This window comes from Glycine soja, chromosome 12, assembly GCF_004193775.1.
Source record: "Glycine soja cultivar W05 chromosome 12, ASM419377v2, whole genome shotgun sequence".
NCBI classification, from domain to species: domain Eukaryota; kingdom Viridiplantae; phylum Streptophyta; class Magnoliopsida; order Fabales; family Fabaceae; genus Glycine; species Glycine soja.
In genome coordinates this window covers 2,872,046-3,014,484 of record NC_041013.1, presented here as the reverse complement: position 1 = coordinate 3,014,484, position 142,439 = coordinate 2,872,046, and the positions used below count along the sequence as shown (strand labels likewise).

At 31.4% G+C, this 142,439-nt stretch overlaps 17 protein-coding genes and 1 non-coding gene across 29 annotated transcripts in view; 9 read left to right on the top strand and 9 right to left on the bottom strand.

Moving 5' to 3' along the window:
- LOC114379843 (phosphatidylinositol/phosphatidylcholine transfer protein SFH8-like) overlaps nt 1-2,624 on the bottom strand; it is a 5,524-nt gene extending 2,900 nt beyond the window's left edge. The window contains exons 1-10 of the mRNA XM_028338625.1: nt 2,183-2,624; nt 1,798-2,101; nt 1,610-1,709; nt 1,224-1,490; nt 1,059-1,136; nt 799-900; nt 652-701; nt 416-515; nt 217-315; nt 1-111 (exon numbers count right to left, since the gene is read on the bottom strand). The exon at nt 1-111 is cut by the window's left edge and continues 3 nt beyond it. Of these exons, the coding sequence (XP_028194426.1) occupies nt 1-111; nt 217-315; nt 416-515; nt 652-701; nt 799-900; nt 1,059-1,136; nt 1,224-1,490; nt 1,610-1,709; nt 1,798-2,101; nt 2,183-2,216 (1,245 nt within the window). The 5' untranslated portion in view covers nt 2,217-2,624. The remainder of the gene's footprint in view (nt 112-216; nt 316-415; nt 516-651; nt 702-798; nt 901-1,058; nt 1,137-1,223; nt 1,491-1,609; nt 1,710-1,797; nt 2,102-2,182) is intronic.
- A 27,622-nt stretch (nt 2,625-30,246) lies between these two features.
- LOC114380077 (bZIP transcription factor 11-like) lies at nt 30,247-31,716 on the top strand. The gene has a single exon (XM_028339000.1). The coding sequence runs from the start codon at nt 30,988-30,990 to the stop codon at nt 31,468-31,470; it is 483 nt and encodes a 160-aa protein (XP_028194801.1). The 5' UTR covers nt 30,247-30,987; the 3' UTR covers nt 31,471-31,716.
- A 12,400-nt stretch (nt 31,717-44,116) lies between these two features.
- On the bottom strand, nt 44,117-51,389 carry LOC114380145 (coatomer subunit delta-like). Its single transcript, XM_028339085.1, has 12 exons — nt 51,234-51,389; nt 49,774-49,827; nt 49,084-49,123; nt 48,267-48,490; nt 47,644-47,886; nt 47,377-47,551; nt 46,899-47,203; nt 45,540-45,738; nt 45,305-45,458; nt 44,913-44,975; nt 44,708-44,804; nt 44,117-44,437 (listed from the first exon to the last, which is right to left on the bottom strand). Exons 2-12 carry the CDS (start codon nt 49,774-49,776, stop codon nt 44,348-44,350), a joined length of 1,593 nt encoding a protein of 530 aa, XP_028194886.1. The 5' UTR covers nt 49,777-49,827; nt 51,234-51,389; the 3' UTR covers nt 44,117-44,347.
- A 5,163-nt stretch (nt 51,390-56,552) lies between these two features.
- Nucleotides 56,553-60,021, top strand: LOC114380042 (U-box domain-containing protein 44-like). Of its 8 annotated transcripts, none has more exons than XM_028338950.1 (4): nt 56,553-56,809; nt 57,006-57,769; nt 57,848-58,158; nt 58,411-60,021. In XM_028338950.1, exons 2-4 carry the CDS (start codon nt 57,021-57,023, stop codon nt 59,865-59,867), a joined length of 2,517 nt encoding a protein of 838 aa, XP_028194751.1. In that variant the 5' UTR covers nt 56,553-56,809; nt 57,006-57,020; the 3' UTR covers nt 59,868-60,021. The 8 variants fall into 8 exon arrangements, with proteins under 8 accessions (XP_028194751.1, XP_028194750.1, XP_028194747.1 ...); XM_028338949.1 differs by having other exon boundaries at nt 57,000-57,769; XM_028338946.1 differs by having other exon boundaries at nt 56,553-56,854.
- A 995-nt stretch (nt 60,022-61,016) lies between these two features.
- Nucleotides 61,017-63,363, top strand: LOC114377946 (V-type proton ATPase subunit E2-like). Its single transcript, XM_028336424.1, has 7 exons — nt 61,017-61,121; nt 61,228-61,359; nt 61,504-61,604; nt 61,738-61,894; nt 62,218-62,420; nt 62,849-62,948; nt 63,067-63,363. Exons 2-7 carry the CDS (start codon nt 61,258-61,260, stop codon nt 63,088-63,090), a joined length of 687 nt encoding a protein of 228 aa, XP_028192225.1. The 5' UTR covers nt 61,017-61,121; nt 61,228-61,257; the 3' UTR covers nt 63,091-63,363.
- Nucleotides 63,364-65,684: 2,321 nt separating this feature from the next.
- Nucleotides 65,685-70,600, top strand: LOC114379873 (probable nucleolar protein 5-2). The gene is made up of 9 exons (XM_028338665.1): nt 65,685-65,769; nt 66,074-66,171; nt 66,744-66,785; nt 66,961-67,140; nt 67,240-67,404; nt 68,782-68,982; nt 69,221-69,718; nt 69,787-69,921; nt 69,998-70,600. The coding sequence occupies exons 2-9, from the start codon at nt 66,094-66,096 to the stop codon at nt 70,358-70,360; spliced, it is 1,662 nt and encodes a 553-aa protein (XP_028194466.1). The 5' UTR covers nt 65,685-65,769; nt 66,074-66,093; the 3' UTR covers nt 70,361-70,600.
- A 3,393-nt stretch (nt 70,601-73,993) lies between these two features.
- On the top strand, nt 73,994-75,022 carry LOC114379486 (receptor protein kinase CLAVATA1-like). Its single transcript, XM_028338159.1, has one exon. The coding sequence runs from the start codon at nt 74,335-74,337 to the stop codon at nt 74,659-74,661; it is 327 nt and encodes a 108-aa protein (XP_028193960.1). The 5' UTR covers nt 73,994-74,334; the 3' UTR covers nt 74,662-75,022.
- Nucleotides 75,023-78,157: 3,135 nt separating this feature from the next.
- LOC114379949 (receptor protein kinase CLAVATA1-like) lies at nt 78,158-81,970 on the top strand. Its single transcript, XM_028338795.1, has 2 exons — nt 78,158-80,857; nt 81,325-81,970. Exons 1-2 carry the CDS (start codon nt 78,256-78,258, stop codon nt 81,684-81,686), a joined length of 2,964 nt encoding a protein of 987 aa, XP_028194596.1. The 5' UTR covers nt 78,158-78,255; the 3' UTR covers nt 81,687-81,970.
- Nucleotides 81,971-83,463: 1,493 nt separating this feature from the next.
- On the bottom strand, nt 83,464-86,100 carry LOC114380420 (basic transcription factor 3-like). The gene is made up of 6 exons (XM_028339464.1): nt 85,993-86,100; nt 84,989-85,056; nt 84,538-84,686; nt 84,376-84,432; nt 83,963-84,001; nt 83,464-83,880 (listed from the first exon to the last, which is right to left on the bottom strand). Exons 2-6 carry the CDS (start codon nt 85,054-85,056, stop codon nt 83,708-83,710), a joined length of 486 nt encoding a protein of 161 aa, XP_028195265.1. The 5' UTR covers nt 85,993-86,100; the 3' UTR covers nt 83,464-83,707.
- Nucleotides 85,370-85,455, bottom strand: LOC114380605. Its single transcript, XR_003659781.1, has one exon. It is a non-coding gene; the product is annotated as a small nucleolar RNA Z159/U59 (small nucleolar RNA).
- A 1,840-nt stretch (nt 86,101-87,940) lies between the features above and the next one.
- On the top strand, nt 87,941-92,277 carry LOC114378242. Of its 2 annotated transcripts, none has more exons than XR_003659277.1 (6): nt 87,941-88,439; nt 88,963-89,303; nt 89,400-89,552; nt 90,756-90,906; nt 91,662-91,755; nt 92,026-92,042. XR_003659277.1 is itself a non-coding variant. In XM_028336801.1 (6 exons), exons 1-6 carry the CDS (start codon nt 88,046-88,048, stop codon nt 92,239-92,241), a joined length of 1,257 nt encoding a protein of 418 aa, XP_028192602.1. In that variant the 5' UTR covers nt 87,941-88,045; the 3' UTR covers nt 92,242-92,277. The 2 variants fall into 2 exon arrangements, 1 of the variants encoding a protein (XP_028192602.1); XM_028336801.1 differs by having other exon boundaries at nt 90,756-90,814; nt 92,026-92,277.
- Nucleotides 92,278-96,591: 4,314 nt separating this feature from the next.
- On the top strand, nt 96,592-99,978 carry LOC114378008. Its single transcript, XM_028336508.1, has one exon. It carries the CDS (start codon nt 96,965-96,967, stop codon nt 99,377-99,379), a length of 2,415 nt encoding a protein of 804 aa, XP_028192309.1. The 5' UTR covers nt 96,592-96,964; the 3' UTR covers nt 99,380-99,978.
- Nucleotides 99,979-100,760: 782 nt separating this feature from the next.
- On the bottom strand, nt 100,761-102,221 carry LOC114378009. Of its 4 annotated transcripts, none has more exons than XM_028336509.1 (5): nt 102,130-102,221; nt 101,923-102,053; nt 101,548-101,654; nt 101,324-101,445; nt 100,761-101,212 (listed from the first exon to the last, which is right to left on the bottom strand). In XM_028336509.1, exons 2-5 carry the CDS (start codon nt 102,035-102,037, stop codon nt 100,903-100,905), a joined length of 654 nt encoding a protein of 217 aa, XP_028192310.1. In that variant the 5' UTR covers nt 102,038-102,053; nt 102,130-102,221; the 3' UTR covers nt 100,761-100,902. The 4 variants fall into 4 exon arrangements, with proteins under 4 accessions (XP_028192310.1, XP_028192312.1, XP_028192311.1 ...); XM_028336511.1 differs by having other exon boundaries at nt 101,935-102,053; XM_028336510.1 differs by having other exon boundaries at nt 101,923-102,037.
- A 185-nt stretch (nt 102,222-102,406) lies between these two features.
- Nucleotides 102,407-105,221, top strand: LOC114377973 (cysteine protease RD19A-like). The gene is made up of 4 exons (XM_028336464.1): nt 102,407-102,904; nt 103,359-103,478; nt 104,420-104,666; nt 104,783-105,221. The coding sequence occupies exons 1-4, from the start codon at nt 102,452-102,454 to the stop codon at nt 105,058-105,060; spliced, it is 1,098 nt and encodes a 365-aa protein (XP_028192265.1). The 5' UTR covers nt 102,407-102,451; the 3' UTR covers nt 105,061-105,221.
- A 2,069-nt stretch (nt 105,222-107,290) lies between these two features.
- LOC114379264 (V-type proton ATPase subunit a3-like) lies at nt 107,291-118,170 on the bottom strand. The gene is made up of 18 exons (XM_028337894.1): nt 117,834-118,170; nt 117,264-117,308; nt 116,628-116,747; nt 116,437-116,544; nt 115,100-115,210; nt 114,832-115,005; nt 113,991-114,128; nt 113,049-113,156; nt 112,725-112,832; nt 112,480-112,628; nt 109,979-110,132; nt 109,659-109,819; nt 109,337-109,543; nt 108,948-109,131; nt 108,773-108,856; nt 108,490-108,683; nt 108,248-108,307; nt 107,291-107,808 (listed from the first exon to the last, which is right to left on the bottom strand). Exons 1-18 carry the CDS (start codon nt 117,981-117,983, stop codon nt 107,607-107,609), a joined length of 2,457 nt encoding a protein of 818 aa, XP_028193695.1. The 5' UTR covers nt 117,984-118,170; the 3' UTR covers nt 107,291-107,606.
- Nucleotides 118,171-122,283: 4,113 nt separating this feature from the next.
- LOC114378362 (DNA replication licensing factor MCM4-like) lies at nt 122,284-127,978 on the bottom strand. Its single transcript, XM_028336945.1, has 18 exons — nt 127,861-127,978; nt 127,096-127,773; nt 126,880-127,008; nt 126,722-126,803; nt 125,634-125,766; nt 125,479-125,550; nt 125,280-125,396; nt 125,087-125,200; nt 124,796-125,008; nt 124,608-124,706; nt 124,286-124,446; nt 123,944-124,040; nt 123,696-123,857; nt 123,323-123,403; nt 123,166-123,244; nt 122,950-123,086; nt 122,810-122,863; nt 122,284-122,706 (listed from the first exon to the last, which is right to left on the bottom strand). Exons 1-18 carry the CDS (start codon nt 127,895-127,897, stop codon nt 122,632-122,634), a joined length of 2,520 nt encoding a protein of 839 aa, XP_028192746.1. The 5' UTR covers nt 127,898-127,978; the 3' UTR covers nt 122,284-122,631.
- A 7,022-nt stretch (nt 127,979-135,000) lies between these two features.
- Nucleotides 135,001-136,223, bottom strand: LOC114377884 (protein SHI RELATED SEQUENCE 3-like). Its single transcript, XM_028336348.1, has 2 exons — nt 135,897-136,223; nt 135,001-135,479 (listed from the first exon to the last, which is right to left on the bottom strand). The coding sequence occupies exons 1-2, from the start codon at nt 136,141-136,143 to the stop codon at nt 135,094-135,096; spliced, it is 633 nt and encodes a 210-aa protein (XP_028192149.1). The 5' UTR covers nt 136,144-136,223; the 3' UTR covers nt 135,001-135,093.
- Nucleotides 136,224-140,030: 3,807 nt separating this feature from the next.
- Nucleotides 140,031-140,961, bottom strand: LOC114377885. Its single transcript, XM_028336349.1, has one exon. The coding sequence runs from the start codon at nt 140,855-140,857 to the stop codon at nt 140,303-140,305; it is 555 nt and encodes a 184-aa protein (XP_028192150.1). The 5' UTR covers nt 140,858-140,961; the 3' UTR covers nt 140,031-140,302.
- Between the last annotated feature and the right edge of the window lie 1,478 nt (nt 140,962-142,439).

The window sequence follows — 142,439 nt, the reverse complement described above, 5'->3', positions numbered from 1 at the left end:
CTCCCGAACAGGTGTCAACCTCAGGTGTGAGTAGCTCTTCGTCACTTTTGGAGAAGCTATATCTTCAGCTTCTGACCCTGATTCAGCTGTGGATGTGTCACTGCCTTTTACCTGCAAGAAAGAAGTGACATAGTCAATAAAGTTACACAATGAAAAAGGTGCAAATCAGCCCTCCACCACCCAGTTCAAGCAATAACCAGCCATACAACATCTTACCATTGGATATTGTGGTCTGGCATAGGCAATAACCTTCCCTTCACTGTTTAGAACTTTTACTACTGGCCTTGCTCGCCGTGCTTCACCACTGAGAATCATCTGCAAAATGTCCACATGCAATTAACAGTTAGCATGTAGTAAGATTGATATAGTAGAACACATGTTAAGGCTACTAAGCAGAAAGGTCAGTGTAAATAACCTTCAAAATTTCAGGGTTTTTCCAGGGTCCTTTATCAGATCTGAGGCAACCACCCTGATCTGCACAGGTACAGGTACCTCCCAGAAATTCTGGCAACTCACTTCATTAAGTGCACAAAAATATTAGGCATTTTAAAGGATGGTGCAAATTGGTAGTGATGCTTGAAAAGTAAAATACATCGATTGATTTACAAAATTTCTAATACGCAGATACAGAGAAATCGATCCAATATGTACCTGGCATCAATTATTTCAAACAATTTGCTTTGGTACTTGTTTCCGAGAACCTAAGTAATATTTCCATAGAGGCACCAAGCAATGTCAGCAGCCATAAACCATCATGAAAAGAGCCTTAGGCAGCTACAATATAGCATTTCTACATACATGAATCTTTGAAGTTGTCTTGGGATCAAGGAAAGACTTGACAGTGTTCCATAGCAACCTAAATCCAGGGCCAGCATTTATGATAAACATTTGGCAGAGAGTCTGTATCATTAAAAAAAGAAATAAAAAATAAAAAATCAGCAATAGTTGAGACCTTAGTACATATTCTTCTTTAAAAACTTTTAATTTCATATAACCGATGAAATCAAAACAAGGGGCGTAATGTAACAAAATACACAGAAACCGACAGTGTTACACACCTCAGGGTAATTGTCACCATCAATCTTTTGTAACCGCATAATGAGATCCCGAGCAGACTTTGTAAAGTTCTTGAGGCCCTAAAAGTTGAAACTACAACATAAATTTCCCATATGTCACAGGAATCCACAGGCACATACAATGAGGAACAATTAACAGCAACATACCACGCCTTGAACATCTAGTATCGTGGTGCTTGAATCAATGTGTCTTTTGGCGGCAATTGTGCAAGCAGGAAACTTTATCTTAAAAGCTTTCTCAAACTCCTGCACATGGTATTTTACATATCTATCCATGGTCGTAACCTGCATAAGTTTGTTCGGATCCACTTTCCCAAGTCTCTCAATGTAAACAGGCCTTCCCTCCTTATCAACACCATGATGGCCATGTGGATAATACTTCACAACTTCATCTACTTCTTTGAACTCAAAATCCTAACGCAAACACAAAACATTAAGCCCAGAGGATGCAATAACAAACAAATCCAACCACCGCAGAGGCTAATCTTGTAACCTATTATAGTAAATATTATCCAAATTCTATCTACATTTACCTCCATAATAGTGTCAGTACCAAACTCCTTCCTCCATTGTAGCATATCAGCCCACATATGCTTTGCTCTTTCAATATCAAACTTCCTTGCTTTCAGGAACCTGTAAAAGTAAAAAAAATAAGAAGAAGAAAATTAAGCAAAACATTCCATTTCGGGAAATGAAGAAAATTACTTTGGGCAAGGCACACCTTAACATGACGTGGTAATCATCGTGTTTTTCAGGAAGCAATTCTTCCATGATCAAGGCTTGGCGAAATGCATCAACGGCCTGCTGCTCCTCGAAGTTCCGAACATCTTCGATCGAAACAGAGCTAACACGGCCATCGCTTTTTCTTCTGCTGCTCTTTTTCTTGAGCGAATGCTTGAACTTGGAGGACGCGTTAAGCGCTTTCTTCTTCAGAGATCCAATTCTCGTTCTTCTTTCATCTTCGGAGTTCTCAAAATCAGATCTCCTTTCTTTCTTCTCATCACTCCCGGAGAAACCTTCAAAACCTGCCAAAATAACCAAAACGAAACGCATAAGCGAAGATAGAAAAAAGCTAAAACCCTAAGAGAGAGAGAAGAGGAAGTTACAGGGTCTTGCGAAACGGTCGAGAGGGCCGGACATTGTGGTGTGTCAAGGGTCAATGTGCGGCGAGGGAAGCCACATTCAGCATTAAGAAAACCCTAATGGAGGGAGAAGAAGAAGAAGAAGAGCGCGAGTAATGAGAATATAGAAACGAGCGCGTGGAGCTGGGAATAAGAAGAGAATGTTTGGGAATCACGAGGTGGAGGAAAAGAATGGATGTTTCACTCAGACAGTGCTCTGTCTTAGCCTCACCCTCTCTGTCGCTCTCTGCTATTGCTACTGTTAGACTAGTATTACTTTTCCGGTTTCAACCGCCGAATAGCCGGTCAAATTTGGGAAAGCTGACACGTGGCGGTGGAAAGGCAATAAATTGGGAACGGCCCAATGATTTGGTCAGATTGCAGGCCTAATCGCTGGTTGCTACGGCTGACCAGAAAATTAAGAAAATTCTTGTCTTCGTTAATAAGGGGGTTGCTTGCTTTGTTCTCCTTTCTCTGAATCATTATTACCAATCATCTTCCAATTTAATTAAACCTTTCTCATCACTCAATTATTTGGTTCCCATGATAAAAAAATAAAATAAAAGCAAAATAATACTTTCATTAAAATATTCTAAGAGTGTTTCAAAATTAGGGTAAACATTAATAAATATCTTTAAAACATTAGTTAAAGAACTTAAAAATAAAAATTATTAAAATAAATAAAATTATGATATTTATGATTTTATTTTTATTTTCACAATAAATATTTTTTTTGAAATCTTGATCAATATTCTAAGGTTACATGTTAACATGATCTAATAATTATTATTAGTATTTTGTTAAGTGTTTTAATTTACTTTTATAACTGTAATGATAAATCTATACCAATAGATAAAAAAATATCTCTTTTAATAATTAACTTTTAGTCTCTACTTTTTCTTAATCTTTTTATCCCTCAATTATACCTCAATCCCCTTCCATCAAAATATTAATATTAGTTAAAGAATATAACGGGAAAACAAATATGTAGAGAGAAAGTAAAAGGAATATAACTCCCAACTCTCTTCAAAGTACGTGCACCAAAAGGAACAACTGATACACTCTATAACTATTCTCTTCAATCAACCGAAACTCAAAGCCTTATTCCTATTCTTCGGCCAAACCACAAAACTTTCTTCCGCAGAATGCAGTTAATGTTTACATTCATATTGGTGACAACACTCTCAACGCTAAATAAATCCTCTCCGACAAAGGGTGTTTTCAGTGCTTTGTTCTAAAATTCAAACTTTGTTAAAATCTCACTACACTGCAGATTTTCTTTCTTCTTTTTGAGTAAAAAATTCAACAGATGAATGAAGGCTATTATTTGCAGAGTCCCAAAGGACCCCACTCAGGCAGGATCACATCATTCCTTAACAATATCAACGCCTTTCAATATTTCAATTTTGAGTCGGATTAAGGTTTCCTTTCAATTCATCTATTTATTAATTCTTATAGATTTGATTTGTGAAGGTGGACTGCAGGGTTGGGTCAAAAGTTAATTAGTATTTATATACCGCCTGATCTTATTTTTAATGATCTGTAAAAAAGTGTTACATTTTATTTGGCAAAGCAGTCAAAGCACTTAATGTTACAAATCGTATTACTATTTTTTTTTTATCAGTCGGATCATATTACTATAAGTTGAAGGAGAAGACAATATTTATTTATTTATTTTAACTTTAATTAAATATTTAAGTAAAATACAAATAAATAAGTACATTGTTAAAAAAAATAATTGAGGCCATGAGGTGTACAGCCTAATATATTAGTATAACGATAGAATAGCCTTGCTACCTCAGAAAAAATAAGTTTAATTATGTAGTATATACACATATTTCATTAGACGGTCTCCTCATTATTCAAGAAAAATAGTTGTTTGATTTAAAGGGACGTTAAATATATTAGTCCCAAAGAGACATTAGTATGTTATTTTATTGTGTTTTATTTTTTCATTGTACTCCAATAAAATACTTTTTTACTATTTATTTGTAGTGTATATAAGTATCTATTAATTTTGGAGATTTCGTAGTTTGGTTTGAATGGTTTTTAGTCAAAAAGACTATTAGATTTGGTCATAAAAATATGTTGTAGTTCAGTTTTTGAATCTGTTTGGGTCACAAAAATCTCCCAAGATTGCCTGAGGATTGTCTGCCAGAGTATTCAAAGTATGTTCTACTGCTTTTTAAATCTGGGGGGTTTTACAACAAAATCTAAGGGGAATTTAAACTCGAGATAGTTGACAATTCTTCAAATTAGGAGATAGTCAAATCTTTAGATAACTGCACTACTCTCTCATGGATTAAAGTCACAAGAGACATTAGAAAAATGGGCATAATAATGGTGGTAAATTGGTTTATGACCGCGGATCTAAGACAAACTGTATATGACTTGTCTTCAATTTGATTTCATCAAGAGCAATTTGGATAAAACTAGTGATTCAATATTTTTCTTCAAAAAAAAAAAAGTGATTCAATATTTTTCTTTAAAAAAATTACAAACTTGACAATAAAATCACAAAATGATTTCTAATTGTATAAATATGTGTAAGAAGTTAATTTCATGAACAAAACTATATATACACAGACACATAAGTTTAACTTGGATTGGATTAAAATGGTTTTTAAATTGGATCTGAAATATAATTCAATTCAATAACAAAGATTTAAGTTTTTTGTGATCTTCAGTTTGTTTATTTTTAATTTAATTTTTGTGGTTTTAATTATATTACATTTGTTTATAAAAATTCCTATAAATCATCATGAATCTTTTAATTATTGGTTAAATTTAATTTATAATTTATGGAATAATCATTGTTTTATCTTTATATTTATAGCCCCTCTTTTTTAAAAAAAAATTAGAGTGAAAAATATTTTAAAATAAGCCAAGATATAATTTAATATATAAGCAATAGATTCCTTTGTGCATCTTGGAACAATATCATTAATTGCATCCTTTCATTTTAATGGAGTACTAGTAGTATTCACAAGCAATGAAATTCGCAAACTATAACTACATCACCTCTCTTCCTCGTGACAAATTAATACTTTTACTTTATGCTAACTTCCAAACAAGTTGCAACTTTTTTATTCGTTCTTTTGATTGAGTTGTTGAGCGGCAATCAATCTCAACTGCCTCAAAAGAGATAATGCCCTAAAACATCAAGTTATTGTATCATTGCTAATTATTATAGCGGCTTTACCATTGTTTAAGGGTCTATAATGGATTTTAATAATAAAAAAGTAAATGATTTTTATAGTTTTATTATATTAATAATTTTATTTTTATTATAAATAAATACTCTTAACTTTTTACTATGCACTCCTAAACGCACAATAATCAGAATTATGATTGTAATGTTATACAGTTTTGTGTTATTTTACACGAGCCAAATAATAATAATAAATAAATAAAAGAGAATAATAATTTTATAAAATTATTTTTATGCATAAATTCATTTATATATTTTTTTGTTCTCATTAATATCATAATATAAGTATAAAAAAATTATTATTATATTCAAATATTAAAATAATTATTATTTTAATATAATTTTTTTCTTATCCTATAATTATAACAAGAGAGAGTAACTACAATGTATTGATGGTATCTTTATTATAATTCGTCGTGCCACTGCTACAATTAAATGGTGTAAGAACATGTGTTTCGAAAGTAAAACGACCCTTAAGCGTGTTTGGTGGATTGATTTCTTTTTTATTCTTTTTTTAAAAGGATGGTGTGGATTCATTTCTACCGCCCCAAAATCTCTCTTATTATCTTATTTTCCTTACTTAAATTAATTAAAAATAAAGATGACATAGCGGGCCCAACTCATTGATTTTGATCATATAATTTTGGTAAACTGGGTTGTATTCCCCAAATGTGTTTATCTCATCTCACATAATTCGTGAGGTAAACAAATAATTTTTCAATAACATCGTGTTTAAATTTTATACTTAGTTATTTGCATTTTTAACACTATACTATCATTTTTACTTATAAGGCCTGAATTAAAAGTGATACTTTTTTTTTCTTTCTATAAAACCTAATTTATAATGTTGCTGATATTTTTCGTAAAAAAATGTTGCTTATATTAATTATATTTAGATTTAAATACTCTGATTAAATAAGAGAGAAGTTTTGTCGAGTGTTTTGGAACATTTAGAAGAGAAAGAGAAGTACGATGATAATGATATTTTTGAACAAATATATAAATTTATGATGTTCTTATTGACATAAACTAAATTAATTACTTTCATTTATTTTAGTTAATTATTATGTAATTTGTTATTATAAATAGAAGCGGAGGTGTTACTTGTTATGTAAATTTTATACTTGTTATAATAATAAGTAAGGATAAAAATCAAGAGATAAAATTTATATTTATTATAATCCTTTCTTTTTAAATCTTTCATAAAAAGATGCAGTTAGAATCGAAGTTAATGTAGTTTTAAAATAACCAAGAACATATTAAACGTTTGAAAGAATGCTTAGGAACACCTTTTTTTTAACATTTTCTCTATTAGTTGTAGAATCATGAATACAATTACATGGAGGGACTAAAAGTAATTTAATGAAAATTGGAGAGACTAATAAAAATAGATTTTTTAAAGATTAAAAAAATAATTATCTAAATTTAAAGGACTAAAAATAAATTTAAATCTTACTTCAAACTATGGGAAACCAAGAAAAAGTATAAGATTAGAATGTGTTGTCATTATCAATAAAAATACTTATAAAACAAGGTTAGCTCAATTGGTTGAATATAAGTTATTATAACTCATTGATATCTAGATTCCTATAAATAAATAAAAAAAATCATATATATATATATATATAAGACTTTAATTTTTAATATAAGATGCCTTAAAAGATAACTTAATTAAGGCTCAAATATGTTTGTAATTTTAACAAATATGTCTTCTTTTGTTCTTCGATCCTGTATTTTTTTATTTATTTTTTGTTTGTGTTTATGGAAAATTTTAAATATTTAATTTTTTGTCATTTTGATATAAAAATGCTTATGTGGCTTCATTTGGTGTTGTCACGTAAGCATTTTTTAACATGTTGCCTAATTAATCCATGTAGGTGATTTTCTAAATGGAAAGGATAAAAATGAAACATTTGAATATTATAGGGATTAAAAAATGCAAGCTAGGGACTTAAAAAAAAAGGAGACATATTTATAAATATTATAAATTATGAACAAATTAAGCCTTTAATTAAATATAATCTTATATTTCTTAAATAAAATGTTCCGCATATTTGTATTCTCATAGAAAAGTTAAAGAATAATTATTTTGGAGAGAACATAATTAGAATGCTATGTATGCGGGTCCACCCTCCCTAATTTAAGAATTTAACTTTGTCGAATCTTTTATTATTATTATTTATGGGAAATAATGACATTGTGTCCTATCTGATTTGTATAAAACAAGTAACCACGTTACCTTATTTATGATAATCTCAAGGTAGTATATATAACTCTGGTTAATATGGATTATAGTCCACCAACTTTGAAGACAGGACCAGTGATAAAAGTATGCAAAAACTTGTTTTGAAGACAGTAAATAAAACTAATTGGTCAGAGGTCAAACATTGTCACTAACTGAAAAAGTCTGAGAAATGGCAGAAAGCAACATGGCATGATCTTTGGGCAACTAACTTGGGGTTATGGTTTCATGAAGATCTCCAGGGTTTATCCATGATAAGTTCATGTCAACTGATTTGTGCCAATATGCTACATTCCAATATATATATGTTTTGTCACAATCAACTACACCGTTCAAATTTCAGGACAAGGCCACTTTACTAGATCAATTTTCCAAATCAATTTATATATGGAAATATTTAACCATTTGTTTAATGAGTTAATCAATATTATTATGACGCAAATAAGTTATGGAAGTACTATAGTTAAAATTAACGTAACCACTACTTTTGTTTTTGGTAACAAACATTGACAGCAATTTTTACGATAAATCGACTTTGATTGAAGAATAAGTGAATATTTGTGTAATGACGGTGATACCAAGTGGACGTTTGCAAAAACATCCTCATTCTTCATTTTATGTTCAGTTTGTATTGAATCATTGAATTTGACTTCAGAATTTGTACACAATAAGTTTAACTCTAAACCAAACATACATGCTCTAATTCAATGGTTAGTGGTGTATATCAATTAGATTGTCTTTACTTGATTTGAAAATTTTATAAGATTTTTTTTTTTTTGTGGTGGAAACAAATTTTTTTATGAGACGACTTGTTGATAGTAAATTTGACTCTTTTTTATTACATAATATATAAACTTTAAGCTTAATCATATTTTTAGTTTCTCTACTATGACATATACGATTTTGAATCCTTAATTTTTCTTTTTGAGCTAATTAATTTCCTTCATTTTAAAAAAAGGTTTCTTTGACAATTTTCGTCTTCTTAAAATCCTCAAATTACTATTCTTTATATAATTGGAAGTTTAAGGAAGAAGTGGGATATTAAGTAAATTTAAAATTTGAAAAGTATAAATTTTGTGAAAACTGATTTTTTTTTGTGTGTCTCGGATAATTATTTAAAATTTATTATACTTAAATTTTTGTTTTAAAAAAACTAAAAATGGGCAAATGGTGACTAATAATTTTTACTTTTAGTACTTTGTGATATAAATAATGTTACTATATGAATTATTTATTTTTTAAAATTTTATATTTGTAATCATGATTTGATTCTTGTTTTTTAAAATTGTTAAAATGAGACAACATTTTTATAAGTGTTCAAGTAACAATGTATTCTAACACTTCAAATTTATATAAACACTTAAAACAATGCATATTCAAATATAAATAATTTATTGATTTTTAAGCACTTATTACATAAGCTTTCATATAATAAGAATTCTGTTAAAAAATATTTTAATCTAGTTGTTTTTTCAAATGATTTCTATGAGATTTTGTATTTATCTTGTTTGCAATAAGTAAACAAATGTGGTGAATCCTTTAGAGCCCTTTAACTTTAGAGGGTTTTGGTGTCTCTTTTTACTTAGTTAATGAAATAATAATTAGTGTGCTTTATGGACACATCAAATCCAATCCCTTAAGTGGTCTTAACATTCTTTTAAAAACTGTACTTCAATTCCAAGTTTGAATTTTTATAGTTTTAATTTTGTATGGTATTGGTCTATCTTTGTATTCTACTAAACATAGATTTTGTGATGTCATGTTCTTAAAAGATTTTGGTATGAAAAAAATACATCGTTGTTATGTTTGAAACTTTGAATAATAAAGACACACGTAAATTCTAATTTCATTGGCTAAGTAAAAAATAAAATAAATCAAAATCTTCTCTCCAAGTAAGAAACATCATAACAATCACCAACAATTGTTTGTGAAGTGAAACTCTACTCCTTTTAAACATTTTTCTCTATGAGGGACTTTGGATCATCCTTGTATTAAGGAGTTGTTATTGATGTCATTTCATTTGTTATTGGTTCTTACCAAGGGACTGGTCTCTTTTTTTATTTTCAAATTGTCCTTCCTATGAAATCACAATCTCATTGAATAAAATGCACAACGAAATCGTGATTTTATTGTATAATTATTTTTGCACCACCCAACACAATGGAATCATGATTCTGTTGTATATTTTTTAACCACCCTAGACATAACAATGGAAACACGATTTTCGTTTTAGCATTGCTACAATGAAATCACGATTTCGTTGAACATAAATTTGCGAAAAAAATACAATTGTAGTGGGGTAAGGGGGGGAAATGAGGAGAAGGGAAGGGTCTTATGTGTTTTGAGGAAGGGAAGAGTTTTTGAATGGAAGAAGAAGGAGAAGGGAGGAGGGTCTCATATGTTTTGGGGCAAAAAGGAGACGGAGGTGAAAAGGGTGAGGGGGCCAATAATTTTAAAGTTGGAGACTGAAAGATAATTTTGGGTGATGGTAAGACCAGTAACATTCTTTGTAGAGGCCAATAATAACACCTGAAGTATTATTGGTCTTAAAGAATCTAACACATTTTTTGTTTATTTTTTAGTGTTTCATCTTGGGCTGAAATGTGAAACACTAAAAGCAGAATTGGGCTTCATTGGATACAAAAGAACTGTTTCGGCTTGTGCAACTTGCCCCCTATTTATTGCAATCCGATAATGCCAGAGAAGCCAATCAAGAAAGTTGTAATGTTAACCACCAAAAAATAAAAGGAAAGTTGTAATGTTGGATAGATAATTCACCCCCCTAAACTATAATACTTTTTTATATCTATTTCCTTTAATTTTTTAAAATTTAATAAAAAAAATGATATTAATATTTTATATAATTTAAAATTTTATTAAAATTAATTTACAATTTTCATCATGCACTCAGTACTACTTAAATATAATTGATAAATCCTTTATCTATTAGAATTTTGCTTTTGTACCGAGTCACTATCTCTTTTCTTATAATAATAATATTATGCACATAATTGTATATGTCATTAAATATTGCATGAAAATAATTATAACGAGTAGATTTTATTTTCATTACAATTAAGATTATACATTTGTCTCTATTGTTGATACAAGTCTGTCAAAGAGAGCATGGTCCATTACCTCTTAGAAACTTCGTGGTTAAATACAGCCCAAGACATTGACTAACTGGGGCCCAAATTCAAACATTAAAACAAACAGACAAGGCTTTTAGAGTCCGTTTCTTTTTGTGGGCAAGCAAAAGACACAATGCAAAGTTATATCCACTGGCGTGCGATTTGCGCACGTTTCGTTTTTATATACACTTAGTATTTTATCATTTTTACAGATATTTTAAATTGTATATAAAATTTACGGAACATAAATTTAAAAATTATTTAAGAAAATTTCAATTTAATAAAAATATAAATTAAAATGAAAATATATAAAATTTTAATTTTGAAAAAGTTCAATATAATAATTAATAAAACATTGACTCGCTTTTCTTCCCGTTTGCTTTGCTGCCGTCTCTCCCTGTCAAATAATCGAATTCAATAGTTTGGAGCTTCTTTTTTCTACATCTTGCAAGCAGGAAAAAAAAACACTGACTAAATATACTTTTTTCTACTTACGGAATTTTTAGGACTAAAAATAAATGTTTTCTTTTGGCGACTGCATTTTTTGTTTTTTGTTTTTGAGAAAGTTTCGATGAGCGAATGATTCGATTAATATGAACCAACGAGAATGTTGTGCATGTTGAAACAAAGAAGCTCTTCACACACACCCACACTATGCACTCACTCACTCTATGTTAGAGAATAAGAGAAGATGAAAGAATTGATTTAGAAAATAGACGGAACTTAGAATTCTGAACAAAACTTCTGCACTCTCATTTTCATTCATACTCATCATTTTCATTCATGATCACTACTATATTTATACACTGCACATATAGCTACAACAACTTTCATAGCTGTTAAACTAACTTCTTCCTAACTACTAACTAACTAATTGAATTACATCATACATCAACAGTGCATGTTAACCGGGGTGATAATCTTTATCCAAATTATTATCCAAATTAAGAGGGTGTATGAGACTCGTGGAACGAAAATAACCAAAGAGAAAGGAAATTATAGTTTCAGGTAACTCTGTATAACCTTCGTTCATCTTTTTAATGGAAGGCAAAGAGGAAGACGTGAAAGACATTTGAAGATTAAAAAAAAAAGCACGAGGAAGAGAGACAAAATTAAAACATATGCAAATATTTTACATAAACATGTGGTTAAGGATTCGATTCCCAATCCAAATATGTGAAAGAATATTTGTTGAAAGAAACCAACTATTAAATGAAATTATGTACTTTGAGATAGTAGTCCATCTTTCTTGGTGGAAGTAACCTAAATACTCAAAGAAAATATTTGTAATTATAACTTTTTTTTTAGGTTTCTTGTTCATAACCTTTTGCTTTTTTAAACATTCATGACAAACTCCTCATAATATTTTTCAAACAACTAAACTAAAGTATAGTAGGGGATGTTAATATAATATTGTTGAAACAATTAAACGTGACTAAGGCAGAGACTGAAAAAAAAAAGATGTTGGAAGAAGTTTGACAAAACCTCAAAAAGCTAGCTCTTTTAAGTAATGTACTTATTATTTAGTCTCTGAGGATAGACATGGTAAGTGTACCTATTTCCATGGGAATCAATCTGAACTCATCCCGATTTTAACATGGAAAAATCAAGTTGATTAGAGTCGAAGTCGAATTTTTTCCTAATTGAGAAAGTCGAGTTTGGGGATGAGGTCGGGTATATTAGTCCCCATCCCTGCCTCACCCCCGCCCCCGCCCCACTATTGTTATGATATAATAAATATTTTTAATTACTATTTTAATGAATTAATGCTTGTTTTATGCATGAAATTATTATTTTCCTTATAATTGTGTATAATTTTTACTTAATTTCATGTTGAGCTAAAAAAAAATGAGAGCAAACAATTTTTACATAATTTGTTGCTAAGTACTTGGAATTTCAACTTTAGTAAACAAGGTGTCATGATCTATATTTCTTTAAGCTATCCAAAAATAAATGAGATCAAATAATTTTCACTTGAAATTTCAATTTAACATGTTGTAATGGATCCAATCCAATCACAAAAAAAATTGTCCTATTTTCTCCATTTTTTATAAATAAAAAAACAAAATAGGATTGAGGGCAAGGCAGGGTGGGAAAACCAGATCCTTAACCAAGGACAAGGATGGGTCTAATTTTTGGACCTTGACAGGATTAGGGTCGAGGGCGGGGAGGACTTGGGGAGTCGGGGGCGGGGAGCGAGGAGACTAAACTTGTCCCTGTCCCGCCCCGTTACTATGTCTACCCGAGGAGTTATGTTATCATTAATGACATTTGTGATGCTCATTTATTTTAGAATAACTTGAAACTCAATTATATTTAAGGACAAAACTTAAGTTTTGTTGTATAAATGTTTGTGTTATTATTTTCAAGAAGAGAAAGATCAAATTATATTTTGTAATTTTGATAATTAGTACACTATTTTTATAACTTGATATGTGATATGATTTTTATTTATCTAAACGTTGAGTTTTATCTATATATTATTAAGATTGTCTATTTCAAATTTTGTTAAAATTGAACAATAATAATAAGAAGGTAATCAAATTATTCATATTTTAATATATTTTGAAATATTTATATTACGTTGATAATAATTTATATAAACAAGTTAACAAATGATTTTGGATTAATATGAAATTTTACATATGTGAAAAACTTTCCATCCAACAGTGAGTTTTAAGGAAACATTATCCAATTAAAAGTTATATAATGATGTAATAATTATCAAAATTACATCGGTATAAGTTAATCTTTCATTTATTTTCAATCAAAATTTGAGTTTTGTATGGTATATAAACTCTTGAAAAAACTTTTAAAATAGTTTAATTAGTAAAATATCATTTTAATGATTTTTTAATATCATTATCCTTAGTATTAATTGAAGAATTTTGAGTATTGATTCAATATTTTTAAACTTTTTAAACTTGATTAAATAGTCAAATGAAGAAGAAATGTCAAACATGAACAGTGTATGTAATGATAGGGTAAAAACTTTTTACATTGATATTTTATTACAATTTGTTACATATAGTAATTTTTTTATTTTTATAATAATCATCTTAACAATCATATCTATCAAGTATCAATAAATAGTTGTATAATTTTTGTTTTTGATTATTGATTTTTTATATTATTTTTTTAAATTAAAGGTAAAAGAAAAAAAAGATAAAACTATCTAATTTGATTCTTTAGGAAACCTTCAAGTAAAAACATTAAAACTTACTACTATCTTTTTCTCATATCCTTTGTTGTTGTCTATCGTAATTTTTATTGGCTAAATCAGTTGGCCACTAGGCATAATGTGAGTAGAATCACTTAATCATGTCTCATAATTGGATCTAGAATCTACATAATGACGCTTATGATTTTAATAGTCATACTAATGATTTAGAAAATATTTCTCAAAAAAAATTTAGCGTCATGTATTTTTTCCAACTATCAGTTATGGTTAAGAGGTCCTAATCACATTATACTTAGTCCTAATATATTCACTCACCTTACAGTATTGTAATTTGCCTTCTTTTCAATTTCCATTTAATATATTTCTCTTTTAAAAATCATATTACCTTGGCAAAGATCACAAAATTTTCACGTGACCAAATTCCCTCCACTAGATTGCAGAATGAAACTAAGCAATATCTTCGTTATCTTGTATAGACAGCTCAAGTATCAATATTGAATTTCTGTAAAAAAAAAAAAAATAGTATCAATATTGAATCTTCAACCATTTTTGTCCTTTCGACTCATGGTCATAACCACTCGAGAGAAATAACAGCTGTATTATTGTTTGTTTCAATTTTAATTTTGTTTCGAGAATATAAATTCTGGGTAATCACAATTTGGTGATATTTTTCTTATTTTACGACTAAAATTTGTTATTCCGAAAATTTTAATTACAATTTATATTATTTTCCAAAATGAAATTTATAGTGCTTATAATTAAACATGAATTTAATTTATATACACTATTAATATAACATATTTATGCACACACATCTGATATGAATTTATTTTAAACTTTAATTTCTATGTAATCATAGTGTATTGTCAACCAATAAAAAATTATATTAAATATAATCTATAAATTATAAAATTATTATTATAAAAATCAATAAACTTCCTATATATAATAATTTATAATTAGTTCACAATATAAAAAATATTATATTGTTGGTACATATATTATTTAATCTTTATTTTATGAATAAAAAAAGTATTCTTTATTTTATCGTCACATCTCTTATTAACAAACAAACGTCATAAATTAAACCGTATTTATAGGGTATTAAGAATGTATATACATAAAATAAAAAATCACATCTACAAATATTTTTTATTTATTTATAAGAATTAAATTCATGTATAAAAAAATTACAACACTATATAATATATCATGACACATTCAATTATTAATATACACGTAATCAACCATGTACGAGAGTTCTACTCATTAAGGTTTTCATGGATGTTGCCATCAACATTTAAGCCAACTAATGAATGGTAACATTTGGTAGAAAAGTCAAATTAACTTATAAGCTAGTAAAAGTAGCTTATAAGATGTTGAAATAGCTTACAAACATACTATATTAATGAGTTTATTATGCATGGTAATATAATCACTAACATGTTATTTTGTTCTTAATTAGAAAAATAAAATAAAAATAAAAAACTATGGGTGCATGAGTGCATCTCTGTTTCTATATATCATGGGGGCTTGTGTTTAGCCACAAACCTTGCTAGTAGGGTAACGTTGTAATTACAATACAGATGTAGTTATTAGGCTTAATTAATTTATTAAATGATTAAACATAATTTGGGTTAGTAAAGGTGTGAACTTAAAACTCACTTCATTTAATTCAAAAGCATTTATTTAAATACTATTGTATTACATTTCTTTTGTTTAGATAACATTTATCTAAAATAAAAAAAATAATATATATTGACAACATAAAAAATTTATTGACTTTTATAATAATTATTTTTAAAAATTACACTTATAGTATGAAATTAAACACTATCTATTAAAAAAAAACTCTATCTAAAATTATATGTATCTCATGAATACAAATTTTGTGAGTAGCTTTAGATTGTGCCGTATATATACGAACATATACATGGTAAAAGATCACCAGCTCTTCGCATCAATTTAGTTTATATATGTTTGTACTATATAGCCGAAACTAATAAATATTAATATAGTTGATAAGAATTAAACTTATGAGACTATATTTAGATTCAAATTCTATTATCATGTGAAGATCTTATTAGTAAATCATCATGTATTTGATTATACAAGACTCATTTACTAATTACTAACATGATTTTAATTTTATATTTTTCCTTTAATATTATAATTTAAAATTTTATATGACATTTTTTTAGAAAAAAATTATGTTGTATTTTCTAATCAATAATAGTCATATAATTATTGCCATAAATATAATCTTTAACAATATTTTTTTATCTAACACTTAATAAAATATTACTAAAAAATTTTGACCACATTCAAAAAATGTCACAAAATTATAAATAAATATTTCTAATATGTTTTTGTAATATTTATCAAATATTACGTATAATTCATGTTGTTAGAATCTTTTTATGATATTTTTTAATTTTAGCAACATGAATTACATACGACATTTGATAAAATATTAAAAAATATATTAGTTATATTTATTCATTTGACAATCTTTTTTAATGAGACCGAAGGTTTTTAATAATATTTTTATTAAATGTTAAATAAAAAAATATTGCTAAAAATTAGTAGTAAATATACGTAAGTTTATCAATGTTTTTATAGAAAAATAAAAAAAACAACCTTAAACATTTTTTTCATTTCCCACAAGTATCTTATGAGGTTAATATTGTTGGAGGCACATTTGAATACTATATTATGACCCCTCTCTTGAATCTTGATTGGAGGGACTAATTAGAATCGTGATTATCAACACCACTCTTTCAGAATGGTCCCTCATCTAATTCCCACCAAAGCGATAACTCAAAACATATATTTTTGCTATTACTTGGTGTTACAAATAACAAATTTAGGGTCCTGGTTTCAATCGAACTTAACGTGGTTCTACAATATTCTCAAACTTTCTAGCTCGAAAAGCAAACATTTAGCTTTAATTAATTAAATAATCAGCTAATTCTCACAAACCTTACATGAAATGATAGCCATGTTGTATTGGCTCAATCTGCTTCTACGAATGGTTGGGTCTCCCTTTCGTTTCTTTACCACAACAACATTCTGAACACAAATTCTGCTGTTGTGTTCCAATTTTCTTCAATTGCTTGTTCCTGTGTCTCTTTTTTCTTTCCACTGAAATCTTGGGTCGCTTACATTTGTTACACGTCACCATTATTTTTTCTTCCTATGCTGATCGAGTGGGATCTAAACTTTCTAAAATAAATGATGTAATAATTAACAGTTCCAATGATTTCTTCATGTTCTTTTGTTTCACCTCCTCGTGTCATGCATCTCGATAATTTACCTTTTTAATTATGATTAAGGGTCAAACACTCCAGTGTCATAGATTTTAATCTATTCAGACCTCGTGAATGTTAAGGACCTTGCATTTGGTAATTAAAACGTACAATGGAGAAAGTGGACCATGGTAGAGACCTATTGCCAGTCAAGAGAAAAAGAGAGACAGAAGAAAGAAAGGGGGCAATTTTGGCTTTCACTTTCTCATCTACTGCAACCACCAATATATTATATTTATGCACGCTTTTCTTATCAGTGAAGGCAATGCTGATTTGCTGACACAAAAATATTATTGCATTTAATACAGTGTACCAAACCAAAAATAGCATCTCTGGGACAATTTGTCAAGAAAATGACAATTCTATGTTGTCGACAATGATGTTTATGGTCACTCCCTATAATGCTCTGTATTAATGATGCACAATCTTCGGTCTTTCAATTTAAACAAAACCTTGTCCAGGCCAGTTTTCAAACGGATTTTGAATATGGTAATGTTTTTTTAGAGGTTTAATATTTTTTATTCATAAAAATAAAAAACAAACATAAAAAAAAAATTACAACACTCGTATATCTTATTAACTGACCGAATTATTGAAAAGTATATGTTCAAAAGTCACTTATATCCATCAAAGTTAACTTAGTAGAAGGGCTCGAAACTTTGAATATTTTGTATGAGATATTAATTCTAGCCTCACTTTCTAGCACTTCTAAAAAATAATGCAAAGAGGAGGGTATAGATATCATTGAATATTGCTAAACCATATATTTTCATATGTTCAAATATACTTTCTTTATCTCAAAATAATGGTAATCCCATGAACAAAAGGATGAAAACCTTCCATGCGGCATGCGGGATTTGCGGATTGTATCCTTCCCCTTAGTCCATAAAGATCGGACACCCATATTCTAGGACCATACAATCTTGTTACATGAAATGCGCCAAAATCAAAACAAGCCACTCCTGCAAGACATAAATGAATTTAAAAAATTTTGGACAAATTCAAAGAAGGTTTTCCAGTTCATCACAAAAGATTTCTAGATCCCAATAAACCCAATATCAAATAGTCGCTAAAAAGTTATTTTACACATATCAATAAAAAATAAAAAATAAATAAAAAAATAATTTTATAAAATTAATCTTATATTATAGATTTATTATCCACCATTAATATTATAATAATTATAAATTAAAAAAATAATTAAAAGTACATTAAAAAATTAAAATAATAATTATTTTATGATAATTTTTTTCTTTTATATGATAATTATAATTATAATGAAACAAAGGGAGTATAATTTTATTAATTATAGTAATTAAGTTTGATATATGTTTTAATGTGAATTAAATAAAATAATTATGATCGACATATGTTTTAATTAAGATAATAGAAATAATTTTAAGATTTAATTAGTTTTTTCTTTAAAAATATTTTATTTTAGTCCTGTAAATATTAAAAAGTTTATTTTTAATTTTTTTATTTAAAATTGTTGATTTTTAGTCTCCTATCTTATAAGATGTGTTACAATTGAAGTCAACTACCGATTCCATTAACTAGTGTTAAAGGCCGTGTAATTTTTAGCCGTAAAAAATTACTAAAGATAAAAGCTATATATTACAAAATGTGATGATTTTTTTACTACCACAAAAATTATGTCACAAATTACTTTAGTTGACGGCAGCGAGATTGCCAGAGTATAATTCATTGTGATTTTTATAGTGGTTAAAAAGATGAGGTTCATATCCGACCTGTTGAAAAATGCTTATAAAAGTTGAGGTTTGGATCTAACCTATGGTCATTATTAACTAATCTCAGCATATACTATTAAATAGACTAGCAAATAACAAAATAGATTAACATACATAAAACTTTGACAATGTCTAATGTTAAAGAATTTCATTAATGATTTAGTTCATAAGGGATTATCCTTTTACAAAGATACTTAGATGTGTCTGGTTAAAACTTTTTTAGTAAAAACCTTCTCTCTTTTTTTACAGGCGGGAAAAAAATATCGAAGTTGGAAAAAGAATACACTATCTGGTTTTAATTGTAGTAAAGCCTTAAGTGAGTTGCATTTCAGGTCCTATGGATGACCTTTCAAAACATATTTGGTTGCGGAAAGCAGACAATTCCTCCATCTGGATATATCTTGTGGCTCTTGCTCTAAGTTCGTCCAAATCTTTGGGTTGCTTCCGATAGAGGCTGTCGGTGAATTACCCAAGTTTTAGTGTTGTGACCATGGAATACAGTGTGACACCAAGGTCAAGATCTCTAATTTTGACATAGACGACCGCGCATCTCTCCATAAAATGATCACAATGATTTGTCATTAGTTTGACGCAAATTGACCAAAGCTACAAATGTTGTGTGATGAGGACAACTAGTTGCATATTGTGCTTCGAAACGTTGTGCTAAGGTTGTGAATGAATCAATAGATCGCGGGGGTAAGCATTTGTACCGCATTAGCGCGTTGGTCCCTCAAGGAAGGTGGGAAAGACCTTGCACAACATTGCGTCGTTGTTTGAATATAAGTTTACCTGAGTGGTAAATGCGTCTATATGTTCGTCCAAATCTAATGTACTGTATATCTTTCAATATTCAATGGCTTCTAGGTTATGGGTAGAGGTATGTCTATGATGTCATCGACAAATGAGTGCAAGTGAATGACATCATTATGGATATTAAGGGACCTAAGTTTGGAGTGGATTGGGGTTTCCTCCCGATTACTATAGGAGGAGAGCAGAGTATGGTTTTCCTGATTTCTCGTTTCAGCATGGATGGGTGCTTGAAAGGATGGAGAGTGTGGTGGGGTTAGTAGTGATGGGGGTGGTGGAGGTGGATGATGGATGGCATGTCTTGCCCTGAGGTTCACGTTCTCCTCCCTTAACCGCCGCATGTCTGCTTCATGCTTTTGCCTCGAGACCTTTAAGTTAGCCTCAATTTTATTGCGTAATTGTTTCATTTGTGCTCTGATTTCTTGTATTGTTGATGTCTCCACCTGGGTGGAGCGTGCAGATAACCTGATATCGTCTCTCCTTGTTGCTACCATCTCATGGTCAAAGGAAACAATTTCCTTGGTGCCATAGTGGGCGCATGTTCCATCTGAGTTGTGTTGAGCTATGACCAAGTTCTGAAATGTTTCGGCCAACTTGTGATATCGGGGAAAGTAATTGTAAAAAAACTTCAACAATTTATTGAGTCTAAGATATTTATGTATTTGTGTATATAATAATTAAAATGTATTTTGTTGTGTTTTATTTGGATCTATATATGTTTAACTTTGAGGAAATTACATTGACTAATTGATTCTTTAATTATTATGGGTGATCGTGGAAAACTAATAATTATTACCAACCGAGTAACTAATCAAGTTGATGAATTAAATGGTATATAACCACTACTGACCAAGTAACTGTCGAATTTATCAATTGTCCTGTACAATATTTAAAATAAAAAACTAAAAACGAACTTTTCAACCGTAACAAAGATTAAAAATACGTTTAATCCAAAAAAATAAGCTACTGACTGCAGTAAAACAAGGTTATTATTGGAAATGCAGGGTTTGGAGGATGAAATAGAAAGCTAAGAGGCAAGATGGTGGGGCCCAAATCTAAAAAGCGAGATTTAATTGGTAGGCCACACCAACCGAGGCTACATCCCATCCGTACATACATTTTATAATATTTAAATAATTTCTCAACTTCAAAAAGTGTCTCGTGTCAGAACATTACTAAGTCTATTGTTAGCATCCCAAAAGGTGCGCGTTCTAAACACTCGCGCCATTTAGAGCGTGTGTGTTGTCTAAGCGCTGCCTCTTGCGTGTGGATAATGGCACTTCCTCGCCACCATTGCCGGAACCGTCACGCGCACCACATACATCCCTGATTTCGCGTGCAGGAGTAGCGCGTGAGGATCCGAGGCTTTTCCTTTTCCCGCTTGCAGTTACAGTTGGACAGACATATGTGTGCGGTGCGGCACTGCAAACTGCACTCTTTACTTTTTTATTTTTTATTTTTAAAGAAAATATTGACAATTATTTTTATATGCAGCAATTCGTCATCCCTCAAATATATTTTTGGAGAAAAATAAGAAATTTAAGCGTCACCCAGAAAATGTGATTAAGTCTTAAATTAATTTTATAATTAGACTAAAGATCAAAATTTGTATGAATATCTCATAATTTTATAAAAAACAAAAAAAATCATAAATATAGTGGTTTAAAAAAATACAATGAGGGTGTTATACTATCTTCTACAATTATTAAATGACACTATAATTTTATTGATTTTATAATAATAGTAATAATATAATTATATTAAAAAGATAAATATCAAGCGGTGTTCTAAAAACTGATTAAAAAATTAAAAGAATTTTTTTCTATTAGAATACGTAAAATTATGTAGCCAATACTTTTTTTTATCAATAAGAAAAACAATTACATTTAAAGTCACTTTAATCTAATTGTTAATATAATTTTTTTATATCAATAACACATTATAATTAGTTTCTCACGTTAACTCTATTTAATGAGGTAAATATATCTTCCATGAGACCATGATTATGTGATAGTCATTTGTCCTTAAATTTATATTTTATTTTTATTTAGTCTTTGAAATTAAAGAAAACTTAAATATATTTATGAAATTAATCATTTTTTTCTTATTTTGTTCATTAAAATCCGATAAATAAAAATCACTTAAGTCTCTAGATGAGGGACTAAATTGAAGAAAAAAAAATTATTTTTGAGGACTTAAAAGAAATTTTATATATTTATTTGAGTTTTTCTTAGTTTTAAGAACTAAACTCATAGGGATATATAAATTAAGAGATTAAATTGAATATTTACTCAATTAACTACTAACTATTTAAGAACCACTTATGGATGATAAAAAATTGTAAATTGCATGATATTAAGTGAGTAGTGATCAGCATGCCATGATAGAAATGTTTTTGGCAGCCACACAAGGAAAGGCCCTACAATACATTTCTGGTCTCAGACTCTGGACATGGTTAGTTTGGTTTAAGAAAAAAATTTCCGTTTTTTCTTTAATTTTATAAAGAGTTATAGAAATGTTGTTTTTGTTTTTTATTTTAATTTTAGAAAGAAAACAATAAAAAATAAATTTGTTATTTTTACAGTTTTTAAGTGTTTAAACAATGAAATAAAGTAAAAATATTTTGTTATTTATAAAATAAAACATTTTCTCAAACATTTTTTTTCTTTTTTTATGGATGTTAACATGCAAAACCTCCTTGTACGCTTGCAGTTTCATCAAAGTGACAAAAATCGAATCAAAATGTGGTGAAGAATTAAAGATTATGATGATGTTGTATGAGCAAAAAATCATTCATGTAGGCTGTGGATGATATACATCATAACATAAAAGGACATTTTATTAATGAGAAAGCAACTCCCTTGAAAGGTGTGTGATGTCCATCTTTAGAGCTCTTGATAGCAAAGATGGATCTAGCATAGGAATTAGACTGCAAAAATGTTCGGTTTGAAGTTGATGCATGAGTGCATGCTGATATTTTGTAATGCGATGTTGATTGGTTTTACAATTGACCCATTCATAGAAATACCCTGAAATATTGGGTAATAAAATAGAAACTAGTGTATGTTGAAAAAATATTGGAGACAAAAGATGTATTTGAAGAAAAAAACTAAATATTTGCTCAAATTTCTCGTAGCTAATATAACAATTTTTCGTACTATTTTATAGTTGTACATTGAAAAACTGATGTTTTTGTCCATTTCGTCAAAACAAATTTATTTTTTGGTGAATTTTCGTCAAAACAAATGATGATGGTAATTGGATGTGGATAAATTCTTTCAAACTTAGATTACGTTTCGATTAAATGTCGGTATAGTTAAAAAAAAAACTATTTCGAAAGCAATATTTTTTTCTTTTGTTTTTTCAGTGTATTAAAATTCATAATCATATATTTGTAAAACTACCTTTAAACTTTAATCCAAACATATACCCTTAGTATTTCTCTATGTCAAAGGCTGATTTTGTTAATTAAGTGTTTTTATAATATATGGAGAAAGATAAATAAATAGATAAATAGAAACACGCGTTATATTTTTAATTTTCTTAGTTTAATCACTTCCATGTGCCATTTGTATTTAAGACCTATTTTTTGTGTTGTTTTTATAAGAAAAAGCATTGATTGAAACACATGTTTTTAAAAAATCATAAAAATGGATTGACCTAGTGATAAGAGAGTAATTAGATGTCAAATAAAAATCCTCGTATACCTCTTGGTTAACAAAAAGGAAAATTGAATCACACCAATAATATCTTCTTGACACCAACAAATTAAAAAAAGTGAGATGGAGAAAATATAATAAAAGATAGTAAAAGAGAAAATGGGTATTATATTTATAATATTTCTTTATATTTTTAATTATTTAAAATAATTGAAAAAAACGGCGCAATCGGATATAGTGCACGATAAAAGAATTGTAAGATAATTTTATCCGAATGACGAAAAATTTTGCAACTAAAAAACTCTACCACCAGTAGTTACTTTGGTTTAATATTGACTTTAGCCTATAGAGATCCATTTAAAAAGAAAATGCTCACAAGTGTCTTTGACATGTAGTATTAATTAACAAAATAAAGTATGATATACTTTTTACCAATTACCACTATCAATTTAATCTTTGTTGGTACCGTTATTCTGGGGGGTCATTAATTTGGTTTTTATAAGATATCATATTTGCCTCTTGTTTATGAAAAAAAAAATATAAAGAGATTTCATTAAATATTATCAATCAGTTCTTCGACATAAATTAATTGTTAGCAAATCTAATAGATATTATGCATCAATGTCATAATTAAAAAAAAAATCAGTTAGGAGTGTGGTTCTATATTAAGCAAAAAAAAACATATTAATTAACAAAATAAATTAATATATTGTTTAGTGATCATATTATTAATACAAAGTATTTACAAATTTTATCAGTAATTAATATCGGATAATTTAGTTAATCACTTCTAATAAAGTTTTTATACTTAAATATTTTTTTTTTCATTTACAAGATTTTGGATATGAGACTTTGTTTAAAAAATTGAGTCCATTTAAAAATAAAAGATATATAATGAATGAATATTCGTTACAATATACATATAAAATTATTTACTATTCATTTTTTAAACAATTAAGGTTTTTATTCAAATATCACTTAAAATATGCATATTAAAATAATAAATAATATTTTTATTTCATAAAATTTATTTTTTTGTGTCTGTTAATTATTAATTATAACTGTTTTTGATGTTTTTAAATATTAAAAAAATAAATGATCATACATGTTTGAGAATAAATAAACGAATGATTCCTACTAATTTTCTTTTGAAAAAATTGAACATAACATGTAAGTCCTAGAAAAGAAAGAAATGGGTGAGAAATAGGATGAACGAAAAGTAGAAAAAAGTGTTTCTAAAAAAAAGTGAATGAAAATAAATAAGAAATAAAATTAAAAAAATTGTTTGGTTTAAGATAAATAAAGAAGAAATAGAAAATAAATAAATGAATGAGTCAAAATACTTGAGAAATAGAGTTAAAATAATTAATAGCTCTTGCGCCTTTTTACTTCTCTCATCTTTTATTTTTCTTCTATCCAATACATTATTTTGTTATAACTATCATAATTAAAATTAAGTTCTTTGGCCCTCTAGTGGTGAGACCCTAAGATATTTTACAAATTTTGATTTATTTAAATTAGTTATAATGTATTATGTGAAAATTAAACTTAAATTATCTCTTACAGTTTCAACATATATTTTGTCAATTGAATTATAATTATTAAGTTATCAGATACATTATTAGTAACACGTAAGAATACCATAAATTATTTTTTCTATTTTTTTTTTTTTGGTGTAATCGTGTAAGTGGTACACATGAGATACTCCTTGCCAACACTAAAAATTAGTTACTTGTGCGAAGAAGGGAGATTGGAGAAATTATTATAATCTCAATTAATTTTTATGTCATATATAATTAAGTATCATTAATTTTTATATAAATTAAAAAACTTAAATATATTTCACATCTATTATATTTACTATAAAAAAAAATCAATTCTATGATATGATGTCATGTGTCAATTCTATATTCATTTCTCTTAAATAATTTAATTAATTAATGAAGATTTTATATTTATTCTATTAAATTGATTTAATCATTTTATTAAATCTTAAATTAAATTAATTGATATGATATATATATATATATATATATATATATATATATATTGACGGATTCAAATTAATTAATAATTAATTTTTTTGATCATTCTCTTAATAATTACATTAAATTTTAAATTATTTGATATGATAAATCCTGAGGGTGTTGTTACCTTGAGGTAAGGCTTGAGGAGGTCAAGGACTACGGTAACAGACAAGTCGATCCGGAAGAAGTCAGATTGAGTATGAATCAACGAGTCAAAGGTTTATGTTCGCCAAGCAGGCTTGATTGATTCAATATATATTCAATATTATTAATGCATTATTAGAAATATCAATTCAAAAAGACAATAAATAAATTAAAAAATATTCAGAATTGGTAATTAAAGCAATTCTAATTTGCAAAATAATTTTAAATTGATACGTCAAAAAGTGACATTAAATAACACATGAAACAAGTATTATTGGTACCAAATATGCATGTTAAATCATCATAAGTAAAATAATATAAAATTGATAACATAAGTATACTCTAATTCAAATTATATGAGCATCGTTTTTCAAAATTGAAAAATTTAAGAATTATATTACTTGAGATTTCTTCTCATTAACATTTAATATTTTTTTATACTGAAATTAGCAATGTTAATCATTAAAATATAACACATCTTAATCATAAAAAATGATATTTTAAAGTTTTTGGTTGAATGGATTTTATTTTAAGATAATTAATATTCAAAATAAAATAATATAAAAATGTAGATTAAACTCGGACACTAATAAAGTAATAAATTTAAAATAATAAATAAATCATACTAAAAAATATAATAAAAATTAATTCTATAAATTATAAAATATGAATTTAATATTCGTATAAAACATAAAGCTTGGCATATATATATATATATATATATATATATATATATATATATATATTATAAAAAAGAGATTTTAATCTATGAAATTATGTTACGTGACAATCTCATATTTTTTACTTTTCAATTAAATGCAATCAATTCAAATATTTATTTTAATTATTTTATTTTTCTTCATTAAATGCAACCGGTTTGAATATTTGTTTTAATTGTTTTATTCTTCTATGTTAAAATAAAAAAATACATAATAATTATTAAATTGTCTAAAACAATGTTTGAATTAAAAAGTTATGTTTTGTATGATTTTTATGATTTGAATATTGGACCTAATAATACAAGCATATATTTTAATTCAAACTAATTTATAAAATTTATAGTAATAAATTTTACTGGTCAATTCTTTATGATTAAAGCATTCAAAACTAAAACTAAAAGTATAATTCTGATTCCTATTATTAATGAATAATAATAATATATATTTTAATACATAATCAACAAAATTATGATATCTAAGATTTCTATGATTTGAACGTTTCAAACTAATAATAATAGAGTTTTTGTTCATAATTTATGTTTATTATCATTACTTTATATTTTATTATTTAATAATTTATAGTATTTATGTATTGTAATGATATTCATGATAATAAATTATTATATTATGTTAAATATTATTATTAATTATTAATGTAAAAAACAATAATGGATAAATATAAATTATCAAATAATATAATTACCTTAATTTTTACACATAATCTCTGATACGGATTATTAAATAATATTATTACCTTAAATATAAATTAGTTTACAATATTTATGTTGACAACAAAATAATTATGTTTCTTATATATATTAATACAATTACCAAAAATACTTAAAAATAATATTTATTATTATTGATTTAGGTTTATAATACTTTTTTTAAAAAATATAATCAATCAATTATTACAAATATTAATCATAAAAAATTATTAATTTTTTATTTTAAAAAATTGTATATATGACAACTATTGCATATATTAGTCGTAAATTTATTTAAAATATTAAATTTTTTAATTTAAGTAGTATAATTAATATAATATTATTTAAAAAATTAAACAAAGATTTATTTGAACCAATTTATAAATTATTAGATATATTATTAATACTTTAAACAAATTAAACCGCATCATATCTATAATATATCTAAATGATTCTATTAATCTTTATCCTTATTTCTAATAATTTGACCTTATGCTTAAAATATTTTCATATATATCATAATTTTAACATATTTAATTAATTTAATTTAAAATTATATTAGAAAAAAAGGTTTTATCACATGGATAAATATTAATTTTTTTTATAAAAATTAATCATTAATAAAGTCATTAGATACTTCATACTAATGACATAATAAAAATAATAATAAGAAAATGAATTCAATCAATTTTTTTTTAAAAAAAATATCAAAAGAAAACACAAACAAGATATCACCAAAGTGTAGTAGATCCTAGGACAATACCTTATTAATAATAATAATAATTATATGAAGTGGGTATATAAAAATATATTTAAATATTTGTTTACATATCTATTAACATATATTTATTAAAATTTAAATTAAATAATTAATAATATATAAAAGTTAAAATAATATAAAAATTTATTCTTATAAATTATAAAATATGAATTTAATACTGTATAAGTCAGTGGAAACTAAGCCATTAAAAACTAACCGGAGGTTCAAAGCTATAAATGTAAATAAAAAAATGTAATGTTTGTAATATTTTTTTATTAATAAATATTAACTATTAATATTTTAGGTTAGTAAATAATCTCTTTATCACTATTAATAAACTTTTTTATTAATAAATATTAACTATTAATATTAATAGTTAATATTAACTATTTAAAAAATAATCACACATATTTTAAATATAAATAAATCTCAACTAGTTTTGTTTTATATTATTTAATGTTATTATTTTTAAAATAATATTTATTTAATTAAATTTTTCTTTTCAGTGATTCTTTCTTTTTTTATATTAATCCATTGAAAGATAATTTAAAAAATAACTTTTAATTTAGATTGATGAAATTAAATATTATTAATTAACCTTTTAAATTAACAATATTTTTTTATTTAAAAATAAAGGAAGTATTTAATAATTTCACGGAGCCATTTAATTCTTCCGACAGTTCATTGTCTTATCAGAGAGTCCTTTCACGCTGGCTGTGGGGGTCGACAAGTGAAAAAGATGGAACAAGTTACTTAGCCCAACTTTACCTGCTAGAATAATTTCTGTTGCAGTATTTCTATCCTCATATTTTCTTACACCATTATTATATCATCAAATTCAAGTAAGTTATTGTAAAAAAAAAATATACGATATATAAATACAAGATACTTTTTTTTCTATAATAAAATAAAACATTTGTTCTTAAGAATAAAGTCGTTTGTCATTATTCTTTCTCAAGATACCTTATTTTATTATTATTGCTTAGTAATTATCTTTTTGTATTTTTAAAAATATTAATTCTTTGAATTCCAACTTTTTAAAATAATATTTAATGTTTTATGTTAAAATTTATTTTCAATCTAATTCAACTAGCAAATTATTGTTTTAATTTGTTTTAACTTTATATTAATCATTCATATTCATTCATTAAAGTTACTAATTTGAGTTCAATTCCTTAAATAAAATTTCGGATTTAATATGAAAAAAATATGAATGAAAGTTAAGATTTTATTAAAAGTGATTAGTTAAATCTTTTCAATAAAAATTAGTCACTAATAAGACTGATGCATAATTCATACAAATGTGATTGTAAAGAAAGAAATTCATTCATTTACTTAAATTATAAAACACTTACAAAGCATGGAAAACTTTGTTGCTTAACTATTTTATCCTATTAGAAATTATATAAAGTGAGTTAAATTAAATTAAAATATCTTTTATTTTCACATTTGTTTTCTATGGAATAAATTACTCATAAAATTATTATTTATGAAAAATATTAGAGAGAAAAAATTATGCCCAAACAATTATCTAATCACAATTCATTATATATAATAAATTTATTAACTTTTAAAATAATTATTTTAAATAATATAAAAGAGAATTTGTGATTAGATAACATTTTAACTCTCAGTGCATATATATTAAACTAAAAGTATAAATGTACAATAAATTATGAAATTATAAAAAAAAAGTTACACTAACATTATGTTGGAGTTCAAATATAAAGATAAAATTGAACACAGTGTATGAATAAAAAAGTTCATTAACATAGTAAAAAAAAAGCTCACGATTAATGCCTTAAAATTTTGAATTAAAATGTGATTTTAAGCTTATTTGTGTGATTAGTTAGAAACTTATTGGTGAAGATTTTGCAAGTATTTTCTGCTCCTTGGTTGCACAACGTACACATTAGTTTCTCATTAATTAATTGATACTGTAAAAATTTTATAACTAATATAATTTCTATATATATATGTGTGTGTGTGTGTGGCCGTGGATAAAAATGGAAGTGCTGTTAATTTATAATTCTATATTTGTATGTTTGAAAACTAAAATACACCTCTGGTGGTGTTAGTGGATACATATACAAGTTACCAAAACAGTTCTGTTGTGAGAGTGAGAGTCTGATGCTACTTTTGGATGTATCTTGAACTATCGTGATGCATTTTTCTGTGATTGTTGGTTCCCAGCTGTATCTCTGGACACTTGTGGTGTCTTCTCTCGTAGTCTCTTCTCTTCTCTTCCCCTCCTATAATTTTACTTCTCACCTTCCACGAATAATAATCAACCTTTAAAACGATCTCTCTTTCTCTCTCATACACTTTTTTATAATAAAAAAGCTTTTCAACTTATTTTCCCATGAAGTGATCCCAAAGTAAATTAGAGCTTACTTTGTTTCTTGTCTCGGATTTCATAATTGATAATTAATTAATTTCACCAACTTGTTGGCTTTTTTAGTTCTATAAATTCCCCGCTTGAATCACACAGAGTCCTCTCTTCCACTCTCTCCCTCTTTCCTATCACACTTTCTAGATAGCTAGCCTGTAAGATATATAGATATTTCATATATATCCTATGGTCCGTGAGTGCCCTTGTTCTGTACCAACCCTTTCTTCCACATGTTGAGTTTCAGCATCGTCCTCTCTTGAGTCCCCATATCAAATACCCACCGAATTCAACCCCCCATATAACAAATCTCCTCCCATCCCATTTTTCAGCACCAAAGTTTGAAACTTTTCTCAATTGGGTTGAGGAGAGTTTGACTCAAATTTTTATTTTTCTAACGAAGCAGTAGCTATTAGAAGTGCAAAAATTAAATGTCCAACATCTTCTTGTTGATGTTTGAGATTCATGTATCCGATTCTCAGTGAAATCTTCTTTTCCGGGTGTATGATCAATTCCACTGTTAGGCGCAGGACCCATTTAGTTCAATCCTTCTCAGTTGCTTTCCTCTATTGGTTGTACTACGTTTCATGATTTCTAAACCTTCCTTAGTCTAATAATCATCTACTACTAGTTATTATTATCATCATCATATATAATAAAATCTATCTGCAATATTATTTTTCTGAGTTTGTGTCTAGTTAGTGTCTGGGTCCTGGTCCTGCCAATTGTGTCAATTAATTGTATTAAATCATAAAAGATGGCTTCCTCAAGTGGAACATCTTCAGGGTCATCTCTGCTTCAGAACTCTGGTTCTGAGGAGGATTTGCAGGCGGTGATGGATCAGAGAAAGAGGAAGAGAATGATATCAAACCGCGAATCTGCACGGCGATCTCGCATGAGGAAGCAGAAGCACTTGGACGATCTTGTTTCCCAAGTGGCTCAGCTCAGAAAAGAGAACCAACAAATACTCACAAGCGTCAACATCACCACGCAACAGTACCTGAGCGTTGAGGCTGAGAACTCGGTGCTTAGGGCTCAGGTGGGTGAGCTTAGTCACAGGTTAGAGTCTCTGAATGAGATCGTTGACGTGTTGAATGCCACCACTGTGGCGGGTTTTGGAGCAGCAGCAACATCGAGCACCTTCGTTGAGCCAATTAATAATAATAGCTTCTTCAACCCGTTGAATATGGGGTATCTGAACCACCCTATTATGGCTTCTGCGGATATATTGCAGTATTGAGATCCATGGTCTCTGAGTCTGAGATTTGATGAGGATTTCTTCTTCTTCTTCTAGGTTTGAGTCTGTTGAGAAATTGTAATCACTACCATATGGTGATAAGGAATAATAATAATGAATGTGTATCGTAAAACTGATGGGATTGTTGGGTGCTGGTTCTGTAAATGTGGCATGGGCCATTACTGTAATTTGTCACCCTCCTTTCCTATATTATTATAATAATAATATTGACCTACTTCTCTGTCTTGATATTCTTTTTATTTTTTGTTTTTTTATGAATAAATATTAATTTTTATTAGAAAGATTATTTGAAGAGATTTTAACTTGCATTTTTTATCTTTTTTTTTTCTCTCTTTGTCATTTTTCAACTATAGGTTAATCTTACATTCTGGGTATGGTACAATCTTATTTACTTTAATTAGGATTATTCTGGATAATTAAATTTTTTAGTCTAACTTTTAATGTAGTTATTGAATTTAGGATTATTGATTGTTAATCTGATGTAATTAGTATGTTTTTTTTTTGACAAAATGTAATTAGTATGTTGAAATGGGTGTTTATTTGACTAAACTTTTTTGAGATGGTAGACAATTTTGCAATTGCTGTTGCATGGTTGTGGAAGTGGACAAAGTTGAATTCATTGCCAATAGTAATTTTTCCATTGAACCTGGACATATATGATTTGTGAAATCGTCTAATCACGGTTATGTCTCTTGGTATTGTGGTATTTTCCGAAGATGTTCTCTTTCGTCCCACTATAAGGTGCAAAACTAAACCGCTTCTTGAAGAGACTGATGATAATAAGCTGGCCAAGTTGAAACGCAACTTTCCGATGAAGTTGATTGTTATGTGAATTATTTGGTATTAGCATTAGGCCAACTTTACTCTTTCAGATACTTTACTCGGCAAACTTTTTTATATAAAAAAATCAACTTTCAACTATTGATTTAATTTTGATAATTATTATATTATTTTATAACTTAATATAAAATGTGATTTTTATTTATTTAATCATTGAATTATATTTATATATTATTAAAATATTTTATATCAAATTTTATCAAAATTAAATAATAAAAAAGTAATCAAATAATTCATATTTTAATATATTTTAAAATATTTATATTACGTGAATTTTATGATTTTGAATTAATATGAAATTTTATATATACATGCATAATGCATAATTTATATGAAAAAATTTTTGAATTCAACAATAAATTTTTTTAAAAAATATTATCTTATTGAAAGTTATATAATAATATAATAGTTATTAAAGTTAAACTAAATGTGCGTAGGGATTCAATTTTTTTTTTTATTCAAACAATTGATCTTACGTATATTACTTTTGCAATAGTCGAGATAAGAAACTTTGAATTTTGATTCTCTTGGTATTGGGAGTGATTAGGATTGCTTGCATATATTTATAAAAGTGATTCATGATTTTATTATGAGAACTTTTTAAGTTATTAAAATAAATTCGTGTGAACAGTATAAATAACACATTTCTCTTTTCTAAAGAACTTAATTTCATTAAATCTTATAAATAAAGAAAAATATAATTAAAAAAGAAATTTTCATTAAAAATATCAATTAATTTTTTTAATTAAATTAAAAATCAAGTGAAATCTTGTATCAATGACATGTTTAAGGAAAAAAAAGGACATTTCTCAAAGAAAAGAAATTATTCATCCCTCTTGGGTAATCTAAAGAAAGAGAATAAAATAATTAATATGATTAATAATTATTATAAATATATATCTACTTTCTTTTTCATCTTACTTCCTTACTAATTTTTTTATCTTTATCTTTTTTTCACTTATTTTATCTATCACTTTCTTTTTTATCTTATTTTTTCTATTTCTCTTTTCCTTTGTCTCAATTCATTCTAACCCCGACTAATTATTTTTAAAATATTTTTTCCTTCTAATTATGTTTTTTTCACTGATAAAATTTGAATTGAGACCTTATTAATTAAGATAACTAAGTTCAATTTTACTCAAATGAACACATTGGCTATCAAAATAGTCTCTACTCAAGTCAAGTTAATAATCTTTATTTACAATTAATTTGCTTTTTAGTTAACGAATTTAAGATAATAGTAAAAGCCGTAAATATAAACTCATAAAGATCACGCTAGTGTGAAGGGTTTAAGAGTGTAGGTGTCGTCATAATACTAGTACAACACAGGAAAAATAAAAGCTGTCAATACTAAGTAACATATTTTATGATTTCAAAAAGAGATTAATAGAAATGTGTTAGCATTTTCTAGAGGCCTCGTGTAATCTCCGGAAATACGTATCTTAATTGAAGAAAAAGTCCAAAAATTTCCAGCAAAAGAAAAGGACATGAATAGCATATTAAAGAGTTGGGCGATCGAGGTGCCCCTTGGTCACTTTTCTCCTCGTAATAGTAGCTGCAGTTTGGAAGGAATTCCTTTAAAACAGAAATGTACACAAAAACATTTTCGATCGGATATGGATAGTGAGTCTGCTCTATGTCTGGCTCCAACTGAGAGCCATTATTATTGTCCTAGCCACTGCTCTTAGGTTAAGTTTCATACACAAGACATTTCAGCTCTACCATTCTCAATATTTTCCTTTCGGTTTGTCTAAGGAAAGAAACACATATAAACTTAATATTAAAGAGGTAAAGTGACAACAAAAAATTAAAGTAATTAAAAGCTGGAACTTTGGTTTAAAAAGTTGCTCGGCCAAGCTATTGGAAGGTTATAAAGATGCATGTTTTGAGGAGAGAGCAAGATGGGTGCGCCCATGTTGCGAGGGTACAAGATCCACGTGCAAGGAGCAAAGTTTTCTGAGAAACTGATCAAGGAAGAATCTAAGGACATGGAGTTAATTGGAACCTCAGAATTTTGATCCTCCCAAAAATATGGCTCAGAACTGAAGACATGGTTTGCATATGTGTGACCCTTACCTGAATCTTATTAAGTTAATAGAAAGTGACATCAAGCATGTGACTACTCATATGCAGATTGCCAAAATTCAGTTCATACTTTCCGACATAACATCATAATATATCTTAAGATTTTTATACTATAAATTTGTTTATATTATTAATCAAAAGTATTTTTGAATGTATAATTACTTTAAGAGTTTAATGATGACATATTAATCGTAACTATATATACACTACTTATTTAATCACACATTATTATTGATATCACACATTATTATTGATATTATTTTAAAATTAATTATTATAAAAATTAATAAATTTATTATATGTGATAGTTTTTAATTAAATGATAATTTAAAATCATTTTATATTTCATAACTTTTTTTCTTACTTAAAAGAAAAAATAGTTTAAGCATTGATGATTGTAAGATTAGTTTTATATTATTATCTAATCATAATCTAACATGTGTAATAAATTTGTTAATTTTTATGATAATTATCTTAAAAATCATATAATTAATAGTAGTTTGTAGTTGATCACAATGTAAATTTACACTAATAATGTATAATTAATAAATTTTAAATATACGGGAGTAAGACAAAATACATAGTGAGTAAAAAAAAGGAAGTAATGTAATATTGATGACATTTAATATTTTTCATTAGATTTTCTTAACTTAAAACTGAACTTTTTAAAAGCAACCTATATGTTTGCTTTGAACTGAAAGTCAATTTAGTATCCAACATAGGTGAAAAAATTATTTGAGAGACAACCAAACTTATTAATAATCTAAGTTCACTAAAGTAAAAGTATGTTGGAGAAGGCCAAACAATTACCCAACCATAGCCTTAATTAGTTTTTAGTAGTTTCTTCATCTTAAAAGTGGGAAAAATTTGTAGCTGCAAAAAGTATTTTCGACATTTTGTTTCTTTGTTATAAATTTGATGATTTTTCTTTTTCCAAGTTTGCAACAGCTATGGTAATCTAGCAACCAACCAAAGTATTTATAATTTTGTATTGATATTTTTTTATGATTTTTACACACCGCAGAAAAAATGATGATCTTTAATTATGAAAACAACCATTGAGACTAATTTATCTTGCAGAAATAAATCCTCTCGTACGTATTAAATTTTACATAACAGTATCATATGAAAAAGTATTTTGAATATTTCTCTCCTATAGAAATATTTACAAATTTTGATAAAACACATGTACGTTGCATATATAAATTTAAAATAAATAGCAGCAACATTTTAATTTTAGTCAATATTCATTGGATCATTACCATGTAATTGCAAGATGTAAATTGTAAGTAGACAATTTTGACTTTCCACAATGTATTTTGCCCAATTTTCATTTTCTTATTTTCTCTCTCCTCCTCTTTGTATACCATAGTTATTATGAGTGTCTCTTTTTAAAAATAGAGAGAGAGAGAGAGAGCTTTATGCAAAACATAGCAAAGGCTGCTTAGTGCTGGAGATTGGAGTTAATGCCTAGCTAAGAAAGGAAAAGTTAGCACGCCATCTTCTAGTTATGACGTCGTTTTTGTTCAAAGCATATGAGAAATGTTTATCACACCTAGATATATCAATATAAAGCTTCTTGTTGTTGTTCTTTTTTAATTTTTTGGATACAGACTGAAGTTTTTATATACTTAAACTTGCTTTTACGTACACAAACTGTTTCTTATTTTCATATTGGCTCATAGTCATAGAAGATCACCTTTTTATAAGGAAAAGGTTGTAACAATTTTATAATTTTTGTTAAATTTCTGACAAAGATGGGATCCATATCCATTTTTTTTCTTCTTCTAAGAACGTACATAGAAATCATTAGAAATTAGAAAACTTCGTTAACTAAACCAGGTAGCCGAAAGACACTCTAATACGGAAAGGAAGAAATTAAGAGTGTGAAATGAGGGGCAAAAAATGCTTACACGCACACACACAAACAACACACATGCATGACTGTTTTGTTTTCACAGATTTCATGTGCATGGTGATAGTCTCGTGTAAAGATCGAATTAACTTCCGTATGAAATTAAAAATGGTATGAAATTCATTTAAAAACAACGCAATTATCAGTTAAAACAGAAATTCTTAAGACGTATTCCATTTGCTTCTTAAAGGTTGAATTGTATTTTTATACTTCTATAATGATCAATACGTGATCCTTTAATATATATATATATAGCTTCTTTTTTTTAGCCATTACAATAAATTCTATCATTTTTTTCTGCATAAAACTTTAGAATCTTTAGTTTTATTTTTAAATATTTGCGAGTTTAAGAAATATTAAAAGTATAAATTATTTGAAAGATTTAAAAATAAAAGTTAATATCTGAAGAATTTTTTAAACCATTAAACTTAACATATGTATTTGTTTCTTATAGTATTCTCGTATCCGAGATTAGTTAGATGGGTTAGACATTAAAATAATAAGTCTTTTACAAAGTTTTTTTTCCCATACATATAAAATCTCATGATTGAACTTAAGACTACATGGTCAAGGGTTCCAAACCTTTTTTCATTTGTATTCGCATACGCATATATATAGATTTAAAGAGAGAATATTACTTTAATTGTTTATGTTAAATTTTATCCCTATTCAACAAACATAAGTATATAATTAAAGAATTTTTATTTTATATATATTTTAAAATATGTCAATTATATATATATATAATATTGAGTATTAAATAGTTTTAAAATAAAATAAATTATTAAATGATATAACACTTGATATATATTCCTATTTTTTGTTGGTCGGATGTGAAATTAATGTTCAGAGAGAGAGAGAATATTTGGATTTTTTATTTTAATATTTTAATTAGTAGATTTTTAGTGAAGTAGAATTTTAAAAGAGTATTTACGGCGCTTAAGGATTAACTTGTAGTTATGATTATTTAATAATTTTTTGTAATTAAAAAGTATAGCTTCAATTTTGTAGTCAAACTAAACCACTAAAATAGAATTAATAAGAGAGAGTATTTTAATTTTTAATTTGTTGTAAACTAAACTAAATTGGATGTGAAATTAATGTTTGGGGAGAGATAATATTTGAATTTTTATTTTAATATTTTTAATAGTAGTCTAGTTTACAACAAATTAAAAATTATTAATTGTATTTTACTGCGCTTAGAACAAAAGAAGCGGGTAAGTAACATGCCAAAATGGCTCCAATTTGATTTTTAATACTTAAAAAATTGAGGCTCTAGTTTCCATAAGATTCCAATGCACTTCTCCGTCTTAAACAATGAAAAGAAACAAAACACAATAATTAAGAGATCTTTTTAAAAAAATTCAATCACTATCTTTGTCTTTGAATGCCCACATTTTTCTTCCACTAAAAACAAAAACATTGTAAGGGGTCGACTAGAGAGTTGTCAATGTTTTAGTCACCGATCATTGATAATTAAAAACTATGGTCTCGTGGCCACCTACACAAGTTTCCTTATTTATATAATCTTCTTTTAGAGAGTAACAATTACAGATTGTTCATTGTTGTCAACCCTCACGACTTCGAAACAGACCAAAGCATTACCCGCAATTAAGCATTTCTTTTGAAAATAGAAATGACAAATTGGCCATTGGAGGAATTTGAATGCCCTAATAAAACTAAAATAATTACACATGCGAACCAAGAAACAAACAATTAAGTTGTTCCTAGCATGCTTGAGTTCACACTTCTAACTCTACTTTCACTTTGTTCTGTCGAAGTATAGAAGTTGGTGGTCCGGATTTTTTGTGCCTGGTCCCGAAACTGTTTAGGTGTTTCCAAAAGTCTCATATTAATTGCATAAGAGTTGATATCAATGACAATTTATAAATACCTTTCTCATTTAACGGTGAGGCTCAAATTAATATCAAAGTGAGCAATACCTAGATGCAGTGATCCTAATGTTATAGAGTACTTGAGGTTAGAACATGAGTGATAATGTGATTACTTATAGAGGTATTTGGTTACTTAAGTAAGGAAAAACAAACTCCATAGAAAAACTCACAATAATAAATGTGTGTATGTGTAAGTGTAACATTTAATAGTAGCAGGTCTTAGATTAATTTGAGTTGGGCATTAGGCATAATCTATTCAAAAACCAGAAGGTGAGATGGGAAAGAATTTCGCTTGCTTGTAATAAAAAAAAATGTCAACAATGGAATTGGTGTTAGTTGGAGTGAAAAGGCATGCAAATTGCAAAGGAGTGCCAAGAAGTCACATTTTGCTAATAAAGGTCGGTTAAAGTGGTAGAATCTAAAAACGTGTGACAAAATTATACTATTAACTGTTTTTATTTTTTGTTATGAAGAATGGTGTAGCCTTGGATTGACTATCATGGTTGAGTGGCGGCCAAAGAATAGCAGTAGCCACCACTGAAGAAAGAAAAACAGTAATTATATCAAGGCAAAAAGTTTTTTTTTTTTTTTGTAAAAAAAAGGAGACATTCCACACAGTAATTATCCACAATAGTTTAAAGGAGACATTCCACACAGTAATTATATCAAGGCAATTTTTTATTTTTTATTTGTAAAAAAAAGGTATGAGATATTTTTCTATTGTGGTTAGAGGAAGCTGCATATCTCTTAAGTTGCTTTTTTTTTCTCCAATGATCCATAAAGTTATCGAGCTAGAAGCTTAAGATATGTAGAAGGGACCCATAGTGTCTATAGTTAGATTGGCATATATTTCTCTGAATACAACAAGATTTCCAATGGAGGGTTGACAACAGATTTGGGAGAATAATTCGAAACTTTCAAAAGAAACATGGAACTATAATCTGTTGTTTGGAATTATCTGAAATTTTCAATTTGTAATAAAGAATAAAATCTCTTATCCATATTTCTTTTATAAGTGAGGATCCGTATATCTTTTTCTTTCTTTGATCGATTGAGAACTTGTACTCCTCCTCTTAACTGCATGCATTCAAATGGAAAGAATAATTCCCAAGATGCAAAAGGAAAATGAAAAGAATGGTGGGCATCAATTTCTTTTTGCGATGCTCTATGGTACTATATTAATTATTATGTGGGGGAGATGCAAGCTAGATTGCTCTCTAAGGAACGAAATGGAAACTACATACATGAAAGTGCTTACAAAATAATGCCTCATTAGATTTATAAAGCTTCTCTAGTTCTCAACTATCCAGCATTTGGAACCGTTCATATAAAAGAAAATATGAAGGCACTACGGTGAAAAATACATGATAATTAAGTTATGTTATTTTGCCACTTGTTTTTTATTTGTCTAGGTATTATTCCTTTCTAGAAGCGTAGACCTTAAGTTGTAAATCTGGAGAAAAATGATTGGCACATCTGCTTCTTTGTTTTTAAGTAAAAAAACGTAACCAATAAGAATCCCACACATGCAATATTTAGGCTAAGCACAAAAGTATCATGGGTCTAGCCGATTCTCATAATTTGCTCGACTGTAAACAACATATAAAAAGAAGACGTGAGATTGAGATCCCATGTTTATATTTCAAAATTTTGTCATGCTTAACAAGTTCAAAAGAACACAGATGAAATAACATTGAAAAAAGAGAGAGAAAATAATTTATGTATTAATAATGCACGAAAATTTTATGTTGACATTTAATCATAACTTATTATTTATGATATGATAAATTTATTTACTTTTATAATAAATAGTTTAAAAATCGTACTTACCAGAATTTTTATGGATTGATAATATTTTTTTTATATTATTAGTGTATAAAAATTGAAATCTTAAAAATAATAAGGTTGGAAGTTGATTTATATTTTTCCCAAGTCTGGAAGAAAAAGTAAGTATGGAGCTTATATTATTAATATAGGTCGTCCAACATGTGAATAGAGGGGACAAGTATGAGGAAATCTCCCACGATGCCTTCTTCTTTTTGGTTTTCATTGCATGTTACAAAAGTTAATTTAGTACACTTATTTATGTCAAAGAGGGAGAGCATGTGGCCAGCCAGCATGTGATGATGGCCAACCATGTCAAAGAGTTTATTTTGTGGGAGATTCGTTTTTTGTTGGGAACAGATTGAAGTATGTTATACGGGTGGCATTAGCTAGAGTGATCTAGAATAGTTAATTTCTTAAAGATGAATGAGGTGCACTATTCCCCAAATAAAAAATGAAGAATAAAAGGAGACAAGAGTTATTATAAACAATGTATGATATATAGGTTAAATGAAAATGTTGTCGTGATATGTAATCAAATTAACACCTAACATTTCTAGAAGTGGGAGAGGGGACATCTGGAGTAGATAAATGGATGGCAAGTTTTCTAATTTAAAAATTATTAAAGAGCACGGGTGGCTTTGCGACCAAGTTTGGCCCACGTGGTTTGGTCTTTATAGCAACTATCTTTTTTTATTTTGAGAAACTTGTTAAATTCTATTCATATATTTAAGTTTATTACCTAACCCATGAAAATGGAGAATATATGGGGAAGTAGGAACAATTTGCACTGAAACTAACATAAATCACAATAATCCCTAGCCCCGGAAGGCTCCAATTAAATTTAAAAACATTATTCTTTACCTCTGAAAAATTCTTCTGAATTTTGCATATTCATGATCACATACCATTATAACACTAAAGAGATAAAATAAACTTCTTATTGTTATATAAAGAAACATAGTATGTTTGGCATGATATTTTATTTTTCGTTTACTTTATTTTATGCTTTTAGATATTTACTTCTTTTTCTTTTTACAAAATGTTTCTAGATATTTACATAGGAAACACTTTTTTATACATGCTATAAATATCTTCTGCAACAAATAGTTACACTCAAAACTGACAAAATTCTTTCTTTTGATTATTTAACACAATCACACTCCCTCTCAAAACTTGAATTTGAGATAATATTAAAATAATTTTATTTCAATTGATCCACATCAGTAGAAATAATGAAACAAAAAAGAAAAATACTATTTTTATATTCCATATATAAATATTTTAAAACATAAAATAAAGAAGAAAAAAGTAACATTTTTGTTATTTATGAAAGTTTAATTTTTATACTCTTAATGTAAATAAATTATATTGCCAACTTATCATGCACATTAATATATGATTAGATGACAATGTATTTAACCTGCTGATTCATCTTAATTTTTTTTTATTTTGTAAAAATAAAGGCATTTGATCAAATCAAAAGAGTAAATTGTTGTCACCTCCTATTCTACACCACGATGTTAAAATATAAACACTAACTTCTAATGGTATGTTTGTTTTGGGGTTTCGTCAAGATGATCTGTGTCCTTTAAATGTGTATTATTTTAACTTTTGTGTTATTTTGATGAATTTGACGTGATTATTATGTTAAACATGGTTACATGATGTTGTTCCAAACATGCACTAAGAGGTTTAAGGGGGTTATTTGTTTTTCTCGAAAAGAAAATCATTGGAAAAATTTTAATAAGGAAAAAAAACTTTTTTGAAGTGAGTTTATTTTTTTATGTAACAATATATTTACTCTAATTTTCAGTGAAATAAAATTATGATATGCTTTATCTAAAAAAAATTATGATATACTTTAAACTAAATTAAGAATAAATATAGTCTTTATAGTTCACTTTTTTTAAGTCTTTATAGTTCATTTTAAACACCCTTATTTTATAAGGGTTTTATCCTTAATTATATCATTATGGCAGTCTCACCAGTTGTTCTCTCTCATCTTTTCTTAATTAACATGCTGGATTACATTAAAGCTATTAGAGATTATAATGTTTCACTTTTCTTACTCATGAAAGAGGGCAGATTTAAAAGCATTTTGATGTCATTGGTCGTCAATAAAGTTAACTTTTGGAGTGGATGCACATAGCGCGCGCAATAAAATGGGGATACAAATATGGAAATATGCATGTATCACGAAGTAAATTGAAGAATGGAAACCCAAAAATGGTTTCAGTTCCTAAGCAGGGTGCTTCAAAAGAAATAAGGAAAAATCCTAAGGAGAAAAAAAGGGTATCTTTTATTGCGAGTTGATTGAGTGTGAAATGAGGTTGTCCAAGTTTGTTCGTGGTTAAATTAGAAAAGAAAAAGCCTATAACCTTGTAGTCTAGTAGCGTCTCTTCTGGTTACTAGGAAGTTGTAGTGTCCAAATTCCAAAATAGGGTGTTTGATTTTGATCTCTCCACATTCTACTTTGTTCCACTTAGAGTTAGAGGACTCGTGCCATTAGAAAACAAACAGAGAAGATTATTTATAAAGTTGTTATAACCAGTGTCTTAATAACATTGGTTAATAAATTAATAAATGTTTTTATTAGAAATAACGTTAAAGTATATTAGAAACTATGCTAGAAATATATTAATAATTCTTTTTGATAAAAACTTTTTACTTTTATTCTTTAATCAGTATTTTTCAATATCTAACCAAAGAATTTAGGAAATTAGTAGAGGATTCCACTGTATGTGATCTATTCTACTTTTCTCTAATCTCCTTTTTCTTTAACTGTGCTTTTCTAGTTTTAGATGGTAGTTCTAATATGAGGATACGATACTTGAATAAAATTGTCAAAATAAATGCTAGTGACATACTGTACTATTTATTATCAAGTAAAATTTACATATACTTCATTAAATGAGGAATAAGACTTAAATGATTTAATTAAATTTTATATACATTTCATTCAATAAATAAAATGTGTTGCTACAAATTTCTATTGTTAAAAAAAAAAGAGAAAGAGAGAAAAGGATAATACCAATACTTAAGTTGAATTGCTCCATTTGGCGATTTATGTTTGGTGAGCTCCACCTATATTTCATAAATTTTCTTGTATTTCCGTTGTGTATAGTTCTTTCAAATAATAATTAAAAAAATACAACATAATGAACAAAAAATAAAAAAATAATATTAAATTTAAAATGTTAACTCCAGGAGAGTAAGTGTTACAAAATAAATAAATAAAATCAGTTTCCATACAATTGTTCTACTCAACCACCCATATAGTAAGTGTAAACATAATTTACGTGCACCCTGTTGTGTAGGAGTAACAAAGTAAGTTAAACCCAACAAATTCACTCATTTAACCCATAAAATAGTATAATTGAGTGGCTCAACACACTGATCCATTTTAACTCCTCATTTAACCTATCGGCCGATCGGTCATACAAATCTAAGGTAGGTTAAATTGACCCCTTTTTTTTCTTTTACTATAATTTTTTACTATAAATGAAAATCCTTAAATTAATCATTAGATAAATAATACTAATAAAAACTATGTTAATCCCTCTTCACTTAGTCTAACATCATTAAACATCAATATTTAATTTGAAAAGATGAATTAAATTTACAAGTGACTATCACATCATCCTAGTTGATGACATACCAAGTCACGGACTATCAATATAGCTACCACATTATTTGACTGTAAAAACTAAAACAAAAAAAAGTAAAGGATAAAAACATTAAAATTTTTATTTAGAGAATAAAAGTAAATTTTGTAAAATGTTGAGGGAGAGCATTAGATTTGCCTCGGTGATGCAGGAAAAGAGAACTCTTGTCTTCTTCAAGACTAGGCATAAAACATCACAATATCCATTCGGGGCTCTATACCTCCAAGCCACGAAACCCACGGTTCCCTTCTATTTCACTCACCCTTCGCATCAACTGTATCTTTAACTGTAGCGCCTTAATACTACACACAGTCGGTGGTGCAATAATCCTATTTGCGGTGTCGTATTCAGTTCATTTAATCATCATTAATCCCAATTCCCTTCCAAATAACAGCAACTAATATTCCAATCCCCAATTCAGCGTTCCATATATATGCTATGGAGTAAAAGGACAATTTAAGTTTCGCATTATGAAAAATCATACTTTGTACCATGGTTGAAATGTAAAACCAAATTATGAATTCACGAATTTAATAAATGATGCAACATGGCAAAGAAAAGCCCTTTGATAAAAGAATCACAAATGTAAAGGCAAAACTGTCATAAAAGCTCAGTGTCAAGAGGAAAATCGATCACACAATTTGGTAGTTTTCTGTGATCAACTGTGTTCTCTGAGAATACTTGGGAGGATTACCACCATTTAGCGGTATGACATTGGTGACCTACAAAGAGAAGTGAAAATATAAGTTTAAGCTCCCATTAAATCAATTTTCAGATATGTCAATTATAATCTATATTATAGAAGATGATAGTAAACGAATTGAATGAAATGATACTCTATTTAGATATAAGATTTCTCAACCATAAAAGCTTCAGGCAAATAAAAGTGTCAGTTTTAAGTAGATCATTTTGACATATCATTTAAATAATAGCACTGTACATCCATGACCATAACTCTAAGCTGAATGCAGAGCAAGAAAATCCAAACATACCTTCAGGTCACTAAATGTTTCAGTTGCTATAAAACGAACTGAAATGGGGAAGAATGCTGATGGTTCGGCTTGTGGAACAACAAATTCCATTGACCCACTGGCAAATATATTTAGTCAGGCAAAACAAGTTCAAAAATACCATGACAATAATACTGCACATGTTAGCTCTTAAAAGCATCACACTATCACCCCAAATTTAGCATACCTGCGGTTTGAATTATCAATCAGAAGGACAGACCACTCCAAAAAGGAATTCCTTGAGTCATACCTGCAAAGCCAAATTATAGGAGATTATAAAGAGAGAAAGAAAGAAATGTGAAATAAAATGATTTCAAAATATATATGATAAAAGTCATCAAATGATGATCTTGGGAGTGGAGGGGAGGAAGGATTGGGGGAAGGGGAGCGGCATTAGTTTTGTAGAGCTTTCTAATTCATCCAAATCCAATCAGTATTTCAAAGATTGTTAACCATTAACATGCGTAACAAAGATCAATTTTAAGATAAGCCAGATCACGTACAGCAAATTCCAACCCAAAATAATCATGGCTGTCACTAACATTTATTGAAAGAAAAATAAAGGAACAAATCCCACACCTCCATTCCCCATCAATCTGCTTAACAGATGGTGCATCTCGAAGAGCTGGAAGAGGTACGGAGATCACAACATTCTGCAAATCAAACAATGACAAAGCCTCATACTCAATGCTGACGTAAGTTTCATTTCCAGAAGAAGAGGGCCAGCAGTTGACTGCAATAAGAGTTGTAAGTTATTAATGCATGAATACAAATACAAAGTAGCAGACCATATCAATTATACTTATAGACCCACTTGTCAGAGGCACCATTGACTCGTCAGTGCTTTGCATTCGCCACTTTAAAAGACCAACACCTTCAGAACCACCAGCTTGACCCGTGGGGAAAGGCCTATTGGGATCCTTTAGGCCTAGTATATTTTCATTGGCAAATAAATCTTTATTCATGTTAGGGTGTGTCTTGAAAATGATGGCTTGATTCTCCCCTGTCTGGACCTGCAAAAAGAAGGCACAATATGCAAGTGCCAATATTTTTAATTGTCCTCCTGAATTGATATTAGAATTCAAAACCAGTCTTAAGAAACAAAACCTAAGAGCACTTAAGAAAGATAGATGGTACGAGTAAGAGTAAGAAACAAAACCTAAGAGCACTAAAGAATGATTAATGGTAGGAGTAGACACATATAGATGCAATGTTATTTACCGTAGAAAACATTTGAAAAACTGTAGGAAAAAACAAAACAAATAAAACTAAGCAATCAGAAAATAAATCAATTGAATATTGAAAGTTGAGAGACAAATATAAAAATAACTCTTTATTGATAAAAGAAAATAATTATTCAGGCTAACCAAAATGATTATTTCAGTAAAACCATAACAACATATCAAAAGCACCAGAATACTTCATGGTCAATCAAACTAAAACCAGCCTTCCTTTTTTCTTCCTCCCCTTTATTTTCGTCCTTGTTGTCATGATGTCATCATGCTTCGTTTAGAACTCTCAGCTTTATTATGCAAGAAGACTAAAACTGACGCACACTCACACGCGCGCGCGCGCACACCCCCACACACATATTAACACAACTGTATTAGTTGATGGTTGTTCATGAAAAGATCTTGAGAGACTAAGGCACACCAAAAGCTGCTAAGTTCTAACATCTATGCCACAGCCCTCAAATAAAATGTCCGGCTAAAACATATAATTGACTTATTTGAGCCTTGAATCTTGAACACAAGCTGCTTTTTAAACATTATCCATTTGAAAATTAGTCCACAATATCACTAACGAGGATGCAAACTGTGACAAAGTGTAGGAGGAGAAAATAAAGAAAACATTAGGAAAAAAAATAAGTAGAGAAAAAAATCTGTTTATAGATCTAAATGGCCCCTCTAAGAAATTATTTTTAACATAACACAATGACGTCATTTAATCTATGCTACTGATTCCGCCTAGTGGGAAAGGCTTAGGTCATCGTTCTTGTAGGGAAATTTTTTTTTTCATACAAACCTCTTTCACCTAATGCTGCTGAGATTTAATGCAACAAGTATCATTGTTTTAAAAAAAGAAAAACCAATTATTCAAAAAACTACTCAGGTTATGCAAACCAGAAGCTCAGTGGACACACACATCAAGGTAGAGAGAGATAATGTGATACCTGAACTTGAATATGTCCATCCTCTTTGTCAAGAATTTGGAGAGACAATGTGCCTTGAACATCAAAATTACTGACTCCACCATCTCGTTTTAGTGTCACATTTAGTTTCTCTTCAACAGTTAAAGAAATGGGATCTGTTGATGGTAGGGCAGCTGCCTGAGGCAGGCCAAGTTTTGGCTGAACATGTTCAAGAATGACCTCACCTTCTGCTTTCAATGATTCCAAAAACTGATTTGTCCTTTGAGATTTACCAAGCTTCATTCCAATACCTTTTGGTGGAGCAGTGGCAGATGAAGTTGGACGACCTAGGGAAGAGAATACAGGAGTACATAAATGAAAAGGCCACTCTTCATTTAGCAATGGATTAATTTGGACATAGAATAAACCACAGCCAGGATACAGCATGTTTCAATGCCCTTTTAAGTCATTACATTTAGAAGCATTCTAGAAGAATTCACAAAAATCCATGAAAACCAACCTTTAGACTTGGTAGAAAAGGAATCAACATCAGAATTCAATCCAAAACCAGAGCCACTTGCAAAACCAGTTCCGCTGCTAGATATGCTCAAATCACTAAAGCTATTTTCAATTTTTCCAGAGCCTAGTGACTGTAAAGGACCAAATCCCCCTTTATCACCTCTGTTCTTTTCAATCTGTAGAATACATGCATTAATTTGAATAAATAATGCACACTCCCAGAATTTTGAATATAAAACAATGAAACACATAGTCCCTCCATTCATACCTTGCTTTTATCAATCTCACTAGCTTTCCGCTTCATAACATCCTTAGTATCATTGATTTTGCTCTGCATAACCAGCTTGTGCAGTTTCTCTTCATGACTTTCCATCTCACAGTATTGCTTAACTTGTGCAACAGTCACATTTTCCGTGTGCCCAAGAGAGATGACTTCATCAAATGCAAAAATCAACTCAAATGCATTTTGGCAAATATCCTCTTCATCAAGGGAGTAAGAATATTCGGGAACCTAAATGTATTAAGGAATGAACTACTTATAAATATAAGCACGGTATTTTACTAAAAATTTTATTAAATGGCTCTAAAACTGACCAATAAAGCTAAAATAAGTTCCCAGTACAAACCAATTGATCAATCCTAAATCATCCTGAACCTTCCAATAAAAATCAATATATTAAATGCCATGTTTAAGAGAAACCTACATAGAATGATTGTATCGTTAAAACTCGGAAAAACCAAAATGACAGCAAAGTGAGTAGACAAAGGCACAGAACAAAATCTAGATTCAGGCCAGCAAGTCTCACCGAGTTAAAGACAAAACCAAGTAATTGAAAAGAAATTGAGTTAATAACATAATACATTAAACATAAAGCATAAAAAAAAGGATACAAGTTTGGAGAGAAGTCTCAGAGTTGCCAAGTCTTCCAGTATGTTGCTATGTTTGTTTGTTACAAGAAGCAGGTATAGAGCTTCCATTGGCTGGTAAACATAGCGCACATTCTCCGTCTCAACATATGTGTGTTGCTTTCCAGTGCCTATTAACTTGGGAAATGCTGCTAGAAGTCCCTCAATTCTGATACGAGACATGTCCACAAACTGTCTAGAAACTAGAACTGGAAACAACACATAAGGTTTGTTGGTATAAGAGCATAGGTGTTGAATCCATTTGGCTTAGGTACCACCAAATTCAACATTAAGCGATTCAAGATTAAGCTTTTCTGTACAAACTAAAAATGAATTTTGAATTTAACAAAATTAAGTAATGGCAATTAATAAGATATCATATTAAGAATCATGCACAGCTAACAGATTGAGTTATTGAAGTAGGAAAAGGATTTCATAATTCTATAATTTATGTTTCTGGCAGAGAGTGATCAGAAGATAGATTGTACAGATAAAGAAAACATCGAGAAAAAAATACACATCATGTATCCCAATTTTAGCCATGCTAGCAGTAGTATACGGCATATTTAGTTACTTGGTTATCTCAACATCAGGAGCCACAAACAAATCTAAAGATATAACTTTGACAGTAGATTCCCCACATGTCAAACTAATGTATATGCTGCTGGAAAGCAGCTACCCTTCTTGGAATTTATATCTAATATTTCCTAAAACCATATAGCCTGTGTTTCAGGCTCAGATTACTGAAAAGGAAGAATACAACTGTTCTTTCAAATGAAAAAAGGTCATGGAGAGAACTCACCTTTGCCAGATTTACTCACAATGGAAGCAGCAAGGACAACCTGTTCAACAAGTAAAACAAAAATTTAATGGAACATAGAGGAAGTCAAGAACAGATAGAAAGAGAGCATACCATTCTCATTCCCAAGTGAATTCTTCCTTTTCCTTAGTCAAAAAGGCTATATTTTTCTCATTTTACAAAAGGGACTGAGCCTGTGACCTCTGTGTCTAAACCCAATCCCACCCCCACGATCTAAGCAACACCCAACTAGCATCTGACGAGCAAATTGCTTAGACAAACCAGGCCGCCACTAATTTAGGATTACATTAAAAATTCAAAGTTATGTAGCTAAAATTTAGGTAAACAAAAACATAGAAGATCCAAAATTACCAGTAATCTTGAAGCAAATTCAAGCTAGAATGTTACCACAAGCAAGAAGGAAAATATTATACAAGATTGCAATTTTAAAGCAGATCAAAATATATTAGGAGGTTCCTTCAGGCTGCAATTCTAGATCATGGTTTAAAAGTACATATGTATAACAAAATTGGAGTAGCTACAATATGAATATAGTATAAAAACTATGAAAAAAAAGTGATAAGTAAAATAAATTAGTTTAAAAAAATCAAATAATAATGTTAAATAGTCAAGCAAATCAAACAATTCCTTAAATATGTAACTAGGGGACTGTAAGGAGACAAGAAGTGTTACCATGTTTTCACTTAATCTTTGAAATGAAAAGTTGCTTCCAGTGTCAAATTGAATCTGCCAAAACAACAAAGTCCATGATGTTGTTACGAGCCACAGATCCAGATATCAAGCATACAATTAGAGCTGTCAATGTGAGCCGCTCTAGCTTATATCAGTCATGGCCAAAAATCCTGTAGGGCCAAAAAGGCCAAAGGGCTAGGGCTAACCCATTGGTCAAGTCATAAATTAAAAAATAAAATAAAGATGGATGATAGGTCCAAAAGGCCCACAGGGGTAGAATCAACCCTTGTATGTCTTTGGGCTTTTGATATCAGATACATTAAGTTTTTTACCAAAAATTAAAACCATATAGCCTGTGGACCAAGTAGAACTAGAACCTCATATAATGTTGATTTCACCTAAACTCCTTTTGTGTCATCTGTGGGTGGTCTATGTCTTTGCATGCATTAACAGCAAGGAATAATTAATTTAACTTGTTCTTTAAATTAAGCTCTTAAAAAAATGAAATTAGGATTAACAGCTGTTAGCTCTTTTTTTCATAGTTTAAAAGATCACCTAGATCTAACTAACACAAAGTATCACAACTATATGGATAAAAATTAAAAAACACTATAACTATCAGATTTAAAAAAAAAATGAAAAAGAAAGGCCAAATTGCTGATGCATCATGGTAACAATAACAAATATTTGAAGATTCTTTCTGTTCTCTTAACAAATATCACATAGCAATATCTGTCCTCCTCCCTTTTTACCATCAAACTTACGTTACTCATCTGTTTCAATCACTCAAGCAATTTGGGAGAGACTTTGAAGCTCTTTGCATTTAAATGGTTTTAATAATTATAAAACAAAAACCTAGAATACATGAAAAGAAAGATCCTGGTAACACCAAATGAGACTAACTGGTTTGGATTAATTTGAAATGAGAAGTTCATATGCATTACATTGAAAGGCTTTTCGTCACAAAAGACACGAAATAGAATCACACAATTCACAGCAAGAACACCTTTGGCAGAGAACCTTGAGAATTCATTGTTTATCACCCCAAGCCAACAAAAGTAGCAAACAACACAACCACATATAAAGGGACTCGCCCTGTCTATACTACCTCATGGCATTTTAAATTAACTCAGTCAGATCTCATTAACAAAGAACCTAAATCAGAACAAGCAAGCACGTGATGATTCTAATCAACTACGACTCAGATTTCATGTAATCCTGACATTTACGATAAAGGCGTCATGATCCAATTGAGTTAGCTCCATTCAGAAGCACGCATTATTAGAATCAAAATCATACAACACCAGAATAATGCAGATCAATCAAAGAAAAATAAATGGTTAAGCGAAGATTATTCTCTTATAACGAAGCAAAACACAAACGAGCACACTCACGAGAACTAAAGCGAGAGAAAATCGATAGGAACGAATGCAAATTGCAAGAAATAAGAACAATCTAACCTGCTGGCGCTGGATCTATAAGCACCGACCAGCTGAGAGTGATGACAAAAAACTGAAACCAAAGCTTTCTTCCAATACGTAGTAGTTATGATCTATAAACGTTTTGGGTTTACCTCATAAATTTCGTCTTTCGGTCCCTTCTCTGGATTGTAAAACTAAAAGGGTTATTTCCGTCTTTTAATATTTCTTCATAATATACTAGTAGAAAGTTAGGTAGTTCGTGCGTGCCTCTATTTTTTGTAAGAAAAAAAAAAACAGTTAAAGAAAGTAATAGCTGTAGTTATATTTTGAAAATTCATCAAAGAAATACAAGCAGTTATCTAGTTATCTCAGAAATAGAAAATGTGTATAATAAAAGAAGTAATTGTTTTTTATGAATAGTTATAGATATTTCTTTTTAAAAAAAATAAGTATTACCATTAATCTCTTTGTTGCTTTTTTTATATACAAAACATTAAATTCTTATTTTTTACTCAAATAACAATTTAAATTTTATAACGTATCTAAGGTGTGAAATGATTTATAAAAAGCTCCAAAAATTAAAAAATGATTTTTAAAAAGCTCCAAAAATAAAATTGTTTAATATTTCAATAGATTCTCGATTATTTTTTAAAAAAGTTATTTAGGTTCCTAAATTAATGTATATATGGTATCAAAAGTGGAGAATTCAATTGTCAAAGGATGCAAATGTAAAACATGATCTCCTATTCCTATACAGCTCACGACATTTGTTGATAACTACACATGCAGTTTTGTATTGAGTTGTGAAGTTTTAAAGCTAACAGATCAATAAATGAAGTACTCTTACGAAACAAAGTCGAGAAAATAAAGGCTTGTTGAAGAATGCGCCAAAGATTAAAAAACAAGAGTAAATATTTTGATAATATATGTAAACTTTCTAGATTTCAATCGCGTTTGACTTACTTGATCCACCAAGGTGTGAAATAAAACTGATTTTTTTTATAAAAAAAATATCAATTATTTTTCAAGTCACACAACTTAAAATAATATTAGGAATTTTTGATTATATTTTTTATCTTTTAATCTATCTTTTGGATAATAAGGATTACCAAGATATTGATTTTCTACCTTTTAATCCTAAAATAAAAAAAATAAAATTAAAGAATATCTTTTATCCTCGTATTCCCTATAAAAAATAATGAATTTTCATTAAATATTAAGACCAATAACCAAATCAATTAAGATCTTTGATTCAAATTTTAGATATGTAACTGTGTTAAATACTTGTAAAAAATGTTTTATAACTTTTGTTGCTCATAGAAGTCTTATATGACTCAAACAAGAGGTATAAGATTACCTACACGAGATGATACAAGTAGTCTAGACAAAAAAACCAAAAGTATGAGTACAAAGAATGGATATAACATCGTTATATTAACATCGATTTTGTAAAACTCAATGTTAACAAAAACGTGGTAACATATTTGTAAATAATATGCATTCGTTAATGTCGATTTTTGGAAAAATTGATATTGTGTTAATTAAATTAAATTTGTCTCTTCCTCTTCTTGCACTCATTCTGAACGATCTCTCACTCTTGCATTCTTGTTCTCACTATCATTCATCTCTCATCTCTCGCGCTTTCCTTCTCGCTTTCCTTCTCACTTTGCCTCTCATGCACTCTCTACAACGGCGCGTCCACACCATTCTCGCTCTTGCTATCATCTTGTTCTCACACTCGCACTCTCGTTCTCGCAATCACTCTTGCGCTGTCGTTCTCATTCTCTCACTCTCGCGCTCTCACTCACTCACAAAAGGTTAGTCTTCTATAAATGCTTGTTTCTGTGTTTGGTTTTGATGGTGATGGTAAGCGAGAAGCTAGGACTCATTCTTGGTTTTGATGATTTTCAGTTCTCATTTTCATATGCGTATTGCTTCTTGTTAATGTACGTATTACTAACTTGAAAATGCTTGTTTCTGTGTATGTTGCTAAAAACATGTGTTATTTTCTCGATATACAAATACTCATATTGAGACTTTGAATGTATTACTAATATGAAAATGGTTGTTAATGAGACTTTGTGCTAGTGTGAGAATTTTGTCATAACCTTAGGCCCCCAAAATAGGAATATCATTGTTGCTTTTCAAAATAGGAATATCATTCTACCATGGACTTTGTGCTGGTGTGAGAATTCTTGGTTTTACAAATTTATTGGTATCATATTGTTATGTCAAATGTATCATATTATATTAGTTGCATGGAATAAGCTCCTAGATAAGCATGGAGCATAGTTAATTTGTGCATGGATCAGTTAGTGGATTTAGTTGGTTTGACAAAATCTACTTAATGTCATGTTTATATTGTAAATAACATTTAGAAACGATGGATGAAGATAAACAAAACTGGAAGAAAATGTTTAACATAATGAGTAAGATTAACAAAAAAGCAGAGGAAATTTTCAACATTGTTCATGTTATGGATCAGGTTAGTAATTTCAATACTATTCCCAAATAAATATGACATGATATAACACATTTGTTTATATTACTTTGTTTGTTAAATGTAGCCTTATGATGAAGTTAGTAAGTTATTTTTTGTAAGATGGAATGATGAACTAGGACATACTTGGCATCTGCTACACTCTAGTGACAACATGCACTCTGTTACATACAACTAAGATCTGGTGAATCCAACTCTACTAGCTGGATAGACAGAACTAAGAGAGTTCTATAGGCTCATTGAAAATCATCAAGTGACCTTCATCCAGTTTGGATAGAGTGTTTTCTCCTCACCATTTTCAAAAGCAGTTATAAACCAAAAGCTTACCCTAAATGACACTTATTGTACCACTAAGTTTCTAACTCAATCACTTTTAAAGTCATGCTGACTAAGTACAAAGTAACTTGTAGCAACTTGGTGAGTAATTAAGCACTCCTCTATATGTCAAGTTTTAAAATCATATACATATCTAATATGAATTTCATGTTAATTTCAAGATGTGCTGAGTACCATGTACTTATTTATGAAAGTTGCTAGATTCACCCATCTAAACTTGGAAGGGATCACAGAGTGTAGGATAATTTATAATCATTGGAGGAAGACTGCAAAAATTAGAAATGTATAGAGGAATTTTGCATAATCACAAAATTTGCAAGTTGAAACTCGAATTATATTTGAGTTCCCAGATGCAACTTCTAACTTTGTGTTTATTTTGGATTTGTTTGTAATTAAAGTACATTACTACTCTACTATTATCAATATGTAATTTTTTGTTTATAAGTCTTGGTGATATATTTTATGAGAAATATTATAACTTTTGATATATTTTATTTATAAATGTTTATAACTACTCTTGGTGCATGATATACTTTGTTTATAACTTTTGGTGCATGACTTATTTTATTAGTTTTTTTAGAACTTTGAATGATAAGTTGTGATATGAATAATTATAGGTTAGTAATTAAAAAAACATATATGATATTAAAAAAAATCCAAAAATAACATCAATTTTCTAAAAACTGATGTTGTTAGTAAACAACATCTGTTTTTGAAAAAACCGATGTTGTTTTTTGGTAAAACAACATCTGTTTTTAAATAATCAATATTAACGTTGATATTTTAGCATCGGTAGTTTTAACATCGATTAATAATCGATGTTAAAAGTCCTTAATAACCGATGTAAAAAATATATTTTTCTAGTAATAAAACAAAGATAACTAGTGTTGGATCTTCAAGTAATTGTTGGTTAAAATATAATTTGTCTAAAGCTTCAAATTATGCTATTATCATTATAAGAGTGAAGATAGACTTTGATTTCCCTGTGAATCTAAGGGTGGTTTCCCTTTGAGGTTAATCTAAAAGATATTGGTACAATTGTACAAGTGTTCCCAAGTTGGATTGTCAAGGTGGATTTCCTTAAGTGTAAAAGATCTACTACTATATTCTCATGTTTACTAGGATGGATGATCCCTAGAGCCTAGAGCCGAGAGGCCAGCCAAGAGTGTTCAAATAAAATGGGCAATTTTGTTTAATTTTTTTTGTTAAAATAAGCAACTATTTTAATAAAATAAACAACTTTTATTTTTTAGTGTGTTTGTCTAATATGTTTCTGTTTAAAAAAATAATTTTATGCTTATTTTAATAAATAAATTTTATTTACTTCTTAAAAAAACACTTGTTTTAAAATTATTTTTTTAAACTTTAAAAAAATTCACCCTCTATATCACTTGAATGTGTGGGAACAAAAAATACACACATATTTTTACCATAAATAGTATAGTATTATAAAATCAAACTAATAATAATGCATGCTCTTTAATAACGTTATGTTTCTTAATTATAACTCAATTACTTCGTAATAAATATCTTTTATTTTGTAAAAGGCTTAAATAACTTCATTGTCCTTATAAAATAGAATGTTTTTTATTTTAGTATTTGTGGTCAAGTAAATTTTTTTTAACTGATAACCTAACAACAACATTAATGACCCATTTATTTGACTTGAAACTATAAAAAAGTTTGAAAAAACAATGATGTGTAATAATTTTTGACAAACTGTACTTTTAAATTCCTCATTAATTAGTTTTACATTGACAACTATTTTGAGTATAAGAGATTTTAAGGAGAGTTTCTAGGATTAGGGTTCTCAGTATAAAATGCTTGTTGTTTTCTAATACTTTGACATAGTAGAAAATCTAAGCTGAACCAATATAAAATCTTGATGCACTTTCTTTTGTTCCTAAACTCCTTTATTGCTTTATATGTTTACGCTCGTGCTTTAATTTGTGGATTGTGGTTAGGATTTTTATTTATTTTTCTCAAGTAATGCTAAATCCTCCTGGAATATCTCCTACTAATAAATATTGAATGAAAAGTAAAATTATCTATTGCCTTAAAAGTAAGAAACATATTTAAAATTTATCAAAAAATATAATAGGAAGATTTATAGAAGGATATAGCAAGAGGATTAAGAATTATTCATTCTGTCATAACGTAAATAGATGTGGAGCCGCTTCTTGGCACTTGGGCGACAAGCTGTATAAAAATACGTGGCTAACGATTTTTTGGCAGAGGAAGGACAAAGAAAATGGCTGCAAATAGGAACTGAAATCAAGGATAAGGACGTCCAAGCAAATGGACAAGAAATTAACAAAGACGGAGACTAGTAGAGAGAGAGAGAGAGAGAGTGGAGCAGCACTGTATAATGCAATCCGTGGGCAGAAAAGTTAGTTGATTTTGAATTTTTGACTTGGTCTTTCTTTTCATCCGTGAAGAGCAAAGCATGATAATTGATAACCATATAATTATATAACAATCTTTTTTATTTTAATGTGCCGTGCCCATCTGAGAATGACTCCTCCTTACTATATTCCAAACTTCAATTTCGAGACTCTTACCTTTCCAGACCAACCGTTAGAAAAAAGAATAAGTTGGTTGGTCTTACTCTTTTTTATCGTCAAATGTTAGTGATTAGTAGGGGGATTTGAAGTTGCGACCTTTTCTCATTCTTTTCTACCTTCACCACTAGATCAAACTTATATTTCCCTTAGTCTTTGCTTCTTGGTTTGGATTTCTGAAACTTCTTATCTTCAAACATGTGGGGTCTAAGATAATAGTAAGACAATCATTTTTCTTAGCCATCGTTGTGTTTGCTCTGCAGGTTCTATTCACTTTCTTTCTTGTACTGCTTCTAATATGCTTTTTCTTTATGTTTCTAATCAACAATCATCTCTTATCTGTTATTTATATATTAATTGTAGTTTAGTTTTGTTCTCTTTTATAACTAAAAAGTTTTTTCTCTAAAGCTACAGATCTCATATATAAATATGAAGGAAAAGAGAGACTTTTCTGAATTTGTGTCAGAATTAATAGTTCTGGCTGATGAGGTTGCCTCATTTGCTAAGAATCCTGAAATTGAGATAGTAGAGGATGCTTTTACTGAGTTTGCCATGTTGGTTGAGAAATTTGCTCCAATCTTGAATGATTTGAGAGACAAAAGCAAAATTATGGACAAGTCAGCTATCAGAAAGTCGTTGGAATCTCTTATGAATGAGCTTACCCGGGCTAAAGCTTTGATCAGAAGCTCCTCTTTGAAAGAGCGCATCAAACGAATTGAGGGCATAGCACATGATCTCGGTCGATCATTAGGCATGCTGCGTGTGGCAAGCCTTGAAGTGTCCATAGATTTTAGAGAAAAGATTGGTACATTACAAAAAAAGCTGATGAATGTGAGATTTGGTGGGAATACGAGTCTAACTTCAAGTTCAATATCAACATTTGTCAATGAAGAAAAGGTGGGAGGGGAAATAGAACAGGAGATAAATAATGTTACTGGAGATGATGTTTTACTACACCTCAAGAATGGTGATGCTGAAGAATTTGCAGTTGCACTCTTAAGGCTAAAAAAGTTCATCAGGGGTGGAAAACTGGATAGCGGTTTAATTAACGTGGAAGCTGCTGTTTCCATTCTTTTTAATCGTCTATTTTCATGTAAGACAGGCAATAGATTGACAATCATTCAATTGCTAAGAAGTGTTGCTTTGCAAAATGATGAGATGAAGGTAAAGTCCTGCAAGTAAGGTGGTGTTTCTTATACTTGTTGGTCTAAAATCACAGAACTTCTAGTTGTTAGTTATCTTACGATATGAAATAGTACTATGCAGGAGAAGATGACAAAGAATGAGTTATTATCAGCAGTGGTGAAATCTCTAACAAGAGACACTGAAGAGAGGAGGGAATCAGTGGGACTGTTGCTAGAACTCTCTGACCTTCCTGCAGTTAGACGGAAGATTGGAAGAATTCAGGGGTGTATTGTTATGTTAGTTTCTATCCTTAATGGAGTTGATCCTGTTGCTTCACGTGATGCAGCAAAGTTGTTGGATATATTATCAAATAATACTCAGAATGCACTTCTTATGGCTGAGGCTGGTTACTTTGGGCCACTAGTGCAGTATTTGAATAAAGGTGATGCATAATTTTCCAACATTTTGCTCTTTATGACATGAAGCATCTATTAATAATGTTAATACAAGTGATTTGAGTAGCATAGTTGGTAGATTTTATAGAAACTGCAAACTTAGCTCCCGTTTTTACCTAAGCAGTCCACTAAAAGTTCTTTAGTTTGTTATGTGTGTAGTCTATAGATGAGACGGTAGCCAGAACAGAAGTAAATTTCTTTGCATTCCCTTAACTTGAAAATTTCAACCCGTGTTATAGCAGGTTCTGACATGACCAAGATCCTCATGGCAACAACACTTTCTAGGCTGGTGCTCACTGATCATAGCAAACTTACCCTTGGACAAGATGGGGCAATTGAGCCCCTTGTGAGAATGTTCAATTCTGGAAAACTTGAGTCCAAGTTATCAGCTCTAAATGCACTGCAAAATCTTTCCAGCTTGACAGAAAATGTGGAACGCTTGATCAAAACTGGAATTGTAGGATCTTTGCTACAACTTCTTTTCTCGGTAACATCTGTGCTCATGACTCTACGGGAGCCTGCATCAGTTATCCTTGCAAGAATTGCTGAGTCAGAAACTGTTCTTGTCAATAAAGGTGTCGCTCAGCAGATGCTCTCACTTTTGAATCTTTCCAGCCCTGTGATTCAAGGTCATCTATTAGAAGCTCTAAATAGCATTGCTTCCCATCCTTGTGCCTCCAAAGTGAGAAGCAAAATGAAGGACAAAGGTGCACTTCAGCTAATTTTACCCCTTCTGAAGGAAACAAAAATGAAAATAAGGAGCAAGGCATTGAATTTGCTATATACTCTCTCCGAAGATCTAACAGATGAGTTGACAGCACATTTTGATGAAACGCATCTTTTTGACATTGTTAACATTGTCTTATCATCAACATCAGATAGCGAAAAGGCTGCTGCTGTTGGCATACTGAGTAATCTTCCTGTTAGTGATAAAAAAGTGACAGATGTACTGAAGAGAGCGAATTTGTTGCCCGTTTTGGTATCCATTATGGATTCAGGCACGAGAAGTAACTCACCAGCAAAAAGTATCTTAATGGAGAGTATTGCAGGCGTTGCAATCCGGTTCACAAGCTCCTCCGACAAGAAATTGCAACTTCTTTCAGCACAACATGGGGTGATTCCTTTGCTTGTAAAACTGCTCTCAAGTGGTTCAGCAATCACAAAATTCAAAGCCGCAACCGCTCTTGCTCAACTATCACAGAATTCTCCGTCTCTTAGGCGGTCTAGGAAGTCGAGGTGGTTGTGTGTTGCTCCCTCAGTGAATGCATATTGTGAAGTTCATGATGGTTATTGCTTTGTTAGCAGCACATTTTGTCTGATCAAGGCAGGAGCTGTTTCTCCCCTTATCCAAATATTGGAAGATAAGGATTGGGAAGCAGTGGAAGCTGCTCTGAATGCCCTTTCAACTCTATTGCAAGATGAAATCTGGGAAGGTGGTGCCAATTGCATAGCCAAATTGTCAGGTGTAGAAGCTATTGTAAATGTATTAGAAGCAGGTGATGTGAAGGTTCAAGAAAAAGCGCTATGGATGTTGGAGAGAATATTCAGGGTTGAAGAACACAGAATGAAATATGCAGAATTCGCCCAGATGGTTCTTATTGATATGGCACAGAGGAGTGATTGTAGATTGAAGTCTACAGTTGCAAAAGTCTTAGCAGTGCTGGAGCTGCTACTAGTTCAATCAAGTTATTTCTGATACAAAGTGTATCACTATGATTCATGTTATGGCAGTGAACTTATTTTGGGTTCCATTCATTTATATTTTTTTGTGTACATGCGTGTATTTAATCTTATTTTATTTGAACCACACAGTGCCATAATGGTATTAGTACATGTATTTTTTTTCTAAACTCTCCGGTTTATTAGGAAAAATAAATCCCGACTAATCCGAAATTCAATCAAGAGGTAAGTAAAGATTGACCAAGAATTATTTTCACAAAGGATCAAACATAGTGATCCAAATGATTCAATTTTAACTTTAACACATGTATTTATAGGGAGAGAAATAGAAAATTTTTTATCCTATGTATATTATCAAGTTGATCCATCACCTTTTTTTTTATTAGGTTTTATATTCGTTGATGAAGGTAATGTATAGATGAACATATTTCTCATTCAAAATCATGCGAGCTTATTAGTAACATTTTACAAAAGGGATTTTATTTTATTTTATTTGATAATCACCGTAATTAGGGTGTTAGACTCCTTAGTGATACCCAAGGTATTCCCTTAAATCTTTAGATTGATCATGAGATTAATCTTTGATTGAGACTTAATCACACTTAAAATTTCAAGTCATCTTTCCACAAACTCAGCATGTGTTATATACTAACTGAGTTTACGGAAGTGGACTTTGACAGCAAAGTTGTTAGAGTTGAATAATTCGCGCCACCATTAATAAAATTGGTAAGCCCATCCCGTTTAGGAAAGTATGGACTAAGAAGGAGGTAATGTAAGACAATAAAATTAAGGTAAAATTACAAAAAAAATGCCTAATAAAATTGATGTGGCAACTCATGTAGCCCTGTAATTAATTTGCAGCTTTATTGTGGAGGAAAAAAAGTACATATCAGGATAATTATATGATAGGTGGATCTTGTCTTGAGTTAATTACTTTTCTCTTCAATCTCTCTTGTCCTTGTTTTGCTTGTTCAAATTTCCAAAAATAGGATGTGTTAGTTGAAGATCCAATGCCTTAACAGACCGAAATCAATGCTCTGATGATATTATCTCAACTGACTAAATCAGCGGATGAAGGCTAATTATTAACTTTGTAGGTGTTTTTTCTCTCATTTGAAAATTTCCACTAATTATTTATTATAACACGTACATTAAACTAAAACATAGTTACATACGTAAAAAAACTTGCAATTGTTTTATAAGGAATCAGATTAGTTACACTTCCATTCCCTTCCAGCAGCTGGGTTTGAGAAGACAATTGATTATATAGGTGACAAAGATGCCACATTTTCTTTTCTGTCTCATTTTTATTATTATTATTGTCTGAGAAATTATCAATAAAATAAAACAGAGATTGTATTTGCATATCTTTGTAGGTTTTGTTAGTAAACAAAAGAAAAGGAAACATGAAGGACGCAGATGTGTCAAGGCAGATCCAGCAGATGATCAGGTTCATCCGTCAAGAGGCTGAAGAGAAAGCTAATGAAATATCTGTTGCTGCTGAAGAGGTATGAATATTTAATCTATATCTTTTTAACATTTTCTAGCTTCGGTTGTTATCAAATATCCACGTAAATAGTAATACCAACGGTGAGATGATGATTTATTCTTAGGAAAAAATTGATTTGTTATATTGCTCTGATTCGTTATAGGAATTCAATATTGAGAAACTGCAATTGCTTGAAGCTGAAAAAAGAAAGATCAGGCAAGAGTACGAACGAAAAGCCAAACAAATTGACGTTCGAAGAAAGATGTAAGGTTATGTGTTTCGTTTTCATACTAATTGATCACAATGCACAAATGAACGAATTAACAATATAAACTATAAAGATATTTCACGTATAAATTTAGAAATGTTAAACGAAACTCGTTTGTTTCGTGAGCAGTGAATACTCAACACAACTGAATGCAGCCCGAATAAAAGTGCTTCAAGCACAAGATGATGCGGTGGGTGCTATGAAGGACGCTGCTAAAAAGGGGCTTTTACGTATCTCAAATGATAAGAAAGTATACAGGAAACTCGTCAAAGACATGATTGTTCAGGTATTTGATACATAACGATAACGCTATTATCATTTCTGCATCCAAATTTAATTTTTGCACAGCACAATTTGAAGGAAGTTATTAAGGGAGATTTTATGATAAATAATATCCATGAAGATATGGTCTATTACCAAAAGTCTGAACCAATTGATGTCGTGTGATTCATGTAACGACCTCACCTAATGAGATAACCCTTATGTTGTTGTTATGTCCTATTCTAAATTTCAGTTTTGGTCTCGAAGCATACGGGAATTGAGAATGATGATTGACATGCAATTATTTATTTGAAAAACAGACACTTGATTTTCTTGCACATGTTGTAGGGTTTACTACGCCTGAGGGAACCATCAGTGCTATTAAGATGCAGAGAGAGTGACCGTAAGCTTGTTGAGTCATTGATAGAGGAAGCCAAAAAAGAATACTCGGAGAAAGCCAATATGCAAGCCCCTAAGATTGCCCTTGATGATCGTGTTTACCTCCCACCGTCGCCAAAGAACAGTGCCGTGGATTCCCATGAACCTTATTGGTAACTCCTTTTGTTAATTCAACATTTAAACTAGCAGTTATGTGTGTCCTACCTTTGGATAAGCGTTGTTAAATGGCAGAATGGCATGGTGGATTTTTTGCCAACTGCCATAAGCAATTTGTGAAGGGAGGCCCGCCATGGCAGTGTCATAAGGCGCAATGACATGTTTATATGGCAGAATTTCAGTCTTCCGATAACTCTGCTTTGGATACGTACAATTTCATTACAATGTCATATTTTCATACCGATATGTATGCCATTTTATCTCATGACTTAATTAACATTGTCATGTCTTGAACAAAGGATTATTCTAATCATTACTTACCAAGATCATGACAGTGTCATATTGTACTACTATACTAGCACACAACTAACTCAACTTAAATGACTCGTTTGTTTTTTTTTGTGTGTAAATTGTTTCAATAAAGCACCGGAGGAATAGTATTGGCCTCAGAGGATGGGAAGATTGTGTTGGAAAATACCCTTGATGCACGGCTTGATGTCATTTTCCGGCAGAAACTACCTGAGGCATGTTCATATTGCGTTACACTCCTTACTTCTTCCATTCACTTTAATTAGAATTTTGACTTTTACATAAAAAGGTTATTCTGTCAAGACTTATATGTAGTTATTGGTGTTCTTGCAGGTAAGGAAGCGCCTGTTAGGTTGAACAACATACTGCAATTTGAATTCTCGCTTTATGTCAGCAAATGGAAGAGCAAGGATGTTGCCACTTCTTTTCTGCTGAGCCTGATGATCAAAGCAAATGCACCACCCCTTTTGTTTTTTTTTTCTCTAAGACCAAGTTTTAAATGTTAAGTCTCTTTATTTTTGTAATTTTTAATTTTAATAAGCTAGACTAGAGGAAGAACATTTCAGTAATGTTTTTCCGGTACATTTTTTTTTCTCAGAAGAGAGTAATAAAATAGACTATTTAAAATTTGACACAAATTTTAAACAAAAAACAAGAGTGGGGGTTCTCGGCTGGGGGATGGCTTGAATTTTAAATTGTGGTCAGCAACCGTAATTGCGGCTGCAGCATCAACCATATTTTTATGCAATTGACTGCAGTATAAAGTTTTTTTGTTTCACCTTAACGTGATCGTAACGATAATTTAAAATCATGTGAATCACGCTTCTTTTAGTTCTTGTCTTGCATATAAAAGAAAAAAAATTGGGCCTTGCATGTCTCTTTGGTAAGGGAGTGAATTGGATTGAAATTTTAAAATATTATTTTAAGAATAGAATGACTTACAAAATTTTTTAGAAAAACTTTTAGAATCAATATGTTATGGTTTATATGGTAAGAATTTTAAAGATTCAAAAGGTTTTCATGAATTTTTAGAAAACGTTTCAAATTATAAAATTCGCAACAAAGATAACAAAGAAATAATAACGTTGGGCTAAAAAAAATCAATATAATTTTTCTAATTTTTGTATAACTAATTGATTTTACCATATATTGTCTTAGAGCAGCATTTCTCCACATATTTAAAGTTATATTAGTCCAATATTAGATTCAAAATTACGAAGATAAAGATTTGCCATTCAAACAAAATGGTAAATGAAAAAAAAAATAGTAGAAGGATCTTTTACCTAATTGTAGAGAAAGTTTGTAAAAAATGAAGAGTTAATGTATCTTTTAGTTCATTATGTTCATAGTTTTTTTTTATATATTGCATTTTGAAAGTTTTATTTTGGTTCTTTATATTTTTAAAATATATCGTTTTAGTCCTTTTTCAATTTTTCATTAAAATATTTGTATTTTGTTAACTTTTAAATTTTAAAAATGATCACAATGATATATTAAAAACATAAATGACTAGAATGAAACTTTTAAAATTGAATCTACCGAAACAAAAGGGTATTTGTGATAAATTTTACATTTATTCTTTTGAAATAATGAAAGACCCATGGGTTGCTACATAAAAAATTGTTTATTGTTTTTTTTAGACAAGGGATCTGAGTTGATAAGAAATATTTCTTTTTTTAATATAAGTTTGTTATTTTTCTTTTTCCTTAAGCCTAAAATAATAAAATTCTGTTGGTACGAAATATAATGAACCCAAAATGACATTAAATTATTTTTAAATTATGGTAGAGACAAAAGCGGGGGTGAGGAAGTAATTTTTTTGGGTTGACAAATAGAGGTGAAGTTACAAAGGAGAATGAACCCCTGTCCATTGTGATTAAAAATAATTGGTGAATTAAATTATTATCGCTATTAAATGTTTAAATTGAATAATAATAATAATATGAGAATGAAAGTTATTATTGTTAGTTTGAAATTCATCTTTTCTTCATTTACTTAACGATTTTTAATTTTTTAAATAAAAAGAGATAATGACAATTTGTAGTTGTTACTATGTTAACTTAACTGTTAAGGGAGTCAAGCTCAATTGGTTAAGTAATGACAAGTGAGTTATTATAAACCCTTTAACACCATATTTGATTCATACTGATAAAAAATGTTAACTATTTTAAAATTAAAAAAATGACCAAAATAATATATTTTGAAAACATAAATGACCAAAACGAAATTTTTAAAACATGACATACAAAAGCGAAACGATTGAGAAACCTAATGAACCAAAAGTAATATTAAACCATTTTAAAATTTAAAAATTAACAAAATACTAACTTTTTCAGTGGAAAATTGAAAGATTATCAAAATGATACATTTTGAAAACATAAAAGATCATACTAATTAATGTTTTTAAAATTTAATGTACTAAAGAGAAACAAGTATAAAATATAATACATAAAAAATGACATTAAAATAAAACTAAAAGAAATAAATGATTGTATTGTATCTATGTCTGACTGTCAATATAAAAAAAAGAGTATAAGAGTCTACCAATATAAAAATAATTTATAAGAAATCTATATGTTTTTGAATATCCATATTTTTTTGTTATAAAAAATATATGATTGGATATCATTATTTTTGTTGCCCTCCTAAAAAAATTCAAATAATCCTAATTAAACATCACAAGACTTATTTAATTATAAAAAAATAAAATCCAAACATCAAAAGACAAAAACTACAGTCATCCAAAATTATTAAAGAAGAAACCTAATCTCATCTTCCGATATATATATCTGTATAAATTTTTTGCTGTGTTAGTATATTTTTTGAACGAGGAAGACGTTATTGGGTCGGGCCCCATTGATACGTGAAGTAAAACGGGCTTTATGACAATGATCGAGGCCCATTAATAATAGCATTCTTCCCCCATTATATATCGTTCTTGCCTCAAACAAAATAGTTTCGCTGCCGCCTCTTCTTCGAGTTGTAACCTCTCTCTTCAACCCTAACTTAGGGTTTATGTTCTAAAACCCTTTTCAGGTTTCTCTCTTTTCTTTTTCGCCTCTCTCTCTTTTCATGCTACACCATAGTACTAGTCTCATCATTAGGTTTATCATTTTACGTTTCTGGATTTTTTTATAGTTATTAACTTATTTTTTGCTGGTCACTTGTGCTTGTTGTGATGATCAATGCGTTAGTGTAGTGTCTCTTTTAGAAAAGGTGTGTCTGCTTTGTTGGGGTCAACGTTTACACGTTTTCTGTGCTTATTCTTCTTTGGTGTTTGTGAGTTCATTTACGGGATGTTTTGGTGCTTGTTTTTATTTTTTATTTTTTATTTTTTCAGGTTGATTGGAGGAGATAAAAATGCTCGTGTTGTTTGAAACCCCTGCGGGTTTTGCCCTGTTTAAAGTGCTGGATGAAGGCAAGCTTTCTAAAGTTGAGGTAATAATCTTTCTTCACGCGTTTCTTCGTTTTGTTGAAAATGGAAAACTACCATGGTTGGATTTTTCTTGTAGAAAGTTTTCAGTTAACCTTTTCTTTTGCTTAGGTCGCTTTTTTTATGAGGACTGGGTTTTTCTTATTTTTAATTGTTGAAAGGTTTGCATCTTCAGAAATCTCTGATTATTTCCTGGATCTTAGTATGACGTGTTGCATTGCACTATTACTTCAAAAAATGTACTACTTGTAAATATTTGGTATGATCCACAATTTTTTTTAACTATTTCGGGGTCTTATATCTCATTATTTGAATTTTGTAATTAAATAAGTTTCGTGTTTGAATTTTTGGAATTAAACGAGTTTGTATTATAACTAAGCATGTTTGGATATGTGTCGTGGATCAGATGACGTGTGTCCTCTTGAAGCACCCAGTAGTTGCTTCTCCTTATTTCTCCCAGAATGATGCCATTTTATATATTTACGCGAGTCTTCTGAAAGAAACATGCTAATAATGTTCTGTGTTTCGTTCCTACTTCCTCAAGCTTAGTTTAATTTATACGTGCTTCTTTACACAGGACTTGTGGAAGAACTTTTCCAGCGCAGATACTGCTAGACAGGTTCTCTTTTTTGCTCTTCTTCCCACCCATTCTTCCCTGTTTATTGTAGGTTTGCTGATGTCAGCAATATGATATTGGGGAAACTGTACTTAATCTATTTATATGCATCCATTTTCTAGTATTTAGTAAATTTTCTAATTGCCAGTGAAGCTAACCCCAATTTATGCAAACTTAGGTGGTCAAGTTGAAAGCATTTTCTAAATTTGAGAACACTTCAGAAGCTCTAGAGGCAGCTACTTTACTTATTGATGGAAAAGCTAGCAAGGGTCTGCGCAAGTTCCTGCGTGTTCATTGTGAAAATGAAACACTAGGTGTGGCAGATTCAAAGCTTGGGAATGTGATCAAGGAGAAATTGGTGGGTCACCTAAGTTTCCCTTAGAAACCTATGAAATGACAGGCTACATTCCACTTATCTAATAGCTAACTTGATTATTTATTTTGTTGATCCTTTCAGAAAATTGACTGTATTCACAACAATGCAGTTATGGAGTTGATGAGAGGCGTTAGAAATCAGTTAACTGAACTTATATCTGGTCTAGCTGTTCAAGACATGGCCCCAATGAGCTTGGGTTTATCTCACAGCTTATCCAGATACAAATTGAAGTTTAGTGCAGAGAAGGTGTGTTTTCTGTTGACTTTATGGTTATATGGAATTGATGTTATCATTGTACTCGCTGTACCATTTTATATTCTGTTTTCCTAGTTAAGTATATTGATATCACTGTAGAATTTTATATTATGTTGAGGTCTATATCCTACTCTGCTATTCACTAAAGAAATTCTCCACAAATTTGGTTATTAGTTGATATGGATAAAGATATCAGGGTATTATTCCAAAGATGGTGTAGTAAGTTTTATTTTTGTAAAACACATCATGGGAGGAAAGTAACATAGTTAGAATAAGAGTAATTAGTTGTTCTAACTTCTTAGTAGTTGTCATTTTTTATCTTGTATGTGAATTCCATCCGATATGCCCTTTTTATTTCAATTTAAACTCTTTTAGATCATGCTTTTTATGAGGAAAGTATGTCCCATATGGGGCTTTTGTCATTGCCACAATAATTATATTAAAAGATGTTTTATATGCATATGCCAGATCAGTTATCTAGATTCATAGTTTGCATGTTGTCTCATACCTGTGTTGTTTCCCATTGAGGACCTGTATTTTTTGGGTGATCATATCTTTTTGAGGTTTATCTGGCTATTTTTTTTGCATGTCTGAATAACTGACACCAAAGTAATAGCTTAAGCATTTAACAGTACACAATTGTTTAGAATGGGAATAGGTACGGATGGCAAAACGGGCCAGGCTAGGTGGGCCGACCTGTCAGCCCACTATCAATTTGGCAGAGCAGGATGGAGAACCCAACCCGTCAACCAGCTGTGGCTTGCCCTGCCACCCCAGTGGGCCAATGGCGGGGCAGGGCAGGTTGGCCCGCTGGCCCACCATACATTTATTTATTTTTTTTAAATGTAAATACTAGTAGGTGTTTAGGATTTGGGTTGTCACATTGTATTTTTTAAGTTTATAGTGTTGTTCAAAAATCAAAATATATATTTTTTGTTTTTATATTATTTTATAAATTCAATTTCTCTAATACTTACAAGAAAATTTATATTAAAATCAAATTTAGAATAAACAATTGATATAGTTTACATTTTTAACTAAACTTGTTCATTTAGGTTAGTTTTATGAAATATTTTTTCTGGTGGGCCAGCCCACCCTGTCCCGTTTTTGATGGGCTAGTGGTGATGCGGGCCGGCCTGCTTTGCCACCCCTAGGCTAGGAATAGGATGAATCTTTGAACCTTCAGAGGTGGACCTTACAAGCAAGATTGTGTCCATTATTCACATTTCTAAATCACTGAGTTTGATATGATCTAGTTTTGTAATGGCAGTTTTGACCAATGAAATGATTGTTCAGTGTTTTTTCTCTCCCAGTTTTCGCCTTATATTTTTGAACCAACTATTTCTGACTTTAAAATGTTTTTTTTAGGTGGATACCATGATTGTCCAGGCTATTGGTTTACTAGATGATCTTGATAAAGAGTTGAATACCTATGCCATGAGGGTTCGAGAATGGTATGGTTGGCATTTTCCCGAGCTTACTAAAATAATACAGGACAACATCCTATATGCCAGGGCAGTCAAGTTGATGGGTGATCGTGTTAATGCAGCTAACCTGGATTTCTCTGAGGTAGAATTTTTATGATTTGTCAATAACATGCTGCTAATGGTTTTTTCATTTTAGCTAACATGGTTCACAATCAGATATAATGTTGATTTTTTACTCTAATTCTGGACAATTTAGACAACCTTTATATTTACTAATAGCAAATCTATAATGCTTATTGAGGCAAAAGACATTTTTATGTTTGAATATGCTTCTATCTAGTTTTTTTAATAATTTTCTTTCATCCAAAATCATCTCACAGATTTTGCCAGAGGAAGTTGAGGCAGAGCTGAAGGAGGCATCTGTAATATCTATGGGAACTGAAATTGGTGAGCTTGATTTGGCAAATATTAGAGAACTCTGTGACCAGGTTTTGTCTCTCTCGGAATACAGGGCACAACTCTATGATTATTTGAAGAGTAGAATGAACACCATTGCACCCAATTTGACTGCAATGGTTGGGGAGCTTGTTGGTGCTCGCCTCATTGCCCATGGTGGTAGCTTATTAAATCTTGCAAAGCAGCCTGGCAGTACTGTGCAAATTCTTGGTGCTGAGAAGGCTCTCTTTAGGGCACTAAAGACTAAGCATGCTACTCCCAAGTATGGTCTTATATACCATGCTTCCTTGATTGGTCAGGCAGCTCCAAAGTTCAAGGGGAAAATTTCCCGGTCACTTGCAGCAAAGACGGCATTGGCTATTAGGTGTGATGCTCTTGGAGATAGCCAAGATAACACCATGGGATTGGAGAACAGAGCCAAGGTACTTGTTATATCTTGTATGGTTATATTGCTTTTTTCTTTCAGACTTTTAACAAGTTTTAGTTGCAGCTTGAAGCACGATTGAGGAACCTTGAAGGCAAAGAGTTAGGTCGTTTTGCTGGTTCTGCCAAGGGAAAGCCCAAGATAGAAGCATACGACAAGGACCGAAAGAAAGGAGCTGGAGGACTGATAACCCCGGCCAAGGTTTGTTTCTTGCACCTTTTGGTTTTGTTGATTTAATTTTACCTTCTGTTTGTGCTGATTGTTATTTTCCTTGTAGACATATAATCCTTCAGCTGATTCAGTTATTGGGCAAATGGTCAATTCTGCTATGGATGAAGATGCACAAGAGCCTTCTGTTGCTGATAAAAAGAAAGAAAAGAAAGAAAAGAAGGAAAAGAAGAAAAATGAAGGGGATGAAACTGTGCAAGCTGATGGTGACGTTGGTGAGGAACCAGAACCAGAAGTTGTGAAAAAGGAAAAGAAGAAGAAAAGGAAGGAAACTGAGAGTGCTGAGTTGCAGAATGGGAATGACGATAATGCAGGAGAAAAGAAGAAAAAGAGAAAGAAGCATGCCGAGAAGGAAGAATCTCCTGAAATGCCAAGCAAGAAGAAAGGCAAAAAAAAGAAAAGTGGGGACTAAGGTGAAGTCATCTGCTAATCAATCTGGTGAATGACAACCATTTTTGTATACTCCGGGCAGCTCAGTAGTTTGTTTGGTATAATTTTTGTTTTCATTTTTATGCAATTTGTAGCTTTATACATCCTTTATTATTATTTAATGGGCTTGAGTGGATAATTTGATGCAATCATGTTTATGAATGGAAGATGGTGGTGCGCTACCCTTTGTAATGCTATTTTTTTACGCTTCTTTTCTGATTCACCTTCGCATAAGTAACGTGAGTTTAGTTAAGTCGAGCTAGTCGCTTTTTCTATGGTTTGGTTATGTGCGGAGTAGTGAATGTTGTGTTTGGTATGTTGCTAGGCCATGTTCGACAAGCCTGAGGGAAAAAAGCTAGCTTTTGTCCAAACATTGGTTCAGGGTTGCATATGAAGATTTTGATGTCAAAAGGTTAAAATTATTCAACGTTAATTCAAGTCAAGATCAAGAGAAATGATTTCCAATAGTCTTTTATATGTTAAAAGAATTTTTTAAAAATATTATAAATATTTGGCCTTAAAAGACTTAAGTTTTTTAAATCTCTTATGAAGTTTGATCAAGAGAAATGATTCCCAATAGTCTTTTATATATTAAAAGAATTTTTTTAAAAATATTGCAAATATTTGGCCTTAAAAGACTAAGTTTTTTAGATCTCTTATGAAGTTTTTAAGTAATTTTACATCTTTGAAAGATATGTATTTTTCTTTGGTAATGTATTTCAGAAAATTTGAATTTCAAAAATTAATTGTGTAATTGATTATTACAAATACAGTGACCTATAAATACGAGACTTGTGTTCGAAATTCTTTAGAAATTTTTTAGGACATTCATTTTTCTATTCTCTCACAAGAAAACTTTTGGTCAAACACTTATAAAATTATTAAAGATTCTTATAAGTTTTTCAAGTAATGTTATGTACTTCAAAAAATAATTTGTTGTTGTAATCAAGAGACAGTGGGTCTCTTGAAGGGTAATCGTGGTTCAGAAGTTATAAGCACGGCGTAGTCGAACTAGTATAAAATTGAATTTGTAATTCTCTCTTCTCTAAACTCTTTTACTTTATTGCAGTTTAATTTTTTTTATTTTACATATTTAAAGAAACATCAAGTAAATTGTTCATTACTTCTTTTTCTGCATATTATGTCAGGAAATTTTTTTTAAATTTAATTCATCCCTCTTAAATTATTGAGACCATTTATTTAACTTACTTCTCTCGTCATGGCAACTCTGATTAATAATTCAAGTGATCATAATATTAAGTTTAAAAATGATCAAATCTTTACTACTCGAACTAACCGTCATTAGTACATTCTTTTGACCTTTAATAATCGTATATGATGAAACAGTTCATACATCACCTCCAAAGAAAGGTGTAATGCAAGCAAGTTGCAACATGGTTTTAAATTTTGACAATATGAATCATGCATGTTAATTAGTCTCTAGTCAGAGTTTTCTTGTTAGCCATTAGTGGTCTAATAGTGGTCAATTGCCTGGATGACCATGATTCACACTTACGAGATGTTTCCACCATGTCAAGATAGTGGGATAACTAAAAAAACAAAACAGTGCATGGGGTCTAATTGATTAGAAACGTTCGTACGAATTTACTTGAATTTATAAAAACAATTTATGATCTTTTTATTTTCTTTTATTAAATTTCATAATTAAGTTCGTAAATTAGTTTTATTAAATAAGTGTCTAATAAAGTTGTTATTTTTATGTCTTTAACAATGTTGGTTATCCAAATATGTTAAATAACTTGTGTGTGAGTTTTACACATTGCATACGGATGATTTTTTCATTTAATTAAAACATCCACACAAGCATATGGAGTTTGTGTATAAAGTGTGTAATTTGAGAGTATAAAAACATAAGAGTTAACAACAGCGTTACTATTTAATTTTATATTAATAGCCCAAGGTAAACTCAAAAAAAAAATATCAATAGTCAACGTTAATTTTAAGTAAAATTAATCTTAATTATTCATGAACTGTACGTATTATTTCTTCATCCGTCTTATTTTGATCCTTCTCATGTATAATTACTTATTATTAAGTGGATCTATCTCGTTTTTATAGAATATTTGTTTATATATTTATATATGAGGAAAACTACATAAATATACAGTCAACAATTTTCAAGTAATTAAAACAATACGTGAGTTATTTATAGGCTGCATGCACGATCAATGTTTTTAAAAAACTATTAAAAATAAAATAAAAATATAATTATTTATTTAAAATAGACTAATCTTGACAGGTCTAAACTTATATATATAGATTGTATCTGCACTAGATAACTATATAATCTCTCTCTCTCTCTCGATGTGTTGGATTCAACTTCTTATTAGCTTAATCAGAATGAAGTTAGGCTTAGAGAATAAAATCTGTCTGCCATGTAAAAGACGAAGTAAAGAAATTGCCAAATTGGCCAATTACAGAAGATTTTTATGGATGGACACTAACTCTCTGTCACTATCATTAGAGGGGTTGACAAAGACAAACGACAGAATTGAACACTTTTGAGAAGCATGTACCACTCATCCATTTATGATTTATCAGTGGCTCCTAATTCCCAAACTATGAAAGAATTGTTGAACGCTCGGGCATGATTGCATGAAACCATTCTTGAAGCATCATTGTGTGTGAGAATATCTTGACCTTGTAACAATTTTTTAAGCCTTAAATTAAAAAAAAAAAATCTTGTCTTTATATACTTTCTTTTAGCAATTATTCCTACGGGTTGAGAAACTGTTAAATACACTCTCCTTTATATTGTATAGTTGCATTGTATCAGTTGCCCAAATTAGTCACAGTATATTAATAATAAAATTAAGAACATTAATTTTATTGTTAAAATTTAATTAAATACTGATAATTCACATAACTCGTGACTTAATCTAATTATATGTAGAAGATTATATTAGTATGTTACCTTTTTAAAAATGAAAAAAGAAGAATCTGTTACAGGCACCCACTGGGTAAGTTGGTAACTACTATGTATCTATATATCGTCAGGTCATTGTCTGTTTCATTCTCTTCTCACAAGAACAAAATGGTAATTTACATTTAACTTAGAAATGTTTGGGACAGAACCTCTAGCTTGCGATGATTCTCTTCTCACAAGAACAAAATGGTAATTTACATTTAACTTTAGAAATGTTTGGGACCGAACCACTAGCTTGCGATGATTCCCTTCTCACAAGAACAAAATGGTAATTTACATTTAACTTAGAAATGTTTGGGACAGAACCACTGGCTTGCGATGATTCTCTTCTCACAAGAACAAAATGGTAATTTGCATTTAACTCAGAAATGATTGGGACAGAACCACTAGCTTCGATGAATAATTTGCTTTAATTTTTATTAATGCATAATACCCTTTTATTGTCACACATAGAATCCGATTCTGCAATAACTAGTGCTTGATCCTAATTGACAGAACAAATTAAAACAGAGAATTGATGCTTTGGCTTTTCCATGGGCAATAATTATCCCAATGATATACTAAAGCATAGTAACTAGGAAGACTTCCAAGTAAAGAAACTTTCTTTTATTCTCCTTTTAAAATTTGGTGAATCACTTAAAACCACTTTTGTTTCATTCCAAGGTTAGGCTCATGGAAAGCTTAAACCTACTTAACTGGTCACGAAGAGATTGCATCTTTGTTTTCACAAAAGCCTAACTCCAAGTTCGTGTAGCTAGTATTGCATGCTACCATGGTGCAAGTGATGTACATGCATATATGATATTCAATTTAATTTGCTACTATAATATAACGGTGTATATATAAATAGAGAGTGCATGAGGTGTGTGGTGTCAACATACAAGGACGCAGCAAAGGTATAATAGCGAGTACTGCGAAGCAAGATCAGAGACTAGAGAGACATGATAAGAAGTTGTTAATTTGTTTTCTTCATATGGCTGCGCGTGGCAACGTGCTCTTCGTTCACTGACATGGATGCGCTAGCTGCTGAAGCTGAAGGACTCCATGACTGGAAGTTTTCCACGTCGCTTTCTGCACACTGTTTCTTTTCAGGCGTAAAATGCGACCACGAACTTCGAGTCGTTGCTATCAATGTCTCGTTTGTTCCTCTCTTCGGCTACCTTCCGCCGGAGATCGGACAATTGGACAAACTCGAGAACCTCACTTCCCTCAAGCTCCTCGACATCTCTCACAACGTCTTCTCCGGCCAAATTATTCTTCCGATGACGAAACTGGAGGTCCTCGACGTCTACGACAACAACTTCCGGCAGCATACCGGAGATTTACTCGGAGTTTAAGAGCTTGGAGTTTTTAAGCTTAAGCACCAATAACTTATCGGGGAAGATTCCGAAGAGTTTGTCTAAGTTGAAGACGCTGAGGTATCTCAAGCTCGGATACAACAACGCTTACGAAGGTGAAATTCCACCGGAGTTTGGCAGCATAAAATCTGACATACCTTGACCTCATCGGCGAGATTCCACCTACTCTAAACAATAATAAGAAAAACTTATCACATTTCTTGAAACTTTAAAAGACCGATAAAAATAAAAGGAGGAAATGCCACTACAATATTTTTAATTTATTTTTTTTACTTATTTTATTTGAATCTTTAATACATATGCTATTTTAGCATTATAAAAATACCTGGGCTATACAAAATATACTTGCTAGTAGTATTATGTGTGTGTGAAAGTTAAATGAGTCTTTAAGTATTTGTAAATGTTTAATAAGTTTCGAGGTTTATCTTGATTCCAACAATGAATTCCTGAAATCTAATTTATCTAACTTTTTTTTAACCAAAATGTTAAATGGTCTAGTTAAGAGAACAAATCCTTATGTGTTCATTTTTTCACAAGACCTAAAATCTAAAATTTCACTTTAAAAGAAACAAAATACTTGCTACTTGAACTAACAATCATTAGTACATTTTTTTAGTAATGATATAAAAACATCTAAAACTCCTATACAACACATAGAAGACAATAAAAAATATCAATATGATAAATAAAAATGAGAAATAGATGAATTATTTAAAATAATGAAATGTTTATTTATCATTACTTTTTTTTACTTTAACAGTTCATACATCTCCTACAAGGTAAGATGTGTAATGCAAGTAAGTTGCAACATGGTTTTAAATTTTGACAATAAGAACCATGCATGTTAATTAGTCTAATCACAGAGCGTTCGGGATACGCCATTAGTGGTCTATAGTAGTCAACTGCCGGGATAAATCACGATCCACACTTCATAGGTGTTTCCACCATGTCAACATCGAACTAAAAGGAAAAATATGTGAATGGGTAAAAATGATTAAAAATATTTGTAAAAAATTATTTGAATTTATTTAAAACAATATGCAAGTTGTTTATAGGTTGAGTATATTTCAATGGTTTTTGAAAAATCTATGTAAATAAAAAAAATACAATTATTTATATAAAATAAAATAATCTTTTTTTTATTATTATGACATTGATGAGAGTATCTAATAATTTGACCCATAACTAATTTGCATAAAAAAAAAATCTGATTGACCACTTTTAATTTAATGTATCACTAAACTAAATACCCTTTTTTAAAATAGTCTAAACATGAATTAAATATTCAAAAGAAATATTTTACTTGAGATTATTACCTAATATTAATGATAATTTCATTCAACTCCAATAAAATTAATTTTCATGTAAGATATATCTAAAAGAAAAGATATATATAAATTTTATTTTCACTAGTAAAAAAAAGTTGATCTAGTTAGTGAAAAACCAACTCATATCCTATAAGAATATGAATTTGATTTTTGTTGTTAAGGTGAGAATTTTATTGATCAATAATTTATAAATATCTATATAAATAATCTTTAGCCTTATGAGTCCTTAGGTCAATTCAACTCACCTAAATTTTTTATTATGAAAAAAAAAATTGTATCTTCACAAGATAAATGTGTTGGATTCAATCACTCCTTATTAGCTTAATTAGATTATAATTGTAGTCCCCTATATATATATGTATCATCTTGTCAAATAATAATGAAATATAGAATTTATTTAGACTTAGAGAATAAAATTAAAAACTGTCTGCCATGAAAAAAGACGAAGTTAAGAAAAGGGCCAATCATAGAAGATTTTTATGGGCACTTCACGGACACTAACTCACTGTCACAATCATCACTGGGGTTGACAAAAGGACAATATGAAACACTTTTGAGAAGCATGTACCACTCATCCATTTATCAGTGGCTCCCAATTCCCAGAGGCCAGAACTATATATGAAAGAATTGTTGAACGCACGGGCATGAACCCATTCTTGAAGCATCATTGTGTGAGAATATCTTGACCTTGTAAGATGCAACACCTTTTTAAGCCTTAAATTTAAAAAAGGAAAAAAGAAAAATCTTGTCTCTACTTTCTTTTAGCACAAGTGTATAGAAATTCTTAAATATATACACTCTCCTTTATATTGTAGTATCAGTGGCGCAAATCATTATATTTCATTTTTAATAATAAAATTAAGAGCATTAATTTTATAGTTAAAATTGAAAATAAAGATAATTTACAGAACTCATTTGACTTAAACTGACAAAATATATATATATATATATATATATATTGTGAGATGAACATGTTACTTTTTTAACATGCAAAAAGGAGAATATATTTTACATGCATGCACCCATGATAACTTCTATGTATATATCCATACAATACATCGTTCGTATATCGTCTCGTTTGTCTTTATTCTCCTCTCAAAATACGACAATAGCAATTTACATTTTTTTTTTATAAGCAAATAGTAATTTACATTTAACTTAGTAATGTAGGGATCGAACATAACCACTTGCGATGAATAATTTGCTTTAAATTTTTGTTGATGCGTACCCTTTAACTGTCACTCATGGAATACGATTCTTCAATATCTAGTGCTTGATCGTTGACAGAACAACTTAAAACAGAGAATTGATGTTTTGGCTTTTCCATGGATAATAATTATCCCAGTGACATACCAAAGCATAGTAGCTAAGAAGACTTTCACGTAAAAAAAAGTTTCTTTTATTCCCTTTTTTAATTTGGTGAATCACAAAAAACCACTTTTGTTTGGTTCCAAAGTTAGGCTCATGGAAAGTTTAAACCTCCATAGAATGGTCACGAAGAGATTGCATCTTTGTCTTCACAAAAGCTAACTCCACGTTGAGTAGACTTAACAGCCAGTGGCGAATAGCAAGGATATTTCATTAATTATACGCCACCGGCCAAATGTTAACCAATCGTATTATAATTAAGTTTCCATCATCATCAAACAATTTAGTAAAGTGCATGACCCAAATTTCTACGATACATATTTATTTATTAAAAATGTAAGAATATTTCAGTCATATTTAAAAATATATATATCAAGAATAATTAACTTTGTACACACGCACTGAATAAAAGATTTGTGACAGACAAGGCTTGCATAAAAATTTCTCCTCTAAACTAATTGCTTGTAGGACCTCTCCCACCACTATAGAATCAATATAATTAATCCGCATTAGAAAGTTATATTGTATACAATTTTCTTGAAACATAATTATACTTCATGTTTCACAGACTTATAGTGGATCTTGTGTGGCTAGCTACTGATGAATATTGTTTTTTTTTTTCCTAAGCATCCACTTTGAACAACTTTTCCCATTTCATACAAACAGAATTAATTAGTATTGCGTGCCACCATATGGTACAGTGTTGTACATGCATATAAGCTATTTAATTTAATAATATACAAACATAACGGTGTATATAAATAGAGGCAGCATGTGGTGTGTGGTGTAAAAATAAGGACGCAGGCAAATGTATGCATTTGGCATAAGTATATAAGAGAGAGGGAGTAGTACTACTGCAAAGCAAAATCAGAGAGACATGAGAAGCTGTGTGTGCTACACGCTATTATTGTTTATTTTCTTCATATGGCTGCGCGTGGCAACGTGCTCTTCGTTCACTGACATGGAATCGCTTCTGAAGCTGAAGGACTCCATGAAAGGAGATAAAGCCAAAGACGACGCTCTCCATGACTGGAAGTTTTTCCCCTCGCTTTCTGCACACTGTTTCTTTTCAGGCGTAAAATGCGACCGAGAACTTCGAGTCGTTGCTATCAACGTCTCGTTTGTTCCTCTCTTCGGTCACCTTCCGCCGGAGATCGGACAATTGGACAAACTCGAGAACCTCACCGTCTCGCAGAACAACCTCACCGGCGTACTTCCCAAGGAGCTCGCCGCCCTCACTTCCCTCAAGCACCTCAACATCTCTCACAACGTCTTCTCCGGCCATTTCCCCGGCCAAATTATCCTTCCGATGACGAAACTGGAGGTCCTCGACGTCTACGACAACAACTTCACCGGACCGCTTCCCGTAGAGTTGGTGAAACTGGAGAAATTAAAATACCTGAAGCTCGACGGAAACTATTTCTCCGGCAGCATACCGGAGAGTTACTCGGAGTTTAAGAGCTTGGAGTTTTTAAGCTTAAGCACCAATAGCTTATCGGGGAAGATTCCCAAGAGTTTGTCGAAGTTGAAGACGCTGAGGTACCTAAAACTCGGATACAACAACGCTTACGAAGGTGGAATTCCACCGGAGTTTGGCAGCATGAAATCTCTGAGATACCTTGACCTCTCTAGCTGCAACCTCAGCGGCGAGATTCCACCGAGCCTTGCAAATCTGACAAACCTTGACACGTTGTTCCTGCAAATTAACAACCTCACCGGAACCATTCCGTCGGAGCTCTCCGCTATGGTGAGCCTCATGTCACTTGATCTCTCCATCAACGACCTCACCGGTGAGATACCGATGAGCTTCTCACAGCTTAGAAACCTCACTCTCATGAACTTCTTCCAAAACAATCTTCGCGGCTCAGTTCCGTCCTTCGTCGGCGAGCTTCCGAATCTGGAAACGCTGCAGCTCTGGGATAACAACTTCTCCTTCGTGCTACCTCCGAACCTTGGGCAAAACGGCAAGTTAAAGTTCTTCGACGTCATCAAGAATCACTTCACCGGGTTGATCCCTCGAGATTTGTGTAAGAGTGGGAGGTTACAAACGATCATGATCACAGATAACTTCTTCCGCGGTCCAATCCCTAACGAGATTGGTAACTGCAAGTCTCTCACCAAGATCCGAGCCTCCAATAACTACCTTAACGGCGTGGTTCCGTCAGGGATTTTCAAACTACCTTCTGTCACGATAATCGAGCTGGCCAATAACCGTTTTAACGGCGAACTGCCTCCTGAGATTTCCGGCGAATCCCTGGGGATTCTCACTCTTTCCAACAACTTATTCAGTGGGAAAATTCCCCCAGCGTTGAAGAACTTGAGGGCACTGCAGACTCTCTCACTTGACGCAAACGAGTTCGTTGGAGAAATACCGGGAGAGGTTTTTGACCTACCGATGCTGACTGTGGTCAACATAAGCGGCAACAATCTAACCGGACCAATCCCAACGACGTTGACTCGCTGCGTTTCACTCACCGCCGTGGACCTCAGCCGGAACATGCTTGAAGGGAAGATTCCGAAGGGAATCAAAAACCTCACGGACTTGAGCATTTTCAATGTGTCGATAAACCAAATTTCAGGGCCAGTCCCTGAGGAGATTCGCTTCATGTTGAGTCTCACCACATTGGATCTATCCAACAACAATTTCATCGGCAAGGTCCCAACCGGGGGTCAGTTCGCGGTCTTCAGCGAGAAATCCTTTGCAGGGAACCCCAACCTCTGTACCTCCCACTCTTGCCCGAATTCCTCGTTGTACCCTGACGACGCCTTGAAGAAGAGGCGCGGCCCTTGGAGTTTGAAATCCACGAGGGTGATAGTCATCGTGATTGCACTGGGCACAGCCGCGCTGCTGGTGGCGGTGACGGTGTACATGATGAGGAGGAGGAAGATGAACCTTGCGAAGACGTGGAAGCTGACGGCGTTCCAGCGGCTGAACTTCAAAGCCGAGGACGTGGTGGAGTGTCTGAAGGAGGAGAACATAATAGGAAAAGGAGGGGCAGGGATCGTGTACCGCGGGTCCATGCCAAACGGAACAGACGTGGCGATAAAGCGGTTGGTTGGGGCGGGGAGTGGAAGGAACGATTACGGATTCAAAGCGGAGATAGAAACGCTGGGGAAGATAAGGCACAGGAACATAATGAGGCTTTTAGGTTACGTGTCGAACAAGGAGACGAACTTGCTGCTGTATGAGTACATGCCAAATGGGAGCTTAGGGGAATGGCTGCATGGTGCCAAAGGAGGGCACTTGAAGTGGGAAATGAGGTACAAGATTGCGGTGGAAGCTGCTAAGGGACTGTGCTATTTGCACCATGATTGTTCCCCTCTTATCATTCACAGGGATGTCAAGTCTAATAATATATTGCTGGATGGGGACTTGGAGGCCCATGTTGCTGATTTTGGCCTTGCCAAGTTCTTGTACGACCCTGGCGCCTCTCAGTCCATGTCCTCCATTGCTGGCTCCTACGGCTACATTGCTCCAGGTTCCATTCATTATTATTTTCTCTTTTCCTTCTTCATAATATTCATATACCATGCAGATAACGTACAACATGCATACTTATACATATAATTTTATCCTTTCAACATATAATCAAATATTTCATATCTAATAATACCAACTTCATATTATAAACATCACCTAATATAGTCAGTATGACTTGATAAATAAGACATATAAGTTCAATATTTAAACTCATGTGTCTGAAAAAACATTAATTGGAAAAGTCACTCTTAAAAATATTTGATAATATATCAATATGACCATATGATTCCAATTACGATCACAAACTCTGTTAAAAATTCTTGCTGAAGATATTAGTCCTTGAATACTAATATAAGAATATCTTGGGTTAGAAAAGTTACTATTTTACTGTTAATTCCCGTTTACTTTAGATGGGTTGGAAGTTGAAAAGTTTAGTGATTTAATTTGTTTCTGGTGGTTGCGCAGAGTATGCATACACTTTGAAAGTGGACGAGAAAAGTGATGTGTACAGCTTTGGCGTTGTGCTGCTGGAGCTGATAATAGGGAGGAAGCCAGTGGGAGAGTTTGGAGACGGGGTGGACATCGTTGGATGGGTCAACAAAACGAGATTGGAGCTTGCTCAGCCGTCGGATGCAGCGTTGGTGTTGGCAGTGGTGGACCCAAGGTTGAGTGGGTATCCATTGACAAGTGTCATTTACATGTTCAACATAGCTATGATGTGTGTTAAAGAAATGGGGCCCGCTAGGCCTACCATGAGGGAAGTCGTTCATATGCTCTCAGAGCCTCCTCACTCTGCTACTCACACTCACAACCTAATTAATCTCTAGTTAATTAAGTTATTTGCTCATCGATCCAGATTCACTTCTTTTCAAAATAAATTAACACAGACGAAAACTGTAGGAATAACTTTCATCTGTTGTTTGTCGGAAGTGAAACAACGAATCAAATGTGAACTATGTATCAAATGTAAGATAGGTTTTAATTAATTTTGTAATATTGGTGTCAACTGTCAAGTAATTCGAAGGATTTTCCCCATTGTGCATGTATCAAGAATTTTTGTAGAAAAGACTTGTTGTTTATAAAATATTTGTGACTGCTACTGTTTCTTCTCCCCCAGAGTCCATAATTTATAATTGTGTCTGTAATGTCGTTTTGCCAAAAAAGTTGATTTATCCTTGTTCCTGTCTAGGATTTATCTACTATTTACCGTCACATAATCGGAGAGTACAATCTTAAATAAAATTATTCTAAATTCATGTTTTTGTGAGTGAAAAATAAATGTTGAAATTAAGAACTTTACCTTTTAAATGAAATATTTAAATTAACTCAACTCAAATTAGCTGCATCTAATATACTTTTTGAATAATGAAGATTTAAGGAAAGAGACACACGAAGTTTTTGATGAAGGTATCAATTTTATTTGAAATTATTTAAAATACAAGGTTTTTTTTTTAATATCTAGTATATAACTATACATTTTTAGCATAAGTATGAACTACTTTGTCTTAAAGACATAAAAGAGACTAAATTCGAATATATATGAAGCGTAAAGTACTACAAATCTTGTGTGACAATATTTGGTCATTGTTGATATAACCATATTATTCGGCGCCTTACCTTTTAAGAAAAAAGGAGATGCAAAGTTACTTAAATTAAATAATTAGTTTTCCTCATTTGGAGATGGATTTTTTTAAATGCCAATAGTTTTGATATCTAAAAACAAGTTATGATTTTAAATGTTTGGTGTCCAAACTCCGAATCACTTGTAATTAAAACAAAATTTAGAGTAAAAATATTATTTAATTTTTTAAGAAAATCATTCTATTTTAGTTTTTAACGATTTTTTTTAAAAAATAAAATCTTAAGATTACAAATGTGAGACATTTTTATTCTCCCTCCATTTCAATTAATAATTTTTGGAATTAAAATTAGTACACATTCATTTTTTTTAAGAATTATTCTTTACTTAAAATATAAAAAATTAAAATATTTCATATTTCTAATTTGGAGAAAAATTTTAATAATTTTTTTATAAATTAGAAAATAGTGTTGAGTGTTTGCTCTAAATTCTACTTCAAGATTTTCTCGATACCAAATAATCTTTAATTACATGCAGAAACGAATATGTTCGGTAATTTTTAGTGGAATTTAGTTGACGAAAACTTACGAAAAAAGAATAAGTAAATGATCAATTTGGTATTGAATTTATTACTTACTATCAATTTAGTTCTCAAAATTATCAAAATGTTAAAAAAAATAAAAATTAATAAACTATAATATAGCACTCATTTTGATCTCTATGTGAAGTTAATTTTAATGGAAGTGTCTACATAGAACAATCAAAATAAATCATTGATAGTAACTTCCCCATTCACATCCGTACTTCGATTCAGATAAAGCATTTTAATAATAACAAACAAGTTTTTAATTTATTTAAATTCAGAAACTAACTTGAAACCGTGTACATTTCAGGGACTAAATTGCAACTTCAAACTAGGTTATGATGACCCAAATCATAACCAACTCGTACCAAAAACACGTTGGTTTAGAACTCAAATCCATCAAAACTAACTTCAAATCAAGCCAGATTAGTGAGACGGGACAGGAATTGAATACCCCTTACATTAACTACCGAACCACGAATAATGCTGATAAACTGAAACGGTGTTGAGGATGACAGGTGCAGTCAAAAACTGAATACCTAGTTAGATGAAGGAAAGCAGATTTAATAGAGTATTTGGACTGTTTAAAGTATATGACAGGAGAACCAAACACCTGAAATACTTAAAATGGAAAATCAAGAAGAAGAAAAAATTAAAACACAGGAGATATTTAGCGATGGCACAATCTAAGAAGCAGCCTTGGTCTCCTCAGCAGCTGTCTCAAAATCCTGGCCTGGAACAAGCTCTGGGACGTCGTCATCATTCTCCTCTTGAGCTGTGGTTGAACCAGCGGCCCCTTCAGGAGCCTGCTTCTGGAATTGCTCGGCTAGCTTCTTCAGGTTTTCCAAGTTATCTGGTCCTGCATTTTAATAATCGAAATTTTTAGTTGAGAGGGCACAAGAAACACCAAAGATGACTTTGATAAAATTCAAAATACATACCTAATTGGTGGATAATGCTAGGGAGTATATCCTGCAACTCTGTAAAACAGAAAAATTTATGTCAATTATCAATACTAATTCAGTCATAAATCATTTAACTAATTGCTTATTTTTCAAAAGCTTTCTTCGAATGTTGACATAAACTCTAGAAATTGGGGGAAGCAATGCCATGGTATAGTCCGAAATATGAAAAACTCCAGATATTCCAACTTGACATACTAAACAAAGGTTATCAATTTATCATGTCCTTAATGCATTAAAGCCTAACTAATAAAACCTGAAGATTGACACAGCCAAAGTTATTATTTAAATATATTCTTTTGCAACATGTACAAACAAATTAGCAATGCTCTGAGAGAGAAAAAATTAGAGCAAGGCATATGACAACGAAGAAGAAAGATATAGTTGCTTACTCTTTGTTTGCGGTGAACCACTGACAACCCAAGTATTAGCAGCAATGGATGCTTGAACTGGAAAGAAAATTTCCAACTTAATACAATTGAAGAAATATATATAGCCTATTATATTAAAAAATATAAATATAAATGTTCTAAATATCATGGACCTGATATTACCTTTGGGATTTAGAAACTGGATAACTACGTCATCCTTAAAGATATTGACCTCTTCAATAGCAGGGATGGCATTCACCCCTATTCTCTTCAGGGTGCTCTGAAGCCTTTTGTCATCTGTGGTTGTTGTCTTGTGGACAGCCTTCTTCTTTCTAGAACAAACGTAAGACAAAACATAAAGAGAGCATTCAACACAACAGATGCATTTTGTGTTCAATTCCAAAAAAACTAAAAAGCCAACAAATTGAGTGAAAACCCACAACCGAGTGCATAGTGGAAGAGCGGGGAGGGGGAGAAAAGCTAAAATATTCATATGTCCATATGAGACTGATACATCCAATGAAACAAGATTTATCAAAGCAATTTGAAGAACATAGCAAATTAAAATCTAATATTGGCAATACTAAGAGAACTGATTTTTCATTGAAATCCCTGATTAAATGCATAGATATACCTTCTCACAGTACCCTTTCCTCCAGTTCTAACCGAACCGGCCATCTTCATTAACTTTTCCCGATTCATCTGGGTAAAGGCAAATAAGAAAAACATAAATTTCACCCTAACCAACTAGGACCTTACAAAGATCCAAAAATTAATGGTAATAAAACTAGAGAGGAAATGTACAACGGAAAAGCAAGACAACAGACAAACAGGCTACATAGTATTATTGAAGCATACATGGCACAAATGATTCTGACAAAGCAGAAGATAACTACGACATCTTACAACAGACAAACAATCCTAGATGCATTCAGAATAGAAAATCACAACATGCAATCTGAAGAAAGACCAGCAAAGTAGCATATATATAGAACACAGAAGGATCTTTTCCAAAGCCTCCTCAGTTCAGGTCTCCAATATTTTTCCGCATGGAAACAGCTAAGAAGAACGAAAGTTTTATTTTTGTTCATCCTCGGAGGCAATGTGAACAGTTAACTGAAAATACCTTTTGCGACATAGTAACCCTAAATTGAATTGGTAACTCTAACTCCATGTCATAATATTACATAATATCTAAAAACTTTCATCAAAAGCAACCATCATAATTTTACATAATATCTAAAAAAATTCATCAAATGCAACCATCATAATTTTATTCCAACACTTTCCACCAAGCTGCACTATGCAACAGGGAAAAAAATCCATGATTCGACAAAATAGAAGCCCTAAAATCAATTGATGAAAAAAAACAATTAGAACTAAAAATCGGTCGTCTCCAAAAACCCATCTATAAAGAAAAAGAGAAACAATATATTAATCCCAATGAAAGGACCCCAATTCAGAAGACGAAAAAATCAAATAGAACTCGAAATCATCACATCACAAAAACATTACATGAAGGTCTAAACCAAATGGTCGAGAAACCGATGTAACCAATAATTAACATAAACCCAAACAAGGTACAACGAAAAGGAGATGAAATTTGGTGATTGAATGGTAGAGCAATAAAGATGGTACCTTTGCGAAGCTCGGTTAAGCTCAGTGTTGGTAGCAAGGGGTAAGTCTGACTAAGAAAACCTAAACAATATGAGAAGATAAGGACTCCCTTTTATATCAACGAGCCTTCAAAAACCCTAACCTTTTTATTTTTTTCATTTTTATAGTAAAAACCCTATATTGTTGGGCTGGCCCTAGTCATTATTCTGACCCAATAATAAAAGCCCATTTCCAAATAGGAGATTGTGGGTGTGAAATGAGATGCAAGCCCTTATATCCCTGCGATATACGGAATGAGTTGTAAATACTAATATAATAGTTTATCGAATTAAAATTTATAACTAATAGATATAAATAAAAAATACAATAAAATTAAAAGATTGAAAACATCTTTAAATAAGAATATAAGGTAATAAAAATATATTGAAAGAAAAAAAATAATGAGCTTAATCATTAAAATAAATAAATTTAAAATGTCTTCAAGAACTTATATAATGCCTTAAGAAAACAATAGAAACAAAATAGAAAATATATATTTTTAAGTTTATAGAGAAAGAAAAAAATAGATACAGTGTAAAATTCGTGAAAAAACTCGTTAATATCTTTTGTGTGAATAGGACTTCATGTCCAAGTTGAATATAGTAACCTAAATGTTAGTTAAGAATCTTAAATGTGATGTCAATATTTTTTTATTATGTATATTATAAAATAACAATGAAATATAATTAAGTTAAGTCATATTACAGTGTCACATGTTTAAAATATAAGTATAATTTTTTATTAGCATTGTGATATTTAAAGATTTGCACATTAATAATATTACAACATGACATATTTTAAAAAATATAACTTTCTAAAAACCTAAAGGACCTATATCACACTCAAATACCCCACTTAGTTCACTTGTGAAAGAAGTTAGGCCTAAACTCCTTAAAAATGTTTATTTAAGTAAAATCAGGAGAATATTTCAACTTAATTGATGATCTCGAACTTGAGCTTTTAATATCTAAATATATTAAATATTTAAAAATAAAGTTTTATCACTTATAATAATGTTACCTAATTTAATCAAAATTGTCTAAGTAAATGTTATATTTTTTTATTATATAAAAGATGTATTATGATGTGTGAAGTTATACATAAGTTTCACACTTTATTTATAATTGTATTTTTTTATTTTAAACTATGAAATAAATCAAGGGTCTGGTCCCTTTTTTAATTTAATTTATTAATGTTAGTTGTTAGTTTATTATTATTTTTTACTGAGAAAATTTGAATTCACAATCTCTTTTATCTTTTTTATCTCTTCAATTATCAAGTCAAACTTATACATTCACCAAAGATCTAATTTAATTTGTTAAACAATATATATGAATTGTTATAAACTCTTGAGATCAATTATGGGTAAAAAACCTAAAATATAAATATTTATTTTGTTGAATAAAAGTGTAGAACAGAAAGATAACCCCAATACTATCCTAAGGGTGCCTATGACACGTTAAGAGTATCCATAAAAACCCACTCAAATAATTACTGACTCAAATTATAAGCAATTTCACCTATTTACAACTACTCCATTACCCTTTGGGCGTTAGTAGATATTCGTAAGAAAAATTGTCCACCACACATTATTCTTATAATTTTATATTAATTAATATTTAAGTTAAATACGAATAAATAAGAGAGATTAATAAATATATAACAAAGTTTTTACATTATCGACAGATAAAAAATCGTGGTCTGTATAACTTATAATATTTTTTAAAAAAGTGTTTATATTATTATTATTATTATAAATAAAAATATTACTAGTATTAAATAATATGTATTTTATAATCGTGAAAAGTGCTTTAAAATAAGGGAGCAATAAACTTGATAAAATAATAATAAAAAATTAAAAATGTTAGAAAAATTGTTGGTTTGCTTTGCCTAATCTAACCAACAAGTAACGACAGAATACGAACCAGAAGAAACCAAATGGCTCGGTAACGGTTCCTCTAAGTTGCAAACACTGCGACACGTATAACTCGGTGGTGATCCGTGATCGTTTCCTCTCTCTCTCTCTCTCTCACACATGGCTTGTTTACAGCCTCCATGGTTCTCTTCGTTGCGCGTCGTGTCCCCGGCAAAACTCAAAGCAGGACCGCCTTCAGCAACGAACAAACCCGCCAAGCCGCTGTGTTGGGCCGTGGGCCCTGACAATGCTGAATCTTCTGAGCCCGACGCTCCAAAGCCCGTACCCGATGGTCCCGTTGATCCTGTGAAGCTGGCGTTTAGCAAGGCTGAAGCATATAAAGAGTCCATAAAACCGAACTCTGGTCTGGGAACTACGCAAAGCGCAGCTGATAATAATGATGACAATGAGGCCCAAAAGGATTTGCCAGATTCTGTCAAGATCGCAACGGAGAAGGCCAAAAAGTACAAGCAGAATAAAGGAGTTGCAGCTGTTAGTGAAACAACTCAAGGTAGTAGTAATAAGTAATTGTTGTTGTTGTTGCGATTGCGAGTAAATTCATTCGTGCGCTTGATTCATGTAATAGAACTCTCTCTAATTAACTGATGCTTGCCACCTCCATTCTTTTATATAAAACGTTGAACTTAGGTTTGTATAAACTTCTTCATAAGCACCAATTGGAGAATAAATTAAGAAGGAAGAATGATCTGAGTTAATTTGTTGAAATCTTTCATCTCACTTGGACTTACATTGATGTTTCTTTAGTATGTAATGTATAACGAGAAGGTATGTGTGTGTCCTTCAATATGCATTTTGTGCTAAAATGGATTTTTTTTTTGTCTTAACCTTCTAGTTTATCAGGGAAAAGAGACCCTTACTAATCCGGAGTTTGGCTGGGAGGAAAGTTGAGTCTGATCAATAATTGTTTCCACCACGAACTAGATACTACCTGAACGATTCAATCTTAACTTCATCACATTAACTACTTGTGTCCAATTACCTGGTTTGCTAAAATGAATATCTAAATTCAATTTTAGGATACCTGGGAGTGAGTGATAGGAGTTCAGGAAAAAATGTTATGGACAATAAGGTTGGTAAGAAGGGAGAACTTTCAGTTTCAAGGATGGATTTTGCGGGGCTTGGCTTTGTAGAGAAGAAGACGACTAGGGGATTGCCACCTGGATTGGTTCCTATTTCGGAACCCTTCTTTGATGGTGACTTGCCTGAGGTGGAGCTTATTGTTGGAGACACTAGCAAGTTTGATGATGCAACGACTCCAGAACCTGAACAGACTAATAAGGAGGACGAGGCTGAACTTTACAAGCCAAAAGTTTCTACCTGGGGTGTCTTTCCTAGACCTGGCAATATTTCAAAAACAGTATGGTATTTAGTGTTTGTCAAATGCTCCTGCTCCTGCCTAATGAAACCAACTTAGTCCACTCTTTTCATTTTCTTTTCGGTTGGGCCTTTTCAGTTTGGTGGTGGAAGAGTTATACGTCTGGGAGAGGTTCTAGAGACCGAAGAAGAAAAAGCTGTTAAAGAAGCACGCACAGAGCAGCTACATGCTGCTGACAAGAAGAAAGTTGGATTAAATGTTGATCCAAAGCTAAAATATGAGTGCGAGGAGGTAAGCATATCTAGCGTTATCCAAATACTACTGGCATTCTTTCCCTTTATGCATGACTTTTCTTTTTTTTGTAATATGTTGTTGCTCATTGTTGGGTGTTTTTTCTATCATAGTTATTGATTGTTGAGTATATTTTTCATTAACATTGATGGCTATGACCAATAGGAAAAAAAATGACAGCTCAAGTTGCTATACTTTTTTGGTTTACTCAAATGAAGGAAATGACTTGGTTTGATAGAATATGATATACTGACATTCAACTTACCTGTTCTTCCTAAAATGTTCAAGATGCATTAAGTGGTCATAAACTAAATTTGGAGCCTAGAGCCTTTTAACGGATTTCATCTCAAGCAATTGTTTTTACAAGAAAATTGTAAATTTCAAAGCTGACACTTTTAAGTAAACAAACTTTTTTTTTCCTTTTTGCCTGTCAATATCGAATCAATTTATCAAGCAACATCTAAATGCCAATTTGAAATTGAATTGATTTAACCTTAACTTTATGGACACAGTAATAGTCTCTTAGATTTGTAATAGAACTGCAATTTTCCTCCTGGTTAATAAATTCAATCTTCATTGGTTATAGCAAAAAGCCGTCAGTTCAGAGCTGCAATTGACAATTTGGAGCAGGAGGGTGGGTGGAAATGAGACAAAAATGAAATTTATGAAAATTAGCTAGGACATCTTAACTTCCAAATGCTTTTACTTTAAATGTTTTTTTTTTTTTTAATTTAATTAGTTGTGTGCCTCTTCTTTAGTTGTTGTGTGTTGCTTCAAAATCCCAGCACTTTATAATCTCTAAATTGCATATGATATTTATAGGCATCGAAGGATGGTGACTTTTTAATGAATGTGGGAAAGCTGAAGGAAGCATTGCCCAACTAAGAGAAGGTTATGGATGAATTAACCTTCCAGGGAAATGTTTTAAATAAAAATATTTAACAGATGTGAGGGAAAAAACATATCTTTTCCATAAAAAGCTAATATCATGTCTCTGAAAGCCAACTAAAAGTCATGCTTCATGAATTGAAGGTGAATACAGGGACCAGCGAAAGATGACCTTTTTTTCTACTTTAATTGAACTTAGCATTGCATCTAGTTTTTTAACTTTTAAATGTAATGACATATACTCTAGCAGGGAAACTAGAGAGAGAAAAAAATATTTGGAGGAATATGTGTATGAGATTAATCATGTCTGTGCAGAGTGAGCTCCATGGATTAGCTGCTTTGCAGTGGTCAATTTGTCAAGACTCCCTCAGTAGGTATTGTCAGAAACTTCATGGCATATCTAAAGTTCTCAAGGAAACTACCAGATTGTGTTCTACACAGAATTGACGACACATCCTAATACTAAGTATGCATAAGCTTGGTTGTTCATTCAGCTGTGTTGTGATCATGTTGATAACTGTTTTTTATTCAAAATTATGTGTTTTGTATAATGCTGTTAGTTTAACTTAAAAGGATAAACAATCAAGTTGGGTATCTTGTATTGCCTAGCTGTGTCTAATATTGTTATGAATATCCTTATAGGGGCCAATTCAGAAATCTGGGTCCTTAACAGAAATTTGTTTTCATTTCTTGATGTCATCACCCAATCATATTGTATAATTGAGGCTTTTGATTGAAAATGATGATATTGGACCTCTCACCTCCCCCTCCCAAAATAGATTATGTTGGGAATACAGGATTTGACTCCAGAATTCAACTCTAATTGAAGCATTGATTTCCCCTCGCTAAGATGGCTCAGGCTTTGTTGAAGCTCATTCTGAAGTTGCAATTTAATTTTTTAGACGGCCTTTAACTAATTTAACTGTTCAAAAGTGGTGACATTGCAATCTGTGGGGAAAATATGGGAATGAAATCCTTGTCACCGTGGTATGCTGAAACTCAGATAGTTTTGATGATGAGACCTTGTTTTCTTTCTGTTGAAAATAAGTTGTAGGTTGCCCAGCAGTCTTGGTGAACATTTAGATTCTACATTTGTTAGTCTGCTACAACTGGGACTTTGTCTAACAACTACAGCATGAGACTGGAAAGTGCTGGTGCTTATTATTAATTGGCCTGTTTTTCTTTTTTCAAGATTTCAAAACATATTGTGATGATTGACAGGTCCAATGAGACTCGAGGTATGTATGAGAAGCTTAAATCTCATCCAAATCCTAAAGTAAGCAAGAAAGCAAGACAGTTCATGTACAGCTTTCAGGTAATTTCTGGTGGGCAATGTTTTTAGGTCTTACTGCGAAATGATTTGCTAAATAACAGTGCAAGTTGAATTTAAAAGAACTGTACTTTGTCTAGTGTTTAAAACACTCTACTGTATGATGTTTCCCACGCATGACGCATGTAGAATTGTTAGCAATCATTCGTAAATTTATTTTATGCCCACCTTACTTATCTGTCCCTGCTGGTAATGGAAAAGAAGGCCTATATGTTTTTTTTATTTGCATTCATGGCTAATTACAAACTCTGGCAGGCTATGGAAATGATGAAGGTGACAACAGGATCTCAATTTTATTTAAAGAATTCAGACTACCAGAATTATTTTGATGCATTTGTTGAAAATAAATCTAACTACCCCGAAGATGGCCTGGTTCAAGAAAGTGCAATGAATCAGGTTTTGCCGTATATTCTTTTTCTTGTTTCTCCTATTTTTGTCGTACTACTTATTGCTGTTCGGAAAGGAACATAAATCTCTTTCTTTTGTATACAATTTCCATTTGTTTTATTTCATATTGTCAAATGTCAATGATCAAGTCCTCTAAGCAGGAGAGAATTCTTCCAGTTTGGACTTTGGACAACTTCATTAGATCTTGATACAAAAGCTAACCTCTACGATTGTATGTATGCATATGTATAGGATAGGATTGTAAATGTAAGAATTGTGCAAGTACCTTGCTCTCTCTCCGAAATATTGTCAGTATCCTGACCCTCCTAGTTTTATGCAGAGAGCTTTTTTGCGTGAGTATTATTTATTTTTATTGAGGAAAATGACAAAAAGAAAAAAGGAGCCCTCCAAGATGGATTTGAATCCTCAGTGAGAATTTAGAAGACAAAGTGCAATAATAACTGTTGATTAAAAAATTAACTGTTGAAATTGTAATAATTCTAGAGTTTGTTACATATGTATTTGAGGAACAAGATTATATTTTCAAACGACACCTACGATGGCAACAAACTGCTGGAGGATGCACTATTTTTACTTTGGACATGGCTTAGAAATTTTGAGAAAGACTTTGCAGTTCATTACAACCAATGGTCATCTAATCTTAGAGATGCTTTTGTACTTAGTTGAGGGCAGAAATCATAGCTTAGTGTTAGTATATTAATCTGTTTCTAGTTTTGGTTCCCTCCGAGACTGCTGTGTAGTCTGTCTTGGGAACCATCCCACTGGTTTTTATTGTAATCACAGTACCTCTGGTACTTGGTTTTCTTTCATATATATATATATATTACCTTTGCTGACCAAAAAAAAAAAAATGTATTTGATTTTTTCATAATTCCAATCATTAATTTTCTAATTAGTTATTATGGGTGTACTTGTTCTCTAAAGGCATCTCTTCATTTCAGAGGAGCCAAATCCTTCCATGATACATGTGTTTGGTCCCATGATTATCACTTAATCTTATCTAATTTATTGGAATTAGTATTAATTTGTTTTAATACTATTTTTATAGAGGAAATGTTCTATTTTGGTGTACAATCTCTCTGTTTTCTAGAACTACTACAGTTAATATTTGATAATTTTATACATATGATAAAATTGTGAGCACTTTTTTCTGCGCTTAATTTGTAAGCATGTAACAAAAAAAAAAATAGATGTAACCAAAATGTTACTGTTGTAAAAAAAATACTAAGAAAGAAACATTTACTACTTTTGAAAGAAAAAATTGAAAAATAAGTATTTCTATTTTTTTAATAAATGATTTAAGGAACCACCAAATATGTGGATTAATTGATATGAGTTATACCAACTTTAAAAGGAAAATTTTATCACCTAATTTGGATTGAGATTGTCTTTTGTGGAGTATATTTGCTGTCTATAAAAAAATGCTTTAAGGAAATAGTTAAAGAATCAAAATATTTTTTTATTAAAAATGGGGTATTTAAGTAGATTGAAGGAGTTTGAATATTAGTTCAAGAATTAAAGAGGTGCTTACCACAAATTGGAAGGACTCTGATTCTTTGCTGCAGAATACTAAAAACATCACTTCTTTTCTAACTCTGGAGATGTGAGGTGTTTGGAAGTTTAAGGAAAAGGAAGCAGCATATTTTGAGCAGATTGGGAGGCATTCAGAAAGACAACATGCGGGGAAATCTAATAAAAATATTTAATGTTGTTTTGGTTAATTAATATTCAAACTCCTTCGATCTACTGACACGAGTATATGAGCATCGTAGATGGTGATAATTAATAGGAAAATTATTTTCTGAAGAAACTATGACTTCAAGGTGCTTTCAGTTTATTTATTTTAAAATGTTCAAAACAAATAATACAAGTATATAATAAACTGATTATTGTTATAAAGAGAATGATTGGTGATGAAAATTTTTATACTAATAATTTATTACTAGTTACTACTATAGCATTTTAACAATTCAAAAATGTTCGAAAAAAAGGATAAATACTTGGAATTTCATAAATTTAGACATCTAAAAGGAACAGGGAAGACCAAAAGGTAATGACCCAAAATAATTTTTCTTGAACAGAAAACATTTCGGTTCTACAATAATCAAGACTTCTGTATTTTTCTAGAAGTTTAATACCTATTCCTTAACTGCAATCTCTGTTTACGGCGTGAAAATTTTGTTATTTTATTAATTAACGGGAAAAGGCTTCAGCAACCCTTTCATACCAAAATATCAAATCAATTCTAACTGTAACCTTTTTCACAAATAGCAATTATACATCAAAAAATATTCCTAGCATATATACGTGGAGTTACAAATGGGTAAATAATATAAAACAGTTTTTTTTTTTTTTGAGAATCATCTAGAACAGTTGTTAAGTACGGCACCAAGAATATATAGTTATACTTGTTAAGAATAGTGTAGCAGCACGTCTCATGACAATTTAAACATGAGCTGTGTTTTTTTCTTTTATTTTCCTTCGCAACTACATCTTGTATTCATGTAGTACCTTTGATCATGCCCTTTCACAAACTGATTTAAACGATTTTCGAATACTACACAAAAACATCTTCATTGACCTTATTTCTGATAGCTACTTTTCAATTTAAGATCATTATCAATACTTAAGAGCAAACATTGGTCGGTGGCGTTTCGTTACCTCAAATTATCATAAATGATAAAATGACCATATCCTAATGAGGCATTACCCTTTTTGTTTAGGGTGATAACTTACCATTTGATTTAAGTCTCAACTCTTTTCTTATTGGGGTCCATAGCATAATTACCATTTTATCATTCTTTGAATCTTTGGGGGGATCGGAGAGATTAGTTTGAGATGGGCCCATGGCCCATGTCCATTTAGGGCCCACAGGCAGCCCATTTTTGCCGACTACAGACTTGTCTTCCTGACTTCATAAAGGCCAAAATTTCCACCTCCCTTCCATGCACCATGCTTCCTGCTCATTGCTTATGCTTCCAACTATGTTTCTTAAACGGACAAACTTGCATTACACCTAATTTAAATTATTACAAATTTCGCAGTATTAAATTACACGATTACTTGTATTCGTTTAGTATAAACAACTATACGCACTTCTAAACTTTGAAATCACTGTTATTGGTTATCATGAAATCTAAAATCTATTAATTAATTGTTGAATTATAAAAAAAAATGTTCTATTCATTAATTATCAACTACTTACATTGCATGTGATGTGAGTTACACATTTATTTAAACATAAGGAAGGTCCAAAACCTAATGCGAGAAGGAAGTAGGTATACTAAAGTTGAAGAAAACGGGTCTTGGTAGAACATAAACAAGATCTTAAGAGACTAAATTTATTGATACAATTTGTTACATGGCATATTTTCATTGCAAAAACATTTTTTGTTTTAAGATAGCACCTAATTGTATTATATTTTCCCTCATTCTTCCATCCCATCCTATTACCATACTTTGGCTAGTTAGCTGCGCTATCAAATTAATAATAGTAGCACATGTGTTACTTAATATAAGTTATATTACTAATTTGTTGTGCATACATTTTGTTATATTATTAACAAGGACCTCATGGCATGCATTATTTTCTCGTGAGAAGTGCTAACAATATACTTTTCCTAACACACACTCTTTGGTGAAAATTTATTAAAAATTATAAAATCAAGAAAGAAAATCATTAGAATTATTAGATGAGAGATGTGATCCATACAAAATTGTGATTTTCAATAAATTTCAATCAATAATAAAAAATGTGTTCAAAAGAATATGATAGAAAGTATATTGTTAGTGTTTCTCTTTTTTCGTCTATGTGAATTTTTTGTCAAAATTGATGACAAATTGATAAGAAAAAATATCCATGGGAATGCACGCGTCCTCCATAACTTTTCCAATTTATGTACATTTGTCTTTCGGTTCATATAGACCCAAAAAAGTCTTTCCATTCATTGTTATTTTTATTGAGCAAAATTTCGCCACTTCGAACTTCCAACTGCAATTTTCCTCAATAAAAGACTAACCCAACACTGTACGAACCGAAGACTACTAAGCATGAAAATTGAAAGAGCTATTCATAATCCATCCATTCCATTTGATATAAAATACCTACCATTTTAATAACACAATACTTATAAATCTATTTATGCAACACCATTAACAAGCAATTGATTGAAAGCCAAAAACAGTTGAGGCAATTTCGTGAACCAAAGGGCTGTCTTAAGAAAACTTAATTGTCATTGAACAAAAGTATGACAAAGTAGAAAAAAATGTAATGTCTTTATCTGTCACCTAGAAAATGCCACAACGTTTTCCTTATCAGATTCAAAGAGAGGGTAATTTAGTCATTTGAAGGGAGATAAGATGATGAATCAAATCAACAACGATTTTATGCTTTAAATATAAGAAACAAGTCACTAGCAAATGGAGAGTTCTGGTGCTACAAGTACTAATAATGCTCAAGCACAAAGGGTCCCTTAACCCTGTGTTAGTACGCATCAGAATGAAACAATTGTATCAGCCTTGTTCAAATTCCATTACCTGCCCAACAACAACTGAGAAAAAGCAAGAAGGAAAGGTTCTGCAAATTAAGCAAATTAAACCAAGAGGGGAGAATCTTTCTGGTTGTTCGGGATGCAGTCCCTCCTTTTTCCTTGCAATGTGAACTTCCTTTTTTGGAAAACAACACAAGAGGATTTATTTTCTTCTTGTGCTTGAACTCCACCACTGAAAGGAAGATTAGTTTTGATTCTAAATTCCCTCTTATTATGTATGTTATTTTCTTTTGAATATGGTTCAAAGAATGGTTCTAAGCAAGCTTGGTATCCAAGCTGATCATGTCAAATCTGACAAGTGCTTAGCAAACCTGAAGCCATATTCTTCTCAGTACCAAGATGGCAAAACCAAAGGAACTGATAAGGTGAAGAAAATGATGAAGTCAAGGTCATTTCAGCTTTCAGATTTCGAGCCTCCTCAATCACCACCTTCGGTCAGGAGCTTGTCCCAGCCAAGAAAGCCATCACCTCTTCATGTTCCAACTACTGCAGCATCCCCACAACAGCAGAAGGCTATGGTCAGAAGGTCACCCAATTACATGAAGCCTACCAGCAGTTCAGATGCAAAAAAGGAGCTTTTGCCGGTTAGTCATCGGAATACCCAATCTAGTTCAGATGGTAAGAGTCTACCACAAAAATGTATGAGAAATTCAAAAGCTAGCTATGTTTCTTGCAAAGAGCCTGCAAAAACTTTGTCAAGATCATCTAGTGTGAATTCAATGAGAACATTAACAAAGACTCCTAGTTTCAAGCCTTGTAAAGCTTGTTCAAGAGAATTCACATCAGCAGTTCTGTTTGAAGATGTGAATGCACCAGAGAGAGCTACCTGCTCTTCAACTTTGAAAGACTGCAAGTTTCCCGAGTACCTCATGCTTGACCCTGGGGGAACTGAGTCTGAGGGAGTTTCACTTATGAAGGTTTGCCCATATACATATTGTTCTCTTAATGGCCATGGTCATGGTCATTCTCCTTTGCCTCCATTGAAGAGCTTCATGTCAGCAAGGAGGCATCTTTTGGAGACTCAGAAGAATATAAAGGCGGAAGTTGCGAGCCCTCAAAGATGGAAGGTGCCCCCCTGTGATACAAAAAAAGACTCTTATAGTGAGCAGATTGTCTTTCATGGAAAACCTGCATGTGATGAAGCTGATACAGGTAATCCAACAATCACTCCCTTGGCACAAGAAATTGGTATGGATTTCTTCTTTGAAATCTATGCTAAGGAAAGGGAAGGAGATGGCAAAATGGGAAAATTCAACTCTTTCAAAGACCTTGAGGAGCAAGAAGATATCAATTTTGCAAATGACGAGAATGACATTGCAGCAGAAGAGGATGGAGTCAAGCAAGTTACTCCCGGAGTGACTCGTGACCTCCCGAAGTCTCAGATCAATTTCGAGGAGGATTTCAAAAACTATTTTGCTGATGCTGCTGCAATTGAAGCAAATAGCAAGGGGGGCTTTCATCTAGGACAAAATGCTGAAGATGCAGATGAAAACCAGCCACCTAGCTGGTTTCATGAAGAAACCTGTTCAGGAAGCTGCTGCAATGAGACTAGCTATGATTGGGAACAGATGGAGAATATTGACTTGGATGAGTCTGATTCCCAATATAGTGATATGGACTGGGAGGAGGAACACTTCTGTGAATTCAACCATGAGGACGATACTGATTCTTCCATCTGCTCAATGGAGGAAACTGACTCAAAACTTGAGTCCTTATCAGAGAGTTCACATGATATATCTGAAATGCGGTTACACGACATCGTTAGCAGTCAATATGCAGACATTCTGGTTGAAGAAGCACTCCAAGAAGTTGAAGAAGAGAAAAGTACCTGTTTTGATGCACAACCTCATTGCACTAATTCTGTCCTGGAAGACACAAGTGAAAGTATCGAGTTTGTGACTCAAGAAACAGATTATCCATCCAATGATACAAGTTCTGAGAATGACCAATCTACTTCAACTGAGGAAGTATTTCAGCATCTGATAAATGCAGAAGATAACAGCAGAGAAAATGAAAAACATGTGGATTATGAGGTCAGTTGTGTTTCAATGGTACTTGATGAAGTTGAAAATAGTGAAGGCCACAAAACTAGTGAAATTTGTGAGATTGATGAGAGCAGTGAAGACAGAAATGCAAGCCTAGAGAATGATGATGATAATGGAATTAGCCAGGAGAACCAAATTCACTCGTCTGAAGTGCCAGAAGAAAGCACCATTGTTGTTCAGGAGCAGAAATTATCGGAGGAAAATCAAGTTAAAGGTAGTAAGTTGCCGAGCACAGGTGGTGGTGAAGAGCAGCACACGGGCAATAATAGGCAATGGGGAACTAAGCGGAAGAGACCTATGGAAGAGGATGAGGAAATGAGAAAGATCAACCCACGAAAGCCAAATTTCCTGCCCTTGGTTATTGAGCCAGAACCAGAGAAAGTTGAACTGAAGCACCAAATGATAGATGAAAGAAAAGATGCAGAGGAATGGATGCTTGATTTCGCTCTCAGACAAGCTGTCACGAGACTTGCTCCAGCAGGGAAAAGGAAGGTGTCATTGCTGGTTGAAGCTTTTGAAACAGTAATGTCAATGCCCAAATGTGAAGCCCGTATGAAAAATGATTCACCCTTTGCTCATGCAAGGCCTATTCAAGCGTGTAGCTGATGTATGCATGTAACTAAGGTAGAAACAGAGAGGTCTTCTCTGAGTCCTTTTAGCAAGTGCTATCTTGCACTGGAATCAAAGGAGGAAGACACCAAGAAAAAGCCAATCTCCATGACCAGGAGTAATCTGAAAGCAACCATTACAATGAGTGACTTGCTATGCATCTCCTTTTTGAAGCGTCGAGAAAATTCAACTTGCAGGGTCGTGTGGCTTTTTACATGGAAACTGAAACACTAGAATAGGTTGTGGATTTGCTCCACAAACTTGTTCAGTGTAATTTGGCATTTACTTTCTTTAAGTTGTGTTTGATGCACTAATATAATACTTATGTTAATAATAAATGGCAATGATGCTCCAGATTTGTTATCATGTAGAAGCATAGCTAACAATATGTATCTCCTTTTTGAAGCGTGGAGAAAATTCAACTTGCAGGGTCGTGTGGTTTTTTACATGGAAACTGAAACACTAGAATAGGTTGTGGATTTGCTCCACAAACTTGTTCAGTGTAATTTGGCATTTACTTTCTTTAAGTTGTGTTTGATGCACTAATATAATACTTATGTTAATAATAAATGGCAATGATGCTCCAGATTTGTTATGATGTAGAAGCATAGCTAACAATATGTGCTTTATATAATTTTGTTTTTATTTTCCTCTATATTTCATGATCAGGAATTATAGAAATACAGCTAGTGAAAGGTTGTGTTCAAGGAATAATTCCAATGAACTGTTTGAGGTTTGGTTGCCAATTTAAGAGTCTATGGCAAGTGAAATATTGTGTTCAATGAATAATTCCAGTTAACTGTTTTGAGGTTAATGCTAACTTGCCGAGGTTTTGTAATTCTGATAGTTTATATACATGTGCACCTCGAAAATATAAACTGCAGTGAACTCATTTGTAGAGATTAATTTTTTTTCTTTCTTCTGTCTTAAATGAAGATAAAGAGCAAGAGGTTCTGATGTGAAGTAAACAACACAAACAATGTTGTATGTAATTCAAGCCATATATACTTGACAAATAAACAAACAACAGTTATATCTAGAGGGGGGAAAACTTAAGCTAAAATGCTATGTTGGGTTCAATTTGGTATAAACAGTTTAATAACCATGACAGTTCTGGAAAACAGATACAATTGCAATTCCCTTTCAACTTTTTTTGTTGGGTTCAACTGTATTTGATTAGGCAGAAGTAGTAAGTGCAACATTATCTATTTATGTATTGCCAACTGAGGATTTGGTGAAAAGTAAGAGCTAACAATACAAATTCTGCTTCTACCATTAAGTTTAATTACCTAGTATATTTATGATAACTAATGCTAAGAAAAAGGTAAAAGAACATCAGATGAAACTATAATTTTTTTTATAGAAAATTTAGTTTTCCTTACAAAAAAGCAAGTTTTCAATAAAACTAAACAATTACATCAATTGATCTGTTTTTACAATCATAGAAATGGAAGATGAGTGCTGCAAGAAGCTATTATCATTCTATGCTAAAGTATATTACATAAAATATAGATCATCATTTATTTTGGTTTGGGTAAATGAATATCAATGGCAGGAGAATCACGAATTAGAGATTCAAGTTGTTCACGATAATTTCTCAGTTCAGAGCCATGGGACGGCTGCTCTTGCAAACCAGCTGTATGATGGCTAACTTCTGAGTGTTCACTCTGTTCCAAAGCTTCCTGTGCTTTGATTTCTTCACTAAACAATCTAAGGCAATCTGTTGTTGACAAGGAATGCACAGATTCATACAGCCCTAGCAATTCATTCCTTTTCTTTTGTGTTTCAATCAGCCTCTCTTTTAATTGATGTGGAAGATGAGAAAAAGCACTTCACAGCAAGCAAATAGCCAAAAAGAAAATTTTAAAAAATCATTAGTGAACCAGTAACTGTAACAGTACCAAAATTCAAACAAACTGCATATCTTCCCTCTCAGAATACCTGGTAACACCTCTTACAACACCCCAACTGTGACCATCAAGGACCGATTGTTTAAAACCGAAATTGAAACCTTCCTGTGCAGCAGCCTCCTTCCCCGCTATAAGACCATCACGATACCCAATCTAAAATAAAACAGAGAATGAAAATGAATAGCTAATCACATTGTAGAAGTAAAAAAATTAGAAACTAAAATAAGGAAAATTAATTCTAGAATGTCAAAACACCGTATGGAATTGGTCGTGCCTCCTCTGCCACTCCCTGTCCAAATCCGACGAGCTCTCCAACTTGTCATCAGATTCATCCCACAAACTCAAATCATCACCATCACAAACTAAAATCAATATATAAAATTAGAAGCCTTAAAGCAAGAGACTGAAAATTCAATAACATAGATGCATTTAGAAGACCAAATTCAATAGTTTAATAATACTGAAAAATCTAGTGTTAGTATATTTTAGATTATTTGACTAACTGGCAATATCTTTAAATCTTCATGATAGCATCTATATAGTATAACTATAGACTAATTTTAAAAGTAAACCATTTGTGGCATTTAGTAATAGTATTAGTAAAAAGTGTTTCCATATCAATTGACTCACACTGCATCTTACCGTTTGCCTTGTTTTCTTGATCATCAGCACTGGTGGATGTGAGTTCTAATTTTGACAGTTGTAAACTTTCAGCATAAAGTTCTTCAGCAAACCTACCTTCCATCTGCAACGCACACAAACTGTAAGAGATTAGTAGTATTTATAACATAGAGGAAAAATTAAACAGAAAATAACACTTATATGAATTACAATTACCCTGAAATGAAATGAAGGTGTAAGGGATCAGAAGAAGAAGAAGAAGAAGAAGAAGAACGATTAATGAGGTTTTAGCCGTCGGTTATCGAATTCCAAGTGGGGAGCTGAATTTCAGAGAGCATTTTTGTTTTTTGTTTTTTGTTTTAGGGTCCAAAAAAGGCCCAATTAGCTTGACTGGTTCGGCCCATTGGGCCTATGGATTATTAGCAACAGCAATTACCTGTCTCCTAAGCAATCGTGCGTTCTGTTGTTCTTATTCTTAGCCTGACCGTTACGTTATAAAAACACCAACTCCACACTTTCCACACTCAATTTTTTCATCATGAACAATCCAACTCTTTTCTTATTGCTTGTTGCGTTCTCCCTCGTTTTCGCGGCCGTGTCGGCCTCTTCGGACGGCGGCAACGAGGAACCGCTGATCATGCAGGTGGTCGATGGCGGTGACGTCCGGCTGGGAGCAGAGCACCACTTTTTGGAGTTCAAGCGCAGGTTCGGGAAGGCGTACGATTCCGAGGACGAGCACGATTACAGGTACAAGGTGTTCAAGGCTAACATGCGCCGCGCCCGCCGCCACCAGAGTCTGGACCCTTCGGCGGCTCACGGCGTTACGCGCTTCTCCGATCTTACGCCGTCGGAGTTCCGGAACAAGGTGTTGGGTCTGAGAGGTGTGAGGTTGCCTTTGGACGCGAACAAGGCTCCCATTCTCCCCACTGATAATCTTCCGAGTGATTTTGATTGGAGAGATCACGGAGCAGTTACCCCTGTCAAGAATCAGGTACCAATAAATAATAATTATAATAATAATATGCCTTAATTATCATTCCTTAAATTATTTTAAATGATTTAATTTTATCCCAATTTTTTTTAAAGCTCAATTATTTTTCAAATTTTAACAAATAAATCAATTCAACTTCATCATCAAATTCTTGTACATAAAAATGAATTAATTTCATCATCAAATTCTTAAGAAATTAAGAATTAATTTGGATCATTTAAAATAAATTAAAAATTAAATTGATTTATTTTTTAAGAAATTGAGAATTAAATTAATTTTTAAAAAAATTTAAAGACTAAATTGATTTATCTGTAAGTAAATTAAATCTTTTAAAAATTTAGAAACTAAATTAAACCCTTAAAAATAATCTGACACCAAATTGATAATTAAGTCTTGTTTGTTATTTGTTTTGTGGTTAGAATGTTTGGTTTTGATTTGATTTGTGGGGAATTAGGGTTCGTGCGGTTCGTGTTGGAGCTTCAGCACCACTGGGGCTCTCGAAGGTGCTCACTTTCTGTCTACAGGGGAACTTGTCAGTCTTAGCGAGCAGCAGCTTGTTGATTGTGATCACGAGGTTTGTTTCCTTTCTTTCTTTTTTTGGCCCTTTCTCTTGCCAACAACTCTTTTTTTTCACATGGCATCATTGCTTATTATGTCCTCTGTATTTTAGAAATGAATGGGTCTGGAAAATTAGATAAGGTTTAGCACATGAAGATGAAGCATACATGTTCTTACTTCTTACTGTAAGCTTGTGTTTAGATTATTGTTTGCAATAGTTAGTGCCTTTGAGGGATTATTATTTATCAAGGGTATTTCACTTGTATTGCGCTGAGATTGAGAAGTGGAATTTGGTAAAGGAATAATGACTACTTTCGGTGTAAGTGTCACGAGGAGTTGTAATATAATTTAGCTTTAGCATTAAGGTGTTTCCTCAGAATTTAGTTCTCTTATTCTTATTGATGGCAAAGTCTTAGTTTACCTTATTTCTTTCATGGACTGCTAAGAGAATATATGGGGAATATTTTAGATAATGAAGTCCACTTAATCTCCATGAATTAAAAAATAATTATTTAAGATTTTAAATTTTTTTATATATGTACTTGTATTTCATATACGTTCACATCAACTGTTATTAGTGTATTTTGTTTTCTATTGTGTACCTTCCACTTTGAAAGAGTTAAATACAAAAATGTTTACATCATTATATGGTTTTTTCATTGCTGGGTGCCTGGGTGTACCATGTTCCTTACCCTATGTTTGGAATGACAAAGTGTATTTGAAATTAAATAGTTTTTTCAGCTTCTCTTTCTAAATGATAAACTTGTAAATCATTAGCTATTTCACACAATAATTTCTAAATGAACAGAAATCTTAAATAAATCACTACAAAATACGTTCCATTTCCATACAAGTTAAACCAATTCTTTTGATTCAAACACGGGAAGGGTGAAAAGTTATTAATTAGCTATTGTTTCTTGCTTATCTTGTCTAAATTCGACCTATTCCTATGTGCAGTGTGATCCAGAAGAACCAGGATCTTGCGACTCCGGATGCAATGGTGGATTGATGAATAGTGCTTTTGAGTACATCCTTAAATCTGGTGGGGTCATGCGCGAGGAAGACTACCCTTATTCTGGTGCTGATAGCGGAACCTGCAAATTCGACAAAACGAAAATTGCAGCATCAGTGGCAAACTTCAGTGTCGTCTCACTAGATGAAGACCAGATTGCTGCCAATCTTGTGAAAAATGGCCCTCTTGCAGGTGAGTATACTACTACTACTGCTACTCTGAACTATTTACTCTGTTTGAATCAATTTCATTTAATCATTAGTATCACATGTCTAATATCTTGTAACTTTCAATTGGCACAAACACAGTGGCCATCAATGCAGCATATATGCAGACATATATCGGTGGAGTATCATGCCCATACGTATGTTCAAGAAGGCTTAATCATGGGGTCTTATTGGTGGGATATGGTTCTGGTGCCTATGCACCCATTCGTATGAAGGAGAAGCCATTTTGGATCATTAAGAACTCCTGGGGAGAGAACTGGGGAGAAAATGGATACTACAAGATTTGCCGGGGACGAAATATCTGTGGGGTGGACTCCATGGTTTCAACTGTGGCTTCTGTTCATACAACTACTCAGTAGGATGTTAGTTGACATAAACATAGTATTTGCTATCTGTTTTTTTTACTGTAAAACATTAATAGCTGCTCTTTTTTAAAAGCGGTGCCAAAACAATTAACCTATTCAATTTAAACAGTTTTAGACCCTCTTTATGTTATGAAAGAGGAATTGCTCTTCATTCACAAAATATCTCGTAAACTGTTCAAATTCAAACCTTTGACGTACAGTGCCATGTCCCCGATCAAAGTAACATTGTAAAGGAACTTCCTTTTTTCACCTTAATTTATTTACCTATTTCTAAGTAATAAATTCAAGTCTTAAAAATATGATAACTTATACGTAATTATTTATATAATAATATATTCCTAATTTTGTGACAAATATAAACTTTATATTAAATCAAATAAATATTTATTTCTTTAATTATTTATTAAAATTTTAAAATCATTATAAATATACTTTTAAAATTGTCATTTTACCTCCTATCAATTTAATTTACTTTTAAAATTTTCAAAAACTAAAAAATTAATATATCTTATATTTTTCATTTTTATTTTACATTATTATTTTTATAAAAAAATTAATCTTTTAAAACATTTTAAATTTATATTTTTATGTATCATTTATATTCATCAGAGCTATATGCAATGTACAACACAAGTTGTTTTCATTCACTTTTGAACAGATAATAAGACCCAAATATACGTGGTAGTGCTTTAGTTTGGATTGGAGTGAACATGGGTTGGGTGAACTCAAATAATTCGACCAACTTAACCTGAATCAAACAACAACAAAAAAAACAGATTGAATTGAATTCACAAATGTGATTAAATTAAATTTTTGAGAACCAAAAGTGTTCAAAGTTGTAAAGTTTAGAACTGATTCAACCCCAACATATTTATTTTATTATACTCTTATTAAAAAAAAAACAAAAAAAAAACAGATTGAATTGAATTCACAAATGTGATTAAATTAAATTTTTAAGAACCAAAAGTGTTCAAGTTAGGTCTCAAGTTGTAAAGTTTAGAACTGATTCAACCCCAACATATTTATTTTATTATACTCTTATTAAAAAAATATGTATTGGTTGGCGGGTGGAGAAATTAAAGTGGAAAAATGGTTGGATAATGCATATATTAGTATTATAATGTAAATGAATTGTATCACTAATTATTTTTATTTATAACAATAGATAGATCAAGTACTCAAGTTTACCATATTTTGTTATGAATATATATATGCTAATAGATTATTCACTTTTTGATCTCTTATGTTTTAAACAAATTAATTTAGTTATTTATGTATTTAAAGTGAGTCAAAATAATTATTTTGAAACAATGACCATTTTTTATTCTTGAATGCAACTTTGAATTCTTTTTTGACTAATTTGAGATGTTAAATTTGTTCTCTTACATTCATTTACATGAAAACTATAAAATACAACTAATGTTTGAATAAATAGAGTCAAACATGATAAAAATCACTTGAAAGAAATTTAATATTAGATTTTTTAATTTTTTTTATTACTCGTTGATCCCTTTTTTATACATTTTTCACTATGTTTATCATCTTTTTGGATTCAAACACCAATTGAGTTTTATAGTTTTCAGATACGCTATTCTAATTAAAGAAGTTTCATATCTTGAATTAATCACAACAATATTTAAAATCGTGTTCCAAAAATAAAAAATGATCATTCTTTTGAAAAAAATCAGTTTGCCTGATTTTAAAAACATAAAGGATTACATTAAACCTTTTAAAACATAAAAGATTAAACGTATATTTTAGCCAATCCGATAAAATAACCCAATTATTGTCAAGTTAATTCGAGTTGGGTTCTAATATTAAAAATCCTGACCCAAACTAACCATTTCTTGTTAGTTTAGATTTAAAATCTCCCCAAACCCTGCCCACCCTTAATGTGAAGGTGAAAGTGATTTTTTTTGCCAAAAAATAAGTGACTTCATTTTAGATTTTAGTATAAGTCCCAAAACTCAGCAGGATAAAATCAAGTATCAAGATTAGAAGAAAACTTACGAAAATACATAAAAATAACTTACCATCAATATCCTCACATTAGTAACAAAATTCAATTTCAGTTCCTTATAATGAGTCTTATTCTTGCTAACTAAACTAATCATTGTTGGCATACTTCATAATGCCAAGTGGGAGAAAAATGTCAAGGAATAAGTCCACGTTGATACTAGCAAATGTACTTTTATTTTTAAATACTACTCATTTATGCAAATTAAGACATCAAAATAAGGATTTTTTTTGTAAATTAAAACAAATAAAGATATGAATATTAAGTTTATCTTGGAAGTTATAATTATTACACATAGACACGCCTGCCTTGCCCATACAAAGTTACTCCCCTAATTGGGAATATTTATTCCCTCAATGGATAAATAAACAAAACGGCACGTTTGATGAAAATGCTCCAAGGATTCCACCACATACAATGCCCCACAGATACCAATTACTGACTAGTTACATCAAATGAAAGAATCAATACAGGTCCAAAGCTATATAACTCTTCGTTCTTATTAATGCGAGTTTAGAGCATATCATTCCTCATCATCCAGCCAGGAGAACGAGAAAGGGTGGAACTTGTATCCATCACCCTCATAAAACTTGTTTTGAAACTCCACCCAGTGAAGACGTAACGCATGCAAAAAGGCACTGAGAGTTTCCATGACAAGTAACACTCCCACGGTAGCAAAAATGAAGACAATGAGACCCACTATCAGGATAATCACGTTATTGTACCTGTAACATCAAGCAGGGCAATTATCAGTCATTCTCCATGTCAAAATTATCCAGACAAACTATTGTTGAATTTAAGAGGGGAGAACTCATGGATTCTAGAAAATGAACAATGAGCAACAAGAACCAAGCTCATGAGAGAGAGGATTCATTAAGCCAAGTGCAAACCATTTTCATAAATCCTTGACTTTTAAAAACATAAAATTCCATAATAAAAATAACTGCATTTTGACGGTAAGTTACTAAAGTTTGCAGTTGTATATATTGTGCAATAGCCGAGTCATGGTGAATAATTTCCATTGGTTTATAATGTGCGAACACCCGCCACTCTTACATTCCACAATCAACATCATGAGTCACAAGTCGCCACTCTTACATTCCACAATTAACATCATGAGTCACAAGTAAGAAAACGCAACATAAATTTATAAATTTAACATACCCCCATGCCATCATCAGAACCTTCTCATAGAATACACTTGATAACTCTGAATGAGCGAGACTGGGTACAGAAAAGGAAAACATCAGTAAATGCGTAAAGCAGTTCAATACATGCATCAAACATATCTATAGACGAATAGATAAACAAAATTAATAAACTGCATGATGTAAGGTTTCAACCTTGTTTCTAGTGGGACTCAAGAATTACTATTAGAATAGAACGTCTGGGACTTATAGACATACCTAAGGGCCCATAGACGGAGGTAAGAAGCTGTATTAGAGACTGCTCCTAGTACAAATTCTATGGTATGTATAAGTTGATGTACAAATACTTCGCTGAACTCAAATTCCTCATGACCATGGGAATCATGGTTTGACTCCACTTGCAAGCTCTCATCTGTACTTTGAAGTGGTTCATAGGATTCAACCCCATGCCTCTGTAGTGGCATAAATATTAGAACTAGAACAGAGATAAAAGTCCCATGTAAACAAAGAGAAAACATCAAAAGTACAAAAGTAAGCATACAGCTTCATGTTGCTTCTTCAAAATAAAAGGTTTTGGCAATAGCATCCAGGGCACAGAGATAACAGCCAGAAGTAAAAGCACAAGCTGGTTAAAAACAGAACAGAGCATATAAGTATTATTCATATAGAAATACAAAATTAAAAAGATGCCAAGGGAGTGTTGAAAGTTAACCAACCTGCAGATTTTTCTGACCAGCAAAGAGTTGGTTCTCACCCAAATCATCTGTTGGGCTCAGGAACATGTAGATCAGAATATGGTACAAATCAGCTTGAGAACCAGTGGCCCACTTGACAATAATAAGAAGGGATAGGTAACCAAATAAACTGTTAAGAAATATCATCTGGGGAATGAACTGGAACCTGAGAGGGAAACATTGAAATTAAAAAAGTACATTAATGTTGAATTAGTAAGGGAGTTTAACTGATAGAAAGAATCAGTGATTTGATTGTTGATTGCAGATGCAAATAACTGCACAAAACTACGAAGTAGTTTTTTTTCTCCCCTCCCCCCCGCCCCCCCCCCTTCTATTTTCTATCCTCATACCATAAATATCGATTAACTTACCACACATTTACGCTATTTCTAAAGAATATGGCATTGAAATAGCTCATCACAATTCCAAGGTTCATTTGAGCAACTCCAAGAAGAATAGACATTTTCATTTTCAATGAGTTTAGGAATGGTAGTTCACTTCGTGTGCCGTGCCACACAGGATCCACTCCAAAAGGATAAGTGTCACGCACTTTTATCAGGCCCACTGTTGTAGCATCCCTGCATCAAAAAGGAAGTATACAAAAAAAAAAAAAAAAAACAGAAAAGACAGTGACTAGATTTTTAAATACATAAAGTACAATATTAAATGTTACCAATCAAGGGTTTAATTTACCTGCAAGAAAGGTCACGACATTCATAAGCAGAGGGAGCGAAGATTGCAAATGGGACAGAAAAGAACTCATTATAGATAAAGCCAGTGTAGATTGAGAATATAGCCATCAACAAAATAACATAACGACCTCCAAAAGTCATCTCCGTGATGTCATCAAGCTTCTGTTTTTTACACGAAGATTCTATGTTAGAAAACTGGTTGAAAACACACACACTTTCTACTAAGGTGGAGAAAATCTACTTAATTTCTCCCATTAAAATATAAAAGCTTGCCTTTTATACTCTTAAAGGATATTTTTTCAAGGCAAACTAAAAGGATACCTGGCTAGAAAGTTTCTTCTCCCTGATTATGAAATATAGAGCTGCCAGTAGTAAACATATTCCATGACCCCAATCACCAAACATTACAGCAAAAAGAAATGGAAAGGTAACTACAGTATACACAGTCGGATTTGCCTCCTGATACTTAGCAACCCTGAAATATTAGTATAAAAGTTAAAGTATAAGATTGATATATTTCAAAAATAAAAGTAAAAAAAAAATAGCAAAACAAGTTCTTAAATTGTTAAGAATAATACTGCAGCATTCTCTCTTTCACATTCTAATATAAGTTTTGATCAATATGTTCAGAAATTAAGGCACTTCCATGGTTTAGAAATCATTGAATTTTAACCTTTACATTTGAATTGTTTAGAAGATATGGACTTTACAATTCACATTTCTAAACAATAAATCAATGAATTTCCATATAGGTTTCAAATCTTGTCTGTGTGATCTCCCTATTTTAAGTTTTACCTTGCAATGGGTTAGAAATCGTTGAATTTTAACCTTTACATTTGAATTGTATAGATGATACGGACTTTAGAATTCACATTTCTTAATAATAAATCAGTGAATTTCCATTCAGGTTTCAAATCTTGTCTACGTGATCTCCCTATTTGAAGTTTTACCTTGTGGCGGCTAATCTAATTATTTCAGTTTGCCTCTGACATTCAACTCAACCTAGTACTTTATTGTTATAAAAAGCTGGACAAATACCAATGGAGCCAAAATATGCCAACTTATGTAAAATTGATAGTTATATTCAAGACATGAAATATCCATCAACATTTCAATTTAAACAAGTTCATTTATAAGTTAAATTTTTCTGAGAGTGGACTATAAACCAAGTCTAATGAACCACAAATTGGAGATGGTATACTAATATATATTGAGAAAACAAAAATAACTTGAAGTGAGCCAACATTGGTAGAGCTAGTGTAAGGTTCCACTTCTTGTAGGAGAACAACAAAAATTTCATATATTGTGAGAATGACTGATCTAGTTATACAACATAAACAATATTATTTTGGTACATCCGAATTCTAATGGTATATTGCACATTAAACTTACAGGGCAAACTTATACCAAACACATGATCTTGCAAACAAGATGAATGTTGCACTTATTCTGCACATATTATTGAGAACTGCGAAATTTGAGTTAATTTGATAGTCAATTTTGGTTAAGAATGATTGCAATTTGTTTACTTTACTGTTGTTTTTAATAAAATAATAAAAAAATAATATCTTTGTAGTTTTTTATTACCAGAAGATAAAAGAAGATTTGAAGTGCTTTGGAGGAAAATTTATGCAAAAACTTGAAGAAAAAGCCTTGAAGAAAAAGTTGAAGATTGGCACAGCTCACTTAGCGCGCAAAACAGGTTCAACACGTCTCCTTGCTTAGCGACCACCTCACGCTTAGCGTAAAGAAGACCCACGAAAAAGCACAAAGACACACTAAGTGCGAAAACCCACGCTAAGCGCGAGGTCGCGTGGAAATTAAGCTACCTTAGGCCTATAAAAGGAGTAGGAAGCAAATGAGAAATACACACTGGAATACCAATCCCTACACATCGAAACACAGAGATTCAAAGATCTCTAACGAATACATCTAAGTCTGAGCATCTCTAATAGGGAAAACCCTCTTTCTATGTCCATTATCCCTTTCTCCTTTTCTATCCATCCCTCTTCTTCAGCCCTTAAAGTAGTCTCTCATGACAATGAGAGGCTAAAACTCCATTGTTGGGAGCCTAACAGCCAAATTTTCTTGTAATGTAATCTTTCTTTACTATCTATTTAATGCAATATCAATTTTGATTGTTTCTTTCATGTGCTTTATTGTTATTGTATGGCCTGATCATCCATGCATTTGTTTTATGGGTCTGATCATCCATTGCTAGGGATAGAGTGACTTTGTTTTGCCTTTGCATGCATTCATACTTCAAGCAATTTACTATTCTATTTTTGCAAAGGGATTTGGGAGAAAGAATAGATAAATTAGATTCTTCATCACGAGTGATCAGGATTGAGTATCTTAGTAGATGTGGGTGAAAATTGGAAAAGCATTAGATAGAGAAAAATCATCAACATTGCATCACAAGTAGTTTTGGCATGCTAGGCCCCAACATATTTGCATTCTGAATTTATCTTTTTATCATCATCTTTATCTTTTATTTTTCTAATCTTTTACATTAAAATTTCTTATCTATTTTATCTTCTACTTTTTTATCTTTATCATCTTTTAATTTAAATCTTTATCTTATCTTTTATCTTCTATTTTAAATTCATTATTTATTGCTTGTAAATTGGGTTTGCATCAATCTAAGTACAAACAAAGTCCTTATGGATTCGACACTTAGACTTTCGAGTACTTTACTACTTGAGACAATTTGGTGCACTTGTCAATGAGTTAATAATTATCAATAACTAAACCTCATCTTTACACACACAACTACAAATAAAGGGATAAAATAGGGAAAAGGAAAACAGTATGATGCTCACCCATATGAATCAATAATTCCTTGAAAAGAAGAAGTAAATTTGTTTGTGCGAAAATATGTAGGTGGCAACTCCCTAGTTTGCAAAACTTGGAAAATGGCATTGACTTGAGAATTAGAGTCCAATGCTGCCCGCTGTAATGCATCCTGGATCTGAAAATTCGAGATAACATGTTCCATTAAATCAATTATAAATAAAGGCGAAATGAAAATTCATTATAAATAAAGGATCACAATAACAATAAATACCTGCTTAGTTGCAAAAACAGGACTCCACCCCTCAGCCACAAGACATTTTTTTGTTACATCAAGGCTCAGCATGTTCAGGGTATGATGAATAGATTTCTCCTTCCTCACCTTCATGAATTTAAAGAATATAGTCAAGAAAAATTAAACATTAAGACCAATAGAAAAATAAATTAATCTACAAGTAAATTGTATACTTGAGAATGATAATTTATAATTAATCAAATCAAAAGCTGAAAAGCATGATAAAGTAGGTGATCGGGCATATAAATCCATCTTCATCACATGCATAATACAGAACATTGTTAGCTTTTATTTTTGACATACCAAAGCATCCCATTGCTCAAATTGAGCCCCAATAGTATTTAGCAAGTTATCCCGATGCAGTAATCCAGCGTCTATAGTGGTCTTCAATTCTAAAAGTCTTCCAGAAACCTGTGGGCGAATTTTTTAAAACTGTTTAGAGAATCAGAGATAGATCCAAAAAATTATAACTTCACACAAACATATAATGATGAAGCTTCTTCTAAATAAAAAATACAAAAAAAAAAAACTTAGCTAGATAGATGCTGTTGTTTCACATGAAAAGGAAAAATTATGCTATCCAGTAGCAACTATAACGATTAATTTTATTATTCAATAATATTTTTTCACCATTAACAAAATCATTTAAGAGCACAAAGAGTGATCCAACTATAAAGGAAGAATATCTAAGTTACACCATCAATCAATCATAAACAGCAGTGACTAATCTGTGCTTTCAAATAACATGTACTCAGTACTCACACTAAGTGAGTATGGTTAAGGAAGACATATTTGAGGAAATATTTCTTAATTACCTTTTTGGCTATTGTACATACACTCACTCAATGCCTGATGGTTACAGGAGACATCTAAGAAAAACTTAGAAATTGAGCCAATCGTCTCCTGTCCACTCTATGGCCACAATAAAGGTTAGTGTTCACTGCTACAAGGGTACATTTTCATTGAGGGTGGTACACTTCATTTTCAAGTAATTTGGGCAAGGGAAGACCACCTGACTCTTATCTCAAGGTCAATACTAGTATTACTACAACATATCTCCCACACCCGCAATTAAAATGTAAAGACAGGCTTGTCCATACTTCACCTAGGAATTTACTATCCAATTGTTTCCGGCAATCAATTTGCATGTATTGCATTAAAGCAGTATAGCAGCAAAAAAGTTGGGGTGTGTGGGAGGAAGAACAGAAGATTTTCCTTAGGAAAATTAAGAACCAATACACAAACCTCTGTAATCATTTGAGCTTGCTTTCCAAGTTCCTCAGCAAAAGGGTAACGATTAGCACCAAAGGCTTCACATATTTTCAGAATCTTAGCTTTTGCTTTTTCACCAGCATAGAAGACCACAAAAACATTTTTCTCAGTCTGCAGGTGAACATCAGTAAATCGTCATAGAATAGAATATAAAACAGAAAAATAAATGTCAACAGGCAGAAATTTATTTCAATCAAAAATGAAGAATCTAATTTATTATATGTTCACTAGCTACCATGGATTTATAGGTACAGCAGAGACCAATATTAGAAGCATAATACAAAGAAGCAGGTAACCAGTCTTATCATTAAAATAGAAGACTACGAGCTTATCATTCAATAATCACCTCCATTTTTCAATTTTCCAATCCAACCAAGCCCAACACACGGGTACAATATTACGTATTATCATAACAGTCAAATAAAGTTAGAAAACCCAAGATACAATACAATTAAAGAGCTTGATCTCTTATTCATGTTTCAAATGAAAATTCACTATTAATGAGACGAATCAGTCAATACATCTTTTTTGGTGGGCATGGCAGGCTGTGATATGTGGGTGGACAATATATCATTTACAAGAATCAATAGCCAACAAACTCCCTTTTATCTAATAGGGTTTATGTAATAATGTACAATAGCACCCATTATGCGTACAAACACTAAAAAGAGACAATGAATGCATCCAGACTAACATGCATCAGCCCAAGATTTCAGTATGGTCTATCTATCAGCTATAATGAAAGCAATACAAAAACATTAACTCATTATTTTGTTTCATACATTCTCTGTAGATTGGGGGAGGGGGCATTCACCTTTTCTCCAGAAACAGGGTCTGTGACGGGATCCTCAACAGTAGCCTGCCTCAAAAATACATTTCCTCTAGTAGCACGAAATAAAATTCTCTCAAATACCATGGACTTTTCCCTGGGAACAAGACCTGCTAAAAACCCCAACTTAACTTGCTTTGATGAATCAATAGACAATTCCTTCACAACAAAACAAACAGCAGGGACCAATTCATTAAAAGGTTATTGTCAATAGTATAAATGAAAGTTAGCTATGAGCAGGTAAGAAGCTTACTTGGTCCTGTAATAAAGGTGTTTCCATAGATTCACCACTCAGATGACATGATTCCTGTTCTCTCTGCTGCTCTAAGGCTCGACTTTGAGCTGAGTGGAAAAACTCACCAGCCTGAAAAACAGCAATAACTATTTAGTCATTGGCCAGTAATATCTTTAGATTTATACATCTAAAATTTCAATAATCAATCCTACAAAATAACAAGAATACAGCATAGATAAAAGCAGATATACCTCTCATTTACAGATTTAGCTAAATTGCACTATACTATAAGCATTTTACAAATCTTAGTCTGTATCTCTCTTTAACTTGTACAAATACATGTCTTGGCACATTTTTGCATTATATCAAGCACAGCCTATTTTCAGACCACATGTTAGGATAGAAGGATAGAGAATAGTAGTTAGGGACAGTTAGAGAGGATAACAATTAGATTGGTATGGAGAAATAACAATGAAGGGATCCATTAGGAGAAATAGAGGGTGTGAAAAAGGGCACCCTTTGTGAAAGGGGAACCCATGGAGGAAAATTCTTTCACTTAATCTCAGTTGTTCAATAAAACTGTTCATTTCTATCAATTCCTCATTTTTCTTTCCTTAAACACCATGCAATAATTACTTATGCTAAATTTATCCTTAATGCATCAATTGGACAAGGGAGTGGAATAATACAAGTCAAGAAACCCCCAACACAAGCATATGGAAATAAATTGAGTTTGGCTTAGGATTCCACATATTTGATTTTAATTAAGTTCCACAAAAACAGCTTTTCAGCTAAAAACTGTATTTGCATCATTTTGTTTATATGCTATTTTGAAAACAAAATGAGATTATCCAAACAGACAATGGGTAAAAGTGATACTTTCATGTATTCTAGTTCTAGTACAACAGACCTAATTTAACCACAAAAAACTACCTCAGGGAGGGTGAATTGCCCAAGTCTTGTAAGGAGTATTTTAACCATATTCCTAACCAATTTGGGATATCTCATTCTTAACACACCCCTCACGCCCAAAACTGGACATATGAAGCTTGAAGTTTGTGTGGCTGAAAATCTGCAGGTGGCCCAGCGTTAAGACTGGATAGGCTCTAGTACTATACTAGAAATGGACTGAGCCAAACTCAACCCCTAAAGCTAACTCAAGGGGGGAGGATTGCCCAATTCTAATAAGAGTATTTTGACCATATTCCTAGCCAATGTAGGACATATTAACACAAAAATATTTTTTATTTTCATTTTTCCAATATAATTAAGGAAAAGCATTAATTTACCCTTTTCTAGTTATTCTTATAATCATACATCATGAAAGGGCATAGTAATCCTTATAGGCAGTGTACCTTCTGCAGAACAAGCTTATACTCCACAAGCTCGTTGTATGACCGTTGCAACTTTTCACCATTTGCATTCATCTCAGTTAACTCTGACTCAATTTCTGTAAGCTTTACCTATCACAAGACATACCAGATGTCAACTTATGAAATAAAATAGAAAGTGAAAACCAAATTTGCCCACAAGGATGCTCACATACCTCAAGGTCATCAATGTTCAAATCAACTGGTGTTGTGGAATATTTTGGTGAAACACCAGCTTTCAACATTTGGTCCTTGAAAAAACGCAATCCACGAGCCATCTCTCCACATCTTTTTATCTTCACAAGGACCAATATAAAACCCCAAACAAATTTAAAAACATAATATCAATACTTTTGTTTATGATAAAACAAAAAAATTACTGAAACAAAGAAGAAAATACAATGAGTTAGGAGGACAACAAATCCCCCTTAATGTTAGAGCAAAATCACAAAACCACAGAGAGAAAAAGAAAACATCAATGGAGAAGAGTTGTCCAATCCATCAGTAAATCTGTAATTAAAATGATATATGACACAAGGTGTGCAATGTAAAGACAAAATGAATGTCATTTAAATAACAAAAATCATGCTAAAAAACAACAGCTCTCAAAGACAAAGTCAACATTTCCGCATAAATGGTTGGCTTGGGCCATCAGCTGATTACTAATTCACTTGCAAAATGTTTTGTGCAGCAGCTAGATTGCATGCAATATAGACAAGGCCAGCAATAACCATCATTCAGAACAATTAAGAGCGTTATGTCCAGGTTCCAGAAACAAAGAAGTGGCTTATTTTAGCAGAAAACAATCGCACCTGAGCTGCATAGGTCCGCTGAAAAGGACTCTTGTCTGCATTGAGCTGGAAACAACATAAACATTGTGATTAGAAAGACCTCGCAAAGCTGCACATCATCGTGGTTCAATTTATAAAAACTAGGCAACAGGCTTGCTTAATTCATTGTTAGGATAATCATTTTCCCCAATCTGTTCCACACAGTCCTTTTTAACTTGATTATGATGCAGCGAGATTATCACCTCCGCTGCCAAAACGCTGTTATCAAACACTACTTTCACCGTCCATTCAACAGCGATTTAAGAAGCACTGAGATAATAAAGCTCAATTAACAAAACAATTATCGTGAAAATAATGAAAATAAGTTTAATCATATACTCGGAAATAAGTGAATTAAATACGACAGTGCACTTCCACTCCTCCTGGGCAAAAAACAAATCGCAGTATCTTTTCAGATCAATAAGCAGATAAATTGTGCGAAGAGAGAGAGAGAGAGAGAGAGAAAGCGAAAACCTAATTACGAAATAGAAACGAAAGAGGAGAGAAGTGAGGAAAGGTTTATCGGAGCGGAAAGGAGAGAAGAATACAGACATCTTTGAACTGAAGGAGGCCAAGGTCGCCGAGGTAGGAGACAGTGCGGTGAGCGGATTCGATGGGGATGATGAGCTGAACCAGTTGCATCGGCTCCGAACGGAACAGATCCATCGGAGGGCAACAACCTCCACGCGCTACCTCTCCCATTCTCTCTCTGCTACGAAATCTAACTAAGACAGATGATCGATCTCAGTCTCAACTACGGCTTCAGAAAGACCTTCTCCGTCTCTCTCTCTCTCTCAATAATCTTCTCCAATTCCTTCACGTTCCTAGTTTAATTTTTCATTTTTTCCAGCTATTTTTTCCTGGCACTAACAATTAACATCCTCATGTTTTTAACCTTTTAGGTTAAGTCACATATATTTACACAATAGGTAGTTGGCGCGCTTAGTCTATAGGAAAATTTCCACAAAATATATTTTTCAAGAGACGTGAGCAGGTGTTAAGTGTGACTAAATTTGTATGGAACGATGTTATTAATTAAAAAGATAGATACATTTTTTCAATTATTAATGTATTATTTATTATTATTATTATTACTACTATTTTAAAATAACTACTATTAGAAATTATTATTTTTCATTTGTTTATCATGCTAACAATTTATTCACATTTTTCTCCAGATTTTTAATGGATGGAATAATTGACAATAGATAAAAATAAAAGCATGTTTAAGAGAGAAATAAACATTTATTATTATCTTGAATTTAAAAAATAAAAATAAAAAAATGTTTTTCTAAAAGTAAAAATAAAAAGCATCAAAAGAAATCATCAATTTTATCGAATTATCCAAATGAGGGAATGAATCAGTTTCACCATTTTTCTATAAATGGTTGAAAATTAAAAAAAAAAATAGAGTGAAAATAAGGTAATGTTTGTATAATTATTTATAGAATTGTAAAATGAAAATGGAAAGGTAAGTTTGATCACTAATGGTTTCAAATTATTGTATTATAAAATTATCTCACTTCAAATTGAAGTTAGACGCATAAATACATTCTTACTTTATACTAATACTGTACTTTCATTTTAGAGAAACTCTCTGCCTTGGGGGAAAAAAAGGAACATTTGCTCCCTCATTTAATGTATGATTCAACCAGGTCTTTGTGCTAGTAGATTAAGACACTTATCTTTCTTAGGCCCTACCTTTATTTATAAGAAACTATTCAATTCAATTATTGAAAATGTCACGCACATATAAATCATTTATCCTTTTCGAATTCAGATAAAAAAAATCAATGGATATGCAAGTGACACAAATTCTAAACATAGCTATGCAAGATAACGTGCGATCAAACAACTAGCAAAAAAAACAGTCAAACTTGGGGTTCGAAGAAGCAGCTACGAAAAGCTATATATAAGTTAGCTTCTCCTTTTAAAGAGAAGAAAAGAAGAAAAAAAAATTGAGTCAAGCATTACTTTAATCTTCAGCCGAACCCAGACTTACTCCCTTTAGTGATTGATTTCTTCCTATAACATTTCTATATTAACAAAGTTCAAATTCAACATCTTAATGAATCTAATCTTAATGAATCCCTTTTGTGAAAATAATTTTAAAAAAAAATTGTGAAGTGTACTAGCAATAAATAATTTGCTTTAAAAATACAATTTCTTAATTGTCAGTGTGGTAGTAGCAACAAAATTTTTTTCTTTAAATAATTTGACAAAATCAAATGCATTGTGTGTGGATTAGTTTAGCCGATAAATTTGAGTTACTCTTAGGAAATGTTACTCCATCCGGACTTAAATTTAAATATAAGTAAAAAAATTTGAATGGGCCTTGGATTAAAATATATGCAAATTTTAACTAATTATCTCCTATTTAATGATAGTATCTAAGAATATTCTTCATTTAATTGGAATTTTATTTTCAATAACTTTCTCTTTTTTTTCCTATGTAATTAATGTAAGAAATGAATTAATTTTTCTATTGAGACTATTGAATTTATTGGTGGCTCATAAAATTACTACAATATATATTAATCAATCATCCTTAGAGGCCATGTTTTAAACCATTGACAATAAGGAAGTTGACGTATGCATTCCTCTTTTTGTTGAGTTTTCCTTTACACCACATAAAGATATTAAAGAGGATTAATAACAGGCTCTTCTTAACACATATTTTATTATTGATTAAAATTTATTTAAAACTATAAAATAATGAGAAAACAAGAGAGTCCTTTAATAAAATGTGAGATTCATTTCTTTCTATAATTTCTAATAAATTTTAATCAATAAGAAATAATTTATTTAAAAGAGTGTGTTGTCATCATTTATTAAATATATTTTGGAAACAAGTTAGAAGGTTCATACTTAGTTTGTAAAATTACAAATAATAATTTTTTATTAACAATATTTTTGTTTATATTAAATTTGATATCAATTTTTTTGTCTATGGATGAAAAAATTTGATATCAAATTTAATATAAGAAATAAAAATTGATATTTTTGTTTACTTTTTATATGAAATAAAAATCATTTATAGGAAAAAAAAAAACTTCACCATTAATTTGACTCTAATAAAATATTATATTTTACTTAAAACTTAAAAAACATCTACAGTAACTTAGTAAAAAAAATCTTGTATCATACTTAAATGCTATGAACTTTCAATTATTTTTAATGAGTTTTAATTTTTGGTTAACACAAAAGCCACTACAATGTCAATAGTAAATTGTTAACTCTTTCTTTCATACTACATGACAAGATTTTTCAGTGGCTGTCACGGAGAAAGAAACTGCCTACATCCAGTATTCGTGGTGCGACATTATGATAAGAGTGTTCGTTTGCTATCATTGGACATAGGATGATTGTATGTACTGATTTGTTTCGGATGCAGTAATGAGGTATAAAAGGCTAAAAATCTTGTTAAAAGCTAATACAAGCAAAATCTGCCCTTAAAAAGTTGAAAATACAACTAGGAACAACATCAAAATCACCCCTTAAAAAAGAAACACCTAGTCCATTAACTTTATAATATACTGAAAATGTGACATTATGCTAATTTATATTATTAAAAATAAAGACATCAATTTCAATACTATGTAAGAAAATATTCCTTCCATTTCAAAATTTTAATCGTTTCTAAACATATTAAAAAAAATTAAAATTCATACAATTTTTTTAGTCAGAAACTATGAATGTTCCCAACTCATTAGATCAAATATTATCCGGTTTACAATTATCACGGATTCAAAAAAAAAATTACACCCATAAAATCAACAACAATTTTCCGGTTCCTTTGACTAAATTACACTAATTTTTATAATTTCTATAAAATTTCCAACTTTCATTTATACTCGTGAAACAGATGCCTGTGTCTTTCATCTCATGCCTTGGCAGCAGTTACATTTTCGACATACATTACGTGAAGGAAAAGCTTGTGCCAATTTCCTAGCAAAGAAAGGGTCTTCTTCCCAACAAGTTACTATTCTTTCTTGTCCAGATGCCTTAGTTCCTGCTCTTATGCAGATGAACGAGGCACTCTCTTTACTCGTTTGTAATCTTGCCTTTATCTTTCATACTAACAAAAAAAAAGTGAAACAAATTTTTATTACTTCACTATAATTATCTTGTAATATTTTTACTAAGACTAGTCTTAATTATTCAATTATATATACGGGTTTAATTACAAAAAATTGCAAAAATACATATTAAAATTGAAAAACAACTAATGATTTGAAAGGAAAGAAAAAGTTAAAAAAACCTGTTTTTGAAATGGAGAGAAAATTAAAAGTTAACAGATCAATTTCGTCAAAGGCATACATGTTTAATTATAAAATGAATCATGCCAAATTTCATTATAACTTCATTTTAATCAAAGGTTCGGATTTTTTGTTCTTTTCCTTTTTTTCTTTTTTCTCCTCGTTTTCTACATTTGCCCCTAATTCTCTTCTCTCATCACACGAACTAAGTTACCATTCCCGACAAAACCCGTAAGCCATCTTCATCCTTTTCTTCCCTTCATCTTAAAATTCCAAGAGTTAAGACCAAACCATTCAGACCAAATCGTTAAAGCCGTCAATCAATGGTTTCATAGAAACAACAATGTGTAGAAAACAGAGAACAGGGAAGGCAAAGCACAAAAAATATCCAAAACTATGAAAATAATGTTCAAAGTTTCTCATATGAGAATCGATACAAAATCAAAAACACAAGTCTTCAAGAAACAGATCAGAATCTGAAATAAAAAAATTGAAACTTGAACCACCGTCAAACCTACAACACCCACCAAAGCGACAAAACCAAAAGGCCAACAAACCGAAAGCATCATGAACCACCGCAACATCACCACGATCCACAAAGAAACTCACCGCAACATCACCACGATCCACAAAGAAACTCACCGCAATGTGAAGCCACCACGGACCAAAAGGGATTTCGTAGTTAAGAGTGGGGCGGCGAGAAATAGAGAAGAGAGGATGAGGCACAATTTGCGAGGTAAATCGGGAAAGAAAAAATCAACCATCAATTTAAAATTGTAAAAATCCAACGGTTTAAGAATACTTTGGCACGGTGTCAGTTATTTTAGTTGTGCACCGTAACCATCGTCTAAAATGAAAAAGACCTAACTAGTAAAGCTAGTTCGGATAAAGGAAAAGAAAAAACAATAACTACCAAATACCAATAGATGCATTCCCAAGACACCGTATAAATAAATAAATAAATAAAAATATATGTACGAAACATTGAACTCCGGATGCACAAGAATGGGTAAGAAGGTTAAAGAATAAAAACAGTAACCACTATAATTAATACTTATCAGACAGTCCCCTGGTGGCACTGTCTCATGTTATCAAGATCTTTTTACACTGTCACCGTGCATGGTAACAAATCCTTCTGCAGCGAGAGTAGCAATTGCATTCCTTAGCTGCATTAACAAGAATTAGCCCATTAGTTAATTTATCCTTGGAGATAGAGAATGCATAAACACATGTTAACAAAATTCATTTCATAAAAGAGGACACCCTTACATCATTAAGATGAACATCGCTACCAGTATCCTGTTTCTTCAATTCTTCCAATAACTACAAGATAATTTTAACTAGATGAGAAAGTCATAGCAAACTTAAGTAATCTAGTGCATACTTGCATACAAATCGAACTACCATACCTCCAATAACCGCATAGATTGTCCCCCAATCTGCATTTTCTCCATGATTATGTTACGAGTAGCTTGTTGCAAACTTTCTCGTCTCATCCTTTCGCTTGCCGAAACTCCAGTAGTAATAAGATCCATGTCAATAGTTCCTGTGAAAAGAAGAAAAAAGACATTAAGCACATTTTTGTCCAGATGAAATATTAGAATCAGACTTGATTGGAAAACTACCAGTAGAATGATCCGTTGCAGACTGCTGCATCGCAACTTCCAAAAGCCGAAAAGCCTCCATTACATCATGTTTTTCGACCTGTTTGCATCAGGATATTAAATAATTATCCATACAATTTCATATCTGCACTTCATGAAGAAATTGAGTCTAACTAACCCATTCTGAGAAGCGCATCCGAGCCAATGCTTCACTTAGGCGTATCAGACTCTCAATCTGCCTCGGTGTTGCTGTTATCACCTGTTTAATTGATTGACAAGATGAGCAAACACAGCAGAGAAACACGTATGAATAATTGAAAATCAGCACAATTACAACATCAAGGATTAATTCATTCATATCACAGATATGGATACTAATTATACATGATAATGGTGACCTATCACACATTCCTAATTGTGAGAAAAATATTCTACCTGTCTTGGTGAACTTGTTATCTAACTGATGGTGAGCAATTGAGCAATATTTTAAGAAAAAACATTTGAGCTAAACATTAAAAAGAATGGAATCATTTTGAAGTAAAAGATATTACCTTTTTGCTACTCCCAGGAAAATTTCCTCTTTTTCTTATTTCTACGTAACCTCTAGTCAATTCTTCAGCAGCTTCATCAGAAAGCTGTGGGTGTATGTGCCTTCGGGCATAGCTAACATAATCGGTTAATGTAGAAATGTCCAACACATCCTGCTCCACGTTCTATAATTACAGACACAAAACATGTAAGTAAAAGCACTTAAGTTTGGATCTTAACATTGAATGGGATGATTGCAAGTTTTCTAAACCTCGGGATTCTCAAAGTGTAGGGACACAATATGTTTGGCAAGGCGCCTATCAGTCTGTTCATGAGCCTTGTCAAGCATCAAGTAGATTAAATCAAATCTGCAAGATAATTTGGTAACAAACTTTAAGTTATAGCCTACTTCTCACAATATAGTTTGATAAAGAGAATTAACTGATTCAATAGCTTGTTTAATATTTTGCCTTGCTTAGCAATGAATCAAAAATATCAGAGGCGAGACCAACATAAAGCATAGCTAATAGATTTAAGATGGCTGGCAAGAAATTGAAAAAATGTGCTGCCAGACCCATAATCTAGTCATCACAGCTTTTGTGCAATATCAAACCTGGACAAAAGAGTGGGAGGAAGGTGTATGTTGTCAATGACAGACAAGCGAGGATTATATCTTGACCCACTTGGATTTGCACAAGCCAACACCGAAGTCCTAGCATTGAGGGAAGCAATAATACCTGCCTTTGCTATTGAAACGGTTTGTTGTTCCATCACCTGGAATAAACAGAGAAAGGTGCATTAGTAATTGAATAGTAGAGCTGACAGTCTTGGCTTTATAAGAATTGTAGGATAAATTTTAAAGAATTTTGAGAAAACAGATATGACTAAACAAATACTTCATTGGCAAATATGTATACACAAAGAATGTGATTAACCTCATGTAACATGCTCCTTGCATTGTCAGACATTTTGTCAAATTCATCAATACAACATATACCTCGGTCACTCAAAACAAGGGCACCACTCTCTAAAACCTGAAACGTAAGCAAAAATAGTTAGAATTAGGTTTCGTTGTGTTTCTTGTGTAGAAGGTAGTAAGAAATTATGTATTCATGGTCCATACAGTTTCTCCTGTTTCGGGGTCCTTGGTCACATAAGCAGTCAATCCAACGGCTGAACTTCCCCTTCCACTGGTGTAAATGCCACGTGGAGATAGTTTGTGTATGTATTGAAGTAACTGGGACTTGCTTGTCCCAGGATCACCAACGAGAAGAATATTTATATCGCCACGAAAGTTAGCACCAGAAGCTAACTTCAAAGCATTGCCACCAAAAAGCTGCAACCAATTATAAACTAGCATCCTTAGAAAATTCGTCAAGCAATCAATGAATGCATAACTAGAAATATGCCTAACCTGACAAAGAAGACCTTTTTTCACATCATCTAGCTCCCAGATGTTTGGAGCCAATGAATTTGTCAGTATTTCATATATATCAGGCCGTTTTGAGAGCTCCTTCAGTTGAGCCACCTGCATCTCAGACAAGAATGCAATTAGCAAGTGCATAAAGCAAGCAGTGGATTTCATAGAAAATAGAAACAAACTGCACCTTTTCTTCATCAAAGAGAACTTCTGCATTTCTATCTTGACCATCAACATCCATAACATCCTCTACAAACATCCTGGACTTATCAGTCTTCTTTATGTGAAGACAATCAATATATGTCTGCAACATGAAGAGGACAAAATTAAAACATCAATTAGACAACATAACAAATGTAAAAGAGTCAAGAACATATAACACATACCTTGAACAATGACTTAACAGTTCTCTGTGTTGGTCCAACCCTGACACTCATAGCCCTATAAATACCAGTCACCTGATGAAAACAAAACATCTTTATGTGATGATTAAACTAGCTTATGGACACTTATTTATCACAAAGTATGTCTACAGTCTGACCTCAACTCTGTCACCTGGCTTTGCATTATCCACCAACTTGTCATGCATCAGCAAGCTAACTGTGTGAGGTGTTCCTCCTTCAGGAATCTCGTCAGGTGTCTCCTGGACCCTCACAATTTGCTTGTCAGCAAACCTGGTTATAAAAGAAAATATATATGTTAACTATAGTTTTATGGTTACCAGAACCCAAAGCTCAGCTCAAAAATTTAAGCAGAATAGTTACAAATAATAATAAAAAAAGTCTAAATAGGGTCCAATAGCCATGGTCATCATCCCATTTATTATGTGTCACTAAATTCTACCCAGTATGCTTCAATTATATTAATATTTAAAGCACTGTACGTATATGAACCTCTTGACAAAGGAGGTATGGTTCTTAACCTTTGTCACAAATTACCTGGTTTTAGGTTGATATTTGATTGAGTTACACACTGGACTCAACCAAAGGTTAAGTTTAATCTAAATTGACAGCAGGTTGATTTTATTTACTAACATGGAAAGAGTTCAGTACTCTTTCCAACAATAATAGTTCCCAAGGCACTATAGTCTGTAGGGATTCTAGTTAGTTTCACAAGGTATTTAGAGGTAATACAAGGTGAGTTTAGTGGAAAATGACAACTGATTCAGAAGCTTGAGATATTCCCCTATGTTTTACTTTGCCAGAAAATCTACACTCAGCCACAGATTGCTCAAAAGCAAAAATCTAAAGGAACTGAATCAATGAATGAGAAGGAGAAATCAAAGGAGACTCCCTCCAAAATCTGGCTCATTCAATATCATACCACATTATCCCACAGTCAAAATCAAGTGTTCAATTCCAAATTGTTAACTTACAAGTTTTTTCATTGGGGAGTACTATCTTTAAAACACTCCTTCAAACACACTCTTTCTAATTAGTTAAAATTTGTTGAAAACTACAAAATCAAGAAATAGAGAATCAATAAATATGATGTTGATCCCACAAAATTTAATCATTTTCAAAAAAAAAATAACTAATAAGAGAGTGTGTACAAAGGAGTGTGATAAAGAGTGTGTTCCTAGCATTTCTCTTTTTCATTATCACATAAAGATAAGGAGGTGTGCATTACCTGCATCGGTTGTGAACAAGTGCCATGGAGTTTCTGGATTGACACTCTTCCCTCAAACATATAGTGGGTTCAGTTATTCGCCCTAAAAGTGACAGTAGTCAGCAAAACATTACATATCTAAAGATACACTAAAATGACAAGTGAGTACAAGAAATTACCTCTCTCCACAGGAACTGGCTCAGAGCAGAATCCACACACAAGACACCTAAATATAGCTTCCCTAATCTCTGGAATGATTGAGCTGCTTCTTATAACCATTCCCTTCAATGATACCATCCTCTCAATATCTATTAAAAAAATGCCCTTATGTCATTATATGAGCCCAATTATCTACAGTAAGACACATAATTCTGAATAATGCACCCAAAACTTACCAGATGGGTTCAAATTTCTCATAGAGGTTGAGGTTCTGAGATTGAAAATACGGGTCTGAATGTGCTTCTCGAACATAGGCTTCAATTCGCTAACCATGTTCATCAAGACCAAATCAAAGATGGCAAGCACCTCAAGAGGGTACCTAACCATCTTAGTGTACAGATCAGGGTCATGATCAAACACATCACGCGCATCAACATCAAGAGAATCTCCTTCAACGTCAATAACCTGTCTGATCAGTTTCTCATACTTCCCTTCGGTGTGCAAGTGCAACCCGTCATCATCGTCACCACCCTGCGACGAAGACGCTTCTCTGAAGTTCCTCACGAACCTTTTAATCGCGTCGTTCACGTCTTCCACGCTTATGTTGGTGCCCCACACGAAGGTGGGCCTGGCATCGTCCATGTCGAAGCCGTCGCCGCCATCCGAAGAGACCGGCACGTCGTCGGTGGTGGAGGTCGGAGTGGCGGGAACGTGCCCTCCGCCGCCTCCACTGCCACCTCTCTGGCGGGAGCGCGGCGCGGTTGGGGTGGCATCGGAGGAGGCGAATCGGGAGCGGCGCTCCGACGGGGTGGCGAATGCGGAGGGGGTGGATGAGCGGCGCCGGCGTCTACTTGCCGGCGAGGAGAAGGTGTTGCCGATAGGGCTGGAAAGGGAGTCGTCGGGGGATGAAGGTCCTGAAAAAAAAGGGGGGGGTCAACAAAATTCAAAATCGGAAAAGGGAACTCGCGAGAAAAACGGGGAGAGAGAGGAGCGATACGAACCGTTGTTGAAATTCAGGGGAGAAGAATCGGAAGCCATGAATTTGGTGCGCCAAGAGAAAATCAAAATCTGAAAGAGAAGAAAGAAAGTGCGTTTGGGCGCGAAGTTGAGTAGTGACTAGGGATGAATAGCCGCAGGATATGGCGGGGCAAGACTTCTGGTTTCCCGCCAAAACTTGTGGGCTTGGATCTGGGCCTTTAAGTTGCCGTGTAAATTATAAGAGAGTGTTGTTAGATGCACCCAGCATTATTGCTGGTGCACCCAACAAAGCTCTTAAATGGCAAATTATGGATCAACATACGGATCACCTTGATCCGTAAGAGACTTCCGGATCAACTTGATCCGTAAGGATGTTACGGATCAACTTGATTTGTAGCTTACGGATCAACTTGATTTGTAGCTTACGGATCAACTTGATCTGTAACATCCTTCCGGATCAACGTACGGATCAAGTTGATCCGGAAGCCTCTTACGGATCAAGTTGATCTGGAAGAGTTGATCCGTAAGACACTTACGGATCAACTTGATCCGTAACATCCTTCTGGATCAACGTATGGATCAAGTTGATCCGGAAGCCTCTTACAGATCAACTTGATCTGGAAGAATATTAACAAGCTTACGGATGAAGTTGATCCGTAAAAAGCTTACGGATCAACTTGATCCGGAAGCCATCCGTACGTCCGTGACGAACAAACGTCATCTACGTACCTTGTTTGCCGCCACCGACCACCGCAAAGCTTGACGCCGGAAACTTCACCTTCACCGTTGCACTCAACCTTGCTACCCCCACGAACCAGAGACAATGCCGCAGGAAAAAGTGAAAAACGAGAAAAAAGCTTTTTAAAAATGGAGTAAGAAGTTGTTCCGGAAAAGAAATGTCATTTTTAAGGAAGAAAGGTGATAGAGGCAATTTTGGCATTTCAAATTTTTGCTGGGTGCACCTAGCAACACTCATTATAAGAAGCCTGATCTTCTTACTAATTAGTAATCAGAGGACTATTACTTCATACACTCCCTTTTGTCTTCCATAATGTAAAATAATTATATTCTCAAATGCATTTCCTTTTTATTTTCAAAATGACTAATCTAGAAAGTAAAAAAAAAACATTTTAAAAAATGCCAGAAGTATCTTGGAAAGTACACGAAACAACAATCTAATTAGACCCTATTTCATAACAATCGAAATATAATAAGATAATTATTTCAAAATATTGTAATCAATTATTTGATGCATTAATGTCATACAAATTTTTTATGTTACTATTTATCTTATCTAATTTATCAATAAAGATAGTTCCTGTTCAAGAAAAATGGGATTAGCAAACAATATGATAAGACAAATTTCTCTTTCTCTATTTCATATATTTCCTCTCTTTTTGTTTCTCTTTATCTCTATATAATTATATTATATACACTATACAAAATATATTACATAATGATTGGCGTATTGTAAATATAACATATATATATATATATATATATATATATATATATATATATATATATATATATATATAACATATTCGCTTCCTAATATATAACATAAAATATCTTAATGAATTTCATTGATTTTTTATCTTTCAAATAAAAATGTAGCTAATAATTTTGAGCCTAAAAATCACGCATATTTTTTATACACCATATCACCCACATCAATCCATGTTATTCTTGTCACATGTATTAGAGATGGACTTGGTGATTAAAAGGGAGTTCATATTTTCATTACCACTTTTTGAAAAGTAATGAAAAAAGATAAAAGTGCATCTTTGTACATTTTTCTCACCCTTCCTTCTTTTCTAGTTCTTCTTACCACCCTCTCTCCTTCTTCGTGCATTTTTTTTTGTTTCTTTTATATATAATGTAAGTACAATTTTGTTGTGTTCTAAGTTAAGAATCATAATAGAATCGTACTTTCATTGTGATTTTTTGTTTTGTTTTGGAAAATACTACAATAGAAGTATGATTTCATTATGATTTTCAACACATAACACAACAAAATTACACTTTCGTTGCATTATTTTTTGTTTTGAAAAACAACACGATGGAAGTATGATTTTGTTGTATTACTAGATGAATAACACATCGGAATTGTACTTATATTGTGTTGATTAATACAACGAAATCATAATTTTATTGTATAATGAAGACAAAAGTAAAATTACAGGACGAAATCATGATTTTGTTGTGTTGTTTAGAATGGAATCAAATAACACAGTGAAATCATGATTATGTTGTGTTATTTTGAGGGTGATGAAAAAATCCACAAATGAAACAATAAAATTGTGTTTTCGTTGTGCAAATATGGTTCTAAAATACACAATGCAAACACAATTCTAAAATACACATACTTTCGTTGTATATTTTTTCACTCTTAATTGCACAACGAAAATATAATTTTGTTTTATAATTTTCCAAGGGGCAATTTTAGAATATGGGTAAAATGCACCCACATAAAGTAGTGTCATTAGCAAAAGTGATGGTGCTCGTAATTTTTTAGGGAGCAATTTTAGAATATGGGCAAAATGCACCAACCTAAGTAGTGTCATTAGCAAAAGTGATAGTGTTCACCACAATACCCTTAAAAATGTTTTGGATAGAGAGGGTGCTGAAAAAACACATTCAATATAAAAAAGGCAATTGCTTCCGACATCCCATTTTTTCAGTTCTTGCATCCCTAAATATTTTAATATCCCAAACTTGCCCTTCTCCCCTCACTCTCCCTCTTATCCTTGCACCACTGTGACCCAGACCTCGTGTTGCCATGACTAGTTGCACCATAGTTGGCCATGGACATTGAGTCGTTGCCACGGCAGAATTTTGATTCCACAAGGTAGTCAACAATGTTTTGGATTGGGTAATCCACAATGCAAATGTACTTTGTTAGAATGTTGATTTCTACTCTACTGGAAAACTAGATAAACACTATCATTAAAGCTAAAGATAAGATGAGATAAAAAGATAACATTGATAATTTGCATGGATTGATTTCCTCATAGTGGAAATCATTTATATAACCATAATTGATGTCAATTACTGGATATTATTTATTCATATCTTATTATTTATAATAAAAACAATATTAGAAATATCAATTCCAACCTATATGATCTTTTAACCACTTTAAGTTTAGAATATATTTGATTCTCTTAAATCTGATCAAATCTGATCCTAACATACTCAATCTAGAATTATGAAACCACAATTACATTACTCATTTATAACTATAACTTTGAATTTCTCAATCTGAAAAATGAAACTATAATTCTAGAATCTTGAATCGAAGATGACCAACAACATTATGGATTGAATAATCTGAAATAGAAGTGACCCATAAAATATGTTTTAAGTTTTTGTGAATACAGACTCTTTTTGGTATTATCTTTTGCAAAAACAAATTGTTACGTTTAGATTCTTGACATTCTTTTAGTGCTTTTTTTTCTTTAGTTCTTACCTATAAGTTTAGTTAATTTAGTACTAACATGATTAATAAAATAAAGAATATTAAAATAACGAAGAATATTTCAAATTAAGATAATTAAATTATATTCAGGTTAGTCATTTGATAAAGTAATGTATTTATTATTTTATATAAACAAATAAATAAAGTAATCACATATTATTTTCTTTTATAATTTATTTTTAATTTAGTATATTATTAACATTGTCTTTATTGTTTTTACTTTTCAATTCACTGTTTTTTTATAACATTGTACTGTTATAAAAAAAACTTATAATTTACTTAGACACTTATTATATATGTTTAATATTATTTTCTCATTCTAATTCATTAATTTTTAGGGTTTAATATATATTTTTAAATATATCACAAGTAGTGATTTTGTGTCCAAAGATAAATATTGTACTTTATTTTAAAAAAAATATTACGATGGTGATGACAATATTTTAAAAAAGGGAAGTACAATATTTTATTATTATCATTATTATTATTATTATTATTATTATTATTATTATTATTATAAAAATCATAGTTAGAGTTAAAATATTCACTATGAACTTTTAATTTAATGTTTTAGATTAAAAAAATTAATTGCATATAGAATTATAGAAGATAATAACTCTGCCAAAAGTTATTTTAAGGATAACTCGATCTCCTCTCTTATAATTATTAAAAAAACAAAAAAGTAAAATATTTACTTAAATCAAACGGTCTTAACACTTTAACAAGAGGTTGATATAATTGCAGTGGATTTTCAACAAATATTTTCAAAATTCCATCATTCCTTTAACAACTATAAAATAATGTTCATAGAACTATACAATAATTGTCATCAATTTTAAAACACTTTGGTTTTAAAGGGTTTGAGCTTCTTTTCGATGATAATGACATTTTACATAATATAATATTTGAGGTGATTGGATCAGCATCTAATGTCTGGTTAATTTAGATTAAGTAAAGCATCAAAACATACTTACTATGCTACTTTTGACATAATATATTATAGACAAGAATCAAATGAGCAATATGTTGATGTGTGTGCATTCTTATGGCATCCAGCGATGGACGAATTACAGATAAATAAACTTAAGTATTATCATGTGTGGAAGTTGGAATTGACATCTAAATAATAGTGAAAGAAGTGATTTCGCATGTCAAAGGAAGAACAGCAAAAAACGGGGTAACAAAATACCGACGAGACCTATTTATATTTGTGAATTGTGACGAAGGGTGGAGAGAAAAGGGAAATACATGCAGTACACGATACACTCATGACTATTTTTTTCTGTTTTTTTTTTCCAAATATTATTGATTTAAGGTATTTTGAATAAATCTATCTACAAGTACTTTTAAAAGAAAAAAAGTATGAAAACAAAATAAACGTCTCTCTGAGGTAAACTTAACTTATGTATAAAAATCAAAACAAAATAAACGTCTCTCTGAGGTAAACTTAACTTATGTATAAAAATCAGTTTTTAGAGAAGTTAATGTGAAAAAACTTTTTACAAATTAACTTTTTAAATTAATTTTTGTTTATGAAATTGACTATGAAGAAGTTTATATAAATAAATTTTTATCATATTTGATCAATCTAGTTAGAATGTCGAATTTCATAATTTTTTTCTTATTGTATTATAAATATATGTGAATTATCTATTAGTTTTATTAATAATTAATCTTAAAAAATCTGATTCACCTTTTTTAATAAATTTTTCACTTTAGTTTAATTTTTTTTTTCTCATTCAGATGACTTAAGCTTAAAACATGTAGTGTCGGATTTAATAACTTGTGACAACCGGTGAGGAGCTTGATCCATCTTCAGCTTATTAAACTATCTAACGCTGTGGTTAACATAAAAGAGAGAGGGATTGTTTTTTTCTCTTTAATACAAATTAAAGAGAAAGAATACAGATATAAGATGTGTTTAAGAAAGAAAAAAAAGATCATAAGTTCAATTCTTTCTACTTATAAAAACTATCATTTTAGTAAACTAAAATTTATCGATAAAAAAAACAGAAGAGAGGGAGATGTTTGAAGTGCGTTTGTTAATCATATATGTAATATTTTTAATTAATTAAAAGCTTTGCCGAAAGACATTTGCGATTTCATTGCTACCAACTTTAAGGAAAGGTGAAATTTTCTCAGCCTATTCAATTTCTTTCCCGTATTAAGTAAATGTTAGCAACGTCCCATCTGAACGTAATTTGTTTATCCATCATCATAAAATTAGGATTTTAATATCATGAGGAGCCAGAATTAGCAAGTCATCTCTATACACATATAACCCATTTGTGGGAGATCGAGAATCCGCATGCAGTCTGGAAATTTCTTAGTGCATTGATTAGAACTGTTTGGTACGTGCCTCTATATTTATATTTGAAGCATATATATAAAGGATATATTCCTCAGGTTGTGTACGAGTATTCCTTATAGCTAGTGACTGCCTCTTTTCTATAAAAAGTTTGAGCGCACTCGATTTATCTAGTACTTTACTGCAAAAGCTAACTTGAAACTAAGTTTCAAAAGATGCCTGGTCTTTCGTAACCTCTTTTGTACAGCACCAAAAAAATGCATTGTTGTTTTAAATTGTTTAGGGTTACGGATGATTCTTCCCTTGTACATGTGTGTGTTTATGCGGTGCATGTATGTACTCTTCTACAAAATATGAAAGCTAGGTTTCACATTCATATATACCATACCATATTAGAAAGAAAAAAGCCATATATATATATATATATATATATATATATAATCGTTTATGTCGAATTGAACCCGCAGTTCAAGCAAAGAATTGAAATGACACAAAAAAAACGACATTAAAATGCAGATTCATATTGCAACTTAATTAGGTAAACTACGCATCCTCGTTTTGTGGAGGCAAAAGAAAAAAGAACAACCTTTGGATTTGTGTTCAATGCCATGCCATCGAAACAAACAAAAGCGCCTACCGCTTTGAAAAATCCATGGCTTGCCAAACCAGAGATTAATATTGATCTTCATTAGTTATGTTATCATGTTGCTTTTTCCTATCTAGAAACATTGGGTTTGATGCAGCTTATAGACATGACACTAACAAATTATGTAGAATTAAATATTAATGATAATGAAAACTTGGCAATTTTGTCCCAACTCTGCTTACAGTATAATGGCGACAAAAGGGACTTTAAGTAGGAACATTATGATTAATAAAGATGTAAAAAAAGTGAATCACTTCAAAACAAGAAGACAAAACTGCCAAACCTATAAGTAGGGGCATGTGCTACATGCTAATTAAATTAAATACCAAACTCTAAATAGTAACAAATATGTAATATATATATATATATATATATATATATATATATATATATATCGAGTCATTGGTGTTTCAACCAAAACAAGAAGCTCCCACAGTCTATGTTGATTAATGAATATTTGTCCCACTTATGCTGCTTATCTTAGAGTTTCTATCTACTTGAACAATAAAGTCCCCCAAGAAGTCGCTAGCTGAATTAGTAAATAGTAAGTATTTTGTTACATTCTATTCTTCTCCGGCATCTAATTAACTAAGTATGAGAAAAAATATTATACATTGAGGTGTAAAATTTATACAATCATTTAATCATAATCGATCATATACATAATAAATTTATTAATTTTTCAAATAATTATCTTAAAATAATTTAAATAATGATTTATAATTAAATGATAATATAAAATTATTTTATATTCTTATACATAAATATTAAACTCATTAAGTATATCTTCACATTTTTGTTTCACAATATCTAGAAATAAATTAAGGTTTAGGGTGTGACATGTATGTCATATCAGGTCTGAAGGAAGCTAGGGGAAATGGATGTGGTGGAGGAAAAAATGGTTCCTGAGCAGCAGTGGCTGATAGTGGAGGCATAGTTGCACTTGCACCATCACGAGTAGTGTGGATTGAAACACTCCAAAGATTGAGATTTTGTTGTTGATCAAGAGGGCCTATGTTGCCACCCTTAGCATTGAAGCTTTGCTCAGGGCCTTGATCATAAAGAAGACCACTAAATACATGTCCTCCAATGTTCACAGTTGCTTGATACGCGATTTCATTGACCGTGCCATCTATAGAACGCACCTGAACGCAGCTGAATGACGCCATGGAACTCATAACAGCTGGAAATTTGAACTTCTCTAAACCTAAATTAGACAAATCAATGATATATATATATATCACCAAAAATTAGGAGGGTTAAAATTATAAAAAAAGAAAAAAAAATACAAAAGAGGCAGTGATTTTGAAACCAGATTGAAGTTTCAGCTAAAAGATGAAAATATGCTGAATAAAAATGTGCTTTTATGAGTATGATGATCAAGGTTTTAAAAAATGAGTGACCTTAATTTGGATCACAACATTAAAATTTAACATTGGTCGTATTTGTGTGTGATTTGTCAAGATATCAACAAATGTGGTGACAAAACTGGAAGACAATAGCGATGGATATTTAAAATCTTGATGATTGTTTTGAGACATAGAAGGATAACATTAACAGCAGAATTAAGGAAAAGGAAGGTGTTAGGGCTGTAATTTGGGTTTAGTGGAGAAATGTACAGTACTTGATGAATATGGGTTGTGCTTGTGCCTTTTAGGAGTATCGTCTCCCTGAAGAGGTTGTTGCTGCTCCAGTTTCTGGTGGCGCCTTCTATCCACAGGAATCCAAGTGCTTCTGATATGGGTTTGGCAGTTAAAGCCTTTGTTCTTGCAGCAACTTCTGCATCTTGAGTATTCACAATCCTTCTTCGCTTGGTTCCCACAGTCTTGACACTTTGATCCCTTTACCACTACTTCTTGAGCTGCTTCCATCGTCGACCTTTTTGCCCGTCCTCTCTGTGATCTGCTGCAAGAGCTAGCAGTACTCTCAATGATGATGGGTATGGAATAAAGCGATAAATTTCTATATATAAGCACCTCGCATGAGTTCAAAAAATGAATGAATACACCATGGCAAAGCTGCCATAATTGCACGAAATAAATTATAGATTAATTGGAGTAAAACCCACAAAAAAAAAAGGTGATAATAAAGAGAAACAATTTAAATACAAGAGACATATATAAATTTACAACAAAACGCAGGCATAAACCAATTTTAAACATTAAACAGAGTGATTTTTACGTAATTTTCCACTGCTGATTAGAAATAATAATAATAATAATAATAATGGAAGAGATTTGGGTGATTTTGAATAAGTAAATCATTAATATTTAATATATGGTCTCAATAATTTAGGATTAGATGTCTCGATTTTTTTCATCTCTTTGAATGGCATGGTTGATGATATAGATATCAACCGCGTGTTAGTGAAGCTAAAGTTTCACGAACCATACCCAAATTAGAAAAATACTCGAAGAAAACAATTTAAAAAAAAACAAAAAAAAATTATACATTAACAATATAAAAATAATTTTATATTATCATTCTATTATAAAGGATATTTTATAATAAATTTATTAACTTTTATCGTTTAAGTATCTCAAAAGTCATATCAAATATTTTGTAATCTAACCTAAAAGGCATGTAATTATTTTTTTTCTTATAACAAAAGTGAAAGTATAACGATGAGACAATAAACCCCAGAATTAACCTGAAAAAAATAAACAGCCAAAAACTGTAATATCAGTTAAAACTCAGAACAATAGATAAAAACCGTTCAAAAAGAAAAAATAACAGTTAACTAAAAACGTACGGGTCCAAAAAATGTTTGATACAATGTCATTTTTTAATTTCTTTCTTGAGAAAATATGAAAGCCAACCTAAAATATGCATTTCTTTTTTATTCTAAAATGCAAACATATTAATTATTGATGTGTATCGTTGAAACTTCAAATTAAGTATTTTATATTTCAAGTGTGAGATAACCTAATTCCATAACACCTCTTTTTGTCTGAAACCTTTTTAGTTATATATATGAAGTTGGCCCTTTAATTGGACCCCATCACACGATAAAGGCCAAGCAAGAGATGTTGTATATAGCATTATGCATGCTGAACGTTCTAACTCAAATTAATTTTTCAGAACATGAAAATTAAAATCTCCACACTCATATAGCTTGCCCTTTTTCACGAGATAGTTAGCCAGTCGAATAAACTAATTAAAGTTCGGCAATTTCAGTCAAATTTCAAAGCTTTGACCCTGAATTTTCAGCCCCCTCTCCCACCATCCGTGTTTTTCTGATGTTTTAACGAGAGGTATGCGTGATTTGTCACTTCCCACAAATTTAACCTGGTCAATATTGGTCTTTTTTTTATATAGATTTTGACTTTAAGAAATTAGATCTTGTATTTTCAAAATGCGTTTGGGTTATGTTTTAGGTCCTTCGAGGTTACCAATTTTTGTGAAACGTAAGAAGACTTCTAAGGGCGGCAAACTCCTCATCATGGAGGCGCAAAAATCGAAACGTCACTTGCATTTGAGGATTTTTATCCTATATAACTTTGCTCAGAGGAGTTTATTACCCACTTTAAACGGCATGACCATTAAAGTCACACGTGCATTAACATATGCTAAAATCACAATATTTATTGGACAATGTGTTTTAATCTAATAGTGGTAACATGTTTTGTTTTAAAAGCTGTATCTTATGTGAACATTTGTGTTGATAGAGTTAAAAATAAAATCAAATGGTTTTATCATCTTTATTTTTGGCATAAACATTTTGCATCTATTATTACTTTAATCTTTTATATCTAATCTAACAAACTTTATTATCTTAAATTATCTCTACTCTTAAGCTCTTTTATTCTCATCGAACTCAAAGTTTGAAAGACTTGTATATTATATGAGATCTAATAACTCAACACACGCCCTCAGAAAAGATCTTTTCACGACCTCATCACGTAGTATGAGGACAATTAACAATAATTATCAAGTTGATAATTGTTTAGAGTATTAAGGAGATATAAGCTCCTATTCAAGGAAAGTACAATCAAATTCCATTAACAAACACCTCAAACCCTTACTGACTTAAGCATCAAAGTTCTTTTGCAGGTATCTCACCTTGCCTGAATAAGGAGATTGACACAAGGAAGGAGATAAGAGTATATTCTAAGTGCAGTAAAAATCAACTTGGGCTACCAAAACTAACTTTGAATTAATGTTTTGTGTTTGTTTATTAATATTCTCCTTCATAATTAATGATTTGTTTTTGTTTAGTTTAAAAGTGGACGAAAGTTGAAGAAGGACAACGTGTTAATAAAAAGAGAAAAATGTATGTTTCTTCTTTCAAATATTAGAGTGGAGATGAAAATTAAAAAACTGAAACACAATTTTGGTTCTTGAAAGAATAAAAGATTGTTATATTAGTCCCTAAAACTAAGAAAATTAAAAACAAGTCTCTAAAACTTAATTACTTGCTCATACTTTAGTTAATTAGTTGTTAAACATGTGTTAATATTATTATTTATATTGGGACATGTTTTTGAATTTTAGATTAAAATGATGGATAAATTATACTTTCAAAAATTCTTTTTATTTTCTTACTTTTCACTTTTCAGGACCAATATGATAGTACTATACGCTTGTAAGAACCCAAAAGGTGTTTTACCCAAATTAAAAAGACTTAATTTTGACTTTTTATTTAAAATTTCAAGATGTTAAAAAGTCTCCCATAATCCATCTTAATAATTGAGTTGTGGTTTAAATATCAAGTAAGTAACTTTCCTCCCTATCAAATGATTTTAAGACGAATCTAAGCTGATAATACAACTTATAGTCCATCTTTATGAATAACTTATTAAATACTTCCTCTGATTTTTTAATAAAAAATAAATAATAATATTTTTAACATTGATATTTGTTTTTTATAAGAAGAATTAGAGACGATATTAAATGATTTAAGATAAATCTAATTCAAGATAATATTAATTGTCACGTTTTTAATATAATTATATTGTTATTTTTACCTAATTATTAAGTACTTTATACATTTATCATAAATGAGAAATAATAACAAATGTCATTTTAGAATGTTAAAAATAACTTTAACAAAAGTGCACATTTTTTATGTGTTTTATCTTCTCAAGTAATACATAAATAGTAAAAGAAACAAGTCAGAAGCGGCGTATTTTCATCTTTTTTCCTCTAAACTTTTAAACCAAACAAATTATAATGATATACGTGCTACAAAACTACTACTTCTCCATTGCAGTGGCGTAATTTCATGATTCCCTTAGCTGGGTTTCAAGTGCTAACACTTCAGCGGAACTATAATATAATAAGAGAATCATATCCGTTATTCCATTCCATTATTATTAAACATTGCATTCTAAAAGAAGCTACATTCTTCCCACTTTTACCAAATAAATTCTTCGTTTCATGAACACCAATCTCAATTTCGACTTCGAGCACGGTTGTTAGAACAAATCAAACACGAAGATGTGACAATTTTGCAATTAAAACCATTTCAAACTTGCACGCTACAACAAAAATAGTATTGGATAAAGAAATAGCTTTTTAAAAGCGAATTTTCGCCAACAATGAATGAAAACCAAAACAACACTCCTGCTCCATTTTCACTGTCAAATCAATCTTATCCTTTTAAATAAGAGCACAAACATAGTCGCGTAATAAATCAAGGTGCTCTTTCCCTATAGATACGGAATTCAAATCAACTTCCTTAATTTTTTATGCATCCGAATGTTCTGTGTTTACCACAAACCAAAATCCGAACCATTTGCTCTCATGAGAACCAAAGTAATTTCCAATTTTCTATCCACCAAAAACATAAACAAGCAGATCCATTTTTCTTTTTTTCTTTTTTCCATCAAGAAATACATTCAGAATCAGTACATGGCATGCACATAAAAGAGAAAGACATCAATTATTACGTGTCCTAAAGATCTTGCTACCTGATATTCAAATACAAATCATAATCAGGATTCTACAAGTTAAACAAACTAACACAATTCTTCAAGACCCTTTTCTTTCCAGAAGAGCCCCCAAATCAATAATAATTTAAAACCCTAACTAGGAGTCAGTAATGTGCTTAAGGCCCAAACCATGCTTGCCACGGACACACCCAGGCCTCACAAACAGATAAGGAGATTTCTTCGAACCGTGCATTTTCGAAAATGCCCTTTTCCCCAATTTCCTCATCCTCTGCCTCCCGAACTTGTTGCTCACGTTCCATGGCACAAGCTCATCATCCAAACCATACCCATCGTCATCCTCATCATTATCATCACCACCCATATCATCATCATCATGGTGATAATGGTAGTGATGATGATTTTCCAAACCCGAATCTTGCTCCGATTCATCAACACCATCATGTCGATCTTGTAAACCAACATCGGGATGAAGAAGAAGGTGTCGAATTTCTTCAATTGGGGCATCGCAGGGAGAAGAATCGGATTCGAACCAAGAAACGGAAGAATCCGAAGAACCAAAGCCATCTATCTCCTCTTCGGCGTCAACGACGTCGACGAGTTCCCACTGCAAGAGGGAATCGTCGTTCACCTTCAAGAACTGAACTTGTTCGAGGATGAGGAACTGCATCGATGATGAGGCTTGATTTTCCATTTTGTTACCCTAAATTGAACTTTTGACTTTTGTTCTTTCTTCTTCTTCTTTCTTTTGGGTTTCTTAGTTGCGTTGGGGTGTGGTGTGAGTAAATATGAATTATTATCGCGTCAATTATAAAGTCCGTTGCTTGCGATGCACGGATACGTGACAAAACAGGCTTTGATTACGTGCCTAGCCCAATGAGCAACGAACACGTGTAACTCCGTACGTGTGGGTGCTTCTTGCTTACTGCTTCCTACCCCACTTTTCTTTTTCTTTTTTTTTAGAAAAAATAAATAATAATAATAATAACAATAATTTGTGGTAAATACTTTGAGGAGGCATGATTGGATGTACTGCACCCTGATCAGTGATTAATATTTTTTTATTAGACAATTTTTTTTAAAAGAGTTTATTTTAATAAATTTATAGACTATTTTAGTAAATTAAAATAATTTTCCACAAAGTTTTTGCAAATACTCTTAATTCTAAAATATAAGTTTGGTACATTTATGCGCTCTTAAGTTGAATTTGCATTTTTATTCTCGTATTAAAATTGATATTTTATTTTATTTCTATTCTGGTATTAATATTTTATTTTATTTTATTTCATACATTTTAAACTTTAATTAAGATAAAGATAAAAATGGTGCCCGCAGTCCCACACAGTCTCGCGTTGGAAAGGTTCGCAGTGAGGGAGCTTTGTCGGTGATTCAAGGATGGTTGTGAGCCTGGAGGAGCTGTACTTAATTTTAAAGGAAATAATATATAAATTACATGTATATTTTAAAGGAATTATCATGTTTGAGTTGGAAAAAATTACTGTATGTAGCTAAAAAATTCTCTGAACATTTTGATGGCTGTATACATATCACTTTAACTTAAAATAACTACTAATTAAATTAAAATAGTTCATTTTAGTTGATCCATTCATTTTACAACTAGATGAGTTGGACTTTGGTGAGCTTTGGTTCACTTGGTGAATAACTCTTGTTAAAAATGTGTTAGATTCATAGAAGATCAAAAGTAACTCTTATGGTGGCCAAATTGCTATGATGTTTTTTTGTCTGTAAGTAAAGGTCCTTGTTTTTTATGTTTTTTTAGAGAGGTGGGGATATCCCTATGGGATGAAGGGGTTGAGTTAGGTTGTTTGAGAGAGAGACTTGAAGGGTGAACAATGAAGCCTGTATAGGTGTGTTTTAAAAATGGTGGTTATTGAGTGGTGCAAAAATGGAGTTATGTGTTGTGCTTGTGCCGACGGGCACAGGTAAGATTGGATTAGTCATGTTTCGTATTTTAATGTATTTTTTAATGTTTATTCTTAAATAATTATACAGCATATTAAATATAATATTCAAAATAATTAACATATGTCAATAATATTATTATACGTAATGATTTACCTGTCCAGTTTTTTTTACTGCTTTTTTTTCTCTTTCTTATAATTACATCGTCATTATATTAATGTTTAGTTCTTTTTTTTTTCTTCATAACTATATTTTTACGAGAGTGTGAAAGAAAAAAGAGATTTTTTTTTTCTCATTTCTTAATGTAGAAGGAAAATTTAAAAGGAAAGTGCACAATACCAAATGTAAAAGTA

Excerpts from the sequence above, each read along its gene's own strand:
- LOC114380077 (XM_028339000.1), top strand. The coding sequence starts at position 30,988 with ATGGCTTCCTCAAGTGGAACATCTTCAGGGTCATCTCTGCTTCAGAAC.
- LOC114380145 (XM_028339085.1), bottom strand. Across the intron at positions 47,552-47,643 it reads GTGAGATTGATAAAAGCAAG|ATTGAAAAGAACAGAGGTGA; the intron begins GTATGAATGGAG and ends TGTATTCTACAG. Across the intron at positions 44,805-44,912 it reads ATTGATAATTCAAACCGCAG|TGGGTCAATGGAATTTGTTG; the intron begins GTATGCTAAATT and ends TATATTTGCCAG.
- LOC114380042 (XM_028338950.1), top strand. The coding sequence starts at position 57,021 with ATGAAGGAAAAGAGAGACTTTTCTGAATTTGTGTCAGAATTAATAGTT. Across the intron at positions 57,770-57,847 it reads ATGAAGGTAAAGTCCTGCAA|TACTATGCAGGAGAAGATGA; the intron begins GTAAGGTGGTGT and ends GATATGAAATAG. Across the intron at positions 58,159-58,410 it reads AGTGCAGTATTTGAATAAAG|CAGGTTCTGACATGACCAAG; the intron begins GTGATGCATAAT and ends CCCGTGTTATAG.
- LOC114377946 (XM_028336424.1), top strand. The coding sequence starts at position 61,258 with ATGAAGGACGCAGATGTGTCAAGGCAGATCCAGCAGATGATCAGGTTC. Across the intron at positions 61,360-61,503 it reads TATCTGTTGCTGCTGAAGAG|GAATTCAATATTGAGAAACT; the intron begins GTATGAATATTT and ends GATTCGTTATAG. Across the intron at positions 61,895-62,217 it reads TCAAAGACATGATTGTTCAG|GGTTTACTACGCCTGAGGGA; the intron begins GTATTTGATACA and ends CACATGTTGTAG.
- LOC114379873 (XM_028338665.1), top strand. The coding sequence starts at position 66,094 with ATGCTCGTGTTGTTTGAAACCCCTGCGGGTTTTGCCCTGTTTAAAGTG. Across the intron at positions 66,172-66,743 it reads GCAAGCTTTCTAAAGTTGAG|GACTTGTGGAAGAACTTTTC; the intron begins GTAATAATCTTT and ends TTCTTTACACAG. Across the intron at positions 66,786-66,960 it reads GCGCAGATACTGCTAGACAG|GTGGTCAAGTTGAAAGCATT; the intron begins GTTCTCTTTTTT and ends ATGCAAACTTAG.
- LOC114379486 (XM_028338159.1), top strand. The coding sequence starts at position 74,335 with ATGGATGCGCTAGCTGCTGAAGCTGAAGGACTCCATGACTGGAAGTTT.
- LOC114379949 (XM_028338795.1), top strand. The coding sequence starts at position 78,256 with ATGAGAAGCTGTGTGTGCTACACGCTATTATTGTTTATTTTCTTCATA. Across the intron at positions 80,858-81,324 it reads CTACGGCTACATTGCTCCAG|AGTATGCATACACTTTGAAA; the intron begins GTTCCATTCATT and ends GTGGTTGCGCAG.
- LOC114380420 (XM_028339464.1), bottom strand. The coding sequence starts at position 85,056 with ATGAATCGGGAAAAGTTAATGAAGATGGCCGGTTCGGTTAGAACTGGA. Across the intron at positions 84,687-84,988 it reads GGAAAGGGTACTGTGAGAAG|AAAGAAGAAGGCTGTCCACA; the intron begins GTATATCTATGC and ends CGTTTGTTCTAG. Across the intron at positions 83,881-83,962 it reads TAGCATTATCCACCAATTAG|GACCAGATAACTTGGAAAAC; the intron begins GTATGTATTTTG and ends ATTAAAATGCAG.
- LOC114378242 (XM_028336801.1), top strand. The coding sequence starts at position 88,046 with ATGGCTTGTTTACAGCCTCCATGGTTCTCTTCGTTGCGCGTCGTGTCC. Across the intron at positions 90,815-91,661 it reads TGTCAAGACTCCCTCAGTAG|GTCCAATGAGACTCGAGGTA; the intron begins GTATTGTCAGAA and ends GATGATTGACAG. Across the intron at positions 91,756-92,025 it reads AGTTCATGTACAGCTTTCAG|GCTATGGAAATGATGAAGGT; the intron begins GTAATTTCTGGT and ends AAACTCTGGCAG.
- LOC114378008 (XM_028336508.1), top strand. The coding sequence starts at position 96,965 with ATGGTTCAAAGAATGGTTCTAAGCAAGCTTGGTATCCAAGCTGATCAT.
- LOC114378009 (XM_028336509.1), bottom strand. The coding sequence starts at position 102,037 with ATGGAAGGTAGGTTTGCTGAAGAACTTTATGCTGAAAGTTTACAACTG. Across the intron at positions 101,446-101,547 it reads GGCACGACCAATTCCATACG|ATTGGGTATCGTGATGGTCT; the intron begins GTGTTTTGACAT and ends GTTTTATTTTAG. Across the intron at positions 101,213-101,323 it reads GTTGTAAGAGGTGTTACCAG|TGCTTTTTCTCATCTTCCAC; the intron begins GTATTCTGAGAG and ends CTTGCTGTGAAG.
- LOC114377973 (XM_028336464.1), top strand. The coding sequence starts at position 102,452 with ATGAACAATCCAACTCTTTTCTTATTGCTTGTTGCGTTCTCCCTCGTT. Across the intron at positions 103,479-104,419 it reads TTGTTGATTGTGATCACGAG|TGTGATCCAGAAGAACCAGG; the intron begins GTTTGTTTCCTT and ends TCCTATGTGCAG. Across the intron at positions 104,667-104,782 it reads GAAAAATGGCCCTCTTGCAG|TGGCCATCAATGCAGCATAT; the intron begins GTGAGTATACTA and ends GCACAAACACAG.
- LOC114379264 (XM_028337894.1), bottom strand. The coding sequence starts at position 117,983 with ATGGGAGAGGTAGCGCGTGGAGGTTGTTGCCCTCCGATGGATCTGTTC. Across the intron at positions 117,309-117,833 it reads GCCTCCTTCAGTTCAAAGAT|CTCAATGCAGACAAGAGTCC; the intron begins GTCTGTATTCTT and ends TGTTGTTTCCAG. Across the intron at positions 116,748-117,263 it reads AGCGGACCTATGCAGCTCAG|ATAAAAAGATGTGGAGAGAT; the intron begins GTGCGATTGTTT and ends GTCCTTGTGAAG.
- LOC114378362 (XM_028336945.1), bottom strand. The coding sequence starts at position 127,897 with ATGGCTTCCGATTCTTCTCCCCTGAATTTCAACAACG. Across the intron at positions 125,009-125,086 it reads AAAAAGGTCTTCTTTGTCAG|CTTTTTGGTGGCAATGCTTT; the intron begins GTTAGGCATATT and ends AATTGGTTGCAG. Across the intron at positions 123,245-123,322 it reads GGATGCGCTTCTCAGAATGG|GTCGAAAAACATGATGTAAT; the intron begins GTTAGTTAGACT and ends TGATGCAAACAG.
- LOC114377884 (XM_028336348.1), bottom strand. The coding sequence starts at position 136,143 with ATGGAAGCAGCTCAAGAAGTAGTGGTAAAGGGATCAAAGTGTCAAGAC. Across the intron at positions 135,480-135,896 it reads GCACAACCCATATTCATCAA|GTTTAGAGAAGTTCAAATTT; the intron begins GTACTGTACATT and ends TGTCTAATTTAG.
- LOC114377885 (XM_028336349.1), bottom strand. The coding sequence starts at position 140,857 with ATGGAAAATCAAGCCTCATCATCGATGCAGTTCCTCATCCTCGAACAA.